Below are 138,549 nucleotides of genomic sequence, written 5' to 3'. Positions count from 1 at the left end.
CTAAAAATAAAAAATAGATCGTAAGCTCCAAAAGGGGTGAGATTGAATCTGTTTTCATGCATTCATTCAACAACGTCACTAAGCACTTGCTAAATATCAGCCACCGTGCAAAGTGCACAGCAGTAAATAAAAGAAGCACAATCCTGTTCCCTCAAAGCTTACATTTCAGAAATCCAAATAATTAACCCCAAGAAATGTGCCATGAAGAACATACCTGCTAATATTTACTTGGTGGTTATTCTGTGCCAGGTCCTGATCTTATCAGGTTATTATTAGTACACCCCATTTTACAGATAAAGAAACTGAAGAACAGAATGGTTAAGTAAATGTGACCAAGGTCACATGGCCAAGGAGTGGCCAAGCTGGTATTCAACCCAGGCAGTCTGCCTGCAGAATCTATTTTCAACCACAATGCTATCTTTAGTGTTTCCCTAGAAATCATGAACAAGGAATAAACCAGAGACATAATAGAAAGAAGAGTTGGGGGTGGGGAGCTTCTCCTTAGGAAGTGACATTTAATGTTTTTTTGATGTTTATTTATTTATTTGAGGGGGTGGATAACAAGTGGAGGAGGGGCAGAGAGTAAGAGGGAGAGAGAGAATCCCAAACAGGCCTGGTGCTGAGAGAACGGAGCATGATATGGGGCTCAATATCACAAACTAAACCATGAGATCATGACCTGAGCCAAGGTCAAGAGTCGACACCTAACCAACTGAGCCACCCAGGCCCCCCTAGGCGGTACATTTAAACCGAGACTTGAGGGGCGCCTGGGTAGCTCAGTAGGTTAAGTGTACAACTTCAGCTCAGGTCGTGATTTCGCGGTCCAGGAGTTCGAGCCTTGCGTCAGGCTCTGTGCTGACGGCTCAGAGCCTGGAGCCTGCTTCCGATTCTGTGTCTCCCTCTCTCTCTCTGCCCCTCTCCTGCTCACAGTCTGTCTCTTTCTCTCAAAAATAAATAAACATTAAAAAAACCAAATAAAAATAAACTGAGACTTGAGAGATGAGCAGGAGTCAGTCATGTGAGATTAGGGAGAGATTTCCCAGAAGAAAAAATAGTATGTGCAAAGGTCCTGAGACAGAAACATCCGTGTGTTCTGTGCCTGGTAAGCCAATAGGAGAATGGGGAGAGCTGAGGTCAGAGGAGAAGGCTCTGGGCTTGGAGGTCAGGGTGAGGATTAGGATTTTACTCTAAGTGCATGGGGAGCTTTTGAAAGGCTTAAGTGGGGATCAACATGATCTGATTTGTTTTTAAAAGATTGTGCTGTCTGCCCTGTTGAGAGTAAACTGCATGGGAGCAAGAGAATGAGGGAGACCAGTTAGGAGATTACTGCGGTAATCCAGTTGAGAGGATGTGGCTAGGCCAGGAGTAATGGCAAGAGGTTGGAAGGGGGTGGATTGCAGCTTTATTTGGAGGTGAACTGAGCGGACTTGTGGGTGGATCCGTGGGCGGGGTTGGGGGAGAATGCCCTCCGGTTTCCGGATGGAGCCGAGGAGCGGATTGTGGTGCCCTTGACTGAGATGGAAAAGACCAAGGGAGGGACAGGTTTCACGGAGAAATCAAAGTCCAGAGGTGTTTGGGGTTTTTTTTCCCCTGAATGTTAATTGCTTCGTTACAAAAATAAGAACAAAAAAGGTCTATGGCAATTGCCCACGATATCTTCCCATTTTTTAGTCCAGTTAAGAAATATATTTTACAAGGGGTATATACTCAGTTTCAAAGGCAAAGAGATTATGTGAAATAAGGGGCATTAACATAGCATTCAGAGGGGCGCCTGGGTGGCTCAGTCGGTGAAGCGGCCCACTTCAGCTCAGGTCACGATCTCACAGTATGTGGGTTCGAGCCCCGTGTCAGGCTCGGTGCTGACAGCTTGGGACCTGGAGCCTGCTTCAGATTCTGTGTCTCCCTCTCTCTGTGCCCCTCCCCTGCTTCCTCCTTTCCCCGCCTCCCCCTCTCAAATAAATAAATAAATAAATAAATAAATAAATAAATAAAACATAGCACTCAGAGGACATGGTTTGGGTTCCTGCGCACTGGAAAATGGATGTGTAACTTGTAAAATCATGTTCATTAAGCACCAGTCTAATGTGGAAAGGCAAAACTCAAAAAAAACAAAAAAACAAAAACAAAAACAAAAACAAAACAAAAAAAACAACCAAAAAAACCCAGAGAGGAAAAACTATTTTTCTAGTAAAGATCTACATACATAAGGGACGGGTTAACTTTTGGTTTGGACACATTTTGGAAACTATTTTCTGGTTTTCCTCTCCACCCTCAATACTGTACTCACACAATACTTCACTTCTGACACTTCTGGTCACCAGATGTAAATGCGTGGTTTTCTTCCCCGCACCGAGACCAATTCTCCAATGCCATGGCCGGGTGTCCCGCGACTCCATTCAATTCCGAAACCAGCTGGAGTTCGTGCAGACTGCGCGGACAAGGCTCATTCCCACAAGACTGCTCTCCACTTCAGACCCCAATCGCAAGCAGGAGGTCCTCGGGTCACCCACAACTTCTGTCCGACTTGGCAAATCAGAGGTTCCCATGAGCCCCTCCTTGGATTCAGTCATTTTCTAGAATAGCTCACAGAACAGAGGGCAACATTTATCTTTACCAGCCGGCTTATTGTATAATAAAAGATGTGACAAAAGATACAAATGACAGCGAGGTCCGGAGGGACCCCGAACACAGGAGCTTCTGCCTCCACGGAACTGGGGTGCGCCACCCTCCAAGCACATAGATGTGTCGACCACCCCGAGAGCTCTCCAAGACCCATACTTTGGGAATTTTAATGGAAGCTTCACCACGTAAGCATGATCAATTATTAACTCAATCTCTAGCTTCTCTCCCTCTTCCCAAAGGATGGGGCTGAACGTTCCAAGCTTCTCATCATGGCTTGGTCTTTCTGGTGACCAGCCCCCATTCTGAAGCTATTCAGGAACCCACCAAGAGTCACCTCATTATAGCAAAAGATACTGCTATGACCCGGGAAACTCCAAGGGATCTAGGAGCTCTGTGTCAGGAACTGGGGTCAAAGACTGAACAGTAAAGCGACAGCATGCTCCTTATGCTTTTATCACTTGGGAAATTACAAGGGTTTTAGGAGTCCTGTGCCAGGAGCTGAGGGCAGAGTTCTATATATATACTTTTAAAATCTATTATTTCATAACACCCAAATTGGATATCCATGACAAGGAGGCGGGTATATAGATGTATCTGGAAGTCAGCACTGGAGAGTCAGGGCTGGAGATTTCATCAACATACAGATGGCACTTAAAGCCACAGGGCAAGATGAATGGCCTTGGGAGAAAGCACTGATAGAGAAGAGAAGCCAAGTCCTGAAGCACCACATTTAGAAGTCATGGTGATGGCGAGGAACGAGCAAAGGAGCCTGAGCAGGAAGGGTTGGTGATAAGAAGGGAAAACAAGAGAGTGGCTGAGTAAATTGAGAGTGAGGAAGCACCCACAGCAACTCTAGACCACTCTTCTGTGACGTTTTGTTTTAAAAAGAAACAGAGAGGGGCACCTGGGTGGCTCAGTGGATTGAGCATCTGACTTCAGCTCAGGTCATCATCTCCCAGTTCGTGAGTTCGTGAGTTCGAGCCCACATTGGGATGAGATTGATCCAGTGGAGAAGGGAATCCGGCTGGCCTGGCATGAACCCCACACGGGAGATGCTTGGGAAAGCAGGAGGGGATGGCTTTCCAGCAAGGTCATTCCCGCCTGAAGGCTTTATCAAGCACTGACTCTGTGCTCTAGGTGCTGAAGATGTAACAGTGATCAGCGGGGGCAAGGTCCCTGCTCTCTGAGCACTCTCAATCCGGGGGGGAGGGGGGAAGATGAAGGCCACAAGGAATCAACACAAATAGCATTTCAGATCGGGCTGCCTGCATGCTCCGAAGGAAGTAAGTGGGGTGATGTGACAGGGAGTAACCAAAAGGACATATGTTAGATCAAGAAGTCAAGGATGATGGGGCGGGAAGCTGTGGGATTTGCCTTCTCGTCATACACTGACCCTACTTTTATGTTTGAGGGGGCACCACTTTTCTGAGAAGCTCCGTGCATGTGTTCTGTGGGACTGACACCCAGCCCATCTCCGGAATGGACTTGGGATCCTGGCCTGGCCAATGAAACTCAACCCTAGGGTGCTCGCTAGAACTCCTGGGGAAGAGACACTTTCTTGGCCCAGGAATTGTGAAGCAAGTAGATTATGAGTGTGGAGCTGCAGGTAGTCGCCTTGCTACCAGAAAGGAAGTGCCTGCCTGGTGCCTGGCAGGAGAGCCCAGAAACAGAGGGACCTCATGAGTAGAGAAATCACGTGAGCGCCTGATTCCAGCCGTACCTGAAGGCGGTGCTCCTCCCGGACCTTTTCAGTTAAGCCAGTTATCATTTTTCTTCTTAAGCTGTTTTGAGTTGGGTTTTCTGTCACCTATAACTGAACAAATCCTGACTGATGAAGGAGGCCCGAAGGATGCCAAGGAGCCAGGCTTAGAAGCGCCAGGGAGAAACAATCCAGGGTGGAAGGAGCAGGAAGTGTAAGATTCTTTGCAGAAGAGCGTTCGGCACATTTGGGGAACACAGAGGAGGCAAGCGAAGCTGGACTATGATGAGCGGTGGTGGCAGGATGAAAAGGGATAGAACCACAGGAAGAAAGTTCCATTTCTTTTTTTATTTTATTTTATTTATTTTTGAGAGAAAGAGCATAACCAGGGGAGGTGCAGAGAGAAGGAGGGGACAGAGGATCTGAAGCAGGCTCCCCGCTGACAGCAGAGAGCCCCGCGTGGGGCTCCAATTCACGAACTGTGAGATCATGACCTGAGCCAAAGTTGGACGATCAACTAACTGAGCCACCCAGGAGCCCCAGAAAGTTCCATTTGTAACAAAAAGGCGGCGAGGGGAGCAGAGAAAACACTTCTCCGTGTAAAGTACTTTAAAAAACAAAGGATAAATTTAAAAAATTATCCTTTGCCAAGATGACTATCTTTTGATGAGCCGACTACACAGTAAGGGAAATAAAGCCAGAAATGACAATCCCACAGGAATAAAAGAGCCCTGTAGCTGGTGTTTGCTCTAAAGGAAACTGTTGAACCCCAAGGCCTAGTCAAAATGTTTTACTTCAACCCATAATAAGACATTTTACAATAGGACTCAGTACACAGACAAGAGTTCCATAAGCAATGCTCACCCTGATCACATGTGAGGCACGCCTATATTTCCAGGTCTAATTTCTTCTATGTTATTCGATTTCATTTTTCAAAAAGTGCTGGTGGGGTGTCTCGGTGGCTCAGTCAGTTAAGTGTCCGACTTTGGCTCAGGTCATGATCTCATACTTCGTGAGTTCAAGCCCAGCATCGGGCTCTGTACTGACAGTTTGGAGCCTGTTTGGGATTCTCTCTCTCTCTCTCTCTCTTTCTCTCTCTCTCTTTCTCTCTCTCTTTCTCTGCCCCTCCATGCTCGCTCTCTCCCTCTCTCTCAAAATAATAAATAAATAATAAACTTTAAAAAGAGGCACTGGTTGGAGCATAAGGCTGGCTCAGTCAGGGGAGCATGCGACTCTTGATTACAAGGTTGTGAGTTCAAGCCCCACAGTGGGTGTAGAGATGACTTAAAAATAAAATATGTATTTTTTAAAGTTCTGGTTGAGATCCATTAAACGATGCAGTGCCAGGAGTTACAGACTGTTCTGTTTGGGAAGGGGAAGCCAAGTTGCAATCAGATTCCAAGCTGCAATCAGGAAGCTTTCAGAAGAAAGGGACCATTTGAGGCTCCAGCATTTTGTCGGATTTTTCTTTTCTAGGGAGTTAAATTTGGCCATGTGGGATTTTAAATGCCTATTAGATAGATATTCAAGTGGAAATTTTGAGTGGGCAATTGAATTTGTATGTCTAGAGCTCAAGAGAGAGGAGTAGGCTGCAGATGTGAATTCGGAATTCTCAGGACATAGGCAGTACGCAGTGGGTCCATGGGAGGAAGAAGGCAGAGAAGCAGAGATCCCCATGGATTCACCCTGGGCACTCAGAGGTTAAGCAACCCTTCCTCGTCTTCTCGATCCTGCTGCCAGAAATGAGGATGTGACAGGTGTCATTGAGGACCTTAAGACAAGGGCCTCACTCTGGGGATGGTGGAACGGGAGTCTGTTACTTCCAGCTAAATCTAATTCTGAACTAATGCAGGCACAAAACTGAGACATTCCTGGCACAACTGATCAAGAAAGAAAAGGAAGGTGGCACAAATAAGGAGTGATGGATTTGAAAAACAGACCACAGAACCGCAGCGATAGGGGAGATTTAAAAGACAACAGGGGAATACGACAATTTGAGGACAACAAACTTCAAGGTAAAATCGACAAATTCCTGGAAACGTACAAATTCATATCAAAACCAGTCAAGGACAGTATGAGAAAGGAAAAGTACAGAACCATGTTACTTAAGAATATAGACGTAGGGGCGCCTGGGTGGCTCAGTCGGTTAAGCGTCCGACTTCGGCTCAGGTCACGATCTCGCGGTCCGTGAGTTCGAGCCCCACGTCGGGCTCTGTGCTGATGGCTCGGAGCCTGGAGCCTGTTTCAGATTCTGTGTCTCCCTCTCTCTCTGACCCTCCCCCATTCATGCTCTGTCTCTCTCTGTCTCAAAAATAAATAAACGTTAAAAAAAAATTAAAAAAAAAAAAAAGAATATAGACGTAAATGCCCTAAACCAAATACCAGCAAGCTCAGTCTAGCAATGTACTCACAAGATAATAAATACGTCATGACCAAGTTGAGCTTATTCTAGGAGGGCTGATTCAACATTAGAAAATCTACTGGTGTAATTAATCATATTAGCATGCTGGCAGGGAAAAAACAAGTAAACATTTCAACTCATACAGAAAATGCATTTGATAATTCAACAATTACTATGCTAACAATTCTTAGCAAACTAAGTATAAAGGGCTGTTAACCCATTCATTCGATCATCTGTGATTTTAAAAAATTAAACCATTTTTATGGGCTTCTGGAAATGGTGGGTCCCACGTGCTGTGCCCAATGGGTAAGTCAGCCCAGATGATTAACGCCATTAAGGGAACGACTGACACCATTTTCAGGATGGTATTTTTCTTTGGGAAGATGCGAAAGGAAAGGCAACAGAGGAGGGCCATACATGGGTTTCAGAGGTACTGAAATGTCTCATCAAACTAGGGGTGGGTGCCTGGATGTTCATTTTAATCTTTACTCTTCCAACAGGATATATATATATATATATATATATATATGCATATATATATACATATATACATATGTATACACATATATACATATACATATATGTGTATATATATCTTTACTCTTAAATGTATGTATGTGTGTATATACATATATGTCTTTACTCTTCAAACAGTGTATGTTATGTGTATACACACACACACACACACATATATATATATACACACTGTCAAAAATCCATGTATAACTTTGACTCTCCAAAAACTTAACTACTAATAGCCTACTGTTCACTGGAATCCTCCCCAATAACATAAACAATGAACACATACTTTGTATCACTGTATTTTCACCATAAAGTAAGCTAGAAAATATACAATATTAAGAAAATCATGAGGAGGAAGGGAAAATACACTTACAGTACCGGGCTGTGTTTATCAAGAAGGATCTGCATGTAAGCAGATCTGCACAGTTGAAACCTGTACTATTTTATATGTTATGTATACATACACACATGTTATTCTACATATTACTCACAGTAACGTTTTTACCATAAAATGTGTAAGAACCAGATCGTGGGGGGCCTTGTGGACCAGGGTAGGGCCTGGCCCACCGCAGGCACTTCATAAATGTGTGTCGAATAAGGCGATGCCCATCTGGCTCCGGATCGGTTCCCTCCTGCTCATTCAGGATGAGGCTCCAGCTCTGGCTGTCTGCCATCCCCCCATCACAACAGGGGTGGCTGGTGGACGTTCTGGGGATCCTCTCCTGGGCTCTCTGGCTGGATCTGAAGCTCTAGGCACTAGAGGGTTTGCTGGGCTGGTCCTGGCTGTTCAGCTGTAGGATGCTGAGGAACGGGGACTCTGCTAAGGGACAGATCCCCAGACTCATGGGCCAAAGGGACAGACAATTGGGCTTTTAAGGACCAGAGTGGGAGGGTCTTCCCCAACCTGCTAGATGGGGGGTGGGAATGGCAGTTCAGGCTCCCCAGTCCCAGGGAATGGATGGATCTAGGCTCTGGGTCAAGGGGACCGGTGGCATTCAGAAAACTGGATCCCACAATGACTGGAGCCACTTGAGCGGGCTCCCAGAGCACCAAAGCTTTCAGGCCTGGCACTAGATGGCACCCGGTACCTGACCTAATGGGGTCATGCCAGCCAGATGACCAGACAGAAGACGAGGTACAAAACATGCCTATTTCTAGGGGCCATCATGGGTTGACCGAGTCCAACGATAAGGGAGACTGGATTTCCCACCAGCCGGATGGAATGAGGGCTCTGAGTAAATTTTTTAAAACAGCCTGTTTTCTTGCCTTCCTAAAGGCGTGCAGCCATATTCACAACCACCGCACCTGCTTTTACTTTTTTTTCTCCTTTCTCTCTCTTTCGGACTCTCTAGATCTGTCTCCACCTCCCTCTCCAGGCCTTTCTCTGGTTCTGCCTTCTCCTCCCCCCAGCCTCCCTCCCCACTCCTCCTGGGTCTTGCCCCTGTCTCTCTCTCACCCCAGCCCCACTGCAGAGCTCTCTGGGTCCAAAAAAAAAGAGGCTTTTGCTGTGAGTGTATCAGATGCCAGGACCTGCCCTCCCCTCCCCCATCTTCATCTACCCCTACCCCCTTGGGTGTCTGAGCCTGGACTTAGCAGCCGCCCCAAGTGCCACCTCCAGACAAGCTGGGAGGAAGAAACGACACAGCAGCAGCTGGGGTCAGACGTGGGGCCACCAGAGCTCAGCTGGCTCTTGTGTTATTGAGCTCCTGAGCTCTGACGACTCTGGGCACCAGCCTAGAAGAGTGGGACAAACTCCAGATCACTCAGGCTGAGGCTGAGCTATACCAGGCTCTAAGCTCCCAACCTCCCTCCGTCCCTGCACCTGAGCCCCAAGGGCTAACCCTGGCCAGCCCCCACCCTTCCCCACTTGATAGGGAGCTGGCTAGTCAGAGATACCCCATGCTCTCCCCTGGCCGTGACCTCTGACCCCTAACTTCCACACAGTTCCTCTCCCTCCTTCAGCCTTCGGACTACGTTCTCCCAACCCCTCCAACAGGGGGTCCTGAGGGCTGGACTCCACAGGAGGGTCCTGAGGCCAACAGTGGGGTTCTCTGCTCAGACTGGGGACTCCAAGCCTGGGTTTGCCCATGTCCAGTCCGTGTCACCACCTCCCTTTATGTCTCCTCACGGGGCTCTGCCTGCCTTAGGGCAGGTGGCACAACTCTAGGACATGGGGGGAGGGGCATCCCACAGCAGCTCCCACAACAGCCTCTAGGGGGCATTCCTGCAGGCTCAGGAGAAAGCCCTCCCTTTCCCCCAACGTCCCTATGATTTTGGCAAGAATTGAATATAATTGAAAAAAGCACAGGATGTGAGGAGCCAGATCTGGGTAGAATGAATTCCCTACTCTGAGCCTCAGTTTGCTCATCCACAAAATGGGAAGAATAAATATCTGCAGACGGTCTTCCCAGTTCGCACTTGTGGGTCCGCTTTCACCCCTTCGCTGCCAGAACTGGAAGGCAGTTGGTCCAGCCTGCGGCCCAGGCTGGACTCTACCCGCTCCAGCTCCCAACCCTTGTCTGACCAAGTATTTATTCTCCCAGTATTCCTCCACGGGGAGCCACACTGGAATCCCTCCCCTGGAACCCTGGACAAGCTTCCGTTGCAGCACGCTAAGCTGTCACTTCTCACGCTGTGTTGACACCTGTGGGTATGATCTGTCTCCTCCGCACGCAGTGTGCATTCCCCAAGGTCACATGCCAAGTCTCATTCCTCTCTGTGTCCGCAGCACTCAGACCAGGGCCAGGCACAGAGGAGGTGATCGGAGATGCCTGTTGAGTGAGGGAATGGCCTGGAGACTTTTCAGTTTGTCTACCTTAATTACCACGCCCTCCCTATCCCCACCCGTGCCTCACGACACCTGCCCGGGGCTTTGTGTCTCCACTGCTGCTGGTCTCCCGAGCCCACTGTCCTCCTCGGTGTCTCATCTGGGAGGTTCTGGGGACAGGACATTGCACCACCACCCCACGACCTCTGGCAAACCCTGTCCTTTCCCCTCTACCCTTGAATTTCACCCACTTTCTCAGGCCACAAACCCAGGGGGGTATGCTAAACAGTTGCATTGGTGGCCTCCGTGAACCAAGCCTCCAGGTATCCGTGCCCCTGCGTGTTGGAGAAGTGAGGTCATTTCTCAAGTTCACACACTTAGGAACAGCCCGGGCTGATATGCCATCCTGGTCTGTATGATCCCCCACTGCAGGGCTCTTTCTGCCATGCCAGCGGTTTGGGAGGAGGACAGTGGTGGTCGTGGGCTCCTGAGAAAGGGGAGGGCTCGGAGGGGCTCCCTTCACTTACTCCTTCTCCAAACATTCCCAGCTGTAGTCTTTGGACCCTGCCCTGGGCTGAGTGTTGGGGACTCAGAGATGAATCAGACCAGACTTTGCCCTCTGGGAGCTCCCATCTGGGGACAGGGAAAGCAGCAGAGGAGGTGAAGGGCATCGGAGGGGCTTGGGGAAGGCTTTGGGGTTAGCTCAGGAAGGCGGCCTTCAAGCTGGGAGCTCTGCAGGAAGGCTTAACAGGGGATATGAGATTGGCTTGGGGGAGAGCCAAAAAATGGGGGTGGGGTTCAGTGGCCAAGCTGACTATTGTTCCCTGTGAATAACTGGAAGACTCAGCATCAGCCATTGTGTGTCCACGCCTGTGTGTGTGTGTGTGTGTGTGTGTGTGTGTGTGTAAGAGACCGAGGGAGCAGTACCACTGGGTGATGTGGAGGATAGATAAGAAAAAGGCCGAATGAAAATAAATGGATTTTACTGATGTGGAAACTAAAGCCCAGAGAGGCTGAGTCACTTGCCCCAGCTCACAGAGCCACTAGGTGATAAAGGCAGGACGGGAGCCAGGCCTTTCTTGCCACCACACAGAGCACGGTGTAGGAGCAGACGTCCATCTCCTCCAGGGCCTGTTGTTTATTCACTGTGTGACCTCAGCTAAGGCCACTCCCCTCATGGGCCTTGTGTCCTCATCAGCAAATTGAGGGAATTGGATACAGTTTCTTTCAGCACAAGGAAATACTTGTGCAGAAAATACTTCTCCCAGGACCAAATAAACAGCCTTTGCCTCAATCTGGTACAGGATGGCTCCTGAGCCGGCAGCTCCCTCCAGGCCCAGCAACTGCTGTGCCAGCTGAAGCCAGGGAGCCCCAGGAATCCTCCAGTGTCGAATGGATCTTGGATTTCTCACCCAACAGTCCAACCTAGAGTTCCAGAAGCCCCTACAGCCCAGCTCCTTAGAAACCCAGGGCTCTAAGGGCGCCTGGGTGGCGCAGTCGGTTGGGCGTCCGACTTCAGCCAGGTCACGATCTCGCGGTCCGGGAGTTCGAGCCCCGCGTCAGGCTCTGGGCTGATGGCTCAGAGCCTGGAGCCTGTTTCCGATTCTGTGTCTCCCTCTCTCTCTGCCCCTCGCCCGTTCATGCTGTGTCTCTCTCTGTCCCAAAAATAAATAAACGTTGAAAAAAAATTAAAAAAAAAAAAAAAGAAACCCAGGGCTCCAGCTGCACCTCTAGGTACATCATCCTCCCAGCCCAGACCCCAGCTCACTGCCCCTCACTCCCCGGCGCAACTTCCAGACTTCCTGGGTTCTCTCCAGCCTCCGTGACACACTATCCTTTGGCCAAGGAGGGAAAGGGGAGAGACAACTCACTGGCCCCTTGTCTGACCTGTCCAGACAGATCTGACCAATCAGAGGGGCCGAGACAGCCTCAACTCCCATATTCCAATCCTGCTCATCCTCCACCATTCTGTTCCCTTCCACACTGACGGGTGCCCTTCTCGTTGGTTCCATTCCATTTATTCCATTCAGAATTCGCCCTGGGAAGGAGGGACATGGTAAGCAGAACTGGAGCTGATTACAGAAGGGAACTCTTGAGGGGAGATTCCCCCATTCTGCTGGAGTCTGGAACGACCTCCAGGACCCAGGTTCTGGGGTACCCAGAGGAGCCACTGGAACAGCTCAGGCTCTGTACAGAATGAACTCCGGGCTCTATCACTTACTAGTTGTGTGACCTTGAGCAAGCATCTTCAAACTCTGAGGCTCTGTTCTCTTAGCTACAAAAATGGGGGTTGGGGATCTATTCACTGAGATATTGTGAGTATCATATGGAATAAGGCACCGAATATACCTAACACACAACAGGTGGTCACGGTTAGCAGAAGTAATTTGTTTTCCTACTTATTCTCAGAGGCAGTGGCCTTGCCTCAGAGAGTCCTGGCCTCAGAATGGCTGAAGAGGCAGAGAGGGAAGAAGGGGTTAAAGTAATATAGCTATCATCTATTTAGCACATACCTGTGTTGTAAGTGCCCTGTTGTAATCACCGCATGAAGTTATTGCTACTTTCACCTTATAGGTAAGTCGTCTGAGACACATAGAAGTTCAATAACTTGGCCAAAGTCACACAGCTAGTAAGCGGCAGAATTGGGGCACAAATTCAGGCCCTCTGGCGCCAGAATTCACGTTCTGAATCACCATACTATCCTACCTCACATGAAACCCATTTTCAGATGAGAAATGCTGATGTTCATAGAGCTTAAATTCACACTGCGGCTGAACAGGTGTACATCTAGGACTCCGACTCAGATCCGGTCTCCGAAGTTCTGGCAATTTCCTCTGTTGCATGCTGCCCCCCAGTGGCCCCTATGGGAGAAACACACCAGAGGCAAGCTGCAGACTCGCCTGGAGCCTGATCCACAGGCCCCTGACCCCACTGCTCCTCCCATACCCAAAGCTGCACATCTTACAGCTTCTAAATACCACTCTGAATGTCATCTACATCATGTACAACTGTGCTATTCCTTAGCCATCTCGCAAATCCTCAAATTCAACAAGTCTAACTCCAAGCTTATACTGTTACACCCCAAACTTGCCCTCCTCAGTCATCACCAGCCAGCCAGCAGCACAAGCCAGAACCCCAACCGTCTTGACACCTCCCTCTTCTTCCTAGTCTGTCACCAACCCAGGAACCTGAATGGTGGCTGAGGAAGGACATCAGAAAAGTAGACATCAAGTAGAGTAAAGCAACAGTGGTGGGAGTGGAAGGTCAGGACAATGGCCCCTGGTCATGGCCAAGAACAAAACTGAGTTCTGGTTAGAAAGGCAGGCCTTTCTGCTTAGAAAGAAGCCCAAACACAGCTTTAAGGGCTTGGAGGAGATCACAGTACGGAGCACTATACTGGGAGCCAGAAGGACTCAGTACTGCTCATAGTATGGCCTTGGGACTTTGATGAGCCTCAGTTTCCCCATCTGTAAAATGAATATGACAATGCCTACCTAGGGCTGTTGTAAGGATCAAATTTAAAAGTGTTTGCTTTGTAAACTGTAAAGGCAAGCAGTTAGGAGAGGTTGGTTGTTAATTGGAAAATTCATTCCAGTAGACTTCTCTCCTTTGCTATACTGAATGCTGGACCCATAAGGTATATTTTTTTGTTTTCAAAGAGGGTCATCAATTTTTGTTTTTTTGAAATTATGGTAAAAGAAAATATATAAAAACCTAAAACTTACCATTTTAACCACTTTTAAGTGTACAATTCGGTGGCATTAATTACATTCACACTGTTGTGCAACCATCACCATTATCTATTTCCAAAATTTTTCATCATCCCAAATAGAAACTCTGTACCCATTAAGCAATAACTTCCCATGCCCCCTCCCTCCAGCCCCTGGTAACCTCTAATCCCTGTTTTATACATTAATCTGTTCTAAATATTTAATGTAAGTGGAATCACAATATTTGTCCTTCTGTGTCTGGCTTATTTCACTTCGCATAATGTCTTCAAGATTCATCTATGCTGTAGCATGTATCAGGACTTCATTCTTTTAAGATTTAATTTTAAGTAATCTCTACACCAAATGTGGGGCTCAAACTTACAGCTCCTAGATCTAGTCGCATGCTGTACTTACTGAGCCATCCAGGTGCCCCCAGAACTTCATTCCTTAGAGCTCAATAATATTCTATGGTATGTATATGCCATAATTCGTTTATTCATTCATCTCTTGATGGACGCTTGAATTGTTTCCACCTTCTGGCTATTGTGACTAATGCTCCAATGAACATTGGTCTATAAGTATTTTGAGTCTCTATTTTCAATCCTTGCGGGTATATACCTCATGTGTCATCAGGGGTGACACATGTTTTTTTATGTTTATTTATTTATTTTATGTTTATTTATTTATTTTATGTTTATTTATTTATTTTGAGAGAGAGAGAGACAGAGAACAAGTGGGGAAGGGGCAGAGAGAGAGAGAGAGAGAGAGAGAATCCCAAGTGCTGTCAGCGTAGAGCCCAATGCAGGGCTGGATCCCACGAACTGTGAGATCATGACCTGAGCCCAAATCAAGAGTCGGACGCCTAACCAACTGAGACACCCAGGCAACCAAAGTGTCATCAGTTTTCGATGGAGTTTTCCAATATGTACTGTAGCAGGAGGAAGGGCCCTTGGGAACGGGGCCCAGTGTGTTGAAGTGTGGCAGAAAGAGGTTCAGAGAAGAGAGGTTTCTGTGTGACTATGATTAGAATAACAGCTAACTTGTGCCTTTTGCAAAACACTCCACAAAACTCCAGAGGGGGAAATATTGTCATTGCCATTTCACAGAGGAGAAGGAAGCCAGTGGCTTCTCCAAGGCCACATAGCTGGTGAGGGCTCTGGGGGAAAGATCATATCTTCCTTCCTTCCTTTTCTTTTTCTTTCTAAGTAAAGAAAGTAGTTCTGAGATGCTTCGGTCATCATGTTCTTACATATTAACCTATAGCATTTTAGGTAGCACAGATTTAGAATCTTGTAGTGCGGTTCTGCACTTTTACAACTAAACATGTCCTGGAAAAAACCAAAACTGTGGAGACAGAAAAAAGATCAACGGGTGCCGAGGCCTGGGATTAAACCAAGACACTCACTACTGAGAGGTTTAGGGAAACGGGGGGGGGGGGGGGGGGGGGGGGGGGGGGGGGGGGGGGGGGGGGGGGGTGGGGGGGGGGGGGGGGGGGGGGGGGGGGGGGGGGGGGGGGGGGGGGGGGGGGGGGGGGAGGGGTGATGGAACTGATCTGTATCTTGATTGTGGTGGTAGTTACGCAACTGTGTGCCTTTTTACTTATTTTATTTTATTTTTTTATCTTTTAAAATTTACACCCAAATTAGTTAGCATATAGTGCAACAATGATTTCAGGAGTAGATTCCTTAGTGCCCCTTCCCCATTTAGCCCATCCCCCCTCCCACAACCCCTCCAGGAACCCTCTGTTTGTTCTCCATCTTTAAGAGTCTCTTCTGTTTTGTCCCCCTCCCTGTTTTTATATTATTTTTGTTTCCCTTCCCTTATGTCCATCTGTTTTGTCTCTTAAAGTCCTCATATGAGTGAAGTCATATGATTTTTGTCTTTCTCTGACTGACTAATTTCACTTAGCGTAATACACTCCAGTTCCATCCACGTAGTTGCAAATGGCAAGATTTCATTCTTTTTGACTGCCGAGTAATACTCCATTGTATATATATCCCACATCTTCTTTATCCATTCATCCATCGATGGACATTTGGGCTCTTTCCATACTTTGGCTATTGTTGATAGTGCTGCTATAAACACGGGGGTGCATGTGTCCCTTCGAAACAGCACACCTGTATCCCTTGGATAAATGCCTAGTGGTGCAATTGCTGGGTCGTAGGGTAGTTCTATTTTTAGTTTTTTGAGGAACCTCCATACTGTTTTCCAGAGTGGCTGCACCAGCTTGCATTCCCACTGTATGTCTTTTTAAAGACTCACCAAACTGTACCCTAAAAAGGCAAATTTTACTGTATGTAAATTATACCATAACCTTTAAAAAAATTTTTTTAATGTTTATTTATTTTTGAGAGAGAGAGAGAGACAGAGCGTGAGCAGGGGAGGAGCAGAGAGAGGGAGACACAGAATCTGAAGCAGGCTCCAGGCTCTGAGCTGTCAGCACAGAGCCTGACAAGGGGCTCAAACTCACAAACCGTGAGATCATGACCTGAGCCGAACTCGGTCACTTAACCAACTGAGCCACCCAGGTGCCCCAAATTATGCCATAACCTTTGAAAAAAAGAATGAAAAAGTGAATGGAGGAAAAACTAAGATTCTAGTCTCACATTTTTGTTACCTTGAGAACCTTGCAAGGGACAACACCCTTGATTATTTAGAGCATAAATTTCTGTTTTTTCATTCATTCATGATAAAGCGAAAGTACTTAAACCTATCATCCAACCCGAGAACTAGAACATCACTAAAAATTAAACCTACTTATGGGTTCACCCCATCCCACCCTCAGGTAATCACTATTCTGAATTTTATGTTCCTCATTCTCTTGCTCTTTGTTTTGTTTTTAAATAGTTTTTTCACACATAAATTAGGCCGGGCCTTACGAATTTGCCATTTTTATAGGTCAAAACAGGTCACAACTCTGCAATTTCATAGGGGTTCAAGCCAATATTATACCTAACCATAGTAGTTCTGGTTGTATTTGAATTTTATAAAAAAGATACCTTTCCATCTCTACTCTTCTGGGACTCGCATTTTTTAAAGTTTATTTTATTTTTTTTAAGTTTACTTATTTATTTTGAAAGAAAAAAGCACAAGCAGGGTAGGGACAGAGAGAGAGAGAGAGAGAGAGAGAGAGAGAGAGAGGGAGAGAGAGAATTACAAGCAGGCTCTGCACAGTCAGCACAGAGCCCCATGTGGGGCTCCGAGATCATGACCTGAGCCAAAGTCAGATGCTTAACTGACTTAGTCACCCAGGCACCCCTATTTTGTTTTTCAGTAATTTCTACAACCAATGTGAGGCTGGAACTCACAACTCCAAGATCAAGAGTCATATGCTCTTCCGACTGAGCCAGACCCCAAGGAACCTGCATTTTTGCACTCAATATCATCTCATCTCAGCGTGATCCAGCCACCTTGTTGTCTTTCATTTATTTGCTACTGTTGTGTAATTATTCCACATTTCTTTCTCTCCCGTCAATGGCATTTGAGCATTTTCGGTTTGGCAATACCGTGAACAGCATTTCTACTACCATTCGTATACATGCCTCCTGGCATATGTGTGCAATTCTTGTGGTTGCATCCCAGGAATGGACTTGCTGGGTCTTAGGAGACACAGATGTTCAGCTGTACACAACGTGACTCACTTTCTGGGCTCCAAATGAGGCTACAGTGTGCCACCTGCCCCCAGGTGAGAATGTGGACAAGATGTGGTGGGGAAGAGTTGTTCTGGAAGGTTTCTGGAATTGAATTCTTCCGGAATTGAGCACCTACTGTGTGCCAGTGTGTGAGGGTGACCTGAGAGGTGATAGGGAAGGGAACCCCCCAGTTGCTGTGGGAATCATCTTCCAAGGAGAATTCCATCCTGGCTGGACAAGGGGAGGGCTTGGGACCCAAGCAGGGCAGACAAAGGGCTCTCTCCTAGTTGGCAGTATCTCCATCCGGGGTTGGGAGGTTGTGTATCTGGTACCTCTGGAGCGGAAGAGGCCTAGGCCGTGCTGAATTCCTCATTTACCAATCCTTACCCTAAAGATCTCTCCCCATATCCTTTACCTCACTTTGCATCCATTATCTTTTTTAATTCTCCCAGTGAGAGAGAGATACTATTAACTCCACAGATGAGGCTCAGAGGACGGAAGTGCCTTGCCCAAAGTCACATGGTTTTCCCAACTGCCTGAACAAATCATTCTCCCTTCCTCAGCCTCAGTTTCCTCATCCGTAGAATGAGAATGAGAACACCTGACCCGCCTCACAGACTAGGGGGAGGATTAAATACTACTATGCAAGCCTGAGTCCCGGAGATGCTTCGTGAAAGTCACTTGTTTATTCGTGCTATTGTTATTATTAGGTTGTTATTAAGGGGAGCAGGAACCCAGGATAGTCTGAGCCCTGACTTCTCGGCACCCAATGATGTTGCCTCTTGCAGGGACTCCATGAGATGTGGTAATCATGGCCCATTTTGGTGTCCTCTGCCGCTCTGCCGTGTGTCCTTCAGGACTGCACAGCCCAGCCCCCTCCTCCACACTGCTCGGAGGTCCCAGGGTAGAGGTAGTCGTCCTCCCCTACAGATTCCCCCAAATAGAGGTGAACTGACCAGCGAGCAGATGATGCACACCCCCTATTCTACCTCAGGGCAAAGGAAGACACCGGAGCCCAGCGGTTCACTGGCTTGAGAATATCTGCTGCGCACCTAGTATGTGCCAGGTCCTGCTCTGGGCACCAGGGGCATTGGGAAACAAGACGAGCCTCTGTCCTCAAGTCAGAAAAGGAGGAGACAGAGGACAAAACTGTGCTGAGTACTCTGCTAACGAAGTACTGAGACCTGTTCTATGTAACAGAAAACCAGACAGGCCAAGGGCCCCCCCACCCCCCCGCGGAAGACATCCCAGGGGATATGACCTTCGAGCTGGGCCTTTAAGGACCGGCCAGCGCTCCCCAGGTGCTCAGAGCCTCCCGGGACACCTGCCCGTTTAACAGGAGAGGAGACTGAGCCTCGGCGTCGGTCCACCCTACCCGCCTCCTTTAACGAGACCAGGCCGAGCACCGGCTCGGAGTCCGTAGGCCTCGCGCCCAAGCCGGGCCGCCGGTGCCCGCCCCGCACCCAGGGCGGGGCCTCGGCCCAGGTGCGCGGCGGCGGCGCTTCGCGGAGGCAGGAAGTGTGTCCCCAGCGGCGGCCCGTGCAGCGCTCCCGCGAGACGCTCACCTGCGCCCCAGGTGAGCGGCGAGGGGGGCGGGGGGAGGGGCCGGCCGGAGGCGGCTCACCTGGCGGGACAGGTAAGCCCCGCGCGGGCCCGTGGGGGCGCGGGCCGGGGTGGCGCCGGTGTGGAGAGACCCCCCCCCCCGCCCGAGGCTACACCTGGGCGGGGGAGGGTCCCGGGGCCGCTTCCTCGGGCACCACCCTCCCACTTCCGGGGTGCGCGGGCCGGGGAGCGGCCTGAGCGGGCGTCTGGGCTGGGCGGCCAGAATGGGGGTGGGGGGGCCGCGGTCGCCCTCAGGGCTGAGCTGGCTGGGGTCGGGGGTCTCTGCTCGCCCCGGGAGGGGTGGCAGTGTCGGGAGGGGGGAGGGGGGCGTGCACACCCGGAGGAACGGTGTCAGGGCGGGAGAAGGGCTGCGTCTGCCCGCGGGCGGAGGGCCCCTGCAGCTGGAGAGCGTGGAGCTCGCCCCGAGGGCCCCGGCTGGTGCAGAGGCTGTGCTAATCGGAGGGGCAGTGCCCAGGTCTCTTCTCCCTTGCCCCGGGACTGGGTGCCCCCGGATGCCGGATTCGTGGGCTGAGCCTTTGGGGCAGGAAATAGAAGGTGCGGGGACGCCGGGGGCGAGAGCCGAAGGCTATTTCCCGAGCAGGGTTGGGGTGCCCGTCTCCGCTGGGTGTGCAAAGACTAGGCTGGGTACGGGGGTGAGGCCTGTCCTGGGGACCTTGGGCGGAGGGGGGGGGGGGTGGTACAGAGACCGACCCGTGTGTGTGTATGTGTGATCTCAGGGACTAGGGAGGAGAGAGCATCAATGAGAAGTTTGGGGAGGGCGGGCCTCTGCAGTGACTTGGGGCGCCCGGCGACCGAGCCCCTCCCACGTGCCAGGCACCACACTAAGAAACCCGCACGAAATAACTCATTTAAACCTCACAGTGGCCCAGGAAGATACTCATCTCTCCCAAATTAAAGATGAGAAAACTGAGGCCAAGAGGCTTGTCCCAGGCCACAACAGGAGCAGGGGCCCTCCCCTCACTAAACCAAATGACCAGTGTTCTTAGGGTTTCGGATGTGAGGGCAGCAGCAGCCAGCGGAAGATAGAGCCTGGAGGAAATGGGCTAAGTTGGACTTCAGAAGGGTTTGGACCTAGAGGGGTGGGGAAAACTGAAACAAGCCACTGCCCTTAGTACCCTCCCCATCCCCAACCCCCCAACCGCCCCCCCCCCCCCACCTCCATCTCACCCACATTCCAGGTATGTGGCACAAAACAAAGTACATGGGCTCCAGAGTCTGGTAGAGCACAATACAAATCCTGTATCATCCCTTTCCATCTGGGTGTCTCTGGGCAAGTCACTTCTGAGCTTGAGCTTCCCGATCTGTAAATATAACATTTACAGAACAATTGTTGAGTGTTAGGTAAAGTGAAAGCCCTCTTGGGCTGGAGACTATTTCTGGCCCATTCACTGCTGTTTCTCCAGCATTTAGCACAGTGCCGGGCACATGGTAGGTGCTCAATAAATAATTGGTGGGATGAATTTATTTTTTTTTTAATTTTAATTTTTTAATGTTTATTTTTGAAAGAGTATGAGAGTGTGAGCAGGGAAGGGGCAGAGAGAGGGGCGGACAGAGGATCTGAAGCAGGCTCCGTGCTGACAGCAGAGAGCCCGATGCTGGGCTTGAAATCGAACCATGAGATCATGACCTGAGCCAAAGTCGGAAGCTTAACTGACTGAGCCACCCAGGTGCCCCTGGTGGGTGAATTTAATGAATAGTAGGAAATCCTAAAGCTTTGGAGGTAGAGAAGGAGTGATCCAGACCCTCATCAGTAACCCCTTGAAGGTTTTACATACCCAGAGCTCAGTGTGGTTGAAACAGTGTAGACGCACCCATCCTCCTCATCCAAGGCCTGAGCCTGGAAGGCTGAGGGCTCCCTATGTGGTCCCTCCGTGGGTATAGGCTTGTCCATGGAGCTGGCAGCTGGCCACTTTGCCCCTTTCCCTCCCAAGTAACAGATAGGATGAGGTGTTGAGTAAGACTCTGGGCCAGGCTGCTTGGGTAAAAGTAGATGTGTGGTTTGGATAACTTATTTAACCTATCTGGACCTCTAGGTATATAGTATATAATAATAATAATAATAATAATAATAATAATAATAATGCCACCAACAAATAGGGTTGTGAAAATTGGTTTAATACATTTACAGTACATAGAACAATGTGGGCCATCAATAACTAACTCATTCACTAGAATGCAGACTCCTGACTGAGGTTAGGGAATTTTTGCCTGTTTTATCCACCAAAATTTAGAACAGTGTCTGGCATTCAGTAGGCCTTCACTAAATATTTGTTAATTGAGTGACTGAATGAATCCATACCCCCAACCCCACATGGCTCAAACCAAGGCAAAGGTTTTTAACCACTTGCCTGTCTGGGTTGTGAGGGACTTTCAAGTCATCTATTAGTCTCTGTCTGTACCCCCTTCCCTGAGACTGCTGCTACCCCTATTCTGGTCAGCCTAGAGCTTGAAGTCCTTTTTCTTTCTACCCCCATGGTCCTGATTCTACTCTAAGGCCACACAGAATGTGTCAGTCCCCTGAAGCACTTACTGTATCTGACCCTGTTCTGACACTGAGGCAGAAAGGAGTCAGACACAGTCCCTGCCCCTTGGGGTCATACAGGCTTATCCTCAAACAATGGGTTCAAGGCTGACCCAGCTGACAGAGCCCAGCAGAAAGCTGTAGGAAGACAGGTTCCCATCCCACTCGGGGATATGGAGGCTCCTTAGAGAAGGAGTGCAGAATGGGGCCGGGGAAGTGGATTGAATAATTACAAGAATAAAGAATTCCTGTATCCTCTTACCTAGCCACCATGGCTGACGTTCCCTCCCTCCCTTTCTCTCTGGAGACACATGAACCTTCGGATTTTCTTGGGAACCTTTTGAGATTAGGTTGCCGACATCATGCTCCTTTACCCCTTAGTGCTTCGGTGTATGTTTCTTAAGAGCGTTATCGTATATAACCATAGTAATCAACTCCAGGAAATTTAACATTGGCATAATACCATTCAATAATATACAGTCTACTTGTAAATTTTACCACTTATCCACATTACCCAGTTTCCAGTTTTTCCTCTTGATCAATCCAGGATCACACATTGCATTTAGTTGTCATGCCCTTAAGTTGGGCTTGTCTGATGTTTCCTCCTGATTATATTCAGGTTATGTTTTTTTGGCAGAAATACTTAAGTAATGTCATATCCTTCTTAGTGCAGAGTATCAGGAGGCACATGATGTCAGTTCATCCCATTATCGGTGATGTTAATTTTGATCATTTGATTAAAGTGGTGTCTGCCAGGTTTCTCCAGATTGCTAAAATTCTCCCTGGCTGCAGTAAGTAGAAAGAAATGGAAGTGGCCAGAATGGGAGTCTCAACAGTACCTGGGTGACAGATGACCGTGGCCCTGATTAGAGAGGTGGCATTTATTTGTCCAAAGCACATTGTCTGTTAGAGCCAGAACTGGGACTAGAATACAGATATCCTGATGTTCAGTCCCCAATTCCTCACATACCACCAGTTCTACGACCTCGGTGCCATTAAATCAGGGAGAAAAAGATAAAGGATCAATGTCACAGAAAATCCAGTTTATTACTTGGAAACCCCTACATGTAATCAAGAACCTTCCCAAACATATCACTACATAATGTTCCCTAACTCCCTGAGGCATAGTTATTCGCTCCAATAATGCCTCATATATCCTACATGTTCCATCTTAGGATCTTTTAAGCATCTGTTTTCCCTACAAAACCATGAGCGAATCACAAGAACAGGGTCTGTAGTTTATTCATCCTTGGTTTTACAGTGCCTTAACGTAGGGCCAGCCTCAGTGTTTGTGGAATGAGTGAAGTTTTTGCTCTGAGTTTGCTAGCAACCAAGTCAGAAAGGGAAAGAAGGTGTGTTTTGTGGCTTTCTTGTCTAATCAAAGGAAGCAAAAGAGGGCTTGGTGTTAAATATTGCTAGGAGAGCAAATCTGAGCCAGACTGAAATATTGACGTGGGGACTGTTACAGCCCCATGTCTGATTGAAGGAAGAGGGGAAAGGGAAGGTAGTAATGCTCAGGTTCTGTAGCAGGTCACATGGAAAGGCTTTTGTTGAGTAGCCTCAGAGACTCTGTGCTGCGTAGGCTTACCAACAGTGGGAATAAACTGGGGGAGACCATTCCCTAGAAAGTGATATCTCAGGGGATTTTTCTTTTTATGTGGTAAGATATACATAACATAAAATTTACCTTTTTAAAAAAAAATGTTTATTTTTGAGAGAGAGAGCACACACATGCATGGATGAGGGGGGAGAGGGAGAGGGGGACAAAGGATCCAAAGTTGGCTCCACGCTGACAGCAGAGAGCCCAACACAGGGCTCGAACTCACAAGCTGTGAGATCATGACCTGAGCTGAAGTCAGACAACCACTTAACCGACTGAGCCACCCAGGCACCCCTAAAATTTGCCATTTAATCATACAATTCTGTGACATCAAACACATTCACATTGTTGTGTAACCATCACTGCCATCCATCTCCAGAACTTTTTCATCTTCCCAAAGTGGAACTCTACCCATTAAACACTAACTTCCCCTTTTCCCCTGCCTCCAGCCCCTGGCAACCACCATTTTACTTTCTGTCTCTAAGGATTTGACTATTCTAGATCTTTCGTGTAAGTGGGACCATACGATATCTGTCCTTTGGGTCAGGTTTATTTCACTTGTCTCAAAGCTTATCTATGTTGTAGCCTGTATCAATTTCATTCCTTTTTAGGGCTGAATAACATTCCATTGTATATATACATCATGTTTTGCTTATTTATCCATCTATCAATGGCCATTTGGATTGTTTCCACTTTTTGCCTATTGCAAATAATGCTGTATGTACATTGGAATACAAATACCTGTTTAAGTCCCTGTTTTCAGTCCTTTTGGGTGTATACCTAGCACTGGAATTGCTAGATCATAGGGCAGTTCTGTGTTTGATTTTTGGAGGAGCTGCCACAGTTTTCCACAGCAGCTGCACCATTCTACAAACATTCCCACTTCACATCTTCAACGCCTGTCATCCTCTGGTTTTTCAATAGTAGCCATCCCAATGGGCATGACGTCCCAGGAGATTTTGACGTGTAGGTGAGACCAGAGACAGAACTTCCTCTTGGGGAGGGAGGGATACTAGGTGAGGGTTCATGGGCATAACCGCACCCTTGATCCTGACTCCTTTCTGGCCTCTCCTCTACAGGTGCCTGGCTGCAACAAATCATGCAATGAGCCATGCCCCGCCCCGGACACCCCCGCCCATCATCTGGGCCCCCACGCCTGGGACCCTGGGAGCGGCCAACAGAGCTATGCCTGGAGACTTTTGATGAGCCATCCCAACCCCCACCAAGCCGCCGCACCCGCAGGCCAGACCCCAAGGACCCTGGCCACCATGGGCCTGAGAGCCTTACCTTCATTTCCGGCTCTGCTGAGGCTGCTGCTGAGCCCCCGGCCTGTTGCCTGCTCTGGCGACCCTGGGTGTGGGACTGGTGCCGGGCTGCCTTCTGCTTCCGCCGATGCCGGAATTGCCTCCAGCGTTGCGGGGCTTGCGTGCGGGGTGGCAGCCCCTGCTTGTCTGCTGGGGACTCCCCTGAGAGGGCTACTGACACCAACTGGTCCAAAGAACACAATGGAGTGCCCCCCAGTCCCGACCGTGCACCTCCTGGTCAGCGGGATGGCCAACGGCTCAAGTCAACCATGGGTAGCAGTTTCAGCTACCCTGACGTCAAGCTCAAAGGCATCCCTGTATATCCCTACCGCAGTGCCACCTCCCCAGCCCCTGATGCGGACTCCTGCTGCAAGGAGCCACTGGCCGAGCCCCCACCCATGCGGCACAGCCTGCCTAGCACCCTTGCCAGCAGCCCCCGTGGCTCTGAAGAGTACTACTCCTTCCACGAGTCGGACCTGGATCTGCCCGAGATAGGAAGCGGCTCCATGTCCAGCCGAGAGATTGATGTGCTCATCTTCAAGAAGCTGACAGAGCTGTTCAGTGTGCACCAGATCGACGAGCTGGCCAAGTGCACATCAGACACTGTGTTCCTGGAGAAGACCAGTAAAATCTCGGACCTTATCAGCAGCATCACCCAGGACTACCACCTGGATGAGCAGGATGCCGAGGGCCGCCTGGTTCGTGGTATCATTCGCATCAGTACCCGCAAAAGCCGCACCCGCCCGCAGACCACAGAGGGGCGCTCCACACGGGGTGCTGCCCCTGCTGCCGCCCCTGACAGTGGCCATGAGACCATGGTGGGCTCAGGGCTCAGCCAGGATGGTAGGTGGAGCTCCACATGGCTGAGGGGCAGAGCAGAGGAGGTGCTGACCAAGGGAGGGCTGCGCTGGGGTCTGGGGCCACTGTGGGTCCACCCTTCAGCCAGTTGCTGCTCTTCCTCCTTTTCCTTCCTTTTCTGAACTCCTCTGCATCCCCTAAGAGGCTCCTTCTGTCCCCTGCTACCACCTGCCAGAGTAACTCGCAGGCCTAACCTGGTTAAGAGGACCCAGGAGCCCATTATGAATTTGGACCTTTGCCCTAACCAAACCCCCTACCCACTCACCACCGCACAGATGCGTGTGTACACGCACACACACTGCCTGTGTCTTTGTTTTAAACACTGTTTCTCTGACCCAGCCAAGGGGTAGGTGACCCCTCCTTCATCGGGCTGGGAGCTGGTGGGGGCTAGGGTTAAAAGGATGTGATAATGACTACTTCCCCCTCCTGTTCCCTCCCTAGAACTCACAGTGCAGATCTCCCAGGAGACCACTGCAGATGCCATCGCCAGGAAGCTGAGGCCTTATGGAGCCCCAGGTTTGGTCCTGACCTGACTAGTAGAGGACACTGCCCTACAGTCTCCTCTGGCAACCCCCCTCTGTTCTCCCCTCTCAGCTTCCTCCTGGGGTGGGTGGGCATGGGATCAGAAAGGGACCAGAAGCCCGAGCAGCCAGACCCCATCCCAATCCTGCAGGCTGGCTTAAAGGGTTCACTTGGGAGACATTCAGGGGGCTGTCCCTGAACACAGGGTTCAGAAGCTGCATCTAAGCCCAGTAGGGGAGGACAGTGAAGGGGGCGGGGGGTGCTATCCACTGGTGCTGAAAAGGCACTCTACCCTGTGTGCTACTACTGTTTTGTTGGTCTTCACCAGCCCCCGGGAGTGAGGTCATTACCCATTTACAGACAGCAAGGCTGGGGCTCAGGGAGGTCAAGAAGCCGAGTGGGTCACCCAGCCAGGATCAGACTGACCCAAGCTCAAGTCCTACTCTGCTCCTTCTCAGCAGGCTTTTCCCTGTCCCTGGGACCTAGATGAGCTCCTTCCCCTCTCTGAGCCTGTTTCCTCTTCCCTTCTCAGGATACCCAGCCAGCCACGACTCGTCCTTCCAGGGCACAGACACAGATTCATCAGGAGCACCACTGCTCCAGGTGTACTGCTAACCCCAACCAGCCCCAGTGGTGGCAACTCCTTCTGGGAGTATAGCCCACATCATGAGGAGGGGAAGCAGGACCCCCTTTGGAGGAAGCTGGACCATGAGACCAGAAGCAGTGGCCACCGTGGCTCCTCCTGCCTCAGCTGACTGGTTCCTGGACCATGTGCATTTCACTGGGCCACTGGGCCCATATCCCCCTGGATCCCCTGCTGGCCTGACCCCTGCCTGGGCCTGCTCCTTCCTGCCCCTGGTCTTCAGGCAGCCTCGGTCATGGAAAGCAAAGACTTCGAAATTACCTTCTGGGATTGAATCCTATCTCTATCCCCTTAACATATACCCCATAACCAAACATGCCAACCTCCCTCTCCCCGTGATGGGGAGGGAGAGGGTGACAGCTCAAAGCAGCTTATTTTAATGGACTGGGTTAGGGAGCAGGCAGGGCCTGTCTGGAATTCTGTGGGCCGTGCCCACTCCACATTATGTTCTATTGTTTCTTGGCTGATGGTGATCCGGATGCTAACACAACCACAGCTGCAAGGACAAAGGTAACAGAAGACGGCCTGGTCATCTCAGCAGATACTGTCCTTTCTGTTCAATCTGCTTGGCCACTGCACAAGAGACATGATAGGGTGCCCAGCCTGCCTCAGTGTTGTGGGGCAGTCATAAGGCTAAAATGATACCAAGAATGTCTACCTGTCAGGTTTCCCCAATAAAGAAGCAGTTTCTGTACCTAAGGAAGGTCTAACAAGTGCTTTGTCATTGTTGAGGGATTCTTTTAGGTAGGCCTAGCCCCCGCCCTCCCCCGCCCCCCCCCCCCCCCCCCCCCCCCCCCCCCCCCCCCCCGCTGCCCCAGTTCACTGCCCATCCCTGCAGTTTCCCCAAATCCCTGAGGATGGGTCAGCCCCCACCCAGCCTCCAACTTGCAGTTCGGCTCCCTCTACCTCTCCCTGGTTCTGACAGCACTGTGGTCCACTGGGATCTTCTGGACCTTCCCAACAACCCTGGAATGGGGTCATCCTTTCATGGACCAAGAGGCTGGGGCTCAGAGGGTTCAAGGAACTTGGCCACATGACAAGTAACTGTGGCTCTCAACGTGGAAGCTGGCCTCTTGGCAGTTTTGCCCCAAAGTTAGCAAGCTGACCTGCTTGGGGTAGAAGTAGGGTCCCCTTGTTTGGACATCAGAGCCCAGCTGGGTCCAGAAGGATCCTACTTAGCTACTCTTCACACACAGGAGTGTCTTAGTCCTCAGCAATGAGGAGAAAGCAGACCCACCATTCTTGACTGAACAAGATAGACATCCAGGATCCACCTCGCCCCCCACAGCATCTTATTATCTCACAGGCACCTTGTGGCAAGCGACAACTAGGCAAACTATCCAGCTCCCTATCAAATATACAAAATGGAGATGGTCCCCTTGGGGACTGTGACCACAAGGCCCCAGTACCAGTGACAAAACTGTCCCCTTTCCTTCAGCTCTGCTATCTCATCCAGGTCAAGGCCTCTCCAAGATGGAGAATGTCCACAGTGAGAAACTGTCTTAGAGATGAAAACGGAATCAACTCCAGTGGGTCTTAAATTCTGCTGAGTCATGGGCCCCTTTAAGAATATGACACGTATTCTGATCCCTGTATCCAGAAAAACTCACCTTTGCTCAGTCACAGACTAAAAGCCTTGTTTTAATTTTCCCTCTAAGTAATGAGAAACAGCCCCAGAGAGGTGTAAGGACTTGCTCTAGGTCACATGGCAGAAGCTGGGCTAAAAGCCAAGCCCCCAGCACCAGCAATAAGAGGCCTGTCCCCCAGGGAAGGACCAGAGGGAAGAGAAAACAGGTGGAGTAAATAGTTTTAATGTGTAACAGTAGGCCAACTGGGGAAGATAAGACACCCCCCACAAGGCCCCAGCCCTTCTCCCATGATGCCCTGGGACCAGTGTGTCTGGGCCAGTCCCATACCTGTCCCAGCCCTGAGGCCCCCAAGTCCCAGGGAAGGGTAGGAAAAGGTGGATGGCTGGGGTTCAGCCCCAAGAGTTCAGGGAGGCATATACGGGCTAGTTGAATTTGGCCTTGGAAAAATCCATCTCCGGATGCTGATCCATGAACCTGGGGAAGGAAAGTAGGAAGAAGGTAAATCAGGCCGTCCCTCTCCCGGAAACTTAGCCCCTTTCTCCCAACCTCCCACGTCAGGTCTAATTTCTTTAGAACCCTGAGCAACTTGGAGCCAGGCCAGGCAAGCGGTAGAGCCTCAGGGTTTTCCTATAGATGGCAATGACCGCTTGTGTTCTCCCTTCCTACCCTGAGGTGGCCTTGCCCTCAAGATGACCTCAGAAAGTGATTAGAGTAGGCAAGCTGAGGCTATCAATCCATAAACCTGGCTGGCTCATTCTGGAAGGGGAAGGGCGGCCCCTGTGTCCTGCTCAGTGACCCACTCACTGCTGTCACCCAGGCCTAGACCCAACACCCACCTCCCCCCCCAGAAATACCCCCCCACCCCCCAAGCCTCCATCTCTGCATTGCTCACTTCTTCAGAATCTCCTGCTTTTTCTGCTCATCCGAGGTGGGCAACCCCATAGACTTCTGCCTCTGGTCGTACATCATCTTTTCCACCATGCTGCGGGTCTCACTGTCCAGGTCTGACAGCTGAGGGCAGGCAGTGACAAAGATGGGTAAAGCTCTGGGGCCACCTAGGCCCTCACCTCCCAGCTGAGGCCCAACACAACCAGCTAAGGCTCACCTTGGAGTTCTCAGGGTTGATCTTCTTGGTATTGATCTCAGGATCAGTGGATACCAAACGGCTCCACCACTCCATCTTGTTGATCTGTGAGGAGGGGAACCACCGGGAGATGGGAGGTAGCCACTCTGTACCCTAGGAACCACCCCCCAACCTTTCCAAAACCCAACTCTCTCCTCTATCCTGTACCTGGGACCCACAAAGCCCTGTGCGGGGACCTAGGGTGCAGATGGGCAAGACCTCTGCCATCCCCAGTGGCTTGGGAAGCAAATGGAGACAGTTACAAATCAGTGTCATCAGGGCAAAAATGAAGTGCAGAGGGAGCTATTCATCCAGGGTAGAGGGACAGAAGTTAGAGTGGCACCAGGACTAGGCCTGAGGGACTCACGGTACACCAGATGAAAAAGCAAGAGAGGACATTCCAGTTGGGAGAAGCTAGTGCAAGGACATGGGAGAGGTGAGTGAAAGGCAGGTAGGCTGGGACAGGCCTGACGTGCCATGGAAAGCTTTCCTTTGACTCATGGCACTTCACAGGGACTACATTTATTTACTGGTGTCTGTGTTGCATCTGAGGGAATGAGGCGAGGCTTCCTGAAGGCAATTTTCTATGTTTTGCTCATTGCTCTCTCACCAGCACTTAAAACAGTGTCTGGCACATAGTACATACTCAGGTATTTGCTGCATTGAATGCATGTACAAACCTAATGTAAAACAAGATGCTTTGGTATCAAAGACTCAATCGTGACTCCATCCCTACCTACAGGTAGGAGCCTGGGCAAATCTGAACTGCCCTTTTCCTGATTCTAAAATAGGAATTTAAAAAAAAATTTTTTTTTTCAACGTTTTTATTTATTTTTGGGACAGAGACAGAGCATGAACGGGGGAGGGGCAGAGAGAGAGGGAGACACAGAATCGGAAACAGGCTCCAGGCTCTGAGCCATCAGCCCAGAGCCTGACGCGGGGCTCGAACTCACGGACCGCGAGATCGTGACCTGGCTGAAGTCGGACGCCCAACCGACTGCACCACCCAGGCGCCCCTAAAATAGGAATTTTAGATCGAACCATAAAAAAAAAAAATTTCAAAAATTAAAAAAACGGGGGGTGGGGGGGGTGCGCGGCACCTGGGTGGCTCAGTTGGTTGAGCGTCCAACTTTGGCTCAGGTCATGATCTCACAGCTCTTGAGTTCGAGCCCCATGCTGGGCTCTATGCAGACAGCTAAGAGCCTGGATCCTGCTTCAGATTCTGTCTCGGTCTCTCTCTCTGCCCCTCCCATGCTCACATGCTATCTCTCTCTCTCTCTCTCTCTCTCTCTCTCTCCCCCCCTTAAATATAGACGTAAAAACATTTCTTTTTAATAAAATAAAATGGGACAGACCTACATTGAAAGTCCTGTGCAGATTAAAAGTGTCCACTAGGCCCCCGGCATGGTCCCTGAGTGAATGAGCAGACACCCTCCCTCCTTTCTCCATCAGGACTCAGACCAGGAGACCAGGCTGCTCACACCTTCTCCAGATGCACCGTCACCACCTTGCCGTCCTCAATGAGCCACGAGCTCTCCTCCACCTTCACCTCGTTGTAGAGCTCCCCGTCAATGATCGCTGGTTGCCCCTTGAGCCCCACCCGGAGGTGCCGCCGATGGATGTCCACCACCACATCCTTCCCCTTCAGCCGGAAGTTCACATGGAAGGGCAACGCCAGCTGCATGGGGCAGGGGAGGTCAGCAGGAGCCCCAGGCTGGCTCCCTAACCTCCTAACCCGAGCCCCGGCCACTCACATCCAGCTCCGACAAGGTCTGGGTCCAGCGGTAATTGGGCAGGTCGGCCCCGTTGCCAAGGTTGGGCTTCAGTTTCCCTTTGTCTTTCTCATCCTCCTCCTCCTCGTCCTCCTCAGCCTCCTGCTCACAGTTGGGGTGCTCAGCTACTTACCTGACAGACAGACTGAACCCCGCTGAGCCAGGCCCAGGGATGGCACTGGGCATACAGCCGCAAAATGAAACAGACCTGGTCCCTGCCCACTCCAGGGCCCACTGGGAGCCAGAGATAAAAAAAATGGCTCTGATCTCTGAGACAAGCAGCATACCATGTGACAAAGGACACAGTTGGTGAACAGTGACAGTCAGAGATGGACCCATGGAACCTAGCTGGGGATCCAAGCCAAGGGACTTGGAAAGAAAGCCCAGCACAAAACAGAAGGTCACAAGGTGGCTATGAACAGGGTTCTAAAATAAAACCAGGCTGCCGAATGATCAATTTTCTTTTTCTGTGTCTGTGGGGCTGAGACTCCTACTGCCAGACCAGAAACTCTGGAAAGACAAATGAATGCCCAAGCGTTGTTTGGGAAGCTGGACTTGAGAGGGAGGAGCCCCAGGGGCACATCCCCCACATATATCGCCGCAAAGGGCCAGGCTGGGCCCACAAACCCCAGCCCACCCAAATGATACCTGTCTAAGCACTGCGCTCTCTCTTAGGCTCTCCTGCCAAGGCTTTAAGACCAGTAGGTTTTTTTTAAACCCAATCCTGTGGTCCACTGTCTAGGAGTGGGATCTTGAAGGATGGGGAGGACCCCCAAAGCTGAGGGAAAGGGCATAGGGGAAAGCATCCGAGACATGGGGAAAGGCTACAGAGTCCCTAGAAGTTTCCAAGCCCCTGACTAGGCACCCCCAGTCCAACTCACCTGCTTCCCTGGTGAGCCAACGCTGCCATTCTTGAGCTGGGCCTCATGATTCTCTGCATCCTTTTTCTGTGGTGAAGGGCACAGCAGTTGGCAAGAGCATCCTCGCTGCCAGTGCTGATGGGGGTGCAGGGAGCCCACTCTTACCTGGTCAATCTCCAGCTGCAGCCTCTCTGCCTCCTCATCTGTCAGCTCCTTGATCTGGGGCCCAGAGGTATCTGACTTGGCCTCCTTGGCCAGCCTGGCTGCCCGTTCGGCCTTCTCCCGCCGCTCATTCTCCTGCCGAGATCTCTTCTCCCGCCGGGCCTTCTGCGCCAGCTGATTGTGGTGGTTGAAGGTCTGTGTGATGAGCTGGGGGAGGGACAGAAGGCGAGGAGGCACTGGGGCTGGGGCCAGTATCCCAAGGCCTGGAGTCCAGTCCCGCCTCTATCTGCTGGGTGCCTGGGCAAAGGCACTGCACTCAGAACCCAAGCTCCTCATCTATACAATGGGGGGGGGGGGGGGGGGGGGGGGGGGGGACACTGTACACACCTATCTCAGAACTCGAATGAACAGCTGCAAAGTACCTGGCACGATAAACAGTGGTTACTTAAAAAACACACAGTCTAGTGACTAAGAACACGACAGTGAAGCCAGACGGGCTGAGTTCTAACCCAAGCTGTCACACACTAGCTATTGTATTTTTGGCAAAGAACTTAACCTGTAAGAGCTTCAGACTCCTCACCTGTGAGGATGAATCCCTATACCTCACAGGGCTGTTGTGCAGACCCAATGGTAAGTGCTCAGAAGGTCCTTCCCTACAGAGCAGGGCTGTTATGAACAGAACTCCAGTCTCCGCCCAAGAGACCTTTCCTGAGCCTACAGGCCTGCACTGACCTGCTTCCCTGACTGATCTCTTCCCCATGTGTACCTGTCTCCAGGACAGCAGCAACTCAGCCAACACATCCAGGATCACCACATTAGCAGGAAGCCAGAGAGAGCTTTCTTGAGGGAAAAGGCTAGACTCCTCCTCTCCTCAGCCCGAGAGCTATCAACGTCAAATCCTTCCTCTCCCACTGTGCCTTCCCAGAATGTTTCCAACCCACATCCTGCTAGCTGGTCTCCCTGCTGCCCAAGAGCTACCACAATACTACTGCCACTGTCACTAGCTGGCTGCGTGGCCTTGGACAAGTGAATGACTTTGACACTTTCTAAGCCCCGGTTTTCTTACCTGTCATGAGAATCGAATAGGACAAGTGCTTACCAAGAGGCTGGCACGGTCCTTGCCACATCATAGCCACATACACAGTGTTAGCTTCCTAACACCCCTTGCCCGACTGAGGCTAATCCAGTGTCAGCCGGTTAGGGGTGGGGACAAGTATGTTCTCCCCTATAAAAATACAATGGGAGAGATGGCCCACCTATTCATACCAATAGGTCTCAAGATGTGGTTCCCCACATCCGCAACACCACCATCACCCACAACTTGTTAGAAATGCTAAACCTCAGTCCCACCCCAGACCTACTGAATCAGACATTCCGGGTGGGGCTCGGCAGCCTGTCTTTTTAACAAGCCCTCCTGCCCAATTCTCAAGCAGACCTGACAGTCACACCTAGACTGGAGTTCCCGGACTACTCCTTCTACCTGTGTGACCGGAGGTCATCACTCTGTGCTTCTATGTCATTATTACCAAAAACAATCTTGCATAAGTTGTTCTTTGCCTAAAATGTCCTTGTCCCTACTCCCAGGTCACCTGGCGATCTCCTGTTCATCCTCCAGGATCAGCTCCAGTGTCTCTCCACCCTCAGCAGGCCCAGGAACATACCCAACTCAGGAAACCCACCTGTGTCTGTCCACACATCTGGAAGAGGCCTCGCGGGCACTCAGCACATGATCGGTGGTCAATTTACCACCTTCCAAACATCTCTGAGCCACAGCTGGATGGAAGGAGGGGTCTGCAAGAGCTGAGGGGCATAGGTGGGGCTCAGGTTCACAAGTCACCCATGGGCTCCTAGACCTAGGTTCTACCAAATGCCCCGTGGCTTCTCATTCATTTGATGTCCGTTCCTCCGGCTACCCCCAAACTCCCAACCTCATGCCACATGGCAGTTCTACACTCTACAAGGCTGAAGGCCACCAAAAGCATCCCCCAACCAAATGGGTTAACAAAATGGAGAGTGTGTGAAAGAGAAGGGAGTCACCTGAAGGCCATTGTGCTGTCAATAGAATCAGTCATGGGACAATTTCGCCAGCGAAGGCTGTTCCACCAAAGGGCCTTGGTCCCAAATCCCTAATCGGGAAGACCTTGAACTCAAGCCATTTGCCAACCAGTGGCCAAGGGGAGGCGGGAGCAGGGCCCTCCCCTCTCCCAGCTCCAGTGAATCATGTTACATCCCATTCGTCCTGTTCCTTCCTAGCTCCTGGAGGTTAGGTGAGGGCAGAGCTGAACCACCAGGCACAGCCAAGGCCAATCACAGCAGTCTCTGACCCCTCCTCCCAATCTCCTCCCACCAGCTTTACCCAGGCTCAACCCCAGGCAGAGACCCCTGGGGGTGTGGAGCCTACTCTATGGTGCCAACCAGGAGGCTGTCAGAGAGCCAAGCATCTGTTACTAGACACATCTTTGGGAACCACAGCCCAGCAGAGCAGGGAAGGATGAGGACAGCTGGGCTAATTCTACAAGACGGGCCCCAGGGGCACCTGGGTGGCTCAGTCGGTCGAGCTTCTGACTCTTGATTTCAGCTCATGATCTCACAGTCGTGGGATCAGTCTCCAAGGCAGACTCTGTGCTGAGTGTGGAGCCTGCTTGGGACTCTCTCTCCCTCTCTCTGCCCCTTCGCCGCGCATGCACAGGTGCGTGCACACACTTGCACAAGCGCTCTCTCTCAAAATACAAATAGACATTTAAAAAAAAAAAAAAAAAAGGAAGATGACAGGCCCCAGACTGTTAAGCGGGCAGACCTGAACACAGGCTTTCCCTGACCAAGGCTGGGTGATCGGGGAGTAAAGAGCGGTTCCCACCAGCCTGGCAAGAAGAGACACTGAGAGGTAGGAGATATTTAACCTTACCATGGCGAGGGTACCCTAAAACATCGGAAGGAGAAAACATACGCCTGTTCTAGAACTTCACATAAATTAAATCATTCAAGAAGTACTCCTGTGCGTCTTCCTTTGAAAAGCTGAACAATATTCTATTAGATCCATCATATGTATATATGACACTATTCATCCATCAGTGGATGCTTGGATTGCTTCCACTTTTGGGTTCTCGTGCATAGTGCTGCTGTGAACACGGGTGTACAGATCTCTCAAGACCCTGCTTTCAATTCTTTTGGTTATGAACCCAGAAGTGGGATTGCTTTGGCTCCAACAGGTTCAGAAAAGGACCATGAACTTGATTCTCAAATGCCAGCCACTTCATCTACATTACCTCTTTTTATCCTCACAACAGCCCTATGAAATAAGGATTTAGACGCCCTTACAGCTGCGAAAAATGAGGCTCAGAGAAAACATGATTTACCCAATGCCACACAGTGGTAAAGCAGGAAATGGAGGGGGAGACTGGAATTCCAACTCACGTCTACCTGATTCCAGAGCCTTTGCTCCTAACGGGTGCACTTAAAAATGATGTACCTGGTGGCCTGTACACAGCAGGCACTCAATACCCAGGAGTTACTGTGTTACACATGGAGACCAGGTGGGAAGGCTGGACAGGTTTCTGCCTGCCCGAGAGTCTGACCCACCTCCTGGGGAAGAGCTGAATCTAAGTGAACAAAGAGCCAAGGAGCATGACAAGGTCTAAGACGGGACCAGCAGACAACCATACATGGCAGCTACCATCACCCCCATACCTGTAAGACACCACTTCTTTATTCACCGCTCTCCCTTCTTCCAACTATCTCTTAATCATCCTTCATACCTCAAGCACCGCTTCCTCACAGTCTTCCTTGAGCCCCCAACCTAGGGCAGTCCCCCATTTAATGTTCCTAGGGCTTCTGCCCGAACACCCACTTCTTCATTTATTAAGGGGTGGGGGCAGCATGCTACACCGTGAGATCCATGAAAACAAAGGCCAGTCTGTATTCACCTATGTAATCCCAAAGGGTCTGGCATAATACCTACCACAGACAAAGCATTAAGTGTTCAATAAATGTTCACTGAACGAATGAACAAATGCTATTATAAGGCAGTCTGGCCCGCAGAGAAACAGGAGGTGCTGGCGCTAACACAGAAAGAATATTTGAGCCAGAAGGGGTCCTACAGGTCAGTAAGTCCACCTTCTTCCACTTTGCAGACATGTAGACTGAAAGGACAAGAGAATTGGTGGGAAATCAACCAACCCACACAACTGGGCCGAGATTCCAGGACTCCCACTCTCAAGCCAGTGTGTCCATGACAGAGTAGCCTCAGATCATCAAGACACAGTATAGCACATTCTAGCTTGTCAGATGCCTGACACCACAGGAAGCAGTTTGCAAAATGTCTCCCTCTTGTTACTATGTCTCTTTACGTGAAAACAGTATCGATGTCCTAAAAATCATTGTTCGGTGAGGTAACATTTTCACAACTTACCAATTTTCAAAAATATAATTACAAGCTAAAGTATCAGAAGGAAGTTCAAGGTCTCAGAGCCTGTACCACAAAATGCAATTCCCAAATCCATGAACTTTGGGTCACCGTATCTGGGAAGACTGGGATTGGTTGGCTTTAAGTTTTCCTGTATTTGTTTTCTAAGCTCAATTTCTAACATTTGCCCACTCTCACCACCAGGTAGGTAATTAGATAAAACTTCTTCAATGGAAAAGGAATCCAGCAGCATGCGGTCAAGGGCAGAAGACAGTTTTACAACAGACTCTGGTTCCAATGGTGGCTCTCTCACAACTTAGCTCAAGACTGAGGACAAAGTGCCAAACACCCTTGAGCCAATTTCCTCATTTGCAAAATGGGAATAGTAACACCTGTCCTTCTCAAACTGCTAAAGGATCACGGGAAATAGAGGCAGATAAAGCACCTGGCAAGGAAATGGGCTTCAATAAACGACAGCTTGGTTCCCGTCCCCAACTCTTCACCCTTGGCATTTTACTTCTGCTGAAGGCTATTATTACGCCAAAAGAAGACCAGGGGAGCTTTTCTTCTGAAGAGACAGAGCTTCCCAAGGGACAGCAGGCCCCAACACTCACCTTCTCTGCCATCCCCTCTTCTCCTCCAACGAAAAAGTCTGTTTTGCGTCGAAGGAAGCTGAAGAAAGTATTCACAAGCTGAAAGACAGAAGGAGACTGCAGCTGTGGAGATGCCACAACGGGAGCCCCTTGACTGCACAGAAATCGGTTTCTTGTCCAGGAGGGATCTTGGGACTTGACTGTTTTACCCCAAGCCTCTCATCAGAGGAGACAGCCTCCCTAACAGGTCCTACCTTAGTCACTTCCACGAGGAAGCCTAACTTAACCTTATTTAGATTGCCTGAAAGGTAGATTTCTCATTTCTCCTGTCTATGGGTACATGGGTTTCATATTCCTTGTGGGTCTAGAAGGAGCCTAAGGATATAGAACACTCCTCTCAATCCAGGGGTTGAAACATCTAGGCCCAGCTTTCCTCTCCAGACAGTAAAAGTCCATCCAGACTGGCACTGGCTGAGTTACTAGGGCAGAGACGGAAGGAGGAGAGTATATGAAGCCACTTCAGAGAAGTTTAAAACCAACTAACTCTGACTGGTACACCAGAGTATCCAAATGGTTAAGAATACAAGTTTGAAGATCAGACTGATACATATTAGCTCTGTCATCTTGGGGAAGTTTCTCAACTCTAAAACAGAAACAGCAGCAGGACCTATTTCTAGGGACCCTGTGAGGATCAAATGAGATAATGGAGGTGAGGGCCCTTAGTAGCGCCTGACCCAGAGCAAGAGACCTCCTATATTAAGCCATAGCTTTTTTTCTTTTTAATGTTTATTTGAGAGAGAGACAGAGAGAGACAGAGACAGAGTGTGAGTGGGGGAGGAGCAGAGAGAGGAGGAGACACAGAATCCGAAGCAGGCTCCAGGCTCTGAGCTGTCAGCACAGAGCCTGCAGAGCAAGAGACCTCCTGCCAGAGTGAACTATGGCTTATTCTGTCTACATCCCCAAAGCTTGGCACCAGGCTCAGCGTATATGCTCAGTAAAACTTTTCCTGAATGAAATGATCTAACGGTGACCAAGAATTAGCACCTTAGCGCTTTTATCTGCCCAAAAGTTCTAGCATCAGATTTAGAACCACTCATATCTTCATGGTTTGAATTTCTACTTCTAGACACTTTTTTGATTCACTCAAAAATGAACTTGTTCCCAAATCTAATGTCAACAATTCAGGAGGATGAGGAAGGGAATCTTTCACACCTGCAAATTAGTAACTCTCTTCCCACCTCAAAAGGCTTAGGAGTCCTTGGTCTCCACAGGCACCTGGGTAAAAGAATGGGAATAGAAAGCTCAAAGAAAACTTGTTCCCAGTAAGACAAAGAATCAGCAATGGACTGTGGAAAGCACAATGGCCCAAGGAGTCTGGTCCTGTCTGGTCAGGAACCTGTTGGATGATTTTAGGCGAGTTCCTTTGGTTTCTTTACAGAATGAGAGTTCTGGAACCAATCTCGATAGGCTTTTCTATTTCTAACTTTCCACGTTTTTGGCCCAAAAAACCAACTCCAGAATCTGTAACAGTTGGTTCTTATCGTTCATATGCTATGTGTTATTATGCAATCACTATGTATGAATTATGCTTTTGAAAAGTTTTAAGCTCCATCAGGGCCAGGACAGATTTCTGCTCACATCTATATGCCCAGGACCCAGTCTGGTGAGTGTCTGGCACACATCAATCACTCGAGAAGTATCTGAATGAACAAACCTGACTACTGAGAATTCCTTACTGTCCTTCGAGACTTTTCCTGTCCAACAAAGATTCGGAAATTAAAGGACTTGTAGCTCTATCTCAAAGACAAAGGAACTGAGGCTTGGAAACGTGGAAAGGTCCCTTGTAGGTAGGTGCTGGAAAAAACTGTGAACCCAGGCCTCCTACTCCCCATTCACGGCCTAAAGGGACCACGTGCTAACATCACCCCGCCCCACCTCCACCACCACCACCCCCCCCACCACCCCCCACACACACACATTCGCCAGCTCGGTCCAGGTCTTGGTAGATGCAAATCCCAACGTATAGGATGCTTCATCCTAAGAAATGCTCTTCGAGGGAGGCCATCAGACGGAAAACGAGGCCGGAAGCATGTATGAGACTGGGGAAGGGTTAAGGGAGAGGGCAGCGGGTTTTCCAGAACCGCGTTCGGAGACGCCGGAGTTGCTAGATACTAAGCGGGGCCGGGAGCCCGGGACAAAAACGAATGGGGCCCTAAGTGCCACGGGGAGGCCAGACCGGAAGCTGGGTCGCAGTGAGGACGTAGGAGGAATCCCAGGAACCCGCGAGGCCCAAGGGTGAATCTCGACCCCAGAAAACAGAGAAGTGGAGTAAGCGTGGCTAGGACCGCGCGGGTTGGCGAGCGCCTCAGGACCAGGCCAGGCCGACGCCGCGCGGGCCGTTACCTCCTGCACGCCGCCCTCGTGCTGCTGCGCCATGGCCAGCAACATGCCGTCGAACCGCTCCTCCTCCTGTTCTCCGCCCATCGCGCCTGCCTCTAGCCACGCTCCGAGTTCCCAGCTCCGCACTCGCGTCCCGCGTTCTCCCTGCTCTTTCGGGTCGCGTCCGGCCCAACGGCTCCAGTCGTCCGCCTTCCGCAACGGAGCCGGAAACACGCACGCGCCGCACCGCCCAGGCCCGCCTTCTCGCCCTGTCTTCCCGCCTCCCTCCGGGCCCGCGACCACTGACCGCGCGGCAAACAGCCCGCTTCACCGACCATTGGTCGACATGCTGAGCCAATCGTCGAGCGCGTCCAGGAAGCGGTGGGCGGAGCAAGGGTCCCGGAGTTTGGCGTGAGTTGCTATGGTCACCAGATGCTTTGGAGTCTTCCAGAAAACCCTGAACTAAAAAATCTGGCCGGGTTGGAAGTTAAAAAGGGACAAACTCTGAGCTTCACCCCTGAGAGTGACTTCCCAGCTTGTAGAAAAGTGGAACTGAGAGTGTCCTAAGTCCTCTCTTCCAGTCCTTCCATGAGGCAGCGGAGGCCCTAGCCCAAAGGACAGCCTACTTCTGTCATCATCACACACTTGCCAGGACCAGTTTCTTGGGATGACAAACTGTACAGTGGCTCGAGCCTCGTCCTGGGAAGGGCTCCGTGCTTGGTTTAATGCTCTTCTGATGCAGTCTTGAAATTCTTAATTTTTGAACAAGGGACAACACGTTTTGCACCGGGCCCCACAAGTTATGGAACGGTATTCAACCTTCAGTGGGAGACACGTCCCAGCCATCTATGGAAAACCGCTCCACTTTTGCGGTGAAATTCATCATCTTAGTCTTCTCAGGGATTCTACCCTTGTTATTGTCCTTTTTTTAAATCTCCTGCATCACAAATGTTTTTCTTCTGGATCATTCCCTTCAATTTACAAACATGCTCTAATGTCGCTTATTTTTTACCATTCCGTGACTCCCATTTTCTCATCCTACCACTGCAATTTTCGGTTCTCACTTACAGCAAAACTTGAAAAGATTGCTATACTTGTCTCTCCACTTTGTTACCTTCTATCTTTCCTCAATTTATTGTAATTAGTTTTTTTTCTTTTTTTAACATTTATTTTTGAGAGAGAGAGAGACAGACAGACAGAGCACAAGCAGGGGAGGGGCAGAGAGAGAGGGAGACACAGAATCTGAAGCAGGCTCCAAGCTGTCAGGCTGTCAGCACAATGCCGGACGCAGGGCTTGAACCCAAGAACCGCAAGATCATGACCTGAGCCGCTGTTGGTCGCTTAACCCCACTGAGCCACCCAGGCACTCCCTAATTAGTCTTTTCTTAAAAGACTCTAACCAAGGGTACAATGACCTTGTGTTGCCAAAGCCCATGGACCAATATTATCTTCCTCAACTTCCCAGCTGCATCTGACAGTTTGCTCCCTCTTCCTTCTGGAAACACTCCCCCCACCCCCCGCCCCCACCCGGCCTTCACGCCATACATAGGTCTCAGAAAACACAGCTCTCCACGGTGAGAAAAAAAAAAAATCCAAGACGTATCTTTTTAATGTTTATTTAATGTTTTGAGAGACAGAACACAAGCGGGGGAGGGGCAGAGAGAGAGAGAGACAGTATCCAAAGGAGGCTCCAGGCACTGAGCTGTCAGCGCAGAGCCCTATGCGGGGCTCAAACCCACAAACTGTGAGATCATGACCTGAGCCCAAGTCGGTCGCTTAACCCACTGAGCCACCCAGGCGCCCCAAAAAACCCAAGCTCTAAAACCTTGGAGTCCAGCTTTACATGACCATCCCCCACAGAGGGGTCTCCTTCTCCTCCTCCTCCACTGCCTCCTTTAGAAAATGAGGGTGAAAGCAAGAGCAATAATAATGACCACTGCCCTTCCTTTACTGAGCACTTGCTGTGTGCCAGGCTCTTTGTGTCCTGAAAAACACCTAGGAAAGGCATTATTAGAGGCAGAGTTTCTGTGAATCTAATGAAACTTGAACCTCAGCGCCCTTCACTTGCACATCCAATGCCTTGGGAAGAGGCTGGGCAAAGTCTTCTTTATATAGATATAGATATAGATATAGATATAGATATAGATATATAGATGTTTTATAGATGTTTTATAAATATTTTACAGTTATAGATATTTTATAGATATATTTTATAGATACAGATATTTTATAGATAGATATAAATACTCATAGTTCATGAGTTCAAGTTTGAGCCCCGAATTGGGCTCTGAGCTAACAGTATGGAAGCTGCTTGGGATTCTGTCTCCCTCTCTCTCTGCCCCTCCCCTGTGCACTCTCTCTCAAAATAAATTAAAGCTTTAATATATATATTTTTATTTTGCAAAAATAAAAAGTTTAAATTATAATTGCTCAAGACCACTGTTTGTACTGTTTTTTGCCCACTCTATCCCACTTCCCACTATGAGTGATTCCCAAGACACCTGGGAAGAACCTGGGTGGTGGAGGAGAAAGAAGGACATGTAAAGAGAAGAAGCAAATCTGTACAAAATTCTTTCAATCATCATTAAATTGTCACTTCATAGTGATGCCAACTCAAAATGGAAGTTCTCTCCTATAAAGAATATGCAGCATATACAATTATAAATACTCCGTGCATAGAGACGCCTGGGTGGCTCAGTCGGTTAAGCGTCTGACTTCAGCTCAGGTCATCATCTCACAGTCGGTGAGTTCAAGCCCCATGTCGGGCTCTGTGCTAACAGCTCAGAGCCTGGAGCCTACTTTGGATTCTGCGTCTCCCTCTACCTCTGCCCCTCCCCTGCTTGTGCTCTGTCTCTCTCTCTCAAAAAATAAACGTTAAAAAATTTTTTTAAAATAAATACTCCACGCATATATTTCTTTTTTGATAGTAATTACGCAAAGTAGAATTTATCAAAATTCCTACTACAAACCTATAAGCACGACTACAAGTATCAGAAACATCTGTATGAAGTATCCTGGCTATCAAGAATAAGACATGTTTTTATTCCTAAAAAAGAAAAAAAAAAGAATAAAACCTGTTTTTGATCAACCATTCCAGAGGAAAGACAGAATCACCGCTCCATTTTCACTGAAGGAATTTATTTTTAAAAATTTTTAATTTTTTAAAATATTTATTTTTGAGAGAGAGAGCATGAGCAGAGGACGGGCAGAGAGAGAGAGGCAGACAGAGGATCCAAAACGGGCTCTGTGCTGACAGCAGAGAGCCCCATGTGGGGCTAGAACTCACCAGTGAGATCATGAACTGAGCCGAAGTCTGACGTTCAACCAAATAAGCCACCCAGGTGCCCCTGAAGAAATAAGGGGGAGGGAGCCACAGTGGCCCAGAGCAAAAGTCAGAGCCCCAGCAGGGTGAGGAAGGTGGCCATATGGCATGGGGTCCAGCAAGGTGAAGAAAGTGTCCCTGAGTGGGAGGGGGCAGCCAGACACAAGCTATCAGAGCCCAAGTGGGGTAAGGAGGGCATTTCATAGGGAATCGGGTGGTGGTAAATATGGGAGACTGATTATAAATAGATCCAATAAGTGAATAAATTCAGAATGATGAAAGCCAGAGTTCTCGGTGTTGGAGAAGGGAGTTATAAATATAAAAAGGGGAGAATGAGAATGAACCCTGTTATAGTAGATTCGAATTGCAGGTAATAGTCTGAACCCATGTTTTATAGTATGTATAAATAGATATAGAAATAAATATAACTGTAAGTGTGGGGGGGGTGTACTCTCCTTAATTCTGGAAGGGCCTGGGAGCAGTGACACCCTCATAACAGTGAGCAAGTCCAGGTTTCTAATTACCCTCCCAGTACCCAGATCATGGTTTTTAAATACTACTCTCTACTAAAAGATTGAACCAGAGCTTCTTGGAGTACTGGTTGATTGCAGGGGCTTGAAAAGAGGTATCTGCTTAGACCGGAAAACAAAGGATGTTCAAAGAATGATGGGGCATGACAAAAGGACAGACTCCAGCTTGAAAGAGCTCCCGTGGGCCAAATCTGTGACAATCTGAGCATTCAAATAAATAACGATAGTAACAGATTACAAGCCACTAAACAAAATAGGAGAACATGAGTTCATAAATAAATACATACATACATACATTCCAACTATGAGAAGGTATGTATCTACATTTTCAAAATACCTCCTCGCAAACTACAGATTCATTACAAAGGGGAAGAGAGTAAGTATAGTGGAGAGGCCTGGCAGACATCACCTTACTCGGGTGACTAACGAGAACCACAGGACAGATGGAAATGTGTGCTATCTGATAGAATGAATCAAGAACACCTCACTTCTGTGATATTCCTGCTAAAGGTACATAATCTGAGTCTGATCACAAGGAAGTCTTAGACAAACCCAAAATTGAGAGCCTTGCTACAAACTAACTACAACTCTTCAAAAGCGTCAAGGTCGTGAAAGGCAAGGAAAGACTGAGGGACTTTTCCTGACTGACAGAGACTAAAGAGACATGACAAATGCAGCGTTGAGATTGTGGACGGAGCCCTGTCTCTGGAATACTTCCTCTAGAGCATTTGCTGAAGCTTAAGTGAGGTCTGAGATTAGATGGGAAATGGAAGGGAAGAGGCAAGCAAAGAATGTGCAGCTAAAACACGTAGGCAAATATCGTCAAGCAATTAATCAAGGTATTGTGTTATTCTCCCGGGTTTGTGACATTCATGTTTTTCTGTCAGCTTATTTTAAGTTTGTAATTGGCAGCGATTAGTTTTCTCATTTTATTAGAAAAAAAAATTTTTTTAATTTTGGGGGGCACCTGGGTGGCTCAGTCGGTTGAGTATCTGACTTTGGTCAGGTCCTGATCTCACAGTTCGTGAGTTCAAGCCCTGCATCAGGCTCACTGCTGTCAGTGCAGAGCCCTCTTTGGATCCTCTGACCAACCCTTCCCCCCGCTCCTCCCTCACTTACACTCTTTCTCCTAAAAAGAAATAAGCATTTAAAAAATAAAGATTTTTTTTTAATTTTTAAATAATCTCTACACCCAACATGGGGCTCAAACTTAAAACCCCAAGATCAAAAGTCACATGCTCTACCTACTGACTGAGTCAGCCAGGCCCCCCCATGTTTTCTCACTTTAAATATTCGCTTTCATACCTGATTTTCTATTCCTAAAGAGGACCTTCCAAATTGTAGAAGCTTCAGGGCCCATAAACTCAATATGCACTATTGGCCTTTCTTGTACCTTTTAAAGATGAGGAAACTGAGGCACAGCAATGTAAAGTGACTTGCCCAATGACGCTAAGTGATGGGGCAGGATTTGAACCGAGGGGTCTGACTCCAGTCTCCTTCGAGGGGATGCTGAAGAGGTTTCAGTTGTGGAAGGTTGTGGAAGGAACTTTACAAATGTAAGGATTAAGATTATTCACAATCGAATGAAAGATGTGCACCTGTTTGTCTGCTGGGGCTTGGTTCCTTAGGCAGAGGAAAGGGAGGAGCAAAGTCCTCCTACCGAATGCCAGAAACTGCTTAGAATTTCACATCTAGCACCTCACTGTGTTATTGTCCCAGATGAAGCTCCTGAGGCCCACAGAGATTAAGGGATCAGCCCAAGGTCACACAACTGGAAAATGACAGAGCCAGGAGCACGTGCCAGGGATGGTGATGGCTGCCCAACCGTGTGCTATAGCAGAAGGCTTGCCAAGCTGGGCTTGCCAAGGTCCATGAACACGACACAGCCGAGGACCTTCCCACCCTCTCCTCGACCCCATGCCCCACCGTCCTGAGACAGATGCCCGGGACAGAGTTGCCACGTGGCTGGCGCAGAGCAGCGTTTCTGCCCGGATCGTAAGTCGGCAATATCTGTGGACCAGGTAGCCGCGAGGTGGAGACCCGGGTAGCCACCAGCTCTGGAAAGCTTAGGCTACACAGATCTGGCTGAACAACTGGGCCAGCGGATCCAGGGGAACAAGCAAGGACTTTGGAGTCAGACAGATCTCTTCTTGGTGGTGTGACCTTGGGCAAGTCACTTCACCTCTTTGAGTTTCAAAAAGTAAGAATCTTGCCTCATAGGCAAGCTCTAATATTCGACTGGAAAGTTCTTGGCCCACAGGAGGTGCTCAGTAAGTAGCAGCCATATTTCAATATCGTTCCGGGAGGGCTTCTCAGCAGACACAGCCTTTCGGGAGCTTTAGGAATCCAGGCTGAGGAGAGAGAGTTCTTCAGGACCTTATTTCTGCAGGGTTCCCCCCCCCCCAAGAACTGGAGTCAGAGGAGGGAGGCCTCCTAGTGTGCACAGTGGGCAAAGTCCTCCCAGCCCCCCAGGGTCCTGGCTCCCTTCCCTGCAGCCTGTTCCTTACCAACAACAGGAGCAAAGCCCCAAGGTTAGGCAAACAAGTCAGTGATAAGGCACTTCCAGGTTGGGCCTTGCATTCAAGGCTTGTCCAGCTCTGGGGTTGGCTTCCCAGCTTAGTGAGAGTCCTACAGGCACCAATAGGGAAACCTGCCATGACCACCTGCTGATGGTGCACCTGAGGCCTTGGTGCCCTGGTACAGCCTGGGTTAATGACCTTGTTTATCCACTTGAGTCATCCGATAAGGGGCAGTCGGGCCAGCGAGCAGGCAGTCCTGTACCCTGCATAGGCTGCTTCATTGACTAAAGTGATATCAGGGCCACGTGGAGCTCCCAAAGCCCCCTCCCCCACCACTTCCCCACCAATCCTGCAGGGTCAGTGCAGTGTTTCTTTTTTTTTCAATGAACATGACTTCTGGAGTCAAGGTTGTCAGGCTGTTCCCCCCTCCCTCCCACTGGGGTTATAAATAGCACCCACAGCGCAGAGCAGAGGGCAGGAGAGCTGGGAGGAAGGAGGAGCAGATCCCCAGCCATGAGTTCGAGCCAGCCAGGGACCTGCTCGTGTCGGGGTGCTGCAGGCCGCCCGGCCATTCTGTATGCACTTCTGAGCCCTAGCCTCAGGGCCAGGCCCTCTGTGCCCCCAGCCCGTAGTCATTGCCTGTGCAGGCAGCACCGGCCTGTCCGGCTGTGTGCTCCCCATCGCACCTGCCGGGAAGCCTTGGATGTTCTGGCCAGAACAGTGGTCTTCCTCAGGAACCTGCCGTCCTTCTGCCAGCTGCCCCCCCAGGATCAGCAGCGGCTGCTGCGGGGCTGCTGGGGCCCCCTCTTCCTGCTGGGGTTGGCCCAAGACACTGTGACTTTCGAGGTGGCCGAGGCACCAGTTCCCAGCATACTCAAGAAGATCTTGCTGGAGGAGCCCAGCAGCAGCTCAGGCAGCGGCCAGCTGCTAGATCGACCCCAGCCCTCGCTGGCTGCGGTACAGTGGCTTCAGTGCTGCCTGGAGTCCTTCTGGAGCCTGCAGCTGGGCCCCAAGGAATATGCCTACCTGAAAGAGACCATCCTCTTCAATCCTGGTGAGCTTCTAGACACTCCTGGGGCCCAGCCAGGGAAGGCGCCTGCTAAGGGCTTCACGTCCGTTATCTCTTTGGGTCCTCCTTATCACCAAAAAGCCACCTCACAAAAGAGGCTCAGAGAGGTTAAGTGATTTGCTGAAGATCCACACAGCCAGGTAGGGGCAAAGCAGGGATGGGAACTTAGGTTTATTCATTCCCAAGACTAGCCCTGGCCACTCTATCTAAGAAAGTGTCCTGACCCTCAGGGAAGGTGGGAGTTGGGGGCGGGAAGATGGGCAGACACAGCTGTGCCTCCGTCACAGAAAATTCTGTGGGTTCAGGAGGACCCCATAGAGAAGAATGGGAATGTGAGATGAGAATTCCTCCCCAAAAAGCCCTAGTGGAATATCTAAATTATAGTAATTATGGTGATAGTAATGAATATTCATATTATGCCTGCCATATGTCAGGCTCAATTATAAGGGTTTTGCATAGACTAGCTGATTTAAACTTCATAACATACCTAGGAGATAGGTACTATTATCTCCATTTTACAGACGAGGAAACTGAGGCACAGAGATCAATTTATCCAAGGCCATGCCACTGATAAGTGACAGTGCGGGATTCAAACCCAGGCAGCCTGGCTCTTACCCATTACTCTGGGCTGTCCCACAAATGGATGGATAAATAAAATGATAAATAAATAAATGGGGGAGGTAGTAATGGGGCCTCAAAGGCCAACCCCGCAACCTCAGGGCTTGGGCCAGGATTGCTGCCTGGGAGTGGGGTACTCACCAGCCCTCTTCACCTTCTCTGCCCACAGGTGTGCCGGGCCTCCACGCCTCCTCCCACGTTGGACACCTGCAGCAAAAGGCTCATCATGCTCTGTGCAAGGCCCTGGAGACCTGGTGCCCAGCAGGCCAGGGCCGCTTGGCCCGTGTCCTCCTCACAGCCTCCACCCTCAAGTCCATTCCGCCCAGCCTGCTTGGGGACCTCTTCTTTCGCCCTATTGTTGGAGACACTGACATCGCTGGCCTCCTCGAGGACATGCTTTCGCTGAGCCAACCTGTTCCAGCCCAGGCAGAGATCAAGTGTAGGTTGGACGGAGGCTGGCAGCGCTGACTTGGCCCAGCTGTTCCCGGGGGTGGCCTAATGCTCCCAGAGGGGGCAAGTCTGTATAAGCAGCGCTTCTGGAGTAAGCTGGTCCTCGCCCAACAAGATGGGCTTTGGGGCTCCGCACCCACCACACCTGTCCCCTTGGCCGTCCTTGGTTTGACATGGTGCTCCAGCTCTCTGGCCATCCCTTAGTGATTCCTAGAGCCTCTGGGCCAGGATTCCTGTCCCCTCCCAAGGTGGGGATGGAAGATTAGATGACCCGTTGGGCCAAGAGTCCTAATGACTTTGTACAGAACTTGTCTAAGTTATTGGTTTTTGTAATAAAAGGCATGACACCCTTGGAGCCTGACACTGTAATTTGTGCATGTGGAAGGGACTGTCCCACCTCCAGGGTCTACCCTGCCCCTATCAGAAGGAGTCCAAGAGAAAGAAACCGTAAGGAGTGCTGGAGCCACTCGGGGAACTAGGATATTAATTTTTTGGTGTGGAATGCTTATTTCATTTTGGGGGATGAGATTTATTTTGTACAGGTCTGAATCCAGGGGATGGGATCAGTTCAGGACCCCCTCACTTCCTGGCGTTTATCTTTGGGGCTGGGGGTGTCTCTCCCTCTCCCCAAATCCGCTACTGACCCCTCCCTTGACCTCTGACCCCTACAGGCTCCCTCTCACCTCAACGAGCGTCAGATCACAGCCAGTGAGGAATATGAAGCAGTCCATTCCTAAACTAAAACAGACAAGGTCACTGGAATTCCTGCAGTTTGGGGTCGCTCACTTCCACCGCCCCTGCTGATGACAGAAGAGGATAGTCCACTGCTCTCCCAATGGGAGGGGCAAGGGCATCTAGGGTTGACCTGGTGCAGCTGCTTGGAGGCCAAGGCTGTCTGAGGTTTAGCTGCCACACCAGATGTTCAAGTCGGAGACACTTCCATGGCAGTTAGTTCACAGATACTGCCCTGAGCTCCCCCCTACCCCCGAGTTCCCTTCCGTGGCCCCGCTGTCCCAGCCCTTCTCCTGGAATCCATTCTCATTGGCCACAACTAGAGGGGCAATGGTTGGCATAGCCATGGACTTCAGGACCGCTCCATTCAGTGCATGGCTTGTGTCTGTTCTGATTGGTCAATGTCTGGCCCTCAGTGTTTGTTAAATATTTTGAATATCACCCAGGTTAGGGTAACTGACCTGCAGGCAGGAGGGAATGATAACAACACACATGCCTATAGGACCCCCTTTCAGGCCTCCCTCCTTCTTTAGCAATAAGGCCTGCCCCTACCAGTCCTACCCCCTTCACCACCAGTTTGGATTCTCTTCATGGGGCCAAGTTAATTATTGCTCAATGAGAGGTCATTCACTCAGGGACAACAGTTGAAGAGTTGTCATTCAGGCCTCTGCTGAAGGCCCCCAGGATACGGACCACAGGGAACTAACCATATACCCATTCTGGGCACCCAGTGCCACAGCAAGGGCACCCCATCCCTTACCCAATCACCTACTCACCACTCAGACACCCAGAGTGACAGAAACGCACAGCTCACACCCTACAACAAAGATACATACAACTCAGACCTACAGCTCTCTCTGTTTCTGTCTCTGTCTCTGTCTCTGTCTCTCTCTCTCTCTCTCTCTCTCTCTCTCTCACACACACACACACACACACACACACACACACACACACAAAGACGTACAAGTCAGACACACCTACAGACCCATAAACCAGAACCACCATCCACTCACACACAGCATTGAAAAGCACAGCCAAGATGCACTCACTCAGTGACATACAGCAGACCCAAACACAGGACAATAGAGACATGCACCCAAGCCAGATGTTCACACATACATCCCTATGCCCAAGGGTGGGGCACACGCTATGGAGACACCCTCCACTGGGGAATGTTCTCCATGTTCTGTAGGTCACAGGAAAGAGAACAGTGGCCCTCAAAGTAAGCAGACCTGTGTCTGCACATCTTCATGGTCTACGCAGAGCCTGCTAATCCAGCCCCAAACTGCCTGGCATTTTGGGGCCTCAACTAACCAATCACCCCCTTTCCCCATGGTGACCCCCAACATCTACCCTCCTCTCAGACAGGCCATTTGCTCAACAGCTCCCCCAAGCCAGGACGTAATCAAATTCCCAAATAGAAGCATCCTTTAGAACCCAGAACAGGCCCTGCATTCCTTTGCCCCCTAACCTCCCACCAGAACTCCCCAACTCAGACCTTGGGCCGCCAGTCACCTCTCCCTGCCCTGCCCTTCCCAGCACTTTGACAGACACCGCCCATTTCACCTTGCAAATGCATGAGGCAACTCTTCTAAGAGCAGATGCCTTGTCTCCCCATAGGAGCCAAATTCAGAGGATTCCTGGATTTCAGGTCATTCTATCTTCTACGTTCCTTCAGCAACTGCCTCTGTTAGTTTACTGTTGCACCTCTCTGAACCTGCAGGCTGGATCTTTCTGCCCTTTCCTCCTCCAACCGTGAACAACCATTAGAAAGTGCTCCTCTCCACTAGCCACCCCAGCCTTTTCCCTCAACTTATCTAATGTTTCCATCATCCAAATAGCTTCCCTCATTAGCCCTATCTTCCTCCTTCGCAAACTTCTTCCCTACCCCTCCACATGGTTATGGAGCTATACTTCTGTCTGTTTCTCATCTGTATCTCTTGTGTTGCTCCCTGTGCCCTGTCCAAACCTTCTGCAAGGAAGATAAAGACAAATCTAGCAAGACTAAAGAGAGAATTATAATACAATGTAATATGAGCAAGAATGCTTTCTCCATGAGACAGCAGGCCTTCCAAAGGTGGGGGACAGTGTTCCATTATCAGCAGCTTACAAGTGGGAATTGTGTCTCATAACCAGAGAGGGAAGAGGACGAAACAGGCTCAGACAGGGTATGCAACTTACTCAATGACTGATCACTATCTGTGCTGAGATTTGAACTCAGGCCTGTGTGACTGTGGAGGCCAGGCCCTTGCCACCAGCATAGGCTGGCATGAGTCATGGCCAGGAGCAGGCTGTCTGGAGCCAGCTCAGCCACTGTTTACTGACCATCAGCCATGATCCCTGTGCTCAGGCCCAGCCAGGGATGACTCACTAGGAATCAGGAGAGTGGCTGTGGCTCTGGGTCAGCGTTGGGTGCCATTTTATTATCACCATTATCTCTACCTTTATTAGCCTAATCACTGACTGCTTATTAAGCAGTCAGGCACTGAGCTGATGTGTGCTGTGTCATGTGCCAATACACCCTGACTCTCGGTGTCATAGAACCTATGATACCAGCAAAAAGCCAACACCCACTATCCATCCATCCATTCATGCCATCATTCAACATCTCTCTTGATGATCACTTGTACTAGACCTTGTGCTAGATGCTAAGGGGCACAAAATACACGAGATACAGTCCCTGCATTCACTGAACATCCTGTCGTTGGCAGAGAGAGACACATAAGTAATTGTAACACAGAGTGATCTGAAATGTGATAGAGGTACGTTCAATGGGCAGCAGGAGCTCAGAAGAGGGAGTGATTAAATCTGCCTGGTGGTGGAATAATGCTTCAGTCAAGTGGTCACTGCTCTGAGCTAAAGAGAATGAATAGGGGTTTGCCAGGTAACCAAGGGATGGACATTCCAGATAGAGGGAATGACAGGTGCAAAATCACAGAGGTGACAGAGAGCAAGGTGTTCAGGTAACTGCAGATGGTCTGGGAGCAACTTGGGCCCAGGGCAGCAAGAGATGGGCCTAGAAAGGTGGACAGGGACCATGTCACAGAACAAGGCAGCAGAGAAAGGCAATCCCAGTGAAACCGATGGAGGCAACAAGGCTAAGATCTCAGGGGAATCAGGTTTAACAGAGGGGATCATTCATTCATTCCTGGCAGGTCATTCTAGGTGACTACTAAATAATAACCAGCTAACATTTATTGAGAGCGATGCTCTCAACATATTACATGGGTTCCATTGCTCAATTCTCACAATAACTGTGAGGGAATTATCATCATTGTCTCTATTTTACAAGTGAAGAAACTGAGGCACAGAGAGGTTAAGCGACTTGCTCAATGTTACACAGTTAATAAGTACAGTCAGGATTAAAACTCAAACGGTCTGAACTTTGGCCCTATGCTCTTAGTCACCAGGCTGTCTTGTGTCTTTAAAGGCCAGGGATTATCTGGGGCACCCGGCTGGCTCAGTCGGTGGAACATGCAACTCTGGATCTTGGAGTTGTGAGTTTGAGCCCCACGCTGGGTGTAGAGATTACTGAAAATAAAATCTTTTTTTTTTTTTTTTAAAGGCTAGGGATGATCAACTGGAGAATGAATGACAGTACCTAACACCCCTTCCCTTCCCCACCACACTACAAGGTGGAACAAGAGGGGAAATGTAGCCTCGGTTACCCTTGGGTTTAAGTTTTTGATGAGAAGTCTGGCCTGTGTGTTCCCCCAGGGAAGTGGCCCCCCTTTCCCTGGAGACAGTCCCCAGCCACACCCAATGGCACATTCCCATGTTAGTGCCAGGAATATTCTTTGAATCAGCGGGGATTTACTGAGTCTACTACAGACTGAGTTCTGGAAATTTAGGCCCACAGTGGCAATGGTGTGGAACCATAAGTGCATACCTTCTTGGGTCAGCTAACAGCGCTTCCCGAGCCCACGTCTTGCTTGCTGTAACGCATTTACTTTTCTATTTTCAGATTTTTCAAAATATGGTTTTAATTCAACCTTTTCTGTATAATGTACAGAAAAACACACAAATCACGCATGTACAGTTTGATGAGTTATCACAAAATGAGCCCCTCCCTGGAAGCACTGCCCAGCTCAAGAAATAGAGCTTTAGCAACACCCCAGAAACCATCCTCTTCACCACGCTTCCCCTCCCCACTAAATGGCATCACTATCCCTGGTTTCCAGCATCATAAGTGAGACTGTTTGCCTTAAACTTTGTATAAATGGAACCGTACAGCATATACTCTTTTGTTTGTCTTTCACTTCCATTATGTCTGAGAGTCATTCCGACCCATTCATATTCATTGCCGTAAAGTATCCCATTACTACGCTACAATTCACTTATCCAAGATACTGCTGATGACCCTTTGGGTTCATCGAATAATATTTCTTTTTTTTTTTTAATGTTTATTTTTGAGGCAGAGAGAGACAGTGTGTGAGTGGGGGAGGAGCAGAGAGAGAGAAGGAGACACAGAATCCAAAGCAGGCTCCAGGCTCTGAGCTGTCAGCACAGGGCCCGACGTGGGGCTCGAGCCCACAAACCGTGAGATCATGACCTGAGCCGAAGTCAGACGCCTAACTGACTGAGCCACCCAGGTGCCCCTCAAATAATATTTCTGAGACTATTCCTGCACACACCTTTTGGTGCACAGATGTTTGCAGATCTGATGTTATATAGCAAGAAGTGTCATTACCAAGTCACAGAATGTGTGCTCAACTTAAGTAGATCTTGTCAAGTTTTCCAAAATGGGTGTACCAATTTACACTTCCATCAGCAGATTTTAAAATCCAGGTATGTAAAATGATCCTATCCACAATTACCCAGACTCCCATTAGAACTTTTTTTCCCTCAAACAGGTGTCTATTCGTGATCAACACAAAGTAAACATTTGCTTTATTGTTTTTTGAAATGAATTGTTTTCCCTTTTAAGATGTTTTACTAAAATTGAGTAAAACAAAATAGCATTTACAAAACATATGTTAAGTATAGGGGCGCCTGGGTGGCTCAGTTGGTTAAGCATTCGACTTCAGCTCATGTCATGATCTCATGGTTTGTGGGTTTGAGCCCCATGTCGGGCTCTGTGTTGACAGGTCAGAGCCTGGAGCCTGCTTCGGATTCTCTGTCTCCCTCTCTCTCTCTGCCCCTCCACCGTTCTCTCTCTCTCTCTCTCTGTCTCTCAAATAAAAATTTTTTTAAATATATGTTAAGTGTAAAGGATAACAGTACAATGAACCCTCATCATGTCCCATAAATTTTGAAGTCACCTCCCTCCTAAAGGTAATGATTACCCTGCATTTGGGGTTAATCATTTCCTTACTTTTCTTTCTTATTTTAAGTCATATTTATTTATGTATCACTAAAAAGTAGTTTTTAGTTTGTATTTTTCAACTTTATATAATGAATTCTATTTCCTACTTGCTCATTTTCCCTCATCATCATATACCTGCTGAAAAGTACTAAATGCCGGGGGCGCCTGGGTGGCTCAGTCAGTCAGGCATCTAACTTCTGACATCGGCTCAGGTCATGATCTCACAGTTCATGGGTTTGGCCTGTGCACTGGCAGTGCGGAGCCTGCTTGGGATTCTCTGCCCCTCCCCCGCTCATGCACTCTGTCAAAATAAATAACTTTAAAAAAATCGTACTAAATGCCAACTTTTTGCTCTTACAATCACTGCATCTATGAATACTCATATATATTGTCATATAAAATACAAATCTGGACTCAGTAAGAAGAGACTTCTTTTTAAATGATTGTTGCAAGCGAAGAAAGGAACTATTGCAATGGAGAAGAAACTTATTGCCATGGGACCATAAGATCTACGCGTGCCTTCAAGGTTGAGACAAGAGGGGTGGATCATTCATAGGGAGGAGTAAACAGGGCTAGAAAGAACTGGGTCTGAGGAAGTGGGGTGATCAGGAGTGGCAGGATGAGACAGTAGATCAGAAAATGTTTTACCCTGAACCCAGCCTATTCTCAGGAGGGGTTGTGCGCTGGCTCACCACTTGGTGGGTGGGTGGGGGAGGCAAAGTTCAGGGACTTGGGGGAAGGAGAGGAGCTTAACCAAAGTTTGGTTAACAAGCATTTGGTTCTGATTGATCAGTGGGAACAAGCAGTTCATCTAAGCGTTTACGAGGCAAAGACTGGAATTTGGAGTCTGTGGCTAGCCTTGACATACATACGTATACAAGGGAGCACCTGTGAGTTTTATCTAAGTCATATAAGGAGGCGTGTTTCTTTGCAGTAAGCTGTGTTCTAGAACACAAAAGGGTGGGATCGGGTTTCTTAACCTTCACTGTTTTCCAGGATCACAGGGCTGGGTGAAGCTCAACATTGTCAATACAGGGACATATGCAAAAATTTAAGTATATACAGAGAAGTGGAATATGGGTAGCTTCACTTCCTTCTACGGGGTTACGTCGTATTGTTTTCCAAAGTGGTTGTACTAGTTTCCACTCCACAGCAGCGCATGGGAGATCCAGTTACTCTGCACTATCACCAGTACCTAGGATTTAAAAAATTTTGCCAATCTGGTGGATGTTAAGTACGTCTCACTAGATTTCCTTGATTATTAATGCGATTGATGCTCTTTCATTGTTAATTGGATGTTTAGTCCACTTCTCAGTTGGATTATCTCTTTCTTAGAGATGTGTGGGAGTGCCTGAATACGCTTTGGAAAAAGTGGCTGAACCACTAAAATGTCTCTAAACTGAGAAAACTGAGATTAGGTGTGGGAAATCCCCAACAACTAAAAATCTTAAAAAGTGCCCCTCCCTCAGGCTTCTAATTTTATCATCATCAGAGTCTTACGAAAGCGATCTGTAAACACATTTCCCAAGTGATGTTTTCATCATCGCCGGCTGCTCTCTGCGGGAAACGGCCCCAAATCCCGCGCCTTCTAGCTCCTCAACCACCACCCGACGGACTAATCACCAGTTACACATCAGTGCACCACGGAGGCCTCGGTGCCGCGATATTCTCGCGAGAGTTGGAAACAGCCGATCATGTGACAACGCAAGATGGCGGTGCCCAGCGAGGCGGAGGAGGAGGCCACAGTCTACTTAATAGTGAGCGGCATTCCCTCGGGTTTGCGCTCTGCCCATCTCCGGAACTACTTTAGCCAGTTCCGAGAACAGCGTGGCTGTGGTTTCCTGTGTTTCCACTACCGGCATCGGCCTGAGCGGGCTCCTTCCCAGGCTTCTCCCGACACTGCCCCAACTCCTATCGGCCAGGTTCTCGCCCAGACTTCAGTCACCGATGCTCGCACTCTTTCCCCTCCGGACTCTGCTCCCGCCCAGACCCGCACCTGCTGCTGCGTCATCTCGGTACGGGGGACAGCTCAGGCCCAGCAGCTTCTTCGCATGTACTCCGGCCGCCGGTGGCTGGATACTCAGGGGACTTGGTTGCCGGGTCGTTGTTACATCCGCAGACTTCGGCTACCTACTGAGGCATCAGGTACGGATGGGGAAGATAATAGACTAAGCCTACCGGCCCTGGAACAGAGACACCTTTCATGAGGGGATAAGTCAGGTCTCTGATTATCAGGCTCTTTAAGAGTTTAGGTCACTGCCGGACAGAGCTTCAGGCTCAACGCCATGTTAAGTTTAGGGGTGGAGGTCGTGGGGGGAGGGTACGGAAAGAGGCCTATTGGGATGATCCTTCTTTTTCCAGTTTATTACATTTCTTCTGAGACCTTTTTTTTTTTTTTCTCTCTGAGAGGTCGATATTGCACTGACACAGAAGGAAAAAAGGGAAACGAGGCTTCTTATTCACTTATTGTCTTTATTACATTTTTTTGTTGCTTCCTACCCAGCCCTCTCTTGGCAAGATGCAAATGAAAAGACAATCTCTTTTCTCTGGACAGCTCTGGAAGTCACTTTGATGGGTGGCAGGGAACAGCGCAGAGTTCTCGAATTCATTTATTCGACACATCTAGCTTTTGTGCTCACCCAGTGTGATTCTCGCTGCTGTGCAGAAAACAGACATAGTCTGTGCTCAGGATTCAGAGAGGAAAACAGATCTGTAAAAAAGTAACTGTCACAGAGATGGCATTCTAATTGTTAACATTTGCTGAGCACTTCCTGTGTGCTTACTAGGCATTGTTCTAAGCCTTTCATTTTCTTATTGACTCCTCACAACAATCCTATAAGGTAGGAGCTATTGTTACCCATTTTATAGGTAAGGATACTGAGGGATACAGAAGGTGTGTTACGTGCCCAAGGTTACAGAGCTAGGAAGTGGCAGGGTCACAGTACAAACCCAGGCATATTGACCCAGAGCCTATGCTCTGTATCAGCAAGTGTGAGATGACAGAGGAGGGAGAAACTGATCTCCTAGAGGGATCAGGAAATGTGGCTTTTCATCTGGATCTGAAAGATACACAGGAGTTTGTGGGAAGGAACGGTGTTCAAAGTAAATGGCACTTGCAGAGACACAGACAGAGATGTGAAAGTCCATGGAACTTTCAGGGCATGTTAAATTGTTTGGTATGGTTGAAGCACATGGTTTGAGGATGCACAGGGAGTGGGGGTTGGTGGCAGTTGAGAATCAAAAAGTCGACAGGAACCAGATCTAAAAGAAACTTGTGTGCTCAGCCAAGGTGATGAGAAATGGCATGAAATTGTTAGGTGGTTCTGGTCAGGAAATGGAGGAAGTTACTCTGGAAAAGTATGAAAGGGAGGAATAGCATTAGGCTAAAAGATCTGAGCCAATTTCTGGCTCAAGTGTTGCTGGAGGCTTCGAGGTTTCAAGAGCCATTCTTCCTTCTGCTTTCCAAGGTTTCGGCTCCTTTCCTTTCAAAACCTGCAAGGAGCTGCAGAGTCGGAAAGCTCAGTGTGAAGCCTTTACTCTGGCTGACCTGAGGCAACTGCCAGAGCTGAACCCACCAGTGCTGATGCCCAATGGAAATGTGGGGACTCCTCTGCGGGTCTTTTTGGAATTGATCCGGGCCTGCCGCCTACCCCCTCGGATCATCACCCAGCTGCAGCTCCAGTTTCCCAAGACAGGTTCTTCCCGGCGCTATGGCAACGTACCCTTCAAGTATGAGGACTCAGAGACTGTGGAGCAGGAAGACCTTGTGTATACCGCCGAAGGCGAGGAAATACCCCAAGGAAGCTGCCTGGGGGACATACCAGCCACCTCCTATGGAGAGCCAGAGGAGGAAGGGGAAAAGGAGGAGGAAGAAGAGTCACACTCAGATGACGTGAGTAGAGTGAGCTACCCTTTCTTTGCTGGCAGCTTAGAGAGGCTCGGCCATCAAGATACTACCACTCTTCAATTGTGTATTACAATAGTTCTAAACCTGGCGGGGGGCGGGGGGCGGTTCTCAGGAGAATTCCAGAGTTAGAACTCCCTGCAATTAAATATAAAACTATAAAACTGCATTTGCATGTGCAAATATGCATTTCTTTGAGGAGAGAGGCCAGAGCTTATCGGAAGATTCTCAAAGGGACCTTCTTTGCATTCTCTAGAAGGAATGTAAGGAGGTCCTCTTCATAATTGAAAATGTACCCACCAAGAAGTAAAATCATCTAAGGAATTAGAGGCAGATGTGGGATGTGAACTTGGTCCCCTTTGCTGCTTGTCTAACCTCGGTGTGCTTTTATTACGTGGCTGAGAAGTCACATCTATTTTCTGACCTTGAGTCTGTAGCTTGAACACCAGCTTCCACTCTCATTTTTTATCATGTGCGATAGACATTTCTTCTACCTCTTTCTCCAGATTTGGGTGTTCATCCATAAAATTAGGAAAGGTGTGCTTTGGGGGGAAACTTTGTGCGTGTGCATACTCTGGGTGAAACAATAATTCATCTGTGTCTTCCAACCGCCAGCCCAGAGCTGCTAACATCTGTACCACATCCTTAGTGTAGTACTCTCTGGACTTTTCCCAGCACCTGCTCTGCAGCAGTGATTCCTGAGGCTTCTTGGAGTTTAACTAGGACAGGCGCCCCCAAGATTTCAAGCCAAGAGTCATCCTATCATTCTGCAAGTCTAGGCAAGCAGTTGTACACATAGGCTAGCGCAGGATTCCAGAGACATTCCAAGATCCATTTCCTGCCCTGGAAGAGCCTTAATACTGCCTGAAAAGAAAAAAGCAGCAGCATCTGGAAAGGCTGTATGGTGTAGCCACGTGGGTTTGAATGCTGGCTCTGCCACTCTCCATGTACTATCTCGGGCAAATCACCTTACTCCTCTGGACCCAGGTTTCCTCATCAGTAGAATGGGAATGATGGTACTCAACCTCACAGGGCTGTTGGGGTGATTAAAGGAGCTAAGTTATGAGAAGGGCCTGACGCACAGTAGACAATAGGTATTATTTATTGTCCCTTTTTTCTTTACGACATAACGTATAGAGGCCTAAACAGCGTGTACCGATTACCTCCAAACTGAGGAGTTTGGAGACGAGCGAGAGTGCTGTGGCCTCAGTGTGGGGGCTTCACGTGGGCTGTAGAACTTGAGGGATGAGGATTCACCAGGTGAAGAAAAAGTGGTGGGAGAGGAGGGCAGATAGTCCCAGCAGGGGGAACGGCATGGCCAGAAGCACGGGGATAAGAGTGAGTTGGGCTTGGGGGAAGGCACCAAGTGTTGTGACACGGATGGAGAGATGTGTTGGGCAAGGCTCCAAGGACCAAATGTGTGCTGCTTCTAAGAGAAATTTGGAGGAATGGAGCCTGCTGTGCTCTGAGCTGTCCTCCTTGTGGGCATGAGGTCAGGATGCTGAACAGACAGAAAACCTCTGTCTACCTTCTCCAAGGACGATGACCGCGGTGAGGAGTGGGAGCGTCATGAGGCACTGCATGAAGATGTGACCAGGCAGGAGCGTACCACTGAGCGGCTCTTTGAGGAGGAAATCGAGCTCAAGTGGGAGAAGGGCGGCTCCGGCCTGGTATTCTACACTGATGCCCAGTTCTGGCAGGAGGAGGAAGGAGGTAATGCTGGCAACCAGGCAAGGGCAGGAGTGATCCCTGCTGCATCCACTCAGGGCTCTCCATTCCACACGGGGATTCTCTGGCAAGGAGGCCAAATATGGGGCTAGAGAAGAGACTTGCCTTGATTGTGTGTGAGAGGCCAGTCATCCTTTTCGGGGGTGGCGGATTAGTGGAATGAGGAAAAAATGCCCTCCGCCCCTGCAAATTCTGAATGCCCCCCAGCGGAGATATTTTACAATATAATCAAAAGCCCCAAGTTCTAAGGGCACCTGAGTGGCTCAGTCGGTTGAGCATCTGATTCTTGATTTCAGCTCAGGTCGTGATCTCATATTTCGTGGGATCGAGCCCTGTGTCAGTGTGGCGCCTGCTTGGGATATATTCTCTCTCTCTCTCTCTCTCTCTTTCTCTCTCTCTTTCTCTCTCTGTCTCCCCCTCTCCCCCACCTCTCTGCCCCACTCGTGTGCACTCACTCTTGCTCTCTCTCAAAATAAATAAACATTTAAAAAAAGAGCCCCAAGTTCTAGAACATATGTCTAAGTCTAGATTTAACTCTCAACAGAACTGCGAATCCTTAGTTTACTCTCTTCGATGCTTTTTATTTGCAGACTTTGATGAACAGACAGCCGATGACTGGGATGTGGACATGAGTGTATACTACGACAGAGGTACTGGGCCAGGGATTACAGTATGGGGAGGTGGAACTGGTGCCCTGACCTTGCAAGGACACTCTACTAGGGCTTGCTTAGCAGAGGCCGAGACAGGACCAGTTCCCCTGGGGTAGCCCACTGAGAGCGTTCCCCTCTTAAATCATCTCTAGTTGTGTGCATTAAATGCTGGTTGTGGGCAGAGCCCTTTTCCTTTGTAGAGGAAGGACATGTGGGGTCAGCCCTCAGGAGGCTCTGGTTCTGATGGGCAGACCCTGGTAGAATGGGAGGTTGAGGTGTTCAGGCTCTGGTTGAGAATTTAGATTCTGGAGGGGTGCCTGGGTGGCTCAGTTGGTTAAGTGTCCGACTTTCGCTCAGGTTGTGATCTTGTGGTTTGTGAGTTCCAAGCCCCACATGGGGCTCTCTGCTGTCAGTGTGGAGCCCTCTTTGGATTCTTTGTCTCCCTCTCTCTGCCCCTCCCCACTCGCTCTCTCAATCTCTCTCTCAAAAATAAACAACAACAAAGATTTTTGAAAAAGGAGAATTTAGATTCAGGAGTCAAAAATGACCTGGGAGACGTTGGGGTAGGAGGAGAAGACCTGAGTTCGAATTCTGTTTCTCATCTCATGGCTCGGTGACTTTTCTGTACCAGTTTCCTCATCTGTAAGATAGGAAAGCCAGGGTTCCTACTTTTGGTGAGCCTCCAGTCTAATGAGAGAGATCATAGTAAAGTAATAAAACACCATAAAGATGAATATGCAAATCTTGTGAGGAGATCCTAGAAACCTGATTTTCCCCCTTTCTGCTGAGAGAGACCCTTCTACAAACTGAGCTCTGCTTCCTCAGATGGTGGAGACAAGGATGCCCGAGACTCTGTCCAAATGCGTCTGGAACGGAGACTCCGTGATGGCCAGGAGGATGGCTCTGTGATCAAGTGCCAAGTGGGCACCTTTGAGCGCCACACCAAGGTAAGCACTGTGTCTAGCCCATCGACCCCTCTCTTTTCCTTCTCTACCTCCATTCTTTCTGCCACCCCCACCCCCCTGCCCCGCAGCCCCATCTGTTGAGTCTTTGCCCTTCCCTCTACAGGGCATTGGACGGAAGGTGATGGAGCAGCAGGGCTGGGCTGAGGGCAAGGGTCTGGGAAGCCGGTGTTCAGGGGTGCCTGAGGCCCTGGATAGTGATGGCCAGCACCCTAGATGCAAGCGTGGATTGGGGTGAGTATGGCCGAGAGACTTTCCTGGGGGCCCAAGCTAGGCTTTCATCTGTACCCTGGTTTCCCCCCCTTCCGTCTGGTTTTGGAAGGGTATTGGAGACTCCTAGGGTTGAGCTTCAAAGCAGAATTAGAAGGAAAAGGTAGGTCTGGCACTGTTAATTTTTTAGACCAAGCTCTAAGGCTTGATAGGATCACTGATCTCCTGTGGAAGTCATACCCCCTGGTCTGAGGAGTTTGGACTTGATTGCTGTTAGGGAGTGCCTGTAAGTCACAGAATGGTGACCGTTTGTTCTAAACTCTATGTATTATTTTAAATGAAGGCAACATGTGAGACCTCTGGTTGCTGGCACTGTCGATGGAGAGATAAGAGGATTGAAGAGCAAAGATCCAAATTTAAAGGCTCGATCTTTGGGACAAACCAGACGTGCAGTAGCTACTTCTCTGTCTTTTCCCAACCCTTTATTGGAGTTTGAGAGCAGGCCTCTCAGTTTGAGCCCTTTTTAATGCAGGTACCACGGAGAGAAGCTACAGCCATTTGGGCAACTGAAGAGACCCCGTGGAACTGGCTTGGGGCTCATCTCCACCATCTATGATGAGCCCCTACCCCAAGACCAAGGGGAGTCGCTGCTCCGACGCCAGCCACCCACCAGCATGAAGTTTCGGGCAGACGTGGCATTTGTGAGGAGTTCCAGCTGTGCCTTGGACAACCCCTCGGAGCATGAGTGACAGCTTCAGGCCTTCCTTAGTGTCACTCATAACTGCACCAGTGGCAGCCCTCTGCCTTGGCCTTATGTCCCACCACAACCGAAAGAACTCTGGGACCAGTAATCTGCGCAGCTTGTTCACAGTGTTCTGTTCTGAACTTGCCTTCTGGCGCTCTACCTCAAGGACATTTTTACCAAAAGCCCCCTGTCCTCTTTTAATATTAGGGCTGAATGACCTCAGTGGTCTCCTAACCCCAGTCCCTGTTTGGGCTTGCCCATGTTGCCTCCTCCAGTACCTTGAACAGTTGGATTGACTGAAGTTGTCAGCACAACCTTCGCTGAGCGGGGGGTTCACTGTAAAGGTCAGAAAGAGGGGGAAACGGGCCTGGAAGAGGAGAAGGACCCGCGGTGCTTGGGAAGGCACGATCTCGGGGCGGGCCCTCCATCGCCTCCACCCGTGACTGGCTGGGAGCGGACAACGGAAAGGTCGCGGGAAGGTGGCCCGGGTCTGTGACCTAACGGGAGAATAAAGAAGTTTACTACCGGATTTCTCTTTATCTTCCAATTTGGGCGGGGGGAAGGTCGGGAAAATCTGGGCTAGAGTTCCCCCCACCACCCCAAACCCGCTAGCGGAGACCAAACCCGGAGGGGAAACGCTCCGCGTCGCCACGCCCCTAGGCGTCAAGCCGCGCCGTCATCCTGGGGGCGGGACTTCCTCTCGGGGCTCCCGTCGTTTCCGACGTCGTCCGGAAGTCGGGCGCTGGTCCCCTTACACTGCGCGGGTGTCTGCGGTTCCTCCTTCGGCTACCCCGGGGCCGAAGTGTACGTCGGGGATCCCGTAGCCTTCGGCTTGTGTCTCAGCCGAACTACCTGCTCCGCACGGGGCTGCGTGCAGCCTATGGCGGGGGCCGCCCCGACCACGGCCTTTGGGCAGGCGGTGATCGGCCCGCCTGGTTCGGGGAAGACCACATACTGCCTGGGCATGAGTGAGTTCCTGCGCGCGCTGGGCCGGCGCGTGGCGGTGGTGAACCTGGACCCGGCCAACGAGGGGCTGCCGTACGAGTGCGCTGTGGACGTGGGCGAGCTGGTGGGGCTGGGCGACGTGATGGACGCGCTGCGGCTGGGGCCCAACGGCGGCCTGCTCTACTGCATGGAGTACCTGGAGGCCAACCTGGACTGGCTGCGCGCCAAGCTAGATCCCCTACGCGGCCACTACTTCCTCTTCGACTGCCCAGGCCAGGTGGAGCTCTGCACGCACCACGGCGCTCTGCGTAGCATCTTCTCCCAGATGGCGCATTGGGACCTCAGGGTGCGTCTTGGGTCGAGCAGGCTTCTTTTGCAGATGGAGGAACTGAGACAGGGAGGACAGATGCCACGCCCCCATGTCACACAGCGAGGTAGGGGCCGAGTCGCTTTGGAGTCAAAGTGGTGTGAGTTCGACTTCAGGCTCTGCCACTGACTCGCTGTGTGGTCCTGGGTAAGTCAGTTTCTCTCTGAACCTCAGTTTTCTCATCTGCACAATGGATGTACTAGCACCCAATTTGGGGTTGTTAGAAGTATGGAAAGGGTTATGTAGAAAGTGGCATGGTGATTGCTGTTGTGACTTGGTGGGCAAAAGTAAATGAAACAGAGTCAGATGTAGTCAGAATGGAACTAGTTGCCCACCGGGAGACTTGGTGCAAGGCATCTTGTAAGGAATCATGCCCCATATCTCCTGGCAGAAGGAAATGAGTGTGGCTATTAGAATGGAGCAGAAGCAGGAGGAAACTAATGGGGAAGGCTTGTACTCTGTCCTCAGAAGTCCTCAGTCTCTTGAGAAAGACATAGGCCCCGATGTTTCCTGCCTTCCCAGGCCACTCACCCCGTCTCTTCCTCTCCTTCCAGCTGACTGCTGTCCACCTGGTGGATTCTCATTACTGCACAGACCCGGCCAAGTTCATTTCAGTACTGTGTACTTCTCTGGCCACGATGCTACATGTGGAGCTGCCCCATGTCAACCTGCTCTCCAAGATGGACCTCATTGAGCACTATGGGAAGTTGGGTGAGAGCTCCTGTTCTGGGCAGCCAAGGAGTAGGGAATGAAACATCTCAGCTGCAGGGAGCTGCCTCCAGGTCCTGACTCCTGTTTATTTTGTGCACACTCTGTATGCTAGATACTGTTCTGGATTTGGGGGACAAGAGAGCTATAGATGGGGATATGTACACTGCAAAGGAATTAAAGTGAATGGTTGGGAGTGAGTTGAATGAGCAGCGCTATTTGAGGATGAGATCTGAATGGTGAGAAGGAGCCAGCCAAGGCTGAACTGTTCTAGGCAGAGGGACCAGTAGGAGGAAAGGCCCTTAGGGAAGGAGTTTTTTTGTGTTTAGAGAAAAAGTGGGGGGAGGGGAGGAAGCCCAGAGTAGTTGAGGTAGCAGTAGGGGAAGGGTGGTAGGAAATGAGGTCAGAGAGGGGGGCCAGGGCTAGAACCTGTACTGTTGAAACACTGGGGAAAGCCAGTGATGAATATCAGGCAAGGAAATAGCACGAATTAAGAACATCATTGTGGCTGTTTTGTGGAGAACGAATGAGAATGAGCAAGAATGCAAACAGAGATGTTGAGGAGGGTTTTTGCAGCAGCCTAAGCAGTGGTGGTGGGAATGGAGGGAAATGGATCGATCCAGAACTTACTCAAGAAACAGCGTCTCTTGGTGGGTTGGATGTGGAGACTGAGGAATTAAGGATGCCTTCAGGGGTGCCTGGGTGGCTCAGTTGGTTAAGTGTCCGACTCTTGATTTCGGCTCAGGTCACGATCCCGGGGTCATGGGATGGAGCCCTTCATCAGGCTCCGCCCTGAGCATGGAGCCTGCTTGGGATTTTCTCTTTCCCTCTGCCCATCTTCCCTACTCACATACGCTCTGTCTAAAAATAAATAAGTAAATAATTTTTTTTTTTTTTAAGGCTAGCTGTCAGGTTTCCAACTGAGCCAGTGGACAAATAGAGGCACCTTTGTCAGGGTGGGAAAGATTGAGGGAGAAGCAGGCTGGCACAAGGCAGGAGAGTTGCCTAGGGGCCTCATGGCCAGCATTTTTTTCCTGCACAATTAGTGCTCTCCTGAGCTGGGAGCATCAGCTCCCTAAATAGCATCTCCAGGCACAAAGGAACCCAGAGAACAAAAACTGAAATGACCAGCAGGGAACAGGAAGAAAGGTTTGTTGGGATCATGGGGTCACAAAGTGTCAGGGCATTGTCCAGGGAGGCCTACTGGCTCTCAGTCAGGACATGGAGGGATGTCAGCACCTTGGAGGGGCCACCTCAGCCCAGAGTCCTGGTCCGTCTCTTGTTAAGCCCAGAAGCCCTATTTTATCAATGCCCAGATTTGCAGTCTTCCTGAGCCCCTCTCCTCGCCCTTCATGGCCCCAGATGGCCACATGGTGATCCCTGACCTTTCTAGCTCTGACTCTGGCCAGTCATCCTTACAAAAGACTGTTGTGCAAACCAGATGAGGCCATTGAGGCCCAGAGACATTACATGAATAGCCCAAGGTCAAATCACACAGCTGATGTGTTAGCTGAGATGAAATCTAAACCCACATGCACCTGGCTCAAACTGCTTAATTCCTGGGGAGAAATGTACCTATCAGGCAATCCAAGAAGCTTGTTGGAATGCCCGGGACATTATTCCTTGCAGGCAGAGGGATGTCAGTTTCTGATTAGAACACAGGAGCCAGAATGCAGGGAGTGGGTCAATCAGTCTCCAACAGCCTGATTGCCTAAGCTCACTGTGGGCCAGACCAATAGAGTAGCCCAACTGACTTGAGTTTTTTGGCAGAAATGGACAGTGCAGGGAGGCCCAATTTCCTTTTCTTAGAGGAAGTTTGTATTCATAGAACTCCGAGTCATCTAGTCTGATGTCCTCATTTTACATTAAGAAGGAACTGGCCCAGAAGGGAAAGTGATTTATCCAAGAAGCACCCTGCTACAATCCTTATAGTGCGTGTGCTGGGTCCTGGGGCTACTACCTGACTGTGAGCTCCATGTGGCACGGACCAAGCGCTGTTCTTGGTACACATTCGATACCGTTGTTTGTTACCATTGAGCAAGTGCTTCTCTGTACCAGACATTGGGATTTATAGCATTTAGTCCTCACAGCAGTCCTGTATAGCTACTACGTGGCAGAACCAATGGGTAAAACCAAGTATTTTTTTCTTAGTAACTTCATCTCACTGCCTCGACAAATATTTGTTGAATGAATGAATGAGGGAATGAAGACAAAAGGAAGAAGGAAAGGAAATGTGGTTCCTGTCCTTGGGTCTTTTAGCCTGATGCCAATTGCTCCTGAACTCCAGTTTCTCTCCTTAGCCTTCAACCTGGACTACTACACAGAGGTCCTAGACCTCTCCTACCTGCTCGACCACCTGGCTTCTGACCCTTTCTTCCGCCACTACCGTCAGCTCAATGAGAAACTGGTGCAGCTCATTGAAGACTACAGTCTGGTCTCCTTCATCCCTCTCAACATTCAGGTACTAGGGACTAAGAGGCCTCTTCCCTTGCCTGTAGGCTCTGACAGTGCCTGGAACTTCACCAAGCAAGGGTACAGGAGGCTCGGAAGGCCCAAACAGTGGTCTTTGTCCTGAGTCCAACTGTCATTCAGTCCTCTTGGTTTTAGGACCAGTGGCTGTCATGGGCAGGATTCCAATAAAGAGAATAGACCAAACTTTGGCCCTGTCTATTCTGTATTGCTGGGTTTTCTCTACACATGTTCCCTCATCCGTGTGAAAATGAGTGATATCAGAAAGTCACCATGAAGGGACTTGACCAAAGCTAAAGATAGGTCTCTCGACCTCATTTAGGATGGGCAACTATGTGTTGACTTTGCAAAGTAGTACCCAACCCCTGTGCATGGACTTGAGCAAACTTATCTCCCCTCTGTTTAATGCCATGCTTTTCTCCTCTGAAATGAGAAGGTGAACTCCACAATATTAATCATAACAATTACCACTTATTGAAGGCTTTCTGTACTAGGCATTATGCTAAGGACTTGTACGTGCATTATTTTGATCTTTCCTTCCCATCATGTGATGTATGGACTGGTCTTATTACTTTTATGTGAATGAGCAAGTAGATTATATGCAGATTTATTGGGTGCCTAAGTGAGCTAAGTACTGTGCCAGGCACTGAGGATACCTCCACAGAAAAGTCCCTGACCTCATGGGGCACACAGTCAAATAGGGGAGGCAGAGGAGTTAATAACTTGTCAAAAGTAAGCTCTAATCAGAGCTGTAGGATAGACCCAGGGGACTTTGGGTGTGCATAGAGGAGCTTATCTGTTCTGATTTGGGTGGGTTGGTGGTCAGGAGAGATGGGATGTAGCCAGGCCTCTGGGGACAAGTGGAACTACTCCAGGCACAGAAGCTGCATGAGTCAAGGTTAAAAGGGATGTTTGGAGGCTGCGGGCACTTTGAAATGTCCTCAGTTCCACATACCTCCGTTTCACTCACCAGGCTGTTTCTCTCCTCCCCACCCAGGACAAGGAGAGTGTCCAGCGGGTCCTACAGGCTGTGGATAAAGCCAATGGCTACTGCTTCGGGGTCCAAGAGCAGCGAAGCCTGGAGGCCATGATGTCTGCTGCAGTGGGAGCTGATTTCCATTTCTCCACGTATCCTTGCTCTCTAGCCTCTAGGCCACAGCCAAGGGGGAGACATGAGGCTTAGAAGTGGCCACATCTCCCCTTGTAGATGACTGATCTCTTGCTGACCAGTTGGGCTCCTTGGTGATTGTCTCTCAGGTGCAAAGCCTGGTCCCTTAGATGGCTTCAGTGTTGGTTGTACCTGAGGACAAAGGAGGATACTGATCAGAAGGAGCAGCAAATACGGATGCAAAGAAATGAAGAGGCATTGGTCGTTTGGGAGAGATGCAAGGGGTTCAGTTTGCTTCTTGTCCTGACTGTGAAAGGGAAAGGGGGGTGAAGGGGTGCAGGGCTGACGGTGGGGGGCTTGCATGCCCTGCTGAGGCGTGTGGACTTCCGCTTGTGGGTGGGCGGTGGGAACCAGCATAGCCTGGTTGTGCAGGGTGTGACATGGTCAGGTGTACGTTATTTAAAAGCCCTCCGAGTGCAGAAATTGCGCTTAAGGGATGTGAGCGGAGGCACAAGAGTGTTTACAGTCTGTAGATGGAAAGAGATGAAACGTTAGTAGTAAGAACGGAAAGAAGGGTACAGCGTGGATGAAAGGAGGTGGGCTACCAGCGTTGGTGACTGGGTGGTTATGGGAATAGATGGAGGTGGAGCAGAAGTTAGACTCCCAGGTTTCTGGCTAATACAGCGGTACGTGTGGGCGGTTCTGTTGGTCAGTGAGGCAAGAAAAGGAAGGGAAGAGGACAGGCTTATCACCTGGATGGGAGGGATGGACGCTGGCAGATGTGCTGTGTTTGAGGGGACCGTGCGACAGCCAGAGCTGTCAGCTAGACCTCCGGAACTGGAGCTGGATTCGTGACCAGTGGGATGGAGCTGAGGTCACGTGCCGGTGTCCCTCAGGTCACCGAGGCCGCGGGTGAGGCAGGACAGGGAAGCGCAGGCCCACTAGGATGGTTTCAGACATTTGACACTGACACAGCATGCCGGAGACCAGGGGGGCTCCAGAGCCCTTGGCATAGAGGAAAATCATTCCAGCCAGTACCTTCTGATCTGTGTCCGGCCCTTCCACACGTGGGAAACCAAGCTCGCAGGGAACCAGACAGGTTGTAAATAAAATGATGGCGGTAGAGCGCGCAGTGCTCACTGAGGGGGTTGAGCTGCTACCTCATACTTGCAGTTAATGTCGGCAAGTTCAAAAAAAAAAAAAAAAATGTCGGCAAGTTCAACTGCAGGTGCTCAGCAAAAACGTGAAGGGGCAGTTTCGGTAGTCCTGAATTTTGTTGTACGCTGTGCGTTGCTTTATGCATCCGTACGTGTTATGCAAGGTTCTGTTTGTAAAACGGTACACTTTTTGATAGATGATTTAAGGGATTTTCAAAGGTATTTTTAACCGTATGCATTTGTGCTGATTTTATTTATTTTTTATTAAAAAATTTTTTTTGCGTTTATTTATTTTGAGAGAGAGAGAGAGTGGGAGGAGGGGCAGAGAGAGAGGAGAGAGAGAGAGAATCCCAAGCAGGCTCCGAGCTCAGTTCGATATCTTGAACCGTGAGTTATCACCTGAGCTGAAATCGAGAGTTGGGACCCTTAACTGACTGAGCCACCCAGGCGCCCCTATTTGTGCTGATGTTAGATTCTGCCCCCTACCCTAATCCTCATAAGGTTCAACTTCATTCCACATCTAAGACAGTTAAGGATTGGGGCACCTGGGTGCTCAGTCAATTGAGCGTCTGCCTCTTGGTTTCAGCTCAGGTCATGGTCTCACGATTCATGGGATCGAGTCCCGCATCAGGCTCTGTGCTGCCAGCACACAGCCTGCTTAGGATTCTCTCGCTCCCTCTCCCTTTGTCCCTCCCCCCAGCACGCTCAGAGTGCACTCAAAATAAATAAACATTTTTATAAAAAGATAACTAAGGATTGGTATAAAGAAGGGAAACGTCAGCTCTCCTGAGGAGCGTGTGGGTCAAGGAAGCTTCACCGAGGCAGTGGCGCTGGAATTGTGTTATCTTAAAGTGAGGGTTAACCAGGCTGATTAAGAGGGAAAGGGAATTCAAAGCAAAGAGAGTAGTATATACAAAGGCATGGCGGTTCAAGGTCAAGGCACGTCTGGGGAGTTGCAAGTAGAATAGCACGACTCGTGGGCAGGACGGGGCTTTGGCTGAAGAGCAGTGATAGGGCCAGACAGATGGTCAAATAGATGCAGGGTTCCATGTGCCCTGCCCAGGAATGTGGACTCCACTCATCCTGAGTGATTCTCAGGGCGACTTGCACAGGAACAAGGCATTATTTCTTGAGAAAAAGAGAGGGGGAAGGGGCACAGGTTCAGAGTCTGCTTGAGTAGGGGTGCCGTGGGTTTTGGTGGATGGATCCCTAAGAGACGAGAAAGAAAGTCCGTACCCTGAACATCATTTAGTGAACTACATACTCTACTGGCAAAATCTCATTTAGTCCTCATTCGGTCCCTTCTTTTTTTTTTTTTTTCTCAAGTTCATTTATTTTGAGAGAGAGAGTATCCCAGGTATCTGCACTGTCAGCGCAGAGACTGATGCAGGGCTCGAACTCAAGAACCGTGAGATCATGAGCTGAGCTGAAACCAAGAGTCGGACGCTGAGCCACCCAGGCGCCCTTCAGTCCCTTCGTATAGATGAGGCAGTTGGGGCTGTGAGAGTGACAGGTCCAAGGTCCTTCTCCCAGGATGTGCTGGAAGGACAGTTCAAACCTCCGTCTCCCTGGTTGTGGAACCTCAGTTTCTACTAGGTGAACCTCACTGGAGTCACCTAGTAGAACAGCCACGGTGGCCATCCTTCCGTGTCCAACTGCCATCTCCTCCTCAGACCCACACCCAGACCTCAGGCCGGCCAGCCTCACGGGGCTCACTCAGCAGTATCACAGTCTTTTCCTCCGTGAGTCTGATTGGCATCCTTCCCACTCCATGTCCCTGCTGTCCCAGAGAGGTAGAAAAAGAGAGCGCAAGCAGAAGTTAGTTGTTATCTTTGAGCTCCCCTGAGTTCCCTCCCGTGGCAGAAGAGAAGTCGGAAACACTTAGCACCTGCTGTGTACTAGGTGCCATAGTAGGCACTTTGTATCGTCTTCTTTGAGCCTCACAGCTCTATCTTACAGACGAGAAAAAAGGATGTGGCAAACTCAGGATTTAAACCCCCAGTGGTCTGGCTCCAGAGCACGTGACCTAACACAGCTGCAGGGTTAGTGCCGTCTGGTCCTTTGATCCTCAGCAACGTGGGGAAGAGGCGAATACAGAAGCATTTGGGTCTGGATTGTTTGTTTGTTTAATGTTTGTGTATTTTTGAGAAAGAGGAATCATGTGCAGAGGTAGGGGAGGGGCAGAGGGAAGGGGACAGAGGACCCGAAGTGGGCTCTTTGCTGACAGCACAGAGCCCGACGTGGGGCTTGAACCCACGAACTGTGAGATTATGACCTGAAGCGAAGTCGGACGCTCAACCGACTGAGCCACCCGGGGGCTGGGGGCTGGGTGTTTTGAGGGGCCTCTCAGACCCAGTGGGTGCCTATTGCCTGGAGCTATAACGGTGAGAAAGGGAGAGGGGTGGGAGCAGAATCCGCCAGACGTGGCTATCAGTAGAGGCATCAGTAGAGGTCGGATCCTGCCCAGACCAGTTCCCCACCCTTGCCTGTGCCAGCATCCTTGACACACCCTCCCTCAGCACCCTGGGCGTCCAGGAGAAGTACCTGGCATCCTCAGACCAGTCAGTGGAGCAGGAAACCATGCAGCTGTAGCAGCGAGCTGGGCCCTGCAGAGCAAGAAGCAGAACCCAGCATTGGAGAAAGTGGCAGCCGCCAATGACCACGGACAGCCCTGCCGACTCAGATCGAGAGCAGTCTCCCCAACCAGGCAGAGCACTCACTGCACCCTCAGTGGTTGCTGTTGCCAGGAATTCAGCACCGGCCCCACTCGGGCTACGATGGGATGTGCTACAAACACAAGAGTTTACTTTCTACTCTTTGTGACCTCCAAGCTTTCCTCAACCGTCTAGGGCCAGAGAGTTGGGGCAGAACGAGGGAATGGGACCTTCCCTTAGAAGAGGCCTATTTCTTCATACAGGACGTCGTTCCCGTCCAAGCACAGGACTGTGCTAGAACTGACACTCAGTCTCCGGTGGTGCGGTTTTGTAAATTCGCAGTTGTAGCAGTGAGCCCGGTGCCTGAGTTTCCCCAGGTGATGCTCCCTGGCAGATCTGAGTGTTTTGTTTTCATGGTATTTATTTTATGGTTTTATTCCTTTGGGGCAAGGGTTAACTAGTTTTCCATTTATACTGGTCATTAAAAGTTTACTTTGAAATTGCAAAAAGTGAGTTGTTTGAAGAAAAATATTCAGTAGACAGCATGACCTCATAAGGAGTGTGGCTTGAGGTTGGAAAATAATGGGGTTTGCTTCCTTTGGTTCTTCCTGCAACTGGTTGAGTGTAATTCATATTTTCCACCAATAGGTGGCAGTCCAGGCTTAGCAGTCACAGCCCGGAGGCAGCAGGGGACCGATGGCAACTGTGCCAGAAGTCTCATTTGCAGACACTTGGTCCTGTTAACATGTGAGAAGGGCTCGGCCTTTTACAAAGTGCTTCCACACACATGGTTCTCATGTGGCTCTCACAGCCATTCCCGGAGATCTAGACAAGATGGAATGTTAGGAAGCCCCATTTTACAGTGAGGAAACAGACGAGTTTGAACTTGGCTCAGCCTGGCTGTCTCATTGTCCACTTTGCTGACTTCTTTTTTCTTTCTTTTCTTTTCTTTTCTTTTCTTTTCTTTTCTTTTCTTTTCTCTTTTTTCTTTTTTCTTTTTTTTTTTTCTTGTTTATTTGTTTACTTTGAAAGAGAAAGAGAGCATGTGGAGAGGGCCAGAGAGAGGGAGAGAGATTCCCAACAGGCTTCACACTGCCAGCACAGAGAGCCCGACGTGGGGCTCGGACTCACGAACTGTGAATTCATGACCTGAGCCGAAATCTAGAGTCGGACTCTTGACAAAACTTAGCCACCCAGGCGCCCCTTTGCCGACTTCTTAATGGTGAAAAGTCACGGCCCTTCTCCCACAGGACTTGTGGCCAACCAGGGGGAAGAATTTAAACACCTGTAGAGTATTCCTGAATCATAAATCAAGGGGAAGATAGGTCACTGGGGGTTTGGGCACTCGGAGAATTCAGCTTAGGAAAATCTGTTCCGAAGTGGCATTGAGACGGGGGTGACGGAGCTTTGCTTCCCAATTGGAGGAGTCCGAGCAGAAGGCAGAAGAGTGAGGGGCTGTGAGGAGGCTCCTCTAGCTGGGAGAGTATGAAAGCAGCCGACCTCTGCTCCCACGCCTGGCCGAATGGGGGGTAATTACTAGGTGCTGCTTCCCCAGCCTCTTTCATCTGAGAAGTTCAAAGCACCGTACCCCTATTAACACCCTACAGTAGGTGGGGAGGATCAACAGCAAGCCAGGGAAACTGAGGCCAGGAGGCGCAGCCTGGGGATGCCTGTGAGTCACTTGTGGGGCCCGGAGCCCGGGAACCCTGACGCCCAGATTGCTGGACAAATCCCTCATCAGGTAGGGTGTGAGGGTGGATCGTGTTTTGGAACGTAGGACCAGTAGCTGTGGTCAGGGGTTCTGCTGCTTGCCCCATCACCCTGGCTCTTACCAAGGCAAACCAGCTGGAAGGAAGGTGCCATTTGAACTTCATGGCCTTGCATCCAAGCACTCTGAGCATTTATCGTCTGCAGTCACGGAGTGGAGAAAGGCGAAGTCATCCCACAGTTAATTTCCAGGCCTTGGTGTCACAGCAAGGGTATTTCCTCCTCCAGGAAATGTAGCTCTGTTCACCTACTGGTGGCAAAATGATTTTCTGTTCCCCTGCCATGGTGGGGAGGAGTTGGAAAATGAAAAGAAAATTAGTCACCCATGATCCCATAACATATATATAAATAATAAAAAATCTTTGTAATCTGCAATAAGTTTTATATTCAAATGTATAAAGATATTTTGTGTTTCTCAGTCTTTTCTATACATCGAGAGGGGTAGCTGGAGCATTTGTACGAGTGGGATATGTTATACTTGCTCTGTAACCTGCGTTTTCTAGTCAACACTTATTTCATCCAGTTAAAAATAGACCTTTTTAATGTCTACATAATATTCCGTGGTAAGGCTATGACATTGTTTACCTGTCCAGACTCCCATGGTTAGCCTAAGTCATTACCAATTGTTTGCTGTTGTAAATTGTGCCGCGATTATATTTTCGTACTCAAATCTTTGTCTGAGCCTCTGATTTTTAACTTCTGGTGAGATCCTAGAGATGAAACAGCTGATATTTCCCAGGTTCTGGGTTCATATTGCCAAAATGCCTTCCAGAAAAGTGGCACTTTGCCTCTCACAGACACTGTCTGAAAGTGCTCTTCTCACTTCCAGACCTCACTTGGCAATCATGAACAACTCCTGGAGGGAGGAAACCATCTCTGAGTGCCTTAGAAGGGACCTTCCCGGTCTTCTCTGCTAACCACTGACATTAGGATATATGCATTTCCTGGCTTTGAAGTGAGGACTCCCCCCGCCCCGCCCCCAAAATTGGAAGATACTGTTTGGAACTTAGCAGAGGCCACAGCTAATTGGAAAGGCTTCCAGCCCAGATAAAGAGGCTTAGGAGTGAACGTGATGCCCTAAAACCCACAGAGCTGAAGCACAGCCCGTCTGCTCTCAGCTGTTTCTGAATTAGCAAGATGCTCACCCACAGTTGGCTGAGAATAGGAAGCCTGATCCCATTAGAGTCTGTGGGAAGTTCTGTCTTAAGAGATTCTCTCTCCTTTCCCAGGGCTCCTAAGAGGGGAGGGGAGTGATGGCAGACCCATCCCAGCCCTAGGAAAAAGGAAGAGTCCCAGATTAGTGCACACTTTGATGAAATCAGGCCTGCTGAGGGGAGGGGAAAGCCCTACACCTTCTTTCCAACCCCTCGTGTCAACTCATCGTGTCCTTCATTTCCAGCCAAGGAGCCAACTTCAGACAGCCCCAGATGTCCAGGTGGCCTAAGACTGAGGAGCTATGAGGGGATGGGCTGGGGATTTGGAACCCAGACGAGGTGAGAAAATACGAATATTGGTAAAAATGCTCCAGACTACATCGCAAAGTTTTAATTTTTTTTCCCCATCCAAAACCTTGAGGCAGTTGAGGGAAATGACAGGCTCCTTCAAAGCCATCCCCATCGCATGAATCTACAGCCTCCTTGCTGCAAGAATCTGAAATCAAGTTTTTCTCAACTGGACATTTAGACATTGCAGGGTGTGTGTGTGTGTGTGTGTGTGTGCACGCGCGCGCGAGCGTGCACATGCATGTGTGTGAATATCTGCTTGCTGTGCAAATACGGCATCAAGAAGTGTTCCTAGTGCTCCCCTTCCCACTGATCACCACCTCTTCCTGGACATTAATCCTGAAGCCTTCACAGTCCTCGTGGAATGAAAAAACAGCAAAGGAGGAACACTGGAACGTGGGTAAGATTTCTCCCAACTCTTGAGTCGTCCCAGTGGTCACTAGCCTATTCTGAGCTAAACATCAGGCCACTCTACAGTCAGACAGGGGCATTTCAGGTTCACTTTATCTGGGGGGAAAGTGGGGCGGGGTGGGGGGGGCATATGTCTTCCTTTTCTTCTAACAAATACCCCTTGAGTACCATCATCTGATGTATTAAATACCGTGCCTAGACACAGACTGAAGACTCCGTGCTTTCCAGAGTCTGTTTCCTCCTTTATCTCTAGACAAATAATGAGTTAAATTTCCCAGAGGGCAGCCAGAAGATTGGGTGGAGATGAGAGATGAATCAGCCTCTGACACCCCCAGGGTGACATACCTGTCTGCTACCCCCACAGACATTCCTGGCTCCTGACTCAGTGGGTAGGTGAGGCTGTGGGAAGGGGGGAGGGGTTGGGGGGGGGAAGGTTCTGAGAGGAGGAGCACCTACCCTGCAGAAACCTGCCTCCCTCCCTCCACCTCCCCCACAGCAGGGATGGGGCGGGGGGAGGCCCTGTGAACAGAATTGAAGAGGAACAAAGAATGTAACCAGGGTGAAGAAACCTTAATTTAGTGAACGTGCCAGCAAATTGGTCCTCTGCACAGTCTTTTCTCATGAAGACAATTCCTTTCTGCCCGGCCCCGGGGTGGTGTTAGATTAAGAAGTCTTCCTTGATTCTTAGAAAGTCACCAAGATACTTGCAGGGCGGCATAGCATAATGTGGTCCTTTTCAAACTTATTTTTAACTCCTGAAACTCCAGTATACAAAACAGACCAATGTGTGGCTATCTTAGCCAACTCGTGCGGAAACAGGGGCAACCCAGACTGCTGGGCTCCTGCCCTGTGGCAGTTTATGGGGAACCCTCCGAACACGATTTGGAAACAGCGGTTGTAGTTTTAAAACCATGGGCCTTGGAGTTAGACGTGCTGCCCTCTCTAGACACAGAAGTCATTGTATGACCTTGGTTATTAGGTTATTGAACTGCTCTGAGCCTCGGTCTCTTCATACACAAAGATGATATGTATTGCTGTGAGGATCAAGGTGTGAGCGTGGCTGGCACATGGCCGTCATGCCAGCCGCTATGATTACTCTGTTCTCTAGGAAGAAGGACTGGGGCACCGTGGGTCAGTTGTGCAATCTTGGTGCAAGCATCCAAGATTAGGTCTTCCCAAAAAGCACCGGACATTTGGACATTGGATGTGTGTGTGTGTGTGTGTGTGTGTGTGTGTGTAGGAGTATCTTGCCTTTCTGGTAGGAGCCATAGTGGCCTGCCTGACCCCAGTGACTTGGCCTCCCTCAGGTGCCTGGTTAGTTCGGAGAAGGCACCTGACTCCAAAGGCACCCCTTATCTCCCATTCCTGTGGATCCACAGAGCCAGTTTGCATTTTGCTGTCTCAAGGAAGTACATATATGAGAAGATACCTTCTTTAGAAAATTTCAGGTTGTAGATTTTCCTCATACCACTCACATTCGTGGGAGAGGAAGATCTTTGCAAGGGCTTAGCCTCCATTTCCTGGGGGGATAATCTGGCAGTACAGGAAGGATAGGGCTGGGGTTACTTGAATCTTTGTGAGCCCAGTCTCTGTCTAGACAGCCCTGCCTCATCCCAGAACCAGCTTTATTTCCATTTCTATGATAGCACTGGCACTAAACACGGTTTCCGGGCGTTTGGAAGGATGGTTTTAAAACTGAGTTCCAAGAGGCGTCTGGGTGGCTCAGTCAGTTAAGCATTAGCCTTCGGCTTAGGTCATGATCTCACGGTTTGTGAGTTTGAGCCCCACATCAGTCTCTACTGTCAGCACAGAGCCCGTTTCAGATCCTGTCTCTCTCTCTCTCTCTGTCCCTCCCCTGCTCTCTCTCTTTCAAAAAGAAACATTTTAAAAGAATTCTTTAAAAATTAAAAAAATTAATAAAGCTGAGCACCTTCCTGCACAAAACCCTGGCTGGAGACACTGTAGGAAGAAAGGAAAAATGATTAGACAAAGCTACCATTTTTAGGAAGCTCTCTGAGGAGATAAGAAGTAAACTCAGGACCTAGCTGCAAACCCAGAGGCAGAGGCAAGTAGATATGAATCATAACTGAATTAATGTACCTATATAAACTAAAGGAGTTGGTAGGATATATTTTGTAATACTGTATGTGTGTTAAAGGGAGGTGGCTACCCATGTTTTGACCTGAAGATGGGCTTTGAAATTTGGAAAACCTGTGGAAAGGACAGTGGAACCAAAGTAAAATGCACCTGCCACAAAACATCCTTCTCGAGGGTACAGTCAGGGGTTTTTAGTATATTCACAAAGGTGTGCAAATACCATTTGAATCTGGAACATTGCATCACCCCCCAAAGAATTCTGTGCCCAGTAGCAGTCGGACTGAAGAATTTTACCTGTCAAATTCTGGCCAGGAAGAGACGGCAAGAGATGCTAGACCCCACTCTGGGTAGCAGTAAGAATGCTTTAGAGAGATTATGTCGTCAACAAAAAGGTCCAAGGCTTTCATGGTCAGAAGCCGGTGCCTACACCAGCTCACATCTAGCCATCTGATTTGGTGATATTCCAACCCACAGCATCTGCTTTTGAAATCTGTCAGCACCAACACACTACCTCAGGGTGGCTCATTTCTTTCCCGATATAGGGCAACCATGAGTGGTACAGACAGGAGAGGCAAAAGTCAGAGGCTGAGAGAAAAGAAGAAAGAAGTACCTTTCCCAGGACCTACCCCATTAAGAGAAAGTCACCAGACCTGCCTGGTAAGAGAAACTGGGTCACTTCCAGAGCCGAGGGAGAGTCATTTGCCCTAGCCCGGAATCTCTGCCTGCTTTGGAACCTTGAAACCCTACACCCTTCCAGGAAAGGAGAGGAGAATACAGGCGATTTAGAAGGCAGCAGGAGTGGTCCTGCCAGCTTCCCCTGTAGAATTAGTATCTCTGATAAAAGCCTTCAATTTCAAGTCCCCTGGTTGCGACCAAATTTGGACTCTGGGGAATCTGATGAGGCTGGACCGAGATCCCATTTTGCCAGGGGAAGCAGTGACCACTTGATGTCAGGACCCTGTCTCAGGTGGACCGGTGAGCATGCAGGTCAGCTTTGGCAGTAAAGGTGCTCCTCAGGACGGAGGCTGATTATTGGCACAGAAATGGATAAATCCTCGACTACTGATGCTGGAAGGATTCATAATAGCTAACGTGTATTAAACATGCACTATGGGCTACTATGTGTGCCCGTATCTTCTCAAGCTTCATAGCAACTCTTAGAGGAAGGTACTATTTTTTAGGGGCACCTGGGTGGCTCAGTCGGTTAAGCCTCCGATTTCTGCTCAGGTCATGATCTCATGGTTTGTGAGTTTCGAGCCCTACGTCCGCTGGGTGCGGACAGCTCAGAGCCTGGAGCCTGCTTCGGATTCTGTGTCTCCCTCTCTCTCTTCCCCTTCCCCACTAGTGCTCGCGCTCTCTCTCTCTCTCTCTCTCAAAAATAAACATTTTTTTTTAATTTTTTTTTCAACGTTTATTTATTTTTGGGACAGAGAGAGACAGAGCATGAACGGGGGAGGGGCAGAGAGAGAGGGAGACACAGAATCGGAAACAGGCTCCAGGCTCTGAGCCATCAGCCCAGAGCCTGACGCGGGGCTCGAACTCACGGACCGCGAGATCGTGACCTGGCTGAAGTCGGATGCTCAACCGACTGCGCCACCCAGGCGCCCCCAAAATAAACATTTGTAAAAAATGAAAAGAGGAAGGTACTGTTTTTTAACCCCACTTCATAAACGAGGGCACAAACACACGCAATGTTCAGAGCCTTGACCGAGAAGGGCTGGGATTCAAACCCAGGCAGTTTTGACATCACAGTTTGTTAGACTTTTGCCCAAGCCCTTTGATACTGAAGGGGAAACTGAGACCCAGGGGATGTATGGCTTTTCCAAAGTCGCACAGCCAGTCATGGACACAATCCAAGCACGTCGGTTCAGGGCTGCCCGGATGCTGGAGTGTAGTGGGGGCGCCTTGGTGGCAGGGCTGCCGACCCTGCCCGCCCGGCCAGGCCCGGGCACCACCGCCCGGTAGAGCAGATGACTCAAAGGGCGGGGACTGCTCTTTCCGCACGGCCCCTCCCCGTCCCGCTGCTCTGAGGATGCGGAGCTCTCGGGCCGGGCGGGTGGCAACTTGTCTGGGTGAAACCGGCAAAGCGCCGCCCCTGGCCCTTGGCGGGCGGCGGGGGCCCCTCAGTCCCGCTGCGCGTCGCGACGCCGGCGGGGCGGGCCGGGTGGCGGGAAGACGCCCCGCGCGCGTTTCGCCGCTCTCTCCCCCATTGGCCAGTCGGGCCCCGGGGGCGGTACCCTGAGCGGCTCTCCGCCGAGATTGGACGGCAGCGGCCTGGGGCCCGCCTCCAGCCCGGGGCTGCGAAGGCTGGAGCGAGCCAGGCGGCCGCAGGTCGCGGCGTGCTGGAGCCGGGAGCGGAGGCGGCGAACAGGGATGGCCTGGGCGGGCCTCGGCTCCCTGCGGCCCTGCCCACCCAGCTGGCGGCTCCTCCTCGCCCGCCCGTTTCAGGTCGCCCCCCGGTCCGAACACGGGGGCGGGCATTCCCCTCTCCTCGGATGTGGGCTTTTAATGGCGTCATGCCCCTGCCCAGATTGTGCTCCCCTCCTCTCAGACCCGAGCCCCTGATGGGACTGTTCCTCCCTTGCAAATCTAGGGTGCGCACTGCCGCTCACTACAGCCTTTCCTTGCGGCGCTGACTCCCTGCTTTCCTGTCCCCCGCAGGTCTGAGATCTGGAGCCTCCCGCCCTGCGGCCGGGGCCGAGCAGCCTCAGAGCCGCCTTTGCGCTCGCCTGACCCTCCCAGGACCAGACCGGTTTGTTGGGGGCCACCGTGATGGAGAGCTGAACACCCGCCCCCCCCCCCCCCCCCACGATTGGCACCAGCCTCTCACCTGGAATCACTGAGCCAGCCCCTTGAGAGGTCAAGAAGCAAAAGTCAAGGTCTCTGTAAATCAGAAGCCAATCCCTGTCCCACCCCTCCGCCAATAACTGGAAGAGACAGGAGGAGTGTCACAGGGGAACTTTATTGAAACATGGTCACACCCAGCAGACACACTTTCCCTCTCATCCTGGGTCTTGCGCTCTCTCTCGCGCTCTCTCTCTCTCACACACACACACACACACACTCATCTCCACACAGTCCAGCTCTCTCTCAGCCACAAGGGTGGGACACTCCTCAATTCCTAAGATTCAGAGGCAACAGGGGGCGGGAGAGAGGCGGGGGTGGGGAAGAGGTGGCCCGGTTGGCGGTGGGAGGGGTGGAGGAGGGGCGCAGAGAGCAGGGGTGGGTGGGCTGACCGCTGGTGAGGAGCATCGACGGCCGCAGGAAGAGGGGTCCCCCTGGCTCCAGCTGGCCTCCGCTCTGCTGGTCCCTCTCTCGGAGCTCTTGTGAGCCGGGGAGCAGAGCATCCGGGGAGAAGGGTCGGGCCTCCCACCCCGTACTAGTCCTCTCTGCCACGGGCGGGGGCGCTGGAGAGGGCAGGGGCGCGGCAGGGAGGGGGCGGGCGCGGCTCAGCTCTGGGGTTCCTCGGGAGCCTCGCCCCCCTCCTCCCCGGCGTTGTCGGCCGTCCACAGCGTCAGGTTGTCTCGCAGCAGCTGCATGATGAGGGTGCTGTCTTTGTAGGAGTCCTCGCTGAGGGTGTGCAGGTCAGCCATGGCCTCGTCGAAGGTGGTCTTGGCCAGCGAGATGGCCTCCTCGGGGCTGTTGGCGATCTCGTAGTGGAAGACTGAAAAGTTCAGCGCCAGGCCCAGGCGGATGGGGTTGGTGGGCGGCATCTCCTTCTTGCTGATGTCCATGGCCTCCTGGTAGGCGGACCGGGCCGAGTCAATGATGCGCTTCTTGTCGTCACCAGTGGCCACCTCAGCCAGGTAGCGGTAGTAGTCACCCTTCATTTTCAGGTAGAAGACCCGACTCTCGGCGTCACCGGCCTCCTTGATGAGGTGGGTGTCCAGCAGGCCCAGCACTGTGTCACACACGCCCCGGAGCTCAGTCTCCACCTTCTCCCGGTACTCTCGCACCTCCGGGCCCTTCTCTTCCGAGCTCTCCTCGTTGCCTTTCTGCTCGATACTGGACAGGACCCTCCAGGCAGCCCTCTGGCCGCCCACCACATTCTTGTAGGCCACTGAGAGCAGGTTTCGCTCTTCGCAGGATAGCTCCTCACCCTTTTCCACGGCGCTCTTCATGAAGGCTGCCATGTCCTCGTAGCGTTCGGCCTGCTCTGCCAACTTGGCCTTCTGGATCAGACTGGCTCTCTCCATGGCTCTGGCGACAGACACAGGCGGCGGGCTAACTGGCTGCCTCGAAACCAATGCCGGATTCTGTGCTTCTCCTGCTGTCTGCCTGCCTTTTGGCTGGGTGGCCTGGCCTCGGAGAAGGGTGGGGAGGGACAGAGGGCGGGGCTGGGGCCCGGACCTGCCTCCCGCTTCTCTTCTCTTCTCCCCACACCCTTTCCGGCTCTTCCTTAAAGGTAAAAGGCTAAGATGTGGGGTGAGTCATCAAGGCAGTCAGCAGGAGAAATCCGGCCCCACCTGCACAGACACCCTTCCAGGCTCCAGGCTGCCCCCTCTTGTTCAGGGCTTCGATTTACATGGGTGCCCACAGAGCGGCCCCACTTGCTCAAATCAGATCTTCCTTCCTGGTGTTCTTCCAGGGGCTGAGGGTTCTTCAACCAACGGGCCGCTTCAGCCTGGCTAGAAGCCTGAGCCTGGCCGCTCCCAGCCTTGCTTCAGGGGAGCTAGTTACGTTTCGGTAGGGCTGTGGTTTCCCAAGCACCTTCACGATTGAATTTAATCCCTACCGTGTCTCTGTGAGATGGGCCAGACTGTGACTATTACTCCCACTTTAGAGATGGGAATGCTAAGGCTCAGAGAAGTATGAGATTTGCTCAGGGTCACACAGCTACTAAGTCCCCAGCATTCTACTTTCTTTGGCTTCTCTCGTCGAGGCATCTGACTTGTGAGCTCCAGGCTGTATTTAGAAGTGAGATCCAGGCTTCTTCCAGAGTCGGCCTGAGATGGCGCTATCCCCTGGTCATCACTGCCCCCCAGGGTTCCCGCTGAGTTCCCAGAATGCACAGGTGGCATCTTTCAGGGTGCCACTTAATGAAGTGTTTAACGAGCGGCCCCTGACGCTCCAGCCCAGCCTTTGTAATTAATCACCTGGTAGGTTTGTTGGACACCTTCCCCATCACAGCACAATTTTCCCTTTCAACTTGGTGGCCTGTTGCCACTTGTTTGAGGACCTACCCTCTGGCTCTCCACGCCAGGTCACCTACCCCCTCCAAGCCGCCTGCCATCATGTATCAGTGGGGTTCACACAGGGTGGGGGCCCAGCTCTCCTGACTGACTCAGCCTGCCCTCTGTCAGAGGCTGGGAAGCAGGCCACTTGGGTGCTCAGTCCAATTTGGTTCCCCAGGGGGGGACGCTAGCACCTGGGGAGAGAGACAGGACCGAGAAAAAAGGTGGTGGTGACACATACCATTTTGTTTTAGGGGGTAGCAATCCTCAGCCTGCCTCTCAGAAATGTCCCTGTCCCTTCCGTTTGACTATGGCCCTCCCTCTGACCCCTGGCAGAGGCCTCAGAGATGGGAGACTTCTTTCTGGCCAACCTTCTGTCCCTGTTTGCTGGGATGCTGTTCTCATTCAGCCAGGAGTTTCACCTAAAGGTGTTGGCTGTGCCTGTGAGGGTGGGTTCCTACTTACCTGCCCCACCCCTAGCCAAAGCTCCGACGGGGCTCAGGGGTGGGGCTCCCCTCACTGGGATCCAGCCAGCTTAATCTTTGAGCCAGGACCATTTCATAGGCCTGTTCCTCCCTAGTTCCTCTTGGTGCCCGAATACCCACCTTCCCCTCCTGGAGGCAGGCTTAGGCCAGAACTCTGAGGCCCAAAGATGAGATCTGTCTCTTTGAAGAAAAAGTAGGAACATGCCTGGGCTGATGCTACACGTTTTCCAAGGAAGCAGAAGGGATTTTAGGCTTGCCATCCCTAAGACTCGGCTCAGATTGGATCCCCGAGACAGAGAATGATGGAAAGGAAATGCACTAAGATAACTAGTTTAATAGAGCCTATCTTTAGGTAGTGGTATTGTGAGTGATTTATTTCCTTTTGATTTCCCTATTCTCTTCAATGATAGATATGTATTATTTTTCTACGAGACACAGAACAGCCTAGTGTCGTTGGAATCAGACTGCCTGGGCTCAATTCTTGGAAGCTGTTAGGACCTCGACCAAGTGACTTAACCTCTATAAGTCTCCATCTTCCTAAGTGTAAAATGGGGCTTGTTGTGAGGATTAAATGAGTTGATGGAAAGCACTTAATAGAGTGAATGGTAACCATTATTACCATGTGAAAAAAAATCCAACCAATCTTATAATCACATACACTCAAAACACTAACATGGAGCTGGGGGTTCTGACACGAGAAAGGGTCTCAAACCAAGCCTCAGCCGAGTGTCCCTCGGGGAGAGAAGACAGGTGAATGGTCAAATGCGCTCCCTCAGCAAGGCCTCCTCCCTCCCCGTCAGACATTCCTCTGGCCTAAGCAGGCCCTAGGCTCTCTAGGACCGTCCTTCCCACTAGTCATCCAGCCCGGGCTTTCCCAAGTCCTGGGAGGGGGAGGGAGGAAACTGGAGATCCCAGAACACCAGAAACCTGGAAGGCACGGCCTGGCAGGCCTAGACATTTTGGAGTTGCTCTGTCTCTAGGGAGGCAGCATTCCCTTCCTATCGCTCAAGCCAAGGGACCTGGTGGTGGTTCACACCACAAGCTCCAGCCCTTCGGCCCAGCCAGAAACCCAGAAACGCGAAGAGGGAAGAGAAACCTCTTCACTCTTCCCCCTCCCCTGCTGAAGCTTAGAAGTGAATCTGGGAGCCAGGCTGCCTGACACCTCCTGCCCGCTCTGGCCTGTCGATCCTGACTCAGTTCCTGTCTCAGACACCTCCCTTTGCCTCCAGGCCTCCGTTTCCCAAGTCCAGAAGCCCAGGCAGGCAGGAGGCGGCAGGCCCCAGCAGGGCACCGAGTTCCACCGTCAGCCTCCTGAGTCAGCAGGACAGGAGCTGGGGCCTCGGCCCCAGGGGGCATTCCTCATCTTGCCTGCTACCTCCCCATCCTTCCATATAGCATCCAACCTGCCAGCAGGTTCAAGGCTCTGGTCCAGCCCTTAGCTGGTAATCACGGGCTTCGAAGGGTTGTGGCACAGAGAAGGCAGCAACCGGTTGCTGTCCATCTCCACGGAGAACAGAGGACAGGGCTCCAAATGCAGCAGGAGGGACTCTGGTTAGATTCCAGAAGGAACTTCCTACAAAATGTCGTTGAGTCTTGGAACGATCAAACAAGTAACTGGAGGAAGCTATGGTACCTCTCCCGCTGGTTAGTTGTAAGTAAGAGTTCAGTTATCCAGACAAGAGCTCACTCTACTAGTTGCCTTTGGGAGGAAATATTAGATTAGTTTTAAGTGACTCAGCTGTCCTGAGTCCTTTTCTCCTCCAGGCACTGTTGTTTAGAGTATCCCACATCTCCTAGACCAGTCCAGTCCAGGACATAGTGTGGGGTTTGTGGAAGAATGGAATGAGGTCAGGCTGTGGGACTGCATCCCACCTGTCATAAGGTCTCGGACAGGTCCCTTCCTGCCCCTGAGCCTCAGTTTCCCCATCAGTACAGGAAGGCCAGTACAGATCATCTCTGATGGCTACGGGTAACATCTTGTAATTGGGTTTCTCCTTCTGAGATCCCCTCCTCCCCAAGCAGCCCTATTCATTCCTTGGGTAGTGCAGAATGGTCAGGGGTTGGGGCAGAGATGGGGTCCAAATCCTAGATTTGCTGCTTTATCAGCTTCGGGAGAACCTTGGCAACTGCTGTGCCTTCCTTGAGCCTCAGTTCCCTCCTCTGTAAAAAGGCTGACATCACCTCTCTCATAGCTTTAGGTGAGAAAACGGGCCTGGCACTTGGCTAGCCCTTGCTAAATGGCTGCTGTCATTATTTTTTTTTTTAGCTCTTAGCATACTGTGTGTGCCTCTCAACGCGGGCCAGCTGCTGGGGAGAGGGAAGGCTCCTTGACATGGCTACCCTGGGCTGGGCTCAGTTCAGGGGGTGACAGTCCCCACTTGGGTTGGGACTTCTCAGAGCTGAGGTCACCGAAGGCTTGGAGGCCTCTGGCACCGAGACCAGTTCTAGAAGGGCAGAGTGAAGAGGACATTGGCCACTCCTCCCGTGTCACTTCTGGCTTCGCTGTGCCTTTTTTAAATCTCCGGAAGGGCACTGACCGACTGGAACAGAACCGGCAGCGGGGGCGAGCCAGATGTTCTGCACACTCATCACAGGCCTCACGCCTGGACCCCGAAGGAAAGGTGGCACCAGACAGCCAAGGATATGGCAAGAAGAGGGAAACCTTTATTTGGTTAAAAAAGGTACAGACAGCAAACAAGCAGCCCCCAGCCGTGGGCTCAGCAGACTTCCTAGGCCCGGCCCAGTTTCCATTAGCTCCTCTGAAGAACGCCGGGCTGTGGAGCCAGCCCGGTCCCCCAGTGCCCGGAGCAAAGGGTACAAGCATCCTCCTGGCATCGCACCTACTTGGGGTAGTGGGGACGGAGGGGGTCGTGGGAACAGTGTCAAACCGGTTGTGCTTAGAACAGTCACCAAACTTGTTCGGCAGCGTCATCAACCACCAACACCCCAGAGGCTCCCGAAGGAACCTGCTCAGCCCCACTGTGGCTCTGCCTGACTCTGGGAGGGGGCAGGCTGTAAGGCAAGATTCCTGAAGAGTCTCGACACCTTACAAATCTGGGGAAGGGGAAGGGGAAGGGGAGTGGAGACGGGGGTGAGTTTCAGCGTCGTATTGTATCACCGTGCTGACAGCTGTGGTATGGCTTTCTACACTCTGGCGTGGAGTGGGGGTGGGGGCAGAAAGGCCAGCCCCCGCCCCCTGTGGGGGGCTCTGGAGAGCACAAGGGCGGGGCGGGCTTGGGGGCAGACCCTGTAGGCACGGACGGTGGCAGGTGGGCCACAGGTTAGGCAGGTGGAGGTGCCGGGTGCCGGGCTCCCCTCAGGCCGCTCCTGGAGAGGCAGAGAGCAGCAGTCCTCAGGAGGTCCTTAAGCCCCCGCACACACTGGAGATCCCCGCAGGACAGCAAAGAAGGAGAAGAGAGAGGGTTAGCGGACCCGGGAGGAGACAGGAGGCCTGCGGGGGTGCCGCCTGCTCTCCCGGCACCTGCCTCTTCCCCGCAGGAGGGCCACGGCTGGGGCAGACGCAGCAGAGACGCGGGCAGGGGAAGCTCAGCGGGGACAGAAAGCAGGACACAGGTGTTCGTGACTGAGGGCTCCTGCACACCAGGACACCCCAGAACAGGCCCAAGCATCTCCGAGCAGGTCCGCCGCCCCTCCCCAACCTCACCCTTCACCTCCTGCTCCAGTGGGAGCTGCTTCCTCAGTCCAGAGCAGGGCTGGGCCCTCAGCCCTGCCTTCATGCCCCCCGTCCTTCTGCTTGGGGGGGAGCGGGGAGCCCTGGGGGCCCTACCACCGCCAGCACACACACCACACCACACACCAGACAGATGAATGGGCTCCATGGGGTTGGCAAGGCATGCGATGGGGATGAGATGGCGTGTGAGGGGACTAGGTGGTGCTGGCCGACAGGGGAGACACGGTCTTACCAGCTAACCCTCTGCAAAGAGGCCTGTTAGCTTCCCTCAGGCTGTGCAGGAGATGGCAAAATCCTGACAGGTGTCCTCCTGGGGGAGATACCAGAGAGGTGGGCCAGGGTTACGAGTCGTCTGGCTGGGCCCTGCTGCTCAAGGCGGGGCTGGGGGCCAGGGAGGCTCCGGCTCGCAGATTGGAATCTAGGGTCTCGTCAACATTTTCTTAGCTGAGCGGTCACTGGGGGTCAGAGTGAAAAGGCAGCAAGGAAAAAGAACCTGGGGGTCTCCAAATCCCGGAGGCAGGGGAAAGTAGAGGGGACAAAAAGGGGACAGGATGGCCTCTTCTTACATGCCTATGGGGGCCACCTTGCTCAGTCTCCAGCGGACAGACTCGGCCAGGAGAGGAGACCCTTAGCCACATCACTGGCCTTCCTGCCTTCTGTCTCCCCAGGAAAGACCAAGTTTGGCTGAAAGAACAGAGGGCTGCCAGTCGGAGCCTCAGCAAAGAAAGAGCAAACAAAAACCAAACCAAAGCAAATCAACTCTTAAAAACGAAAAGTTTATTACAAGCAGGAACAAAGAATACTGGCTTAAATAAAAGGCAGGGGGCTTCCCCTCCTCTAGCCAGCCCCCTCCCCACTTCCCAGTGCCACTGCAGCATGGCCCGGGGTCCTGGCGCTGGGGCGAGGCTGTTTCTCCCAGGGGGGACCCTCTGCAGCTGCCAGTTCTCAGCTGCCTGTGACCCACTAGCTTCTGCAGCAAGGAAGGGCAAGAGGCGAGGACTTCCTAGGTCACTTTCCAAGGGCTTCAGCCCACTTGAAGGGCCAAGGAGGGAGACAGAACAATCTCCTATCTACTTTGACAAGAAACTACAGTTCCCCGCAGAGAAGAGACATCCTTTGACTTTGGGGCCCAGACGTAGGCCAACCTTCACTCGCTTCTCGGCCCACCCTGCTCCTTCCTCCCTTTTCTCTGGATGGAGTCCTCCAGCTGGCAGAGAGTCCCTGTTCTCTGGCCGCTGGCACCAGGTCCCATACTCAGAGCCGGGAGGAGGGTGTGCGGCTTGTAGAGTGGCAGCCGCTCCCCACAGCCATTACCCCATCCACCACGCCCAGCCTCAGCCAGTCTGGGCAGGTCCCAGGCTTCCTGATGTCCGAGGAGGAAGGGAAGATAGGAGGGTGGGGGCTGAGCTGCAGCGGGGAACCCAGAGGTCTCTTGCGATCACTGCACAGGCTCCCTGTTGCCGTGGCTCAGGCCGCTCCTTGCTGCTGCCAGCTGACACCCGAGGGGGATGGCGGGGAGAGGGGCAGCCCAGGGGATGTAGGGAAGCGGGAGCCAGCCGCATTCATACAAGGGCACACGCGAACACACGCACACACACTCACTCACAGCCAGACGTTCTCTTATAAATTTATAAAACCCAACTTGCTTTCTGCTAATCTTTAACCTGGCACTACACAGATAGCAATGTGGCCGACTGTTTTTTCTTCCACTTAAAAAATGCTACGTAGAAAAGAGGTCTATAAAATTGTGCAAAATACCCAGCATTAATAAACCCGTTTCAAGTATTGCCAGCAAGAAGATAACCCACCCAGCCCAAGAACTGACTTGGGAGAGAGGTGGGGAGGCGGGGAGGTCAGACCGGGATCCCTTAGAGAACCCTCCATGGGTAGAGAGCAGGCAAGGCCCCCACTTCCTAGCGTGCTGCCCAGGAATCACGCAGGAGCCGAGGTCTTGGGTGCCTCGCTGCCTGGTTTAGCTTTCTCTGACACAGGTGTCTCCCACCACCCCCAACTCTGCCCTATCCATCTAGAACCCCAGCTCCATCCTATTGGCCGACGCCATACGAAAAAACACGAACGGAAGAAAGAACAATGGTCATCACAAAAAGAATGAAGGAGCCCACAAATCACAACAGCCCACGGAGGCATCCTCTCCCACAACCCGCTGTCCAGAGCCAAATGCTCTTAGGTCCCACTTCACCCCCAGGACCCCAGCTGAGCAGAGCCCACCGGCCCCTCCACCTGGGAGGTATCGCACGCAGTCCGCACCCTCATTCACACAGGGCTCGCCCCGGCACAGAGACTCAGCATGGTCCCCTCGTGGCCTCAGGGGCCCTGGCCTCTCTCTCTCCTGTCACTCCTGCCGCTGATCAGCTGCAGGGATCTAGGGCCCAAGGCTGTGGGAACCTGGGTTTGGGGAGCAGAGGGTACAGCCACGGAAGTGCTGGGCAAGCCACGCAGGGTGGGAAATAAATACGAAAAGAGTCTTTGGCGGCTCTGCTTCCCTTGGATGGAATGGGGAGGGTCCCGGCAGGTGTGGAGGGCGGCAGGTGAGTGCGGAGGGGTGGACAAGCCAGCAGGTGGCAAGTACCGAGCCCAGTTCAGGGGTGGCCTCCTACCATGCTGGCGTCAGGCTTGGCTCCGCAGGCTGGCTCATCGCTTCTGACGGGCGAGGGCAACACGGCGTCTGACTGCACAAATCCCCTCCGGTCAATGAGGCTTCCAAAACACAAGGGGGGACGTGAGGGCCCTGCCCAACACCAGCGGTCCAGGCCTGGGGCTGGATGGCAGAGTCCATTTTCCAGCCAAGAAAAGACCCAGCCCTAGAAAGCCTCAGAAAGGGGAGCTGATCTCCAGCTGGCGGCTCAAGACCCTTCCCTTCCAGAGCAGGGGAACCAGAAGGGCCCTCTCTGCACCCTGGACACCTGGCTTTGGACCACCAGATTGAGGCACTGTGAATTCAAACCGGCCCATTTTTCGGTCTGGCTGCCACAAAGCCAGGCTGTGGGTGAGGGGAAAAGCAGGACGGAAGAGCATTTGGAAACAGTGCGATTCCCACTGTGACCTACCCCCACCCCCACTGCAAGGATGACACTCATACGAGGCAGGAGAAGTCGGGGACAGTGTGGGGAAGGTCTGGGTCCCGCAGTGCCCACTGCAGTGGAGCTCCTGTTCTGGCACTCTGGTGCCCCCTGGTGTGAAGACAAGGGCACTTCCCAGCAGGGCTGAACCCTCAGGGCGCCACCAGGAGGGAGGATGGAGACCCCGCCCGGTCCAGCCACCAGCACCGGAAGGGAAATGTTGCCCAAGAGTGGCCAAAACATTAATTGTGGTGATCACGGGGGAATAAGATTACATGTGATAGTTAGTACTCTTCTTTTTAAGATTTTGTACTCTATGTTTTTCTACAATGAGCATATGTGATTAAAAATTACACAGAATTCGGGGCGCCTGGGTGGCTCAGTGAGTTAAACGTCCGACTTCGGCTCGGGTCATGATCTCACGGTTTGTGAGTTCGAGCCCCGTGTCGGGCTCTGTGCTGACAGCTCAGAGCCTGGAGCCTGTTTCAGATTCTGTGTCTCCCTCTCTCTCTGTTCCTCCCCCGCTCATGCTTTGTCACTCTCTCTCAAAAAAAAAAATTACATAGAATTCTTTTGTGTGATAAATGCCTTGCGTGCGCCCTGCAGAGGGGATGGTGGACAGAGGGCTTCTGTGGTGTGAAGAGAGGTCTGCTGCTTCCAGAACCTCTTTGAGAGGTGTGGACTCGCAGGGCTATCCCCCCCACTGGCCGGGCCAGGCCCTGTGACCTCTCCCCGTGCTCACCCCTGGCTTACCTGGGAGGTAGGGGGCCGCAGAGCACAGCACAGCAGTTGGTGATAACACTTTTATGGCTGTAGGGATTGACGGAGGCCTCACCGCCCCTCTTGCTGGACCACGAGCCTTTGATCTGCCAGCAGGAAGGAGGTCTGAGTCAGGTACCTCCTTTTACTTCGATTTTCTAGGAGGGAGGTCTAGAGGCTGGGAAAAACTGGTGAGAGTTTTTCCAATTCTGGGTAGACTATTGGAGGGGACATGTCTTTAACCCAAGCTATTCAGTGAGTGTGGGGGACTGCTGGATGTCGGGGGCACCTAGCCGAGAGGAGGAAGCCCTAATCAGGACAGAGAGCAGCGCACAGCCAAAGAGAAGCCTCCAAAGGAAACTTCTTGGGTGCATCCTCCCTTCTTCGGCCAGTCACCTCTTTTTTTTTTTTTTTAATTTTTTTTTTTTCAACGTTTATTTATTTTTGGGACAGAGAGAGACAGAGCATGAACGGGGGAGGGGCAGAGAGAGAGGGAGTCACAGAATCGGAAACAGGCTCCAGGCTCCGAGCCATCAGCCCAGAGCCCGACGCGGGGCTCGAACTCACGGACCGCGAGATCGTGACCTGGCTGAAGTCGGACGCTTAACCGACTGCGCCACCCAGGCGCCCCACGGCCAGCCACCTCTAAGGGAAGGTAGTATAAGGGGACAGAGCTCAGGCTGACCTGGCTATGAGCCCTGGCCCTGCCCCCGACACACTGCATGACCCTGGACAGAGCACTTCCCTGAATCTCAGTCCTCATCTGAAAAACAGGGAACTGTGATAGCATCGTTGGAGATGAAATCTTGCCATCTCGAGATTTGTGAGGCCAGCTATCAAAGGCACTGAGGAGTTTAGCAACGAAGGATACTTGCTTGACTTTAACCCAGAGTTTCCCAAACTCATTTGGCTATAACACATCTTTTTGCTTAACCCCTAGTAACATCTTGAAGAACCAGCACCCACAAAACCGCCTTGGGAGATGCTGGCTGATGTCATTTCTGCTCTGTACCAATCATTCAGCACATGAAACCCTATCATGAGTGTTAAGTTCTGTTTCCCAGAATGAGAGGCTGAGGTCAAGAGATGTATTTTCTGTTTGGTCATGGGCCTCTGAGCAGTATCTGATGGTGGCCCTGGCACAGATGCTGTCATTTGCTTTTTTATCGTTTGGGAGAAAAGAAGGGGAGGTCAGGTCGGGCCCGGGGCTGAGCACACAGTGGGCACTCAAACAATGCTTGCTGGTGGGGGTCTGAAAGGCAGCAGGTAGGGAGGGTTGACATAGCCCCATAGTCCTATCCTCGCTGTCTCCCTCAATAAGGATGCCCAAGGGAACCCCAGGGGCACCCTGAGAATAGTCACATCTCTTTGCCTGTAAGTGCAGTGTGGTGGGCGCAGCAAGGGTAGCCAGGGCTTTTGGCCACAACCCTGACTCTGTCCCTTTCCGGCTGTGTAACCTTGGGGCAAGTCACTCAGCCATCAAACAGGAGAAAAAGCATCCCTGTTCCTTCTGCCTCAGAGTTGGCAAAAGGACCCAAAGAGATGATGGGAGCTGAAAGAACTCTGGAGACAGTTAACACGCGGGCCAAACCTAAGGACTGTTACGGTGGAGCACTGCCTCTGGGTTAGTGAGAAAGCCTGCGCGGAGGGGCCAAGGCACGTGGGGGCCTTATAAGACCCTGTACTGGATCTCCCAGGGCCAAGCCAGGAGCACTGGAAGGCAATGTCTGGCCACCCTCTGTCCCCACCCGTGTTACCCCAGCAGACCGAGTCAGGCGAGTCAGGCTGCTCTGCGGCCACTGCAGGCCCCCTCCGCCCAGCCTCCTACCTTAGGGCCCCGCCTCCTGCCTAGGGCCCCGCCTCCTGCCTAGAGCCCCGCCTCCTACCCAGGGCCCCGCCTCCTGCCCAGTGAATGGAGGTTGCTCCAGCCTTACTCACGTCTTCGTTAGTTGTCAGGTTGGAGGCGACGAGGTAAGTATGAAACCCTGAGAGGCCCAGGATGGACCAGATGGAGAAGAAGCAGATCACCAACTCCAGCACAGTGAGCAGGGTGGTCAAGGACCCACACCGGGACAGGGCTGGGGGCCTCCCTGGCCCCTGGAGGCCTGCCATGCCCAGCCCTTCTCACCTATCCTTCCGTGAGCGATTTCCCCAGAAAGGAGATGGGTTTGTAACCTTCCTGCGGTCCAGTCACCACTTCTCGACAGGATTGCCTCCTGAGCCCTAAGAAGGGTTCGGGAGCCCATTCAAGAGCAGGACGGGTGATGGACAGTAGGGGGAACTGAAGATGCCAGGCACCAAGAACCCCGCACAAGAACCCCGTCCCGGTTGCTTGGTGTCTTAAGGGAAGACAGGGACTGTGGCTCCTGAGAGTTCTTGGCCACCCCAGCCCTTTGATCAGACTGTTTAGGATCAGCTCTAGCCGGGGAGGAAACAGAAGCAGCTGGTGTATCAGATTATTCTAGAGGACAAACATTAGCGCTACACCATTCTCCCCCAGATTACAGGATGAGGTGTGGGGATCCACCCTAGCGAAGGGGCCTCGTTCCCACCAGGGCATCTATTGGCTGACAAAGGATATCTCGCTGGTGTCTCCTTCAGAGTGGAGAGGAAGTTGCTTCCCTGAGAGCCTGGGGAGGAGAAAACAGGACAGGGCACAGCTCAGATGGACAGTGACCACTGCCCCTTGACTTGGCAGAGCTTGCCGGCCCACCCCTCCTGCACACCCCTGCCCCCACTCCCAACTCACGCAGCGTCAGGTGGGTGACCACACAGGCGAAGATGAAGGCCGTCAGGAACGAGAGGGAGAGAATAAACGCGTAGAAGAAGCGGTAGTTCCGTCTCCCCACACAGTTGCCCACCCAGGGGCAGTGATGGTCAAACCGTTCTGGAAAAGGGCCCGGGGGGGGGGGGGGGGGGAGGGGAACAGGTTAGTGTGCCTGGGCTGCAACCAGCACAGGTGTTTGGAGGCCTCACGCCACAGCTGGGGCTTTCTTCCCCCACACTCTCTCTGTACCGGCCCATTCAGCCGATCCGCAGCTCCTCACACACTCCCTGCTTCTGGGCCTTTCTGCAAGCTTCCCACTGCCTCACACATTCTTCTCTGTGTCTTCACCTGGTTAAGGGCAATTCCTCCTTCATATCTCAGCTGCAAAGCCACTTCCTTAAGAAAGCCTCCTCTGATCCCAGACAAGGTGAGGGCCCTCTGTTACCCGCTGCTACTTATCTTCTGCGGCTCTTTGCCCATGTGTGTTTACATACTTATTAATAATTAGCGGACCGGCCAGTTACCCCTGCTGGATTGTAAACTCCACGAGGGGGCCGGTGTTGGCCTCACACCGAGCTGAGTCCCACGTCCAGCCGTGCGTGGTACGAAGATGCACAAAAAGTACTTGTCGCCTGGCCTACGACCCTGGCCACCTGCGACAAACAATGCTCCCCATTCCCTGCTCCAGAACTAGAGGCTCAGGGAGGGGTGGGGCCGCTCTGTAACTTGTGGAGAGCTGGCATGTAAGGCCTGGCCAGAGGGCTGAGCTCACACTAGCACCCCAGGGCGGTGGGTGGGGGCGGGGGGGGGGGGCTGGTGTCACACCCAGACTGGTAATGAAAGTCCTCTGTGGGAATGTGGATCACAAGCCCACTGCAGGCCTCCTACCATGGCCAGCACCCTTTGCGGATTCTCAGGGAAGAATAACGCCCACTGAGTCACCCACTCGGCTGCCTGCTGTCATGGGGTGTTCCCTACTGTTCTCTCAGGGAGTGCTGAGCTAGCGTGATGAGCTCACTGCCCTGGGGACCATGCTCAGTCACCATGGCTCAGCTCACCTGGATCCTCTTACATAGCATTTCCCTTATGACACCCTTCCAGGGGCACACCCTCGGTCCCCATCAGAGCTGCCCGGCCTCTGGAGAGCAAGAAGAGGAGACAAAACAGCCTCTGGTTCCCCAGCAACCACCGCAGGTGTGGGCCTGGAGCTTAGCTTCCAATCCTGGCTACATCCTCTCTACCTGACTGGCTTGAACTCCTCTGTTCTCAGATTCTTGTCCCTCCCAAACCCTGGGAATCAGATCAAAGTCATTCAGTATAGCTGGCTCTGGGCTGCTGGATGGTAAATCATTCTCTTTCTGGCCCCAAAGTATCTAGAATGTTATTGCTCTAGTCTCTGGTTCCTAGAAACTTGGACCTACTGAGGACCAGGCTGAGGCCTGGGAGAAGGGTCCAGGGTCTCTCTGTATCTCCCCCATACTTCAGAGCTGGGGGAAAGGAATCTACCAATCCTGGGCTGAGGCCAAGATACCACTGGTCACACTCTGAGCCTCTCCCCACAGCCCTTCCTCAATCAGAGCAAATTTGGGTGACTTCCTGCCCACCTCTGGCTATTTCAGACGCACCCCCGCCCCCATGAGTGACTCCTCTGTCTTCAGGGCTCCCTGCACCACTCCCTGCTGCCTCCCACTTACCCACACAGTTGTCGCAGACACTGCAGTGTGAGGTCCGGGGTGGCCGAAACATCTTGCAGGTGAAGCAGTACTTCAACTTGACCATCTGCCCGTTGATCATCACCTCCCGGGTCCGAGGGGGTGGCCGGTACGTGGAACTGCCTGTGTTATCTGGGGGTGGGAGGACAGAAAGATGGGGAATGTCCAAGCCCAGAGCCAGAAGCCCCAGCTGGGTGGAAGCCACTGCTGCCTGGCACGGACAAGAGAAGCCTTAGGGAAACTGTTTCCTGGGAACAAGCCATTGGCGGGCCCAAGGAGGGGACAGATATTAAGAGCTGCTACCTACCGAAATTTGCTGTGTGCCAAGCCCTGCGCTAAAGCATTACCCATGTGCTCACGCACTGCTGGTCTTACACAACTTTGAGAAGGCGACTCTGGGAAGACTGGGGGAGGTTTATCTAGTCAAGCCTAGACCTAAGTTCCAGTTTCTAGGAGGTACAGGGGATGGAAGACAAAGTAAACAACACTATGAGAAAATAATCAGATCCAGAATGTGGGGCACCTACAACACCACTGATCCTGATGTCTAACAAAATCCACATCACTTACAAAGAGAGGGAGAGTGTTCTAAATGCAGAGACGTGAACACATGCAAGGCATGATTCTAGGCCAGATTCTGTCTTGAATTTGGTGGGAGAGTGGTGAAAAAGGCCTATAGATTAGAAATTTGGGAACTATTAATTTTCCTAGCTATAATAACGAAATTAGGGTTATGCAGGAGGTTGTCTTTAGATTTTGAAGACACAAGTCGAAGTATTTATGGATACAGTGTCTATGATAGCTACAATTTACTATGAAATGGCTTCATAAGAATTGTAAGCACAGGGGCACCTGGCTGGCTCAGTCAGTTAAGCGTCCGATGTCGGCTCGGGTCATGATCTCACGGTTCGTGAGTTGGAGCCCCAACTCGGGCTCCATGCTGACAGCTCAGAGCCTGGAGCCTGCTTTGGATTCTGTGTCTCCCTCTCTCTGCCTCTCCCCTGCTTGCACTCTGTCTCTCTCAAAAATAAATAAACATTAAAAAAAAAAAAAAGAATTGTAAATATAGGGGCGCCTGGCCGGCTCAGTCGGAAGAGCACACAAATCTGTATCTCGGGCTTGTGAGTTCGAGACCCATGTTGGATGCAGAGATTACTTAAAAATAAAATCTTAAAAAAAAAAAACTACAAATATATATGACACAAATAAGATACACTAATAACAACTATTAAATCTAGATGATGAACATGCATAAATTAATTATATTGGGGCACCTGGGTGGCATAGTTGGTTAAGCGTCTGACTCTTGGTCTCAGCTCAGGTCATGATCTCACAGTTTGTGAATCTGGGGCCTGCATCTCGCTCTGCGCTGATGGCACAGAGCCTAGTTGGGATTCTGTCTCTTCTTCTCTCTGCCCATCCCCCGCTGGTGTGCGACCATTCGCTCTCAAAATAAATAAATAAACTTAAAAGAAAGAAACTCGTATTTCACACTTTTCTGGATGTTTGAAGTTTTTCATAATAAAAATTTTAAGAGGAAAAGAAATGCAGAGATATATTGCATTCATGGATTAAAAGACACAATTTTAGAAAAGGATTTATTCTCCCTAAATCAATCTGTAGATCAACATAATCCCAATCAAAAATCTCAGTATGGTTTTTTTTTTTTGGGGGGGGGGGTTTGAAATTGACAAACTCGTTATAAAATTCATATGGAAATGCAAAGGGCCAAAGACAGCCAATGCATTCCTGAAGGACAAAGCTAAGGACTCCTATGACTAGAGATCAAGACTAATGATAAAAGCTAATGATTAAGAAGGTCTGGTTTGGGTGCGAGGGTAGAAATGCCGATCAATGGAACAGAAAAGAGAATCCAGAAACAGACCTGGCATGTAAATGACCAAGTGGTTTACGACAAGGGTAACACTGAAGTGGTGTGAAAGAAAATGGGCCCCCAATAAACAGTGCTGAGTCCACTGGGTAAACAAATGGGGGGGAAAGTATCTGTACCCTGCCTCCCACCAAACACAAATTCAATTTCAGACAGATTGTAGCTCTAAATGCAAAAGCCTGGGATTAAAAAAAAAAAAAAAAAGGAGACATGACTGTGGAGTAAAGATTTCTTAAGACCCAAAGGGGCAAATCATAAAAGAGCAATTTGGTATAACTGCATCACATCAAAATTAAGAACTTCTTTTTCTTTAAGTATATTTGAAAGAGAGTGCGAGCCGGGGGAGGAGCAGAGAGAGAGGGAGAGAATCCCAAGCAGGCTCCATGCTGTCAGCACAGAGCCCAACATGCGGCACAATCTCACAAGCTGTGAGATCATGACCTGAGCTGAAATGAAGAGTCGAACGCGTAACTGATTGAGCCGAACACGTAACTGGTTGAGCTACGCAGGTGCCCCCAAAATTAAGAACTTCTATTTGGGGCACCTGGTTGGCTCAGTTGGTAGCACGTGCAACTCTTGATCTCCGGGTCGTGAGTTTGGCCCCATGTTGGACATACCAATTACTTAACAAAATAATAATAACTTGTGTTCATCTAAAGATACAATTAAAAATATGAGGGGCGCCTGTGTAGCTCGGTCAGTTGGGCTCCGACTTTGGCTCAGGTCATGATCTCACTGTGAGTTCAAGCCTTGCATTGGGCTCTGTGCTGACAGCTCAGAGCCTAGAGCCTGTTTCGGATTCTGTGTCTCTCTCGCTCTTTGCCCCTTCCCCTGTCATGCACTGTGTCTCTCTCTCTCAAAATAAATAAACCTTAAAAAAAAAGTCTTAAAAAAAAATGAAAAGGTGACCTTCAGAGTAGAAGATTTGAACAAGAACAAAGCATTTGTAACCAGAACATATGAAGAATCCCTATACGTCAGTAAGAAAAAGTTCAGACATCTCAATTCAAATGTGGACAAAAGATTCAAACAGGTATTTCATAAAAGAAGCTGTCCAATGGCTAATAAACACATGAAAAGGTATTCATGCTCATTAGTCTTCAATGAAATGCAAATAAAACCATAAAATGTTACCACCACCCATGTACCAGAATGGCTAAGATGAAAACAATTTTATCAATGTTTATTTATTTTTGGGACAGAGAGAGACAGAGCATGAACGGGCAAGGGGCAGAGAGAGAGGGAGACACAGAATCGGAAACAGGCTCCAGGCTCTGAGCCATCAGCCCAGAGCCCGACGCGGGGCTCGAACTCACGGACCGCGAGATCGTGACCTGGCTGAAGTCGGACGCTTAACCGACTGCGCCACCCAGGCGCCCCAGATGAAAACAATTTTAAAAATCAAGTGTCGGTAAAAATGTAAGGCAACTAGAAATCTCATATAACCACTCTGAAAAACTATTTAACACTAACCACCAAAGTTCAACATATGCACGCCCAGCAAGCCCACTCCTAGGTATCTCCCCAACAGAAATGTACATGATTAAAAAAAAATTCTTTAAAAAAATTTTTTTAAGTTTATTTATTTTTGAGAGAGAGAAAGAGAGAGAGACAGAGCTCGAGGGGGAAGGGCTAGAGAGAGAGGGAGACACAGAATCTGAAGCAGGCTCCAGGCTCCGAGCTGTCAGCACAGAGCCCAACGCGGGGCTTGAACTCATGAACCGTGAGATCATGACCTGAGCCAAAGTCGGACACTTAACCGACTGAGCCACCCAGGCGCCCCATAAAAAAAATTTTTAAGTAAACTCTACACCCAACATGGGGCTCAAACTCATGACCCTGAGATCAAGAGTCACATATTCTCTGACTGAGCCAACCCGGCCCCCTGAAATGTGCAAGATTTGATATGCACCAAAAGATGTACAGGAATATTCACAACAAGAATCTCATAATAGCCAAAATCTGGACCTACCCAAATGCCCATAAATAGAACAGATTAACAAAAGGTAGTATGGAGTTCTGTAGAGCAAAGAATGAACGATCCTCAACCACACATAAGAACTATGGATAAATCTCATAAACATGTGTAAAGTGAAGAAACCACACACGTAAGAACACAAAATGTTCAAAAACAACTAAAAGTAATCTAATATGGTAGCAGTCAAGATCATGGTCACCTCTGGAGGGGTGACACTGACCAGAAAAGCAAGGGGGAGCTCCTGGGACACTGCTCATATACTGTTTCTTGATCAGGGTGCTGATTACATGTGTGTGTTCAGTTTGTGAACACTCAACAGAACACTTAGGATTTGTACACTTTTTTTGTAAGCCCATTATATTTCAGTAAAAACTTAACAAAAAGAAAGATTTAAGGGGCTCAGCTGGTTGAGCGTCTGACTTCAGGCTCAGGTCATGATCTTGCAGTTCGTGGGTGGGTTCGAGCCCCACGTCAGGCTCTGTGCTGACAGCTCAGAGCCTGGAGCCTGCTTCGGATCCTGTGTCTCGCTCTCTCTCTGCCCTTCCCCTGCTCGTGCTGTGTCTCTCTCTCTCAAAAATAAATAAACATTAAAAAAAAAATTTTTTTTTAAAGAAAGAAAAGAAAGGTTTAAGTAACTTGTGCAAAGTCACAAACTCATATGCTGACAAGCAGGAATCCAAACACCTGGTCTCTCATATGCAAAAGCCCACAATTCTACCCACTGAGCCTCTTGGTCCCCCCGACCTCAAAGGACCAAAGTCCCCAGGGCAGTGGCTTATTTCTGGACAGAACCTGAGAATCACATGAGGCTGCCTGTGATCCCTAGCCCTTTACTATGCTCCCAGCCATCACTTCTACTGGATCTACTCCCCAGATAGTATCTCCAGTTTGGCCACCTGCCTCCAATGATTACTGAGTGTCCGGCAGGTGCCAGGCACTATTCTAGGCACTTGGCATGCATCAATGAAGCACACAGACTTGTGTCTCACATTCCAGTTACCAAACAGACTCTTTCTTACTAGGCTGTTCACCATCCCCCCAACCATAACATGTTTAAAATGGAACTAAGCAGGGGCCCCTGGGTGGCTCAGTTGGTTAAGCATCCAACTTTGCCTCAGGTCATGATCTCATGGCTTCTGAATTTGAGCCCTGAGTCAGGCCCTGTGCTGACAGCTCAGAGCCCGGAGCCTGCTTCAGATTCTGTGTGTGTCTCTCTCTCTGCCCCTCCCCAACTCGCACTCTGTCTCTCTCTCAAAAATAAATAAACATTAAAAAGAATAAAAATAAAATAAAATAAAATAAAATAAAATAAAATAAAATGGAACTAAGCATCTGAACATCTTTTCTTTATTTTTAAAAAATGTTTATTTTTTTATTTTTGAGAGAGAGAGTGAGCGAGCACGTGAGCACGAGCTAGGGAGGGGCAGAGACAGAGACAGAGGATCCAAAGCAGGCTCTATGCTGACGGCACAGAGCCTGATGTGGGGTTCAAACTCATGAACCATAAGATCACGACCTGATCAGAAATCGGATGCTCAACCGACTGAGCCACCCAGGCGCCCCAGAACATCTCTTCTTTAAAACAGGCAGCATGGGGCGCCTGGGTGGCGCAGTCGGTTAAGAGTCCAACTTCAGCCAGGTCACGATCTCGCGGTCCGTGGGTTCGGGCCCCGCATCGGGCTCTGGGCTGATGGCTCAGAGCCTGGAGCCTGTTTCCGATTCTGTGTCTCCCTTTCTCTCTGCCCCTCCCCCGTTCATGCTGTGTCTCTCTCTGTCCCAAAAATAAATAAAAACGTTGAAAAAAAAAATTTTTAAAACAGGCAGCATGACAAAGGGCAGGGGGTTTGAGGCCAGTGGACACACTCTGAAACCTGGTTTTGCCACCCAGTGGTTAGGTGAAATGTTAAAGCCAAATGTACTTCTCTGAGCCTTAGTTTTCTCATCTGTAAAATGGAAAGAACAGGTAGAATGGAGCACGAATCCTGGCCCCACGTCTTTTTATCTGGGTTTCTCCCGGGGATATCGTCTGCTAGATGTTCAACAGGGCAAATCGTTTAACCTCTCCGAGCCTCTGTTTCCTTGATCACTGAAAGGGGGATAATAACAGTACCCACATCGCAGGGTTGTTGTGAGGGTGACCTGAGGTAAAAACGTGAAGTGACACAAAGTAAATGCTTAAGAAGCGCGCGGTTATTATTAGCTCCCAGAATTACTAAGAGAAAGGAAGAGTCAAGGGAAAGAAACACTACACTGAGCACCTCCTCCTATATGCCGAGCACTTCGTAGGCATTATCTCCTTGCATCCAGAGAACATCCCAGGAGGCAGGATTACTAACGTCAGTCACCTCCAGGTTATAGTTCAGGAGACTTTTTGGTGACGCTCAGTGACATGTCTGAGGCCGCTCCTGGCTAGGAAGTGGCAGAACCGGGATATGAACCCAAGTTTCCAAAACTTGGGCTTGAGGTCTTTTTGTAAATTTCAAAGTGTCATCATGAGTGTTATTTAACCCTGCCTGGTTCCTCATTTCTGCCAATGGCACAACCCAAGAGCTGGAAAGAAGGTCAAAGAGCATATAATGCAGCGCCCAGTGCATAGAAAACGATAATTGTCTCCCCACTGACCGCCTCTCTTCTAACCCCTTCAGTTTACAAATGAGAAAACAGGCCCAGAGAGGTCAGGGGATTTGCCCAAAGTCACACAGCCACTGAGTGGCAGAGGCAGGAAAACTCAGTTTGGAGGCCTTTTGCAGACCCTTCCTTCTACCTCACCCTTTCCTGGCCAGTCACTAGGTCTTCTCAGGATCTTCCTTCATAATCTTTCACTCTCCTCCCAATGCTCTAACCCAGGCCAGAACCCTGTCACCAAACAGCCTCCCCTGAAGACTCCCTGCTTCCAGCCCCTCTGCCTTCCAACCCACCACATTTCTCTAAATAATTCCTTTTGGGGGCACCTGGGTGGCTCAGTTGGTTAAGCGTCTGACTTCGGTTGGTGAGTTTAAGCCCCACATCGGGCTCTCCGCTGTCAGCACGGAGTCTCCTTGGGATCCTCTGTCCCCTTCTCTCTCTGCCCCTCCTCTGCTCATTCTCTCTCAAAATAAATAAATAAACTCAAAATAAATAAATAAATAAATAACCCCTCTTGAGTTATAACCCTTCCCTGGCCTCCCCTAAAAAAACAGATAAAAGGACAACTTCCTGTCCTGATACTAGGGACCTCCACAATTGGGCTCAACCTCCACTCCAGGCTTTTCTCCCACTATTTTTGCCCTATGAGTCCCTGTAGCCTTGGCTTCCTGTCCCTGTCCTGGCCAAGCCCTGGCCCCCGCCTTCTCCTTGCTCACCAGGACTCTCCAGCTCCCTGCCTAGCCTCCAGCAGCTTCTCTGAGCACTGCTGCTCCCGTGCCTTGCACACAGGCTGGGCTGTGATGGGCCTGCTGTGTGCAGACACCTAGACCGCACGCCCCCGGACGGCAGGGATGGTGGGAAAAACGGGCAGTCCCATCCAATGAACCATGAGGGAGCAGGCAAAGAGGAGAGAGCACAGGCTTTGGACCAAGGCAGGCCCAGAGTTCACATCCTGACCCTTCCATGTATTAGCTAGTACCCTCAGGAAAGTTACTTAACCTCTGTGAGCCCGTTGTGGCATCTGAAAAAGCAGACAAATAATAACCACTGCCTGGAAGGTTTACGGAAGGATCAGAAATTGTACATGTAAAGGAACCAGCACTTGGGGAGTACTTACTAACTGCTGTTCTCAGAGGGACGGCAAGGCACAGGCTCTGGCATCTGAAACACTAGGTTTGAATCATGATTTTGCTGCCTCCTTCCTACTGAAGAAAGTCCCTTCACCTCTTGCAGCCTCAGTTTCCTCATCCATAAGATGGAGATAAGACAGTCTTGATCTCACAGGATTGCGGTGAGTGCCCAATGAGATGCTGCAAGGCCGCCCTAAGCACAGTGCTAGATTCGAAGGACCCTCAGTCGTGACACGGTTCACACTGGGACACTCTAGCCTGCAGAATTCTCCGGCTCTTCCCAAAACTCTTGATGCTACTCCAAACCCAGCCTGTAACCCTACTCCACGGGCCCCAGGTCCAGCTCCTGTCCCTGCCCACTGCTGTCTTCCAGGCTTGGACACAGGCTTTGGAGCCAGACAGACAGGTGGCCCAACCACAACTAGCCATGTGATGTGGGTCAAGTCTCTCTGACCCTCATCTGGTAAAAAAGAAAATGGGACATAATCAAATCCGCCTCCTAGTGCTATTTGGAAGATGCAGGAAGAGTTCGGCAAGTGGGTTTAGCAAAGCGTCCGGCACCTGGCATGAGCTTACTAAATATTAGCCGTTATTATTGTTCTATGAGACGCTATATTCCAAACAGCTGATTTAAGAAGAAACTTCAGAAAACCACCCGGCTGTGAGTGAAGGAGAGCCCCAGACCCTTTCAGGAGAGAGGAAGAGAGAAGTTTCTGGAATCCTCACTGGATTCCCACAAGCCCTCGCCAAGGCAGGGAGGGAACTCCTGCCAGCACACCGTGCCCCCCGGGGGCCACGCTTCCCCTCTCTAGAACTCGGAAAGAAGTGACGCTCCTGTTTAGGCTGCCAAGAGGAGTGTGTGTCACACTGGAGCAAGGGAGCCACCCAGATGCCAAATGAAAGTCCCCAACTGTGGGGCCCTGAACAGGCTGGCTCAAAGGAGGCCCTGCAGCAGGGTCACTGTGGAAAGCGAACCCCACTCGGGAGGGAGGCAAGGAGCTGCCCCAGGGCTTATTCTCCGGCCAGACCACGCTGCCCAATCACGGCCCTGGCCTCAGCCTCAGTTTCCTCCTCACCAACTCCCGCTAGCAGCCAGCTCAGGTGGCAGCTCCTCAGGGCCAGGAGCAGGCCCGTGTGCCATTCCTGAGCACGAGGCTCAGCCTCTTAAGTTTCAATAGAGAAAAACAATTTTCAAAGGGTACCGTTATTCCCGGTCTCACTGGATGCATAAAAAACATTCTGGGCCGGGCAAGGGGACATGTACCCCCATTTTACAGATGAGGAAACAGATTTCAATAGCATAAGGCGGGAGGGGGGGGCGCTGAAACTGAAACCCTTGTCTTCCAAATATTCTCTCAAATATTACCAACCACTATATCAAGGCCTAGAGGTGGCAGGTGAGGCGAGAAGAGGCAAGTACAGAAGAGTCAAATGTGTTTGCTTTAAAAAAAATTCACAGGGGCGCCTGGGTGGCTCAGTCAGTTCAGCATCTGACTTCGGCTCAGGTCATGATCTCACGGTTCGTGGGTTCGAGCCCCGCATCGGGCTCTGTGCTGACAGCTGGGTTTGGAGCCTGCTTCCGATCCTGTGTCTCCTTCCCTCTCTACCCCTCCCCCACTTGTGCTCTGTTTTTCTCTCCCCAAAATATATAAACATTAAAAAAAAATGAACAGTGAAAACATTTTTAAAAAGCGGGGTCAGGGAGCACGCCTGGCTGGCTCAGTTGGTAGAGCAAGCATGTGACTCTTGATCACAGGGTCGTGAGTTCAAGCCGCGTGCTGGGCTTTGTGCTAAGAAAGAAGAAAAGAAAAGAAGAGAGAAGAGAAGAGAAGAGAAGAGAAGAGAAGAGAAGAGAAGAGAAGAGGAAAGACAAAAAGAAAAACATTTGCTTTGTTCACCCAGTCCAGAAAATATTTGTTGACGAAAGGAAGGAAGTCAGAGTGGGAAGAGATGTTATCCCTGCTCGAAGGGAATCTAAGATCTACTCCAGGGCTCGCTCTCTCTCTCTCTCTCTCTTTCCCTAAGAAGTCAAGTCCCTCTCAGGCTAGTAAGGCCTCCCTGCTGCCTTGTGGGTGGGAATCTGTAGCCCCTGGGGATGCGAAATGAGGGCGAAGGCTCCTCACTGAACGGCTGTGAGAAGCAAATGAATCTCCCCACACTCTCCTCCTGACCAAGGGGCATGCTCTGGGTCTCGCCCCAACCGCAGCCCGTGGAGGGGAGCAGGCAGGCACTCTGCACTCAGAGCCAGCCGGCTGGCTCTGTGACTCAAGCCCAGTGGCTGGCACGGAAGCACCCTGGGGCTGGCAGGCGCTACCGAGTCGGCATTAGCGAGGGAAGGCTGGGATCTCCACCAGCCTTGCTGGGTCCTGACCGCTGGGCCTTCCGTTGCCCCCACCGGTGGAGGAAACAGCTGCAGGGCTGTGGTCTCCCCAGCTTCCAGGTCAGTTCAAGGTCAGCCACAGCGCCCGGGGCTGGGAGCTCTGGGTCACTGTAGTCCCCATCTGACCCTTTCTGTTCATTCCAGAGGTTTATGGAGCACCTACAGGATATCAGCTTAGTGGTGGGCTGGGGGGCGGAGATACAGGAAGAGCTTGACCTGAGGGCCCAGTGAGGGGGGGAAGCACATAATTACAGAGTCTGTGTAAGAGGCACTGCGAGTCAAGTGTGGGGACTCTGGGCCCAGCCAGCCTGATCTCATTTTGAAACCTGGCCTGGCCACTTGCTGGCTTGTGACTTTGAGGAAGCTGCTTAACCTCTCTGAGCCTCAGTTCCTCACTGGGTAATAACATTATCAAACTTGTAAGATGATGATGTGAATCAGAGATAACAAAGGTCTACCCCACAGCTCGTGGATTCATGGTGTTACTGGTGTCTGTAGTGGAGACGGGAGGGGGAGGAAATGTGCGGGGGTGGGGGCAGGAGGCAGCAAAAGGTGAAGTGGCAGTTAAGCAGGATCAGGAGGAATGACCCCTTGGGCTCACCAGAAAGAGGGCATGGCCGTAGAGGGGCTGTGGGAACAAAGCACAGGCAGTGGGGCAGAGGGCTGCAGGGGTGGGAAGTGCGGGCAGGTAGGCTGGAGTGTGCCTTCACCCTGCAAGTGCGCCTCTGCGGGCAAGTCTGCAGGAAAGTGGAAGACGATCTGTTTCCTGCCCGCAACACTAGGCAACACGAATTCATGGGATGAGAAAGTTACTCCCTCTTCAATTTTCACTCAAGCCTTTGACTCCATCAAGGGGAAAAGTCTCAACTTAAAAAAAAAATTTTAATGTATGTTTATTTTTGAGAGAGAGAGAGAGAGAGAGAGAGCGAGCGAGCAGAGAGAGACAGAGACACAGAATCCGAGGTAGGTTCCAGGCTCCGAGCTGTCAGCACAGAGCCCAACACAGGGGCTCGAACCCACAAACCGCAAGATCATGACCTGAGCCGAAGTCAGACCCTTAACCAACTGAGCCACCCGGTCGCCCTAAAAAGTCTCAACTTCTAATACCTAATACCTGTGATCCTCACAGGCCTCAAAGGGACTGCTTTTTGCTAGCAACTGTAACCACAAGAGTTCCGTAACATTGTTATGTTTCTGTTTTTATGATTAGGTTCTATTCCCAGTAAGAGGCTCTTGGCTTACAAGGTTGGTAACAACGTTCCTTGTAAAATACACTTAAAAATGAGTCGCCTAAAGGAAACACTAAGGAAATTGAAGGTACAAGATGAGGTGCAGAAAGGGAAAAATTGCGAACTTGTACTCAAAAGACCGATCTTCAGGAAATACTGTTGAGGGCACCCGGGAGTCACCCGAATTCTAAACCAGGGAGGGCTGGGGCCAAATCTGAGTCCTGGGAAGACAACTACGACTGAAGGGAGACGCCAGGTGTTGGGGCCTGGTCAGCAGTCAATCCAGGCGGCAAATGAGACAGGTCTGCCCTAGGGCAGTGGGCTTCAGAAGGACCTGAGGGGAGACACCCTGGGCACAGACAGGCTGCGGTTTGTGACCTGCTGTGTGGTGGCGGAAGGAGACGCAGCCTTTATGTCCATTCTGTGAGCTGTAAACGTGTCTACATTAGCGTCTGTCACTCAGATCTGGATGTTTCTATCGTCTCCCATCAGACTGGGAGCAATGTTGGCACCTCCTACCTCTTTTCCAACTTCCCAAAGTGCCTGGACTCTGTACGGCCCTGTGGGATGACCCAGCTACAGGGCTTGCCAGCTGACAAGTCAACATCTCAGACCCGGGTGACCAGCCACCCCGGTTCGCCTGTGCCTGAGGGGTTTCCCGGACACGAGACTGGAAGGAGCTGGTCACCCCACTTCAGACGGTCCTTGAAAGGCAGGAGCCTTGGGCTAGAACCTGTTGGGCTGAGTGGCTGGCCGATGGGGCCAAAGCGAGAAGCGCACAGTCTGCATGGGCCCCGGTGAGCATCAGTTCATGTTTATGTGGACAGCACCATCCACCTCAAAGTAGGTCTCCAACCTTCTGGAAAAGGCTCAGTGACCTTTGTCCTTTTCAAGAAAATATATTTCACCCTGATTAGAAACCTCCTGGCCACACCCTCAAATTTGGCTCCTGTTCAAGTTTCAGAGTTCAGAGGCCTCAAAGATGTCACTTTCCAGGCTTAGCAGCTGTTCCCAAAGGAAAGTCTCTAACCCTGACATTTAGGGTCCCGTGGGACTAACTCCACCCCATTCTCCAACCAGAATTTCTCTAATTCTCTGAAGTATTGCTCCTTTTCCAGCCAATATGGCCTGCTCAGGGTTCCATGCCTGTCCTTGCTCCTTCCCACTCTGTTCTCTCCTCTGTTCCATCTGCCTGGAGGCTCCCTTCACACATATTCCTGGGCTTGAACTCTACCCAAACTTTAAGCTTTGGCTCAAGGCACCTCTCCATGAAGCTTCCCCATATCCTCCAGGCAGAAGATACTCCTGTTTCTCTGATCCACTTCCAAAGCCTGATCTCACCTGTAGCAGCTGGTTAGGCCTTCTACCTGGGACTGAGCTAGCCTAGAAACCATCGGAAGGCAGGGTTCACATCAGATTCATTTTGGCCTCCCACCTCCACCCCTGTAGTCAGGAGCCAGCATATAGAATTAACACATAAATGATTAAACTGCCTAACTGGGAGAAGTTCCAACTGTCTCTCCATCAGTCACCTAGGGACATCAAGGAGGGCCTCTACAGAGGCTCAGCCATTCAGCCAATATCCCTGGACCCTCCACTTGGCAGACCAGGTAAACAAGACCTCACTGACCAGGAAAGGCTGCCGGGCCTGCCCGACAATTCTGTAACCACCACCATGCAGCACAGGGCCAAGAAAGGAAGGACACGGAGCTCTTGGAAGGTGTCATGGAAGGTCTGGCCCAACTGGGGTCATGAAGGCTTCTCAGAGGACGGAATACCTGGGTCGAGACATAAGAATGAAGATCGTGTGGCCACAGAAGACGGAGAATGCACCCCTGTGGCCATCTCAGAAGAGAAAGCAAGGCATTTGGGAATCAAGGCACACAGTCCGTCTCCACGCCTCCACGCCTCCACTCCCTGGCCACGTGATCCCCCTGCCTCAGTTTCTGCATCGGCACAGCCGGGCCGCTGAGAGGATCTGTGGGGATAATGGATGGAAAACACTCACTACACGCAGCCAAGCGGTCCCCAAACATGGGGGATTACAGTTGTCATTATTGCCCACACGACTCACAGGAGGTCAGAGGATTCCAGGTGGCCAGATCCCCAAGCTCAGGCTGGACTGGACAATAATCCTGCCTCAGATTAGCCCTGAGTTGGAGGCAGGAGAAACGGGTTGCCACAGAGCCTCCCCTGTTGCCAGGTGGACCGCCCAGGTCAGACTGCAGAAATCTGAAGGAGCAGAGTTGAGTCTAAGAGGCCAAGTGGTGAGTGGCCCAGTGGGGCAAGGGGGAAGGAAGCTGGATGCAGGCAGAGGAAGCCAGCAATCGAGGGCGTGGCCGAAGACAGGCCTGGGCAGAGGGATGAGCCGAAGAACGAAGAGCAAGAGAACATCCTCACCCTTCCTGCCCACCCTCCCGAGCTGTGCCAGAGAAGCAGTGAAATGACTCCCAGTGATGGATGCAGCAGCTCTGACATTAACAGGCCACCGGGTCTGTTCAAGGCCAGTCAGACGTTTAAAAGCCTGTCTGAAAGCCACCCTGTGAGGGGAAGGAGCCAACCACAGACCGGAAACCCGGTGTGCAAAGAGCCACGTCACTCCTCCCCAGGAAGGAGCGAGGGGGCAGCAAGCTGAGATTAAGGCCCAGCACCCAGCCTCCCAGGGGGACCCACACAGTGGTCTGGGAGGAATCAAGGGCCATCTGCGGTGCCTTGGGAGCACAGGTTCTTTCTGGCCACAACGGCCTTCCTGCTGTTCCTTACACATACCAGCTTGGGGCGCCTGGGAGGCTCAGTTGGTTAAGCATCCGATTCTTGATTTCGGCTCAGGTCGTGATCTCACGGTTCGTGGCATTAAGCCCCGCGTCGGGCTCTATGCTGACAATGTCAAGCCTGCTTGGGATTCTCACTCGCTCTCTTTCTGCCCCTCCCCTGCTCATGCTCTCTCTCTCTCTCTCTCTCTCTCTCAAAATAAATAAATAAACATTAAAAGCAAACAAACCAACCTACCAGCTTGTTCACCACTTCAGGCTTTTGCTGTTACTGTTTCCAGACTGTGCGTTACTGGCTTCATCACACCATTCAGAGCTCCTCTCAAGTACACCTCCTCCTACAGGCTTTCCCAGATCACCTACTCTAAACTCCCTACTCCCCACACCTACTGTGCTTTTCCCCTAGAAGCCTACAGAGTTCAATCCCTTGTCTCTTCAGGTCTTTGCTTCTTTGCTCAGAAGTCACCTCCTTCACAAAGTGTTCCCTGACCACCCAGTTTAAAATCATACACCCTCCCCCCCCCCCCCAGCTCCTATCTTCCCTCCCTACTTTACTCTCCCCTGACGTCCTAGATATTTGCTAACTGTCTTTCTCCTCCCACTGGAACATCAGCTCCGAGAGCGCAGGGGATTACTGTCCTATTTGTTCACTACTGTACCGTCAGCATCTAGAAAAGGGTCGGGCACATAATAGGGGTTCGACAAATGATGAGTGAATCAGTGTATATGAATGTTTAAGAGCAGGGCCTCTGGTCAGACTGTATGAGATCTCATTCCAGCTCTTCCACTTCCTGCAATGATCTTGGACCACTTACTGTACTCCCCTGAGACTTAATTTAATCAGTAAAAGGAGAGCAACAACAGTCCTGGTCTCATAGGATTATTGGGGGATTAAATAAGATCATGCATGTAAAGAGGCGAAGACACTGCCTGACCCCCAGCGAGCACTCAGTACTAAGCTGACGGCCATGGTAGCCTTCATCGGCTAGCGTTTCTTACTTGCTCCTCTGTTCCCTTGTTTATCATGCCTTTCCACCCTAGGGTCGGCTCCAGCCTGCCTCACTCACTATCGTGCCCTCAGTTCCTGGCAAGGTGTGGGAAGAGAAAATCGGGCCTCCTCTCAAACCAAGGAAGGTGGAGGCGGGAGACGCAGCTTCAGCTGGAGTAGGAGCCTCACCGATTTGTTTCTCCAGAGCGGCTGCCTCACAGACGGTGGCCCGGGGCAGGATCCCAGGGTCGGTGAAGCTGGTCTGCAGCAGGCAGCTCATGACGAAGAAGAAGAGGATGGCAGCGATGATGGGGATGGCGAGGGTCAGCTGGCGGGCCAGGAAGGGACAGCTAGAGAGAGAGAGGGAGAGAGAGATGAGCAGATACCCCAAGGGCTCCCCGGAACACAGGGCTACAGCACTAGACAGGTGTCATGCCATCAACACCACTCCGCATTCTGGCATACAGCCTTTCCCTGAGGAAGAGGGACAGCTCCTAGGTGAGCGCAGCCACTCCTCCAAGAGTGCCTGGAGCAGACATCACTAATTGATCTTTGCACTTTCCCTCTGAGCCAGCAGCAGACATGATCAATAGAGCCCAGAACTTTTTTTTTTTTTTTTTTTTTTTAAATGAGCTAAGGAGAGAGGTCTAGATCCCAGCACTCTTAACCCCGGCACTTAGCTGCAGCTTCAGAATCCTTCTAAACACAGAGCTTCAGGCAGCTACTACCAATGAACTAGGCAGTCACTTGAGTTGACCGTCCACGACAATGTTCACTTATTCATTCATTCAGTTACTCCACAAATATTTAGCGAGGTCTCACATATGCCAGGCAATACCATCAACAAACAGCAGGAATAATGGCAGTGAATAAGAGTGTTGTTTCTCCACCTGTCATGAGGCTGCGGTCTAGTGGGGAAAAGACAGGTAAACAGAGAGAGGTGCTACACAGGGCTTTGTGTGCTAACATGGGAGAGAGGAAAACAGCAGAACAGTCAGGAATATCTGGCTGGAGGAGATAATGTCTAAGCTAAAATCTGAAGAATAAGTAGGAGTCAGCCACGTGCAGGGGGTTAGGGGAAGAGCATGGTCTGTGCACTGCCACTGTCATCCCAGGGCTGGCATCCCAAGCCCATGCTTTCAGGTCCCCGACCCCAGTTGGTTTGGAGGACAGCCTGTGCTCAGGCTGACCCTGAGGCCTGCCCAAACTATTAACCGCTGTCCTACGCTGCCTTCCCTCCCAGAGCTAGAGTGGCACCTGATGGGGTGAGGAGCTGCTACTTGGGAAATGACAGGCTGCTGGGAGGCCAGAATCAGAAGAGGCTCCAGGAGCTGGCACAGTCACAGAAAGCAAACCTGTGGACACATACTCTGTTTCCACAGCCTCTACTCCCAGAAGCTCTGGCCTCCAGAGAGGCCCTTCCCTTGAAGAGCAAAGACTGCCAGGTCCAACGGCTCCAAGTGGACCACATTCCGCCCCAAACATCTCAGTGGTCCCTGGGTTCAAGACTCAAAGCTGGGCCCTCTGTGTCACCCACATGCCAATCAACCAGTTCACGTATAACCAGACTTTTGGGGGGACGGAAACGAAGTCTGAGACTTGTAGAGCACTCAGAAACACCAAGTGCTAGCTCCCTGATTTTACAGAGGGGGGCTCTGAGGCCCACAGTCACATTCAAGGTCACCCTGTCAGCCAAAGACAGGACTGGGGCCTCCGGGCCCTCATCAGCTACTCTCTCTGTTCATTCAACAAATATTTACTGTCCTGAATGCCTACTACCCACCAGGCCCAGTTCTAGGCACCAAAGACAAAACAGTGTGGAGAACGAACTCCTTCTGTGGCGAAGAGACAGGCAACAAACTAGCAGAAAGTATAGGCATAGTATGTTCAGATGGTGGCAAGTGCTTCCAGAAAACAAGTAGTCAGGGAAGAGGGGATAGGAGGGAGGGGAGTGGTTTGTTCACTTATAGGGGCAGTTGGGGAAGGAGGGAAAAAAAGTGAAGGAGTGAGCCATGAGACTATCTAAAGGAAGGGTATTCCAAATGGTGCAAAGGCCCTGAGGCAGGAATATGCAAAGAGGCCAATGTGCCTGGAGGAGGACGCACAGGGGGATAGTGGGGGGAGATGGACGGAGAGGAAGACTTTGGTTCTTATCCCAGAAAGCCAGGGAGAACTCCAGGGGGAGCCTGGGATCTGACTTAGAATTAAAGGGGCACTCTGGCCTCCATGTGGGGTGGGAAGTGGGGCAGAAGCCAGATACCCTGCTGAGAGCCCTGTGCAATAATTTACCCAACCAAACAATGAAGCAAAACCATTCTCAGCAGGAAAAGCCCTGGAGAGCCACTCTACCTTTTTCCAGAGCAATGGAAGAGTGTGAGCTCACTCACTCTCCAGCGTTCCCACACCCTGGGTCCCTACCGAGGTAACACCCCAGTCTAGACCCAGGGGAGGTCTGAGCCCAAACCCCAAACCCTCCTGCCAACCCCACCAGCCCAAGTGAAGAAGGGCAGAGACAAGGCAAGATGATTCACAAGCCCTCCCTGAACCCAGAAGTCCTCTTTTCTCCCTTCTCTCGGGGACAAATCTGTCATCAGTCAAGATACCCACGCAACCCAGAGAAGATCCTGCTTCTGAACTAACCGAATCCCACGCCTCAGTGTCACAGGGCTGGGGGCGGGGCGGGGGGGGGGGGGGACGGTCAACTTCCTCCTGCTCAGGCTGCAGCCCTGGGGGTACTGGAAAAGGAACTTTCAAAACACTCATGCGGGTCGTGTCGGGTCAGCTCAGCAAGGTGGATCTGAAACTCAGCCCAAGGAACACACTGGAGGCTGGGGGCTCCCCAGAGCTCCCGCGTGTTATGTTTTCCTGGAACTTTTCATCCACCCTGACTCAGAAAGGAAGGGTGAAAGGGAGAAGCTAATTTGTAGGAAGTCCTCACCTTGCTTCAAGGGGAAACCCAAGGTTGCAGATACATGATCTGGCAGCTGGAGAGGGTACCTGGGGGTGGCGTCTTTGTGGCAGCCTTAGCACGGCCACAGGCCCTTAGGACGTGTTTTATGGTGAAGAAAACAGCTAATAACAGCAGCCAGCATTAAGTGCTTGTTACTGGTTAAAACCTTACGCACATGACATAGTGCCACCCTCATGACAACCTATTATAAACCCCATTTTATAGATGACGAAAGTAGGGCTCCAAGGTGAAGGGACTATCCCAGAGTCACGCGGATAGTGTGTGGTGGGGCTGGGATTTGAACCAGGTCTGTTGGCTCCAGAGATGGAGTTCTTAACCACACCGCACAATTAAGCAAGACCACAAAGGATGGGGGAGAACCCGGAGGGGAAGCTGTGTGGGTGAGTGTGAGTGTGTGCGCAAGGGATCACACAGCAGACGGCTCAAGCTAGAGACCAAAGGTGGAGTGCAAATCTTCTGGGAAGTGACAAGCATTCCTCCTCCAACCAGAAAAGGGAGCTACTGTGTGGACCTACCCTGGGTCACGGGGGGATGTGAAGAGGTCAAAACCCCACAGGGGCAAACAGGACCTATCACACCAAAGCACTGTGGACTCCCTTGAAAAATAACAAGGCACTGCAGCTGTTCCTGCCACGGGACAGGCCAGAGGTTCGCTCCAGAATGGTGAGAATGCAAAGAAAGCCAGGGGTACATGGGGTGGGGGGCAGGGACCTGCCAGAGTCAGAGGGAAGGACTGGAACCACTGGGGAGACTAAGGAAGGTACTGGAGAGGGAAGGGAGGCCTAAGAGGCCCAAAGCAGTCTGGGAAGATTGCCTGAGGGCCTAGAGGGAGAATGACTGAGGTGAAAGGAAGGGGGAAGGCTCTGAGAGTAAGAGATGACAGGGGACCCCAGAAGGGACCCTGGTGGGACACGGAGGCAGCTGGGAGAATTGTGATGGGTAGTATAAAGCCAAAGGACACAGAAAAGATCCAGAAGTTGTCTGGAAGGGATATAAAGCAAAGATGCCTCAAGGGGTCAGAAAGAAGCGGGGGCTGGCCAAGAGATGGTCCAGCAGAGAGGTGAGGGCCAGGGGATCCGGGAGGCCTGAGCCAGGTTCTGAGAGGGAAGAGAGGATGGGTCGGTGCAGGGACTGGTAAGTATGGGGCTCCTGGCAGAGGCTGGCAAAGGCAGGGTGCCAGGGAAAGGCAGGGAGGGACAGGAGACAGGCCAGAGGATGGGGCGATGGGGCCCCGTGTGGATGGAGCATCCAGATGGATGGAGGAAGGACAGTAGGGATGGGGTTGGGGCGGTGGGTGGTGAGGGCCAGGGAGGGCCGATGAGAGACACGCGAGGGGACTGGAAAGGCCTGGGGGCAGATCCTGAGCGGGCGAGGACGCAGGCCCGGGAGGAGCAGGGAGGAGAGAGTGCCTGGCAGGTGCAGGGAAGGGTGGAGCGCCCGAGGAGGTCGGAGTGGACCGGGCGCCCAGCGGGAGACCAGAAGGGCGGGAGGGCTCGCCGAGGAGCCTGGCGGGTGGAGTGCACGGCAGGGGGCGGAGGGGACCGGAGGGGTGGGGGCGCCCGAGGGGGCGGGGCCGGGGGCACCGCGGGACTCACTCGAAGACGAAGAAGAGGATGGTGGTGGTGAGGATGAGCAGCAGCGTGAGTGCGAAGACGCCGCCGTGGCCGGCCAGCATGAGGCGGCCGCCGCAGTAGAAGCGGTTGCGGCCCGGGAACACCTCCCACTTGCGCCGCGGGCGGCGGCCGATGCTCCCGCTGCCGCTGCCGCTGCTGCTCCAGCGCGGCGCGCTGGCGGGCGGCGGGGGCCCGGGGCCGGGGCCGGGGGGCGCGGCTGGACCGGGGCGGCGCGCCCCAGGGGAGGCGGGCGGCGGGGCGGCCCCGGGGCTGATCTGCTGGTACTCGCAGTCCTTCATGCGGCTGGCCGCGGGCCTCGGCTCCGCGCCCCACGGGCCGGCCGGGCCGCAGCGGGACCGGGGCCGAGCAGCGGAGGTGGTAGTGGCGGTGGCGGCGGCGGCGCTCGCGCGCGCGCGCGCGCGCGGCGCTCGCTTGCTGGGGGCGGCCCCGCCGCCGCCCCGCCCCCGCCCCGCGCGGCCTCCCGCCGCAGCGCCCCCTCCGCCTGGGCCCGGGATGGCGCTCGCGCCCCGCGGCCGGCCCCGGCCCCGCTGCGCACCCTGAGCCGCGGCGGTCCCCTCTGCAAGATGACGGGGCAGCAGATGCGCGCTCCCGGGCGCCCTCTGTTCCCTTGCAATGAAATCATTTCTTGGGTGTCCCCTGTGTGCCAGGCACCTTGCCAAGCGCCGAGATTCGAGTGGTGGACTTCTTGATCTACTTCTGGCAATCTGTAATTCCAGGGCCAGGCTTCACCCATCTCTGAGGTCTGACTGGATAGGTATTGGGGGGGGGGGGGGGAGGGGAGGGCGTGGGGACTGGCAGGGGAGGGCGTGGGGACACAATCTGCTTTGAAACCCAGGGGCCTGTTAACGACTGTCTTGGAGTTCACAATGCCCAGTGGGCGTGTGTGGCACATCCTGACCTTCCCTCAGCCAGATCTGTGATCTGGACCCAGACCAAGGGTTATCTAGATATCTGGGTTGATGTAGAGTTGATGCCACAGGCTTCAGTATTTTTCAAGAATTTTGGGTGTGTTTGCTTTCCAAATGGCTGTGTAACAAATTATCGCAAATTTAGTGGCTTAAAACAATACACATTATTATCTCATACATTCCAGGTCTGGAGCCCCAACCCAGTCAGTTGAATCCTTTGCTCTGAGTCTCAGAAGGCTGCAGTCAAGGTATCAGCAAGGCTGCATCCTCATCTGGAGACTCAACTGGGGAAGAATCCACTTGCAAGCCCACTCAAGTTTTGTTGGCAGAACTTATTTCCTTAGACTCTGTGACTCAGGGCCTGAGATTTTTGCTGGCTGTCAGCTGGAGGCTTCCCTCAGGTTCCAGAGGCCATCTGCAGTTCCTAGAGATTCCCACAGTTCCTTGCCATGTGGGTTTCTCCAACATGGCTGCTTATTTCATCAGGCCCACAAGGAGAGTCTGACTCCAGTGTGCTAAGTCAGAGTTTCACATAATGTAACTTACTATGTATGTAGCAGGAATGACGTCCCGTCACCTTTGCCATATTCTATAGGTGAGAAGAAAGTCACAGGTCCCACTCGAACTCAAAAAGAGAGAATCACAAAAAAGATGTGAATAGCAGGAGGCAGGAATCACTAGGGGTTACCTTAGGGTCTGTCCACAACACTGGAGTTACTGGAAAACCTAAGGAAAAGTATAGGAAAAGGGAGAGCCGGAGACGAGCATAGGAGAGAGTAAAAAAGAAAGTCAAAATACACGATGCAGAGGGGTGGAAAGGTAACAACAGTGACCTCAAGGAATCACTAATTGTTACACATGCCAGAGGCTGCCCAGCCATGCCTTTGGTGCCAAAGATCCTGGGTCTGATGAGCCCCACCTTGGAGTGAACCATGTTGTGGGCTTCTTCCCCTCTTGCTCCTTGGCTGTAGAACAAAGTTAAAAACTGGACGTACTGGTTTCAGTAAAGAGTCCTGCTGTCCCACCCAACTGGGTTCTTTTGCAGCCCTACACCTTTGCTTGCTCCTTGTCACTTTCCAGAAACTCAAACTATCCTGCTTGATTTCAGCCTTCCTCCTCTCTACCTCATAATCTCCCCATTTGCATGGATCCTTTCATCTTAAAGATGTGGGCTTCCTTCTGCCCATGGCCAGGCCTCCACTCATGTCCACTCATGTCACTCTCCGTCCATACAGACTGCAAGCACACACTCTATTCTCCTCTATCAATTAAAAGGCAAAATGAAACTAAAATATCAGTAACAGAAACAGCATTCCCTCCTCGTTCTAGAGTCAGGTTTATCTTTTTCTCTCTCATTTAAAGAGCAGCTACCCCTTGCATACCACCCATTCATTTGACTTTTTTCAATTTAGCCTCTGTTGACATCACTCCTCTAAAACCTCTATCGTGGGGCACCTGGCCGGCTCAGCCCGTAGAGCATTCGACTCTTGGTCTTTGGGTTGTAAGTTCAAGCCCCACACTGGGTGTAGAGATTACTTAAAGATAAAATCCAAGGGGTGCCTGGGTGGCTCAGTCGGTTAAGCCTCTGATTTTGGCTCAGGCCATGATCTCATGGTTTGTGGGCTCAAGCCCCGCATCAGGCTCTGCACTACAGTGCCGGAGCCTGCTTGGGATTCTCTCTCCCTCCCCTGCTCTCTCTCAAAATAAATAAATAAACTTTAAAAAAAAAACCCTTCTATCTTAAATGTCACTAATGACCCACTTAGTGTGGCATAAACTACTCATTCTCACCAATACCCACAGTTCCCAGCCTCTCTTACAGATGGGTGTGGCCAAGTGACTGAATTCTAGCTAATGGAATGTGAGTGGAAGTGACAAGCTGGCTCACAAAAGTCCCAAGTGCTGATCTTTGCTCCCTTCCCATCTGCTAGCAGAATGGAGGAGACTCTGAGAGTCAAACTAGGTGTCCTCATTCCAAGTTTCAGGGTCCCAGTCCTTCTCAATCACCAGAAAGACTTAATAAGACTGAATTCAACTGATGTAATTGTGCAACATGCACAATATTTTTTTAAATGTTTTATTTATTTTTGACAGAGAGACAGACAGAGCACGAGTGGGGTAAGGGCAGAGAGAGAGGGAGACCCAGAATTCAAAGCAGGCTCCAGGCTCTGAGCTGTCAGCACAGAGCCCGACGCGGGGCCTGAACTCACAGACTGCGAGATCATGACCTAAGCTGAAGTCAGACGCTCAACCGACTGAGCCACCCAGGCGCCCCAACATGCATGATATTTTGTTTTATTTGCCGCAGATAAGTCTGGGGGCTAGAAGAAATAAGACATTGTTTTATGGTTATCCTGGAAACTCTCCGATTCTCTGACTGTGACTTAGACGGAGAGTTTAAAGATCCAACCTTGTCATTTTCTTTCTGCAAGAACTCCGATGCATTCAGAAGCATTCCTGTAGTCATCATCACTGCCATAACAGTCAAGTGCAACAATCACTTGGGCCCCCAAGGCACTTGCTTTAGTTGGGACTTCATCACAAATAACCACAGGTGATAATTTGATTAATCATGATGCCAACAGCAGGCGGTGGATTCGTCCCATTGTGTTTCCCATCGGCAAGGAGCTCAGCACCCTGAAATCCAATGACACGACCAAACCAGATCCCTATTCCTGTCTTTTGAGATGTTCTGGGACTCCCCCTGAGTACCAATTGCTGTATCAGTCAGGGTCCAGCCAGTGAGACAGAACCATACCAGTCATTGCGTAGAGGGGATTTAGTATAAAGAACAGTTGGAACCGTTAACTAGGTATAAAGCTGTAGCTAAATAACTGGAAGTTATGAAACACAACTTAAAACAATTTTTTTAATGTTTGTTTATTTTTGAGAGAGAGACAGAGCATGAGCAGGGGAGTGGCAGAGAGAAGGAGCCACAGGATTCAAAGCAGGCTCCAGGCTCTGAGCTGTCAGCATGGAGCCAGATGCGGGGCTCTGGGCGCTCAAACTCACGGACCGCAAGATCATGACCTGAGCCGAAGTCCGACGCTCAATCGACTGAGCCACCCAGGTGCCCCTAAAGACAACTTTAAAGTTGTAAAAAGACAACCCTGAGAGATCACGGAGGCGGCAACAGCAGGAGGCATCTATAGCTCGTAGGGCTAGGAGAACAAAGGGGAGCATTTGGAATCACTCAAACTTAGCAACTTAGAAGAGGGGCTCCACAGGGCTGACACTCAGACCCCTATGTCTAATGCTGGTGTCTGGTGTCTCTGCGCATGGAGGAGGGACCAACGCCGCTGAGGAAGGAGTGCCACCCGGCTGGCGCTGGTGTCTCTGACTGGGACACCGTGAAGCTGGTCCTGAAGTCGTTGGGAAAAATCTGCAAAGTGGATTCAGCTGCTGCTGCTACGGGAAGGCACTGCTGCCACCCAGGTGAAGGGGCGTCGCTACAGTGACCTCACAGGAAAAGGAAGCAAACAGGAGGGCGCTTCTCTTCCTCCTCTGGACTCACTGGCTCCCTCTAGTGGCCCTTATTGGCAGAGCCAAATACAGAGCCCGCTGACAGAGCAGAAATGGGATTTGCAGAGCCCCGGCTCCATGATCTCATAATAGAAAGCAGAGGGTGGGTTTAGAGCTGCGAGACAGCAACTCACTAGCCCGAGCGCTTTTATAAAGTATGAGAAGAAAGAGGTGAAGTTAGGTGAGAATTCGCTGGTTTTCAAGCAGAGATGGAAGGGAAATAGAGACAGTCCAGAGGTAATGGGACTTTCAGAGTCAGAAAAGCTGACTGCGTTTAGACAATAAGTAGTGTAAGACTGAAAAGGGTCTTGAAAGATGTGAGCACCTGTAAGGCAAATATCAGCTGAAGAGTGTGGACTTCCCAATTATTATTTCACGTGACTTTGGTGTAGCCACCATTACATTAAGCATGAGGCAAGGGGTGATGAAGCAAATAAATATATTAGCTTGAGAATTCTATCTACGAAAGAACTTGAGGGTGGTTAGTGTCACATGGATCTGACTAGAAGCAAATAGAACAGAAACCTGTTGTATTAATTTTGTATCTCAATTTGACTAGGCCACCGCACACAGATATTTGGTCAAATATTATTCTAAATGTTTCTGTGAAGGTATTTTTAAGGTGAGTTTAACATTTTTAAAGTTTATTTATTTATTTTTGATAGAGAGAAAGAGTGGTGGAGGGGCAGAGAGAGAATCCCAAGCAGGCTCCATACTGTCAGCGTAGAGCCCAACACAGGGCTCGAACTCATGAGCTGTGAGATCATGACCTGAGCCAAAATCAAGAGCCAGATGCTTAACCAACTGAGCCACCCAGGATTAGGCTCAGAAATGTTATATTCTTAATATTTTTAAGAATATATTTTTAAAGTAATCACCACACCAATGTGGGGCTTGAACCCATGACCCCGAGATCAAGAGTCGCCTGCTCGGCCAATTGAGCCAGCCAGACACCTCATAAGGTGAGATTGACATTTAACCAGCAGACTTTAGGGGCGCCTGGGTGGCTCAGTCAGTTAAGCATCTGACTTCAGCTAGGGTCATGAATCTCACGTTTGGTGGGTTTGGGCCCCACAATGGGCTCTATGCTGACAGCTCAGAGCCTGGAGTCTGCTTCGGATTCTGTGTCTCCCTCTCTCTGCCTCTTCCCTGATCTCACTCTGTCTCTCTCTCTCTCTCAAAAATAAGTAAACATTAAATAAATAGAGTTTAGTGAAGCAGATTATTCTCCATAAAGTAGGCGGGCCTCATTCAATCAGTTGAAGGCCTTAATAGAAAAAAGACTGACTTCCCCCAGTGAAGAGGGAATTCTGCCAGCAGACTGTCTTCAGATTTGAACTGCAACATCAACCCCTCCACGGTCTCTAGCTGCTGGCCTAACATGCAGATTTTGGATTTCCCAGCCTCCATAATCATGAGCCAATTCTCTCCCTTGTACCCATCTATATGTACCCCACATATGTACACTTAATATATCCCATTAGTTGTGTTTCTCTGGAGAACTCTGACTTATATGCCAAAAAGGCTTTGTGGTAACTTTATTGCCAAATAATCCATGAGACCAAATTTTAAAAAACCTTTGTCTGCCTAAAATTAGTATGAAATCTCAAGGGACCCTGAACAGTCAAAACAATTTTGATCAAGAATAAAATTGGAGGTCTCACATTTCCTGATTTCAAAATGTACTACAGGACACCTAGGTGGCTCATTCGGTTGAGCATCCGACTTCAGCTCAGGTCATGATCTCACCGTTTGTGGGTTCAAGCCCCACATCAGGCTCTGTGCTGACAGCTCAGAGCCTGGAGCCTGTTTTGGATCTCCCTCTCCCTCTCTCTTTGCTGCTCCCCAACTCATGCTCTGACTCTCCCTCTCAAAAATAAACATAAAAAAATATTCAAAATGTACCACAAAGCTACAGGAATCAAAACAGTATGGTACTGGCATAAAGACAGACATATAGACCAATGGAATAAAATTAAAAGCCTGGAAATAACCTTGCATAGAGGTACCTGAGTGACTCAGTCAGTTAAGTGTCTGACTCTTGATTTCAGCTCAGGTCATGATCTTATGGTTTGTGGGATCAAGCCTGGGATTCTCTCTCTCTCTCTCTCTCTCTCTCTCTCTCTCTCTCTCTGCCTTTCCTCTGCTCTCTCTCTCTCTCTCTCTCTCTCAAAATAAATTTTAAAAAACATTTTTAAAAAAGAAAAGAAAAAGAAATAACTTTGCATATATGGTCAAATGATTTCAACAAGGGCCCCAAGACCAGTCAATGGAGAAAGGACTGTCTTTTCAACACACGGTACTAGGAAAATTGGATATTCACATGGAAAAGAATGGAAGTTAGACTTTTCTCTCACATCACATACAAAAATTAACCCCAGACGGATCAAACACTTAAACATAAGAGCTAAAACCATAAAACTCTTAGAAGAAAACAAAGAGCAAAACTTCATGACATTGGATTTGGCAATGATTTCTTGCACATAACCTTGAAAGCATAGGCAACAAGAGAAAAATAGATAAAATTGGACTGCATCAAAATTAAAACTTTTGTGCATCAAAGGACACAAAGCAATAAGGCAACCGGGCAACCTATGGAATGAGAGAAAATATTTGCAAATCATGTATCTGACTGGTATCCAAAATATCCAACAACTCAAAAACAACAAAAAACAAGCAACCTGATTTAAAAATGGGCAAAGGAGAGGTGCCTGGGTGTTTCAGTCGACTAAGCATCCGACTCTTGATTTCAGCTCAGGTCACCTCATGGTTTGTGGGATCAAGTCCCATCTCAGGCTCTGCACTGACAGCACAGAGCCTGCTTAGGAGTTTCTCTCTCCTTCTTTCTCTGCCTCTCCTCTGCTCATGCTCTCTCTCTCGCTCTCTCAAAATAAATAGACCTTCAAAATATGAGCAAAAGATCTGAATGTTTCTCCAAAGGTATACATTTCATGCACCAGTAAGCACATGAAAAGGTGTTCAACATCACTTATCATTAGGTAAATGCAAATCAAAACCACAATGAGACATCACCTCCTACCCACTAGGATGGCTATTAGTTAAAACAAAACAAAATAGGGGCACCTGGCTGGCTCAGTTGGTAAAGCATGTGACTCTTAATCTCAGGGTTGTGAGTTCAAGCCCCACATTGGGCATGGAGCCTACTTTAAAAAATAAAATAAAACAAGTGTTGGTGAGAATGTGGAGAAATTTGAAACCTGTGCATTGCTAGTCGGAATGTAAAATGGTGTGACTCCTGTGGAAAACAGCATGACAGTTCCTTAAAAAATTAAACATAGAATTAGCATATCATCCAGCAATTCCAATGCTGGGTATATACCCAAAAGAATTGAAAGCAGGGACTTAAACAGACACTTGTCTACTAATATTCATAGCAGCATTATTCATTAATAGCCAAAAGGTGGAAGCAACCAAAATATCCATTGACAGATGCTCCATTGACAGATGCTTGGATAAGCAAAATGTGGTGTATTCATACAATGGAATATTATTCAGCCATGAAAAGGAAAATGTGACATAGGCTATATACAATACGGATGAACCTTGAAGGTATAATGAGAAGTGAAATAAGCTAGTCACAAAGGGACAAATATTGTGAAGGAGTGGCCAGATTCACACAAAGTAGAATGCTGATTGTCAGAGGATGGGAGGGTAGAGGGAATGGGGGGTTACTGCTGAATGGGTATCAGGTTTTAGTTTGGAAAAGATGAAAAAGTTCTGGAGCTGAATGGTGGTGATTGTTGGATGACAACGTGAATATACTAATGCCACTGAACTTTACACTTAAAAGTGGTTAAAATGCTAAGTTTTATGTTACGTATATTTTAACATATACATACCCATGAGTGCCCCGTGAGTGCACACATGGGTGCCTCTGGCTGGCCATGATTTAAAATAATTTTTTGGTCCCCATGCTTGCACCAGCAGGAAGTAGACTGTGAAACCTGCACATTCTCCAAGGAGGTCATACTGCCCAAAGCCCATCTCAGATGCGGTGCTAAAGGATAATCAATGAGCCAGAGGGCACAGCCAGGAGGCATGGAGAACAATGGACAAAGAAGTCCCTCCTGGAACAAATCAGGGTCTAATCAAGGAGTGTCTCCAGCCCCAGGGAAGAGGACTTTGATAATCTGACCAGTGGAGATTCAGAACTGCTTTGGATCAGAGACTGTGACACATCTCCAATTCTTTCCTTTTCTAAATAGATATTTCTATGGACGTTATTCTTGTTCTGCCATTGGATGTTTTGTTTTTTCAGCTCATAAGGAACCAAATCAGAAGCAGATTGAGAGACTTGGAGCTGAATATAGTCACTAGATGGGATTTGGGGTTATCTCCCTTGGGAAGGGGTGTGTTCTCTCTGTGAGAAGAGCAAAACCAGGTATTTGGCTCTGAAAGACAGACTGAAGCAGACTGTGACACAAATATCTGTATTTTCTTCTTCCTAAACCCACATCCAGACTTTATTTCCCAGTAGGGTTCCCAGATTTAGCAAATAAAAATACAGGCTGCCTGGTTAAATTTGAATTTCAGATAAACAATGAAGAATTTCTTAGTAGAAGCATGTCCTGTGCAATGTTTGAAACCATAATTATACTGAAAAAATTTTTTTGTTTACCCAAAATTAAATTTTAACTGAACATCCTGTATTTCATCTGGGAACCCTACTTCCCAACCTCCCTTGCAGTTAGGTGCGGCCATGTGACTGAGTTCTAGCCAATGGTACGAAGTGCAAGTGATGTGCATCGCCTTTAGGCCTGGCCTCTTAAAACCTCTCTGAAAGCAGACGACTCTGAGCATCTAGAGGGAGAGTCACAAAATGGTAGAAGCCTGGGTCCCAAACGACTGGGTAGAAGAGGCCTCCCTCTCCAAAGCTGCACCAGACTACGATGTAAACAAGAAAGGAGCTTGTACGATTAAGCCACTGAGTTTTGGTAGTTGTTTATTACAGCAGTTAGTCTATCTTGAATAATATCCCTAACCCCTAAATCAATAACTTTTCCCATCCTTTCCTTAACAGTGTGTGATCTTAGTAACTATCTTTTTCTTCTTGAAACTTTCTCTTCCCTATTTTTTTTTCTAGTCCTTTGATGATGATGATGATGATGATGATGATAAATACCCACTGTTCATGAAGTTCTTATTATTGCCAGGTGCCGTGCTAGTGCTTTATCTAGTGTCTCATTTAATCCTCGTAACTACTCTGTGGGGTTGGTGCTATCACCCCCATTTTCAGGATGAGAAAACAGGCTTGGAGAAGTTGAATCACTTGCCCAAGGTCTTCTAGGCCCTCCTACTCTATACTTTTCTGACAGTCTCATCCGAGATCATGGCTGCTGCTGTAATGATCATGTCTGTGTGGATGGCTCCCTGACCTCTCTCCCTGTCTCCAGTTCCACATTTCCTGGCGTATGAATGTGTTGAATGTGTTGTCACTGTAAACTCAGCAGGTCTGAAGTGCAGCTATTCATTTGTTGGACTGTTCTAAACGCTTTTCATTTAGTTTCCACAACAACCCTATGAGACGGATATTATTCACATCTGTGAGGTAGATAGTGTTATCCACACTTCACAGATGAGTAAACTGAGGCTCAGAGATTCAGTATCTGGCTCACATTTATGCGTCAGTACGCAGATCTCAATGACAATACCTCAGTTCCACTCAAGCTAAGCTTCTTCCAGTCCTGTTCCATGGCCTGCTTCCTATACTCATTCTCTGCCCTTAACTTTCAAATCCTTTCTGTCCTTCCAAGTCCAGCTCAAAGGTTATTTCCCCGCCAAGTCTGTTCAGGTATTACAAACTGGAAGGGATCACCACCTTGTGTGAATTTACAGAGGACTTGATCTGTACCTCACTTACCTTTTCCTAAGCATACAAGCAAAACTTTAACTCTTCCTTGTCATAAAAAGTTCAAGTAGAGAGGTACAGAGCAAGAAGTTTACGTGGCCCTTCAGTCTTCAGAATTTTCCAGTTTCTACCTTGATTAATGTTTCTGTGTATCTGCTGGCAACTCTGTTAGACAGTTATTTGAGGGCAGGACATATAGCAAATCACCTTTCGTCCCTAAAACAGGCATAATAAACAATTGTTGAAAGAATCCATCAATTTCAAATCCTTTGAGCTTGCACACACTACATTTTTAGACGAAGGTGAGAAGGTCTGTTCAAGAAAAGAAGTGATTTTTCCTCAAGGGGACTGGTAAAGACATGTCAAACACTCCCTCTCCTCCCACCTTCATTAAAGAACAAAAAAGCATCTACTTCTTAGGTGTATGAAGCGTCTGGTTTCTGTTTTAGCTGGGTCTCAGAAGGAAATGACTTTTCTCTGAAATTGTAGACGCCCAACCCAGCTGCAGCATTGTTAGACCTTAGGGTAAACAGGAAGCTTCCTGCCTTGGGCCCTTCATGTCCCTCTCCCAGACTATTAAAGACTGTTAATAGGATGGTAAAAGGACAGCTGCTGGCCATAAAATCAGCCCATTCCTTAGATCCTTGGAGAATAGCAACTAGATCCCTCCAAGGTCAGAGAGAAAACTGTGCCCGTCTCCAGGTCACATACCAGGTGTGTCCACCTAGCTGGGGTCCTCAGTTGTCTCCTCTATGATCAAATGTAACCATTAAGGCCTTTGCAGAACACCAAGAGTTTGATTCCTCGGTATTAGTTGAGAAGGTGGGATTTCCATTTGTAGGGTTTCTGGTCCTTGAAAGAATTTGTGTCTGCAAGCAACATGTCCTGTTCACCCCCCAAAAAGAGGTAAAGAGGAGAATCCATGAAAACAAAGCATCTGGTGCTCCTACCTCTGCGGTACAGAGCTGAAATAGGACCTCAAGTCTTCCTGCACACGGGGTGGATTTGCAGCTGTTGGTGAGGAAGGAGGGAATGGTTTCTGCCAACTGGAGGGACACTAGGGCAGGGGTTATCCTCTTTTGCCAAGAAGGGCACTCGGGTGTCTTGGCAGAAGGCAGAGGGCTGCCCCAATCTGTGTGTACATTTTCAGAAGCATTTGACTCTGGACCAAATGCTCTCAGCTGTGCTAAAGCTGGGGCAATGGATGGGAAACGCTTATTGGCCAGGCTGACGAGAAGCTCCAACAGAGGGTGTTGGGGCTCAGCCAGGAGCTTCCCTTCAGCTGGCAAGTTTAGCTTTCTGTCATGGTCAGAGGGAGCATGTCAAAATTCCAATTCTCAGTGCTCTCCAGAAGCTATGATTACCCATCTATTTTGAAATTTCTGCCTGTTGGAATTTTTAGCTCAAACCGGGATCGAGTGGAGACGATACAGAGCCTCTTACCTGGCTCAAAGAATGAGCAAAAATAGCTGAGGAGGGGTCAATGCTCTTACCACCAGTACAGTGATGGGCTCATAACCAAATGGGAGCCAGAAAGATACCATTTCGTTCAACCCTGTACTTACTCACAATTTTTCAATTCATGCTGCCTGGTTGGCTCCTCTGACCCATGTCTACCAATCAAGCAAGCACAGACACTTGGGCAGGGCAGGGCAACCAGTCACCACTTTGACCATTTACTTGCCCGGCACAGATTTACTTACACAGGTCAGGGAGCCGCATTTGCCAGGTGTCGCTGCTTTCCCTCATTCAAAGGAAAGGTCACTTGAGTTACTCCTCAGAGTTGCACCCAAGAAGGGAGAGTTCCTTCTAAGTACTGAAAGCAGGAGAATTGGATATTTTCTCCTAAACTCACATGTTTGAGCCACTACATGAAGTGTTTAGACTGGGGTGATTCCATGGCTTAACGCAGCTCTTAAGATCCTAGAGCAGAAAGAGACCTACTAGATTATATGGCCCATCCCCTCTCCTCTCCCAATAGGATAATATTATTTCCCCCAGTTTCAGAAGAGGTGACTAAGGCTGTGAAAACCCTCCCAAGGTCACACAGCTGGTAAGGGGGGTTTTACTGAGAGGACTACAATCCAGGTCTCCTGCTTCTTTGTGCAATGTTCTTTTTACCATGACTTCTTCCCTAAGAAATTTGTAGTATTTTAAGAAAGGTAAGGTAATTCATTGCCTGCATAACCAACAGTTGTTTAATTTGCCTATCTTTGCAAGTTTTTTCATATAAATAAATGAACGAATCGTGAAAAAAGTAATCAGAAACAATGTCCCATCAAAAAGGTGGTCCTACTTTACTTCTTACTGCCACTACACTGTTCAGGCCTCTGCCATCATGTGTGGACTATTCCCAGCCTGTCAGCTAGAGCCTTTGATGAAATAGACATTTAAGCAATTTACATTTAAATTTACATGTGGGTCAGTGGTAAGTTTGCAACTATTTTTGCTATGCTTGGTTGAGGGGACAGATCCAAGTGTAACTTTAGACCTAGAGTATGATTTCTTTACTCACAGAGAAAATAGCTGCTACTAATCTAAAATTTGCCACAGCCAGGACCAGCAGGGGTTCTCCAGTGGCTCACACTTCTCCCAGTCCTGACCAGCCTTCAGAGAGAGAGACGGAGGGGTTCTAATGGACGGAGCAACGGTCCCAGGGCAGTGCAGCCAGTCCCAGTGTGTATCTGTACTTCCAGACCCCCGAGACGCCAGGTCACGTCCAAGGCAGGAAGTTGCAATGTAGGAGTAGTCCCAGGAGCCAGTAAGACAGGAAGTAGCCCAGAATGCATCGTGTGACTAGAGAACAGGTTTTCCAGTTGTACAAAAGTCCCATGATAGAATTCCTGGGGACCTTTTGTCCTGGTGGGCAGGCCCCTGCAAGCGGCTTCCAAGGCGCAGTCTCTAGGGATCTCAACAGTGGCTCTTGATCCTGAAGCAAGTAAGCTGGAAACCAGTACACAATAGGAGTGGAGGAACCTAGAAATCTGGTGAGAACCTGAAATCGTAAGAGAGGGAAAACCGACATTTATTGGACTGTCAATGCTTCAAACCGGACCAGCCTGGGACTTCCCTGCTGCTAGGTGAACTACAGCCCCATGACTAGAAATGTATTGTACTGGAAAAGAGACACAGCAGAACTTAGGATCTGCCTGATAAAGCTGTGTGTAACACCAGCCGGGTGACCTCAATGTTACAAATAAACAGCTACAGGCTAATTACTACAGTAATGGGCCAATCAATACTAAAAACTCTATGGGGTCCAATTTTAGCCTAGGGCCTGGACTCTAAACACTAGGCTGTGACGTGGGCTTTGGGGACCTGAAGTGGTTCCCTCATCCCCTGGGAATGGCAAAACAGAGGGAAAAGGGGCAGGCAATCCTGCGGTTCAACATTTTCCCTTCTAGGGGAGTTCAGAGCCAAGTCTCCACATGGCCTCCCTCATCTAAGCTGGAAACTCTAAGCTTTGCTGGCACGCACTCTACTAGTTAATCCAGCTACAAACACAGAATGCTACTTTCTATTTCCCCTGTGCCTCTTCTTCACACAGCCCAGAAAACTTCACAAACAGCCAATGTGCGCCTCCAAGAGGCAGAAACTGCAAAGGAGTGGCCGGCACGGAGAAAAACAACTTCCTCGAGATTATGTGGGAAATGGGGCCACAGCCAGGAATAAAAAAAAATAGAAAGTATCAAACACTTCCCATTCCTATCTCTCCACCCCCACCCCGAACATGGCACAAGGGAGCTCCTCTGAAGACGGAGTATCTGCCAGAGTGGAGAGCACCTCAACAAGTCAACACTCAAGCAGACACTCTGGGTGTTAGCCATGCAGGAGGGGAAGGTCCCGAGCTCTCCTCTGCACTTACTCCTTTATCACCATCACATCAGGTCCTTCTACAACTCTCGTGTCTCCGCACACACCCTTCATCTGCCCAGAATAGTTTTCCTCTGCTTCTTAAACGCACTCCTTCTTACTCTTTAGGACCCAGCCTTAGTATGATGCCCTCCTCAACTCCTTCAGTCCATTTTTTGCTCTGTGCTTCCACAATACTTGATCTCAAAACAGCAACTCCTCTTCCATCCCGCTATACTAGAATTTTATCTGGGAAGTGTCTGTCTCCCCATTTCTACCATGAGACCCACCAGGGCAGCAACCTTATCTCACTTGTGTTCCATTCCTCAGTGGTCTGGCCCAGGATCTAGACAAAGAAAGCCCACAAATAGTTGTTGAATGAATAAATTAGGTGCAGGTTTCTCAAATGGGAGAAGCCAGCAGGCTTCCTTGTCCCTGGCCAAGGGGTCCTGCCTGTATTCACACCCTTATCCCAGCCAGGAACTCACACCCTTATCCCACCTCACCTGAACATGCATGCACAGACTGCCAAACAGCAACAGTGCTGCAGCGTGGACCAGGTACACAAACACCCGAGGACCGAGGAATCCAGAATCAGATTTTTCTAGGGTCTTACTCTTCTTGCTCCTTTGCATTCCAAGGGTAAGGCAGAACCAAGGGTGGGTGGTCACATATGTCCACGTGGCCCAGGCAACCAGGAGGGCCACTGGTGCAGCCAGTAGGAAATTGGGCACCTGCTTGAGCTCATAGTATCTCAAAAAGCCAACATTCCAGTAGATATCCTGGATATAGCTATATATTAGGGGAAGTTCCCAGGAGCACCAAGGTGGCTCATTTCCCTCCACGATCCGGTAGCCCTTGTCAACAGCTAACTGCAGCAAGGGCTTAGGGATGGGGTGGGCCGAGCCTGACAGACAGAACTGAGTATAGGCATAATACTGAAAGAGGGCAAAGGGAAGGCCAAGTATGAGCACAGAGAGGAACACAGAGCCCATCAGCTTCAAGAGCTCTCTCAGAGGATTCAGCACCATGAGAGAAGACAGAAAGCTTTGGCACTGAGAATACACGAGGAAGCCAATGTTGACCAGCCCATTGGAACGTACACCAGTGGCAAGGGCAAAGAGGAGTCCACTAGTCCAGCTTCGGCCCCTTTCCAGCTGCCCCATGGCGCTGAACGTCAGGAGGGCAAACAAAGCTTCTGAGTAACCAGCTGCCAGGAAGACATTGGCTGGGCTGAGGCAGAAGAGCAGGGCTCCGTAAAAGGCCTGGCGGGGACAGTGCAAAACCAGACAGCCCAGGTCGTGAAGTGCGACTGCGGCCAGGACGGAGAACAAAGAATTGAGCAAAGCTACTGAGATTAACAGGCAACTCCGTAGGTTCAGTAATGCCCGCAGGGGTCTCAGGAGTTCAGCTCCCACCAGGAGAGCCAGGGGGAAGCCAGGGAAGAAGGCAAAGTTGTGCTCGTACAGATAGCCGTGCTCGGCAATGAACAGGAAGTGTTCCGCATCCCAGTGAGACAGGCCACCCAGAAGACCTTCCACAAGTTGGTCCACAGAGCCCGAGGGGGTGAGGCGAGGAGGAGAGAAGGCTTCTGCACGGTGATCTGGGATGACGACATTGAAGAGAGCCTGCGGGATGAAGGAGAACTAGGATTTCGGTTGAGCAACTGGAAGGGAAGAATTACCGTTTAATAAAATGAGGAAGAACCGACTTGTTGGAGGACAATCGGGAGTTCGGTTCTAGACTAGCTAAATTTGAGCTAAGACATTCCAGCGCAGAGGTCAACAAGGCAGTGAGATCTAGGAGTCTGAGGGTAAGGAGGGCAGTCAGGGCTGGAGATGTAAATTCAGGCATCATAAGTGCACAGAAGGTATTTAAAGGCATGAGACTGAATGAGATCATCTGGAGAGGAAGTATGGCTAGAGAAGAGATATCGGAGGATTGGGCCCTGGATGTGTCAACATTTAGAGGGTTGGGGCTTGAAGGACAATGAGGATCCAGAATGAAGATAAAGAAGGAACAGTCAGTAAGGTACGAGGAAAACCAGGAGAGAGTGGTGTCTTAGAACCAAGTGAAGCAAGGGAGTGACCAACTCTGTTAAGTGCTGCTGGGAGGTCAGGAAGATGGGGACTGAAAAGTGACCACTGGATTTAGAAATGTGTAGGTCACTGGTAAGTTTGACAAGAGTTATTTCAGTAGAGTTGAGGACACAGCAGACTTCATGGACTGGGTTTGGCAAAGAAGGGAAGAAGGCAGACTGAGGCAAACAGACAACTATTTGGACAAGTTTGGTTGTAAGTGGGGTAGTAGTGAATGACAATGTGGGAGATAAGTATTTGTTTGTGAATGGGAACAATCCAGTGGAAAGGCAACCACCAGGTTTGCAGGAGAGAGGGGAGGATGGCTAGAGCAGGCAGAAGTGGGTAGGAACTGCTACACTGGTAGAGGTGGGGGGCGGGCCTGGAAAGGAGAGCTGGGTTCAGCCTCACTTCAGCAGTGAAGGCCCAGAGGTGCAGATGCAAGCGTGTGACGGAGGAGGTGGGAGCACTCACAAGGCCATTTCTGATGACATCTATTTTTCTGAGTTTTCACTCAGGGAAGCAAGTTGGGGAAAAGGTGTTAGGGACTTGAACAAAGAGGAAAACGTGTAAAATAAGTCATCTCTGACTCTAGTTCTCAAAATAGGCTGTGCACTGGAATCACCCCAGGAAATTAAAAACTACTGAGGTCTGAATGTCTGGGTCCTATCCCCAGGGTTAATGATTGAACTGGTATGAGATACAGCCTGGGTATTGACATTTTTTTTAAAGCTCCCCCAGGGGGATTCTGATGTACAGAACAATTTGAGAGAATGGGAGGGTGAACGGGCCTGGGAAATACACTAAGATTGCCAGGTAGCACTAAAGACTCACTTGGGCCAGTGATCTTGCAGAGAAAGAGACTAGTCAATACAGTTGTGTGTTCTCTGGGCAGACGCAGCAGTAGACAGAGAAAGAAACTGAGCTGTGACTGAGCTTTTGTGTTGTAAGCCAGGGAGAAGGGAGCAAGCGAATTATGCGTGTATGCCTGGTGGACCATGGAATCTAGCTGGCTAAGAAGGGGCATGGAAGCCATAAGGTGGATGAGGCACAGTGAAACAGTGGTAGAACCAACGGATTTTAAGTTCTGAGGGGGTGGGAGAACCGTTAGAACTGGGTTACTAGAGGGAGTGAGCTGGAAAGATAGGAGATAGTGGTTAGTTGTATCAGCTGTATTAATATTGAAACCACCAAGAAATCAACAGTTCTGGAAAGAGCAATGGTGAGTCAGGAGCTAAAATCTTCAAGGAATGAAGAGGAATGAGTTGTCATTAACAGAGATGCCAGCAACAATGAAGGGTAACTGGGGATATCACTTGAGGCGTGAGCTTTAAAGCTGGAAGGGGGCTGGGGGAGAGAGAGGGATGATGAAATAGCATTATTGTCAAGTGTCTTTTTGCATCATTAGATTGTCAGTTACTTAAAGGAAAAGAGAGTGCCAAGACTTTTCATACTCATCACCTAGCACAGTACTCAGAACAGAGTAGGCACTTCATACAATTGTGGTGGCTGAGTGAGAGAAGAGACATACTCATTTCCAGATCACCATCGGAATTAGTCCTGGTTCCCTATCCCAGATGCCAGTTCACGGTCCTGCCAGTCACTCATCTGATGCTGTTCAAAGCCATCACTGAGTCATTTTCCCCATATGACCCCATTTTTAAGGCTCTCTCTCTTTTTGGCCAGTTTCTTTATCAGGCCACTTTCAACAGTGAAAACAAATGGGACAGGAGAGATAGTCACAGAAAATGGCCCTAGTCTCCAAGTTGAAGCTACTTTTAACTAAACCTGGGGCCCAGCAGAGGCTGCTATGCCTCATTGTGTGGGAAGGAAGAAAGGAGGTTTCCAGAAAGGAACCAGCTATGAGCCTGAGGAAGTGCCATTTGTGAAAAAAAGCACACATAATTATGCTAATATAACATCACTAGGTTGTTGACATCCATTCAACAACACACAGTGAGAACATACTAAGCACTGAGCACCGTGCTAGGCACCAGATAGAATTCATATATGTGTGAAATTTGATTAAAATATGTATCAAGGCCAGCCTCAGAGGGGAAAGGGAATTGTAAAAGTGCAAATGCATTCTGAGGGTTGTGGTGGGTAAGGCAGCAAGGGGCGATACCAGGGGAAGAGTTGGGACATTGCTGACTAACCGAGTATACATAGAGTGTCTCAGGATCGTGCACTCAACTGACTGACACAGTGCTCAGTCTCCTGCTAAGGGGACTCTAGGGCAATGCCTTGTGCTGTCATGCCCTAATGGCATCTCTCATTACAGAACTTCATGGTCTGTTAGAAAGCCCACTACCTCTGGAGTTAGGAACCCTGGGGTCTGACTCTGGCCCTTCTCTAACTTGCTGTGTGTCTTTAGGGAAGCCATTTAACCTTTCTGGGCCTCTGCTGCTTCATGTGTAAAACAAGGGATTAAAAGATCACTTCTGGGGGATCTGGCTGGCTCAGTCAGTAAAACATGCAACTCTTGTTCTTGGGGTTGTGAGTTTGAGACCCACACTGAGCATGAAGTTTACTTTAAAAAGTCAATAAAATATTTTTAAAAAGACCATTTCTAAGAGTCCCGACCACTTCTCAGTTATCAGGTATAGGTGTCTATGGTTCCAACCACATGGAAGGGTACACCTGGGAGGCAGAAAGAATACGGGGACAATTCTTACTTAGTGCCTAGCCCAGCATGTTCAGGACAAAAGATCAGAGACTGACCTGCAACACCAGAGTCAGGACACGGCAGCTGACTGCAAACCTCAGCACCTCTTTCCTGGATGGATCCATGGGCCACATCCTCTCGCCACCGGGAATTCAGGGGAGTCGCTGCCAGGACTGAGCTCCCTCGGGCTTCTAAACTCCAAAACCCAAGGAGAAAACATTACATGTGGGCCGAAAGTAAATTCTTGAAAGCATTCTTCACAGGAGACTCCCCCTTCGCCATTACATGGCAAACTCAACCACCTAACGGCCCAGATGAGGGAAAAGCATCTTGAAGGCAGATGGGACCCACCTGGTATCACCCTGAAGCACTGTATTGTCAGGAAAGTTCTGCATGAAGATTGGCATGAGGTTGGCAGCTAAGCTCGCAGAAAACCTTTAAAAGACTGTTGAGCGCCTCTACGTAGGAACTAAAGACCTGGGTTCAAGTCCTGACTCTGTGGCTCACAAGGTCTCATTTAGTCCTTGTGAGCCTCAGTTCTTTACGTATAAGATGGGATCAGACTATTTTTTTCCCCAGACTATTTTCTCTCACAAAATTGTCATGATGGTGAAATGGACGAAAGTGTGAAAAAGTACTAGCAAACCCATGTTGTGGTTGCTATTATTTGGTGTGTGCCCTTTTCCTCCTGCCCAGAATAATAAACTAGATCCCAAACCAGAGTCCCAAAAGTGGGGCATAGAACTGAACTGGAAGACCATAATGACTACACACTCTAGCCTAGCTCTCTGATGTGTGTTCAGCTGGTCTGTTAAATTAAGTGGAGAAGGAAAAGAAAACCACCACTCAGCAGGACTTCCGCCAGCTCACATTGCTAAAACAAACTTAGGGGGAAGACAGAGTCGACTACTAGGGATGGAGAAAACTCTTATTTCCCCCTCTCTTTGTTGGAATGGCAGCAATGTATAAACAATTGCAAAGCCATTCTGAGGCAAGGAATGAACTTTAAGGCTTTTTTTTTTCTTTTTCTTTCTTTCTTTTTTTCTTTTCTTTTCTTTTTTTTTTTTTTTTTTTTGGTCTTAAACAGTTCCTTGGGCTGAAAGAAGTAGCAAAGGCTCCTACAGAACATTCAAACACCAGTCTGGGAAATCAGAAGTGGGGGCAAGAGCACCAGAGGCAGCTCACTGATTTGGGGTGCACTATCCCTAACAGAAAAAATATTAAAACTTAGAAATTAATGGAGAGGGCTGGAAGAGTGTTCTTTCTTATCTGGCCAATACCTATCACATCTTTAGGTGTCACCTGTTTCTGGAATTCTTCTCTGATGCTCACTAGACTATTTGATATGCTCTCATTATACTCTGCCTTGTCGTCCTTACTGCTGTTGCTTATTTAAGTTGCTTGTGAGGGCGGGGGCTTTGTTTTGCTCCCAACTATACCCCCAGGGCCTGGCATTATAAACTGGCATTTCAAGCCTGGGTTCCCATTGAGTGGAAGTGGCAAGAACAAGATATGGCATCACCAGTTCATTGGCTCGGGATATAAAATCACTGCTTTAGGTATTCCTCCCACCATATCTCACGGTAAGATCAAGACCTAAGTCACAGAAGCCACAGGAAAATACAATTCCTCCAGAAAGGGAGCAAGGTTGGCCAAGGCTGACAGTACACTTTCCTCAGCAGAAGGGGGCGCCTGCTGCTCACTCCATCACCAGGAGGCCCGAAGGAAGGGAGGGGCCGTTAACGCCACACCGGTTTGCTCACCAAGATTCAGTTCAAAGGCAAGCTTTTGAAAAAAACCAAAGAGCCTCGGTAGTTTATGAATCTACCCAACATTTCCAGCATCTGACTCGCTGAATTGAGAGGAATTGTAGAAACAAGTACAGCCAACTTCACACGGCGGCTGATTCTTTATCCTAGGGCGAATTCACTTTTTCCCTTCCTTCTCTTCCCACTCACATGCAGAAGAAAAAGTTGGGGACAGAAAAGCAGTTAACCCACCTCTGCCTCTTCACCAGGCTTCCATTCTTCCTTTTCCTCTCTCCAGAGTCAAGCTCTAGCCCCAGCGACCACCGGAGACTTGTAACCTACTCTTAGCTTACAGGTAAACCAAGTAAAAAACAAAATAAAGCCAGTGAGTTGTCCCTCTTGGCTATTGCAGACCTCACTTCCCAACAACCCCTTGACGGAATCAGACTCTTAAATTGGCAGGACATTTACAGGGCAACTAGTTTTACTCTATCTTCCCGGGAGATAACTATGCCCATAGTGGTGAATAATAAAAAATCTCCTTGGTTTTTACATCAGAGATCTCATTAGACCCTGTGAGGCCAGTATGGTTACCATCGCCATTTTATGGATGTGGAAACTGAGGCTCATTGGGGCCAAGTGACACACCTTAGGCTATATTTAAAGAGAATGTCATTTTTTTCCTTCTGGAACTTCATGGTCTTCCGACCAGCCTTCACCCGGGCCAAAGGGGATGCGCTCTTTCACAGCCAGGGCAACAACCCAGGTCTCCCAAGTCCTAGCCCAATACTTGTCCAAAGACAGCGCATGCTCCTACTGGGTATGCTCAGAGCAAGGGAGGGCCCTATCTGAGACTCTGGGGGAGCCTGAATCGGAGCCCTGGACCCTTGGATGCTCCCTTGGAGCATCCTCTGTGGAGTGAGGAAGTTTCCGTGACTCAGGGTCCTTGGGGCCAGAGGCCTCGCTGGCTGTCGCGAGCCAGGGGCCGCCTTCTGCCAGCCCAGCCGGGTCGGAAGCCCATTCTAACCCTTACTCTCGGACATAGTCCTAAATGGACAGTGGGCACCTCTTCTCCCAAAAGGAGCCACGGCTCAGGGACTACTCCCGAGGGGGCCGGCGGGGCCCGGCCTAAGGCCGGAAGGCAGGCTAGAGCGGGAGGCTGTAAAGGAAGAGGCGGCACCGGGAAGCCGCTATGGCGGAGGGGCGGGGCTCCCCGCTTCTCGGCGGCCTCCGCCTCATTTCCCTCGGCCTCCGTTTGACGGCTTCCCTCCCCCGAGAACTCCAAGGCTCCCGAGCTGGCGCCTGGTCCACAACGCCGGCCCGTCTCGACCTCCCAGGCGGGGCCCGAACCTCGGCTCCTCCATCCGGGGCCCCGACATCCCGCGCCTGCGCACTGGCTCCGCCGAGGCGACCCCGCCCCCCTCCTGCCCGGACTCGGTGTTGCCCCGCCCCCTTCCGCGGCGGCCATGTTGACTCCGGGCGCGCGGGGCGGGGACGGCGTGGACCCAAGAGTCCGCGCCCCTCGGCCTTGGCAGCTTCCCGCCTTGGTGACACCTGAAGAGTTCCCCCTGGCGCTTTACGCGCCTCAGGCCCCCTCCCTCTCCTTCCGTTAGTCCGCGGTGTGTCAGAGTCGGCGCTCTCGCCCGGGTTGCATCCCGCAAACATCCACTGAGTTCCCGATGTGTGTGTGTGCTGAGGCTCTCGGAGTTTCGGGCCGCCCCGCGACCTCTTCGCAGAAGCCGGAGAGAGCCGCACTTTCCCTGCTGTCAGGCCACCCCAGCTCAGCACAGGGCCTGGCACACAATAGATGTTCCCTGAATAGAAAGAAACGCCTTGGGGCTTCTGTGGCCAGCAGTGGCATTCTGCGTCCTGGGTGTGAGGAAAGTGGGGGATCCCCCTGCTTTTCCCCTTCAGCTCCCGGGCACCTCGTGTCCTACTTCGATCCTCGACCCCACCTCCTCAGGTGGCTAACGAGGATTAGGAAGGAAACTTAAGAGAATGCGCCCCGCCCCTCCCCCTCCCCCCCCCCTCTTCTTCCTCATTCGGGCAGTTGCTCTCGTAGGAAGTGAGGCCAAAAAGAAGAAGAAAAAGAAGCTAACTCAACAAAACCGTCTGTTAGGGAGGAGCGGCCGGTGGGCACCCCTGTAACGGAAACTGTTAGAACAACTTTGCACCCTCCTTAAAGGAAATAGATAATAAATCCTTCTCCGTTGGTGGATTTCTTGTTTCTCAGGATTCCAAAGCCTTCTGTGGTTTCAGTTATCGGCCCTCCAGAACGGAGCGAGGGTCTGGGTTAGCCTCTGGCCACAGCCCCGGCTGAGGGAGGGGTTTTATCTTCTGCCACAGCTATTAACGTGGGTGGGAACAAAGGGATGGTTGCTATCTCTCCAGGCAGAGAAAACTAGCCTCCATCAGTTCTGCGGGGGCCAGGGACTGTAGCTTCTGGTTCTCCCTCATTTCGGGCTCCGAGACCTAAGCTGCCCTAGGGTACTGCTGTGTGTAAGGTGGATCCGGTAGAAATCACATTTTAGTCTTGTGTTGGAGAAGGGAAACAAATGGAGAGGACTCTCCCCCCGTTTTTTTCAGGGACACTTGTCCTCAGCTTCAGACGCCCCTGAGTGAATCGGCCAAGCTGTGGTGCACACTCGTGACTGGGGCCTGAGGTTGTGGCTTGAATCTCTAGAAGTCCATGAGGCTCCCAGCAGCACTCAGTTTGCAGAGACAAAACTGAGCAGTGTACCATACTTGCTTTGTGAATTCACAAGGGAGAAAGACCAGCATTCCTAAGGTTCCCTCTATCCACACCAAATTCTCTCAAAAATCTATTTGTAAAAAGGACAGGGGTCTCTTGTGACAAGTCAGAATGTTTTCTAACAGCTCAACTGTCACCCGTTAGGGGTAGAACTTTGTCCAGACCTTCAGCTCTACTTTCCAGCAATTTCTCCTTCCTTCCTTCCTTTCTCTGCTGCCCACCCCCCCTCCTCTTCCGCTCTGTTTCCTGTTTCATTTTCTGGCTTCTGCTCTGACAGGAAAACAAGAAAGCTGAACCTTGTGCTCTCAAAGCCCTGGCTTGTCAGAATGGGAGAAGACTAGGTGGGATGGGAGGGGGTTCTGGGCCTCCAAGGCCGTGGGTAAGTAGTTGAGGAGGCAGCTCTCTCCAGTCTGCGTTTAGAGTCTGCAGCTAAAATGGAGTCTGCATCTACACAGGGAGCCAGCTGAGCAACCAGCCCTGTGGGAGAGCCAGGGAGACAGAGACGCATCCAAGGGCTCCACAAAGACTCTATGCCACCCATCCACTTCCATTAAGAAGCAAACGTCCCATACCACCAACAAATGATTTCATAATACAAACCCCTGACCTAAACAATACAAGCGACGCGTCACTGTTTCTAGAATCCTAGAAGGTAAG

At 50.5% G+C, this 138,549-nt stretch overlaps 8 protein-coding genes across 16 annotated transcripts; 4 read left to right on the top strand and 4 right to left on the bottom strand.

Annotated features, from left to right (window-relative positions):
- Positions 1–18,927: 18,927 nt before the first annotated feature.
- KDF1 (keratinocyte differentiation factor 1) lies at positions 18,928–27,123 on the top strand. Its single transcript, XM_043574167.1, has 4 exons — positions 18,928–18,989; positions 24,177–25,244; positions 25,701–25,775; positions 26,314–27,123. Exons 2-4 carry the CDS (start codon positions 24,209–24,211, stop codon positions 26,394–26,396), a joined length of 1,194 nt encoding a protein of 397 aa, XP_043430102.1. The 5' UTR covers positions 18,928–18,989; positions 24,177–24,208; the 3' UTR covers positions 26,397–27,123.
- Positions 27,124–28,219: 1,096 nt separating this feature from the next.
- NUDC (nuclear distribution C, dynein complex regulator) lies at positions 28,220–39,545 on the bottom strand. Of its 2 annotated transcripts, none has more exons than XM_043574168.1 (9): positions 39,329–39,545; positions 36,947–37,024; positions 31,934–32,137; positions 31,790–31,855; positions 30,891–31,010; positions 30,620–30,814; positions 29,119–29,202; positions 28,906–29,024; positions 28,220–28,487 (listed from the first exon to the last, which is right to left on the bottom strand). In XM_043574168.1, exons 1-9 carry the CDS (start codon positions 39,407–39,409, stop codon positions 28,436–28,438), a joined length of 999 nt encoding a protein of 332 aa, XP_043430103.1. In that variant the 5' UTR covers positions 39,410–39,545; the 3' UTR covers positions 28,220–28,435. The 2 variants fall into 2 exon arrangements, with proteins under 2 accessions (XP_043430103.1, XP_043430104.1); XM_043574169.1 differs by lacking the exon at positions 39,329–39,545 and adding an exon at positions 38,903–39,155.
- Positions 39,546–46,056: 6,511 nt separating this feature from the next.
- On the top strand, positions 46,057–48,167 carry NR0B2 (nuclear receptor subfamily 0 group B member 2). Its single transcript, XM_043574166.1, has 2 exons — positions 46,057–46,729; positions 47,532–48,167. The coding sequence occupies exons 1-2, from the start codon at positions 46,189–46,191 to the stop codon at positions 47,828–47,830; spliced, it is 840 nt and encodes a 279-aa protein (XP_043430101.1). The 5' UTR covers positions 46,057–46,188; the 3' UTR covers positions 47,831–48,167.
- Positions 48,168–55,523: 7,356 nt separating this feature from the next.
- GPATCH3 (G-patch domain containing 3) lies at positions 55,524–62,574 on the top strand. The gene is made up of 7 exons (XM_043574164.1): positions 55,524–55,994; positions 57,317–57,741; positions 59,292–59,466; positions 60,072–60,131; positions 60,957–61,078; positions 61,200–61,327; positions 61,836–62,574. The coding sequence occupies exons 1-7, from the start codon at positions 55,559–55,561 to the stop codon at positions 62,050–62,052; spliced, it is 1,563 nt and encodes a 520-aa protein (XP_043430099.1). The 5' UTR covers positions 55,524–55,558; the 3' UTR covers positions 62,053–62,574.
- Positions 62,575–62,742: 168 nt separating this feature from the next.
- GPN2 (GPN-loop GTPase 2) lies at positions 62,743–73,893 on the top strand. Its single transcript, XM_043574165.1, has 5 exons — positions 62,743–63,339; positions 63,915–64,071; positions 66,369–66,529; positions 67,535–67,665; positions 71,322–73,893. The coding sequence occupies exons 1-5, from the start codon at positions 62,929–62,931 to the stop codon at positions 71,392–71,394; spliced, it is 933 nt and encodes a 310-aa protein (XP_043430100.1). The 5' UTR covers positions 62,743–62,928; the 3' UTR covers positions 71,395–73,893.
- Positions 73,894–80,176: 6,283 nt separating this feature from the next.
- SFN (stratifin) lies at positions 80,177–81,536 on the bottom strand. Its single transcript, XM_043574163.1, has one exon. It carries the CDS (start codon positions 81,427–81,429, stop codon positions 80,683–80,685), a length of 747 nt encoding a protein of 248 aa, XP_043430098.1. The 5' UTR covers positions 81,430–81,536; the 3' UTR covers positions 80,177–80,682.
- Positions 81,537–85,534: 3,998 nt separating this feature from the next.
- Positions 85,535–114,876, bottom strand: ZDHHC18 (zinc finger DHHC-type palmitoyltransferase 18). 3 transcript variants are annotated; one of them, XM_043574161.1, is made up of 10 exons: positions 114,460–114,876; positions 110,083–110,243; positions 94,884–95,033; positions 93,172–93,309; positions 93,004–93,052; positions 92,361–92,463; positions 90,417–90,529; positions 89,202–89,301; positions 86,816–86,893; positions 86,160–86,272 (listed from the first exon to the last, which is right to left on the bottom strand). In XM_043574161.1, the coding sequence occupies exons 1-9, from the start codon at positions 114,774–114,776 to the stop codon at positions 86,852–86,854; spliced, it is 1,173 nt and encodes a 390-aa protein (XP_043430096.1). In that variant the 5' UTR covers positions 114,777–114,876; the 3' UTR covers positions 86,160–86,272; positions 86,816–86,851. The 3 variants fall into 3 exon arrangements, with proteins under 3 accessions (XP_043430095.1, XP_043430096.1, XP_043430097.1); XM_043574160.1 differs by lacking the exon at positions 86,816–86,893 and having other exon boundaries at positions 85,535–86,272; XM_043574162.1 differs by lacking the exons at positions 86,160–86,272; positions 86,816–86,893 and having other exon boundaries at positions 87,341–89,301; positions 114,460–114,875.
- Positions 114,877–126,972: 12,096 nt separating this feature from the next.
- PIGV (phosphatidylinositol glycan anchor biosynthesis class V) lies at positions 126,973–137,118 on the bottom strand. Of its 6 annotated transcripts, none has more exons than XM_043574156.1 (5): positions 136,491–137,118; positions 135,393–135,488; positions 133,449–133,583; positions 129,156–130,277; positions 126,973–127,792 (listed from the first exon to the last, which is right to left on the bottom strand). In XM_043574156.1, the coding sequence occupies exons 3-5, from the start codon at positions 133,524–133,526 to the stop codon at positions 127,511–127,513; spliced, it is 1,482 nt and encodes a 493-aa protein (XP_043430091.1). In that variant the 5' UTR covers positions 133,527–133,583; positions 135,393–135,488; positions 136,491–137,118; the 3' UTR covers positions 126,973–127,510. The 6 variants fall into 6 exon arrangements, with proteins under 6 accessions (XP_043430091.1, XP_043430092.1, XP_043430093.1 ...); XM_043574157.1 differs by having other exon boundaries at positions 136,207–136,506; XM_043574158.1 differs by having other exon boundaries at positions 136,321–136,502.
- Between the last annotated feature and the right edge of the window lie 1,431 nt (positions 137,119–138,549).

The sequence above is a fragment of the Prionailurus bengalensis genome, chromosome C1, assembly GCF_016509475.1.
Source record: "Prionailurus bengalensis isolate Pbe53 chromosome C1, Fcat_Pben_1.1_paternal_pri, whole genome shotgun sequence".
NCBI classification, from domain to species: domain Eukaryota; kingdom Metazoa; phylum Chordata; class Mammalia; order Carnivora; family Felidae; genus Prionailurus; species Prionailurus bengalensis.
This window is presented reverse-complemented; position numbering and strand designations above follow the sequence as displayed.

Bases quoted from the DNA above. Each gene is read 5' to 3' on its own strand.
- KDF1 (XM_043574167.1), top strand. From the start codon at position 24,209: ATGCCCCGCCCCGGACACCCCCGCCCATCATCTGGGCCCCCACGCCTG. The intron at 25,245-25,700 runs GTAGGTGGAGCT...TTCCCTCCCTAG, and splicing joins CTCAGGGCTCAGCCAGGATG to AACTCACAGTGCAGATCTCC. The intron at 25,776-26,313 runs GTTTGGTCCTGA...TTCCCTTCTCAG, and splicing joins GAGGCCTTATGGAGCCCCAG to GATACCCAGCCAGCCACGAC.
- NUDC (XM_043574168.1), bottom strand. From the start codon at position 39,409: ATGGGCGGAGAACAGGAGGAGGAGCGGTTCGACGGCATGTTGCTGGCC. The intron at 32,138-36,946 runs GTGAGTGTTGGG...TCCCTCCCCCAG, and splicing joins AAGAGGGGATGGCAGAGAAG to CTCATCACACAGACCTTCAA. The intron at 29,203-30,619 runs GTGTGAGCAGCC...CCCTCCTCACAG, and splicing joins TGACGGTGCATCTGGAGAAG to ATCAACAAGATGGAGTGGTG.
- NR0B2 (XM_043574166.1), top strand. From the start codon at position 46,189: ATGAGTTCGAGCCAGCCAGGGACCTGCTCGTGTCGGGGTGCTGCAGGC. The intron at 46,730-47,531 runs GTGAGCTTCTAG...CTCTGCCCACAG, and splicing joins GACCATCCTCTTCAATCCTG to GTGTGCCGGGCCTCCACGCC.
- GPATCH3 (XM_043574164.1), top strand. From the start codon at position 55,559: ATGGCGGTGCCCAGCGAGGCGGAGGAGGAGGCCACAGTCTACTTAATA. The intron at 59,467-60,071 runs GTAATGCTGGCA...TTTTATTTGCAG, and splicing joins CTGGCAGGAGGAGGAAGGAG to ACTTTGATGAACAGACAGCC. The intron at 60,132-60,956 runs GTACTGGGCCAG...CTGCTTCCTCAG, and splicing joins GAGTGTATACTACGACAGAG to ATGGTGGAGACAAGGATGCC.
- GPN2 (XM_043574165.1), top strand. From the start codon at position 62,929: ATGGCGGGGGCCGCCCCGACCACGGCCTTTGGGCAGGCGGTGATCGGC. The intron at 63,340-63,914 runs GTGCGTCTTGGG...CTCTCCTTCCAG, and splicing joins TGGCGCATTGGGACCTCAGG to CTGACTGCTGTCCACCTGGT. The intron at 67,666-71,321 runs GTATCCTTGCTC...ACCCTCCCTCAG, and splicing joins GCTGATTTCCATTTCTCCAC to CACCCTGGGCGTCCAGGAGA.
- SFN (XM_043574163.1), bottom strand. From the start codon at position 81,429: ATGGAGAGAGCCAGTCTGATCCAGAAGGCCAAGTTGGCAGAGCAGGCC.
- ZDHHC18 (XM_043574160.1), bottom strand. From the start codon at position 114,776: ATGAAGGACTGCGAGTACCAGCAGATCAGCCCCGGGGCCGCCCCGCCG. The intron at 93,310-94,883 runs GTAAGTGGGAGG...GCCCTTTTCCAG, and splicing joins TGTCTGCGACAACTGTGTGG to AACGGTTTGACCATCACTGC. The intron at 89,302-90,416 runs GTAAGCCAGGGG...GTGTTTTGGAAG, and splicing joins TGCGGCCCCCTACCTCCCAG to CCTCATTGACCGGAGGGGAT.
- PIGV (XM_043574156.1), bottom strand. From the start codon at position 133,526: ATGTGGCCCATGGATCCATCCAGGAAAGAGGTGCTGAGGTTTGCAGTC. The intron at 130,278-133,448 runs GTCAGTCTCTGA...TTCATCCCGCAG, and splicing joins TCCTGACTCTGGTGTTGCAG to GCTCTCTTCAATGTCGTCAT. The intron at 127,793-129,155 runs GTGAGGTGGGAT...TTACGATTTCAG, and splicing joins GTCTGTGCATGCATGTTCAG to GTTCTCACCAGATTTCTAGG.